This window comes from Myxine glutinosa, chromosome 3, assembly GCF_964187855.1.
Source record: "Myxine glutinosa chromosome 3, kmMyxGlut1.1, whole genome shotgun sequence".
Lineage (NCBI taxonomy): Eukaryota > Metazoa > Chordata > Myxini > Myxiniformes > Myxinidae > Myxine > Myxine glutinosa.
The window spans coordinates 107,383,226-107,527,404 of NC_136263.1; the positions used below are offsets into that span (position 1 = coordinate 107,383,226).

A 144,179-nucleotide genomic window follows, 5' to 3' on the forward strand; every position below is an offset into this window, starting at 1 on the left:
TAGCTGTATGTTGAAATATGTTGAAAAAGTCAAAACTTTACATGGGGTGTACTTACTTTTTCACGTGACTGTAGAGACGGTATTGGGAGGGAGAGGTGTAGAATAATTGATTGATTAATTGTGTATTTAAAATCAATAAATAGTAATCGTAAAATAATTTCTTAATCAATTGGCTAATCGTATACCTCAACCAGCAGTGTTTCATCTGAAGCTGTAACTTATCGAAAATTGATTAAAGGTCATTAATCAAAATAAATAAATAATTCATTGATTAATTGACAAATCAATAAATAATTATTTGATTAATTGATTAATCAATAAATAAAAATACCCTTTATAGCCAAATCACTTGGTCACTGTCATGTCCAAATATCAGCTTCCTCGCTCAAAAGGTGCCTGAGATATTGCTGCCCAGAAGAGAATGGAAATAAATAAGTACTTAATTAATCGATAATAATTAAGTAACTAATCAATTAATTGATTAATCAAAAAACAAAGAATAATGTTATTGTCAAAGCACTTGCTCACTATTGTGCCGAAATTTCAGCTTCTTATCTTAAAGGATGGCTGAGATATCGCCCGGACAAACAAACAAACAAGAAAGAAACCGGAGTGAAAACTGAGAACTTCCTTTCAGCGTGCGTCATCACCGGGCCCCCTTCGGTGCCCGCCAATGACGTCATGCAGCATCTGGAGATGGCATAGGAAAGGAGTGGTGTACAATATAAAAGGAAATATCAACAGATATACACCGACAACTGGGAAAACGATAAATAGTGGGGCGGCTTAGCCCAAATATTCAAAAGAATTGTGCATTTTGTGATACAAGCACCAAATTTGGCACAAATGTACATTAATATGTTGCGAACATTTTCAGATATTGGGCCACTTGAAATTCCGTAATTTTTTTTTTCAAATTTTTTCAAATTTCGTAATTTCAAATTTTTCGGGTGACACCGTCACAATTTCGGTCTTCGAGGCCGGCCGATAGGCAAAGTGTGACCGGAAGGGATGAGGTTCTCCTGACCACGTGGCCCTCGATCTGGGAAGCGAGAGGCGTTCCATTAGTGGACGCGCCCCTCACGCCCGACTTTTGGGCGGCCCAGGAAGGCCGTTTGTTTTGACGTTCCGTGACAGGCCCCGCACCCCCACCTCCGGGCCGACCGGAAGCTTGTGCTGAGTACATCATACCTGAACAACTCAGTGAGGCAGAACACAGCAGTGCACACCAGGGTGACCCCTTCAGTGCATAAACCAATTAACCTGTCCACTGCAGGGCATATAGAAATGAAGTTATTTTCTGCATATAATAATAATATAAGTTCAGTTCTATATAACAATTTCTGTTATCACCACTACCACTACAACTACCACTACTACAAGCTTTGTCTGGAATTTTGTGGACTAACAGACAAACAGACATACAGACAAGCTGGGATCAAAACATTACCTCCTTCCACCATTGAGTGTAGAGGTAAACATCATGGAAATTATATCATGCCCTAGATTTAATTCATGCTTACCCGTGTATTTGCTTCACTGGTTCACAAGGTCTTTTGCATACATGTAATTCAGACTCTCGTCTTCATTGCTGACCACACAATGTTCGCAACATATTAATGTACATTTGTGCCAAATTTGGTGCTTGTATCACAAAATGCACAATTCTTTTGAATATTTGGGCTAAGCCGCCCCACTATATCGGCCGGCCTCGAAGACCGAAATTGTGACGGTGTCACCCGAAAAATTTGAAATTACGAAATTTGAAAAAATTTGAAAAAAAAAATTACGGAATTTCAAGTGGCCCAATATCTGAAAATGTTCGCAACATATTAATGTACATTTGTGCCAATTTTGGTGCTTGTATCACAAAATGCACAACAGGTTTGCTATGCTGCTACACTAAAAAGAGCAGGAAGGTATAAAAAAAAGAGTTCAACAGATTGGGAGTAGACAAGGCAGGGTCTTTGGAATGGCTAAGAAGACGTCAAATTAACTGGGATGGAGAACGAATCATTATATTAAGATAACTTCACAAACTGGTCCATGAATCATGATCCATGACTGAAACGGAGGAGGATACTTTGAGATCTGGGAGGACTCCGTTCCACCTTCTGAAACCGCATATGGAGACCTCGTTCATACGAAATAAATGGATAACCTCGTTTGTACGAAATAAACGGATAACCTCGTTTGTACGAAATAAATAGATAACCTCGTTCATACAAAATAAATAGATAACCTCATTCGTACGAAATAAATAGATAACCTCGTGTGTACCAAATAAATAGATAGCCTCGTGTGTACCAAATAAATAGATAACCTCGTTTGTACCAAACAAATAGATAACCTCATGTGTACCAAATAAATACATAGCCTCGTGCATACCAAATAAATAGATAGCCTCGTGCATACCAAATAAATAGATAGCCTCGTGCATACCAAATAAATAGATAGCCTCATGCATACCAAATAAATAGATAGGCTCGTGCATACCAAATAAATAGCCTCGTACATACCAAATAAATAGATAGCCTCGTGCATACCAAATAAATAGATAGCCTCGTGCATACCAAATAAATAGATAGCCTCATGCATACCAAATAAATAGATAGCCTCATGTATACCAAATAAATAGATAACCTCGTTGTACCAAACAAATAGATAACCTTGTGTGTACCAAATAAATAGATAGCCTCATGCATACCAAATAAATAGATGGCCTCATGCATACCAAATAAATAGATAGCCTCGTGCATACCAAATAAATAGATAGCCTCGTGCATACCAAATAAATAGATAGCCTCATGCATACCAAATAAATAGATAGCCTCATGCATACCAAATAAATAGATAGCCTCGTGCATACCAAATAAATAGATAGCCTTGTGCATACCAAATAAATAGATAGCCTCATGCATACCAAATAAATAGATAGCCTCATGCATACCAAATAAATAGATAGCCTCATGTGTACCAAATAAATAGATAACCTCATTGTACCAAACAAATAGATAACCTTGTGTGTACCAAATAAATAGATAGCCTTGTGTGTACCAAATAAATAGATAACCTTGTGTGTACCAAACAAATAGATAGCCTTGTGTGTACCAAATAAATAGATAACCTTGTGTGTACCAAACAAATAGATAGCCTTGTGTGTACCAAATAAATAGATAGCCTTGTGTGTACCAAACAAATAGATAACCTTGTGTGTACCAAATAAATAGATAGCCTTGTGCATACCAAATAAATAGATAGCCACAGGCATACCAAATAAATAGATAACCTCGTTGTACCAAACAAATAGATAACCTTGTGTGTACCAAATAAATAGATAGCCTCGTGCATACCAAATAAATAGATAGCCTCGTGTGTACCGAATAAATAGATAGCCTCGTGTGTACCAAATAAATAGATAACCTCGTGCATACCAAATAAATAGATAGCCTCGTGTGTACCGAATAAATATATAGCCTCGTGTGTACCAAATAAATAGATAGCCTCGTGCATACCAAATAAATAGATAGCCTCGTGTGTACCAAATAAATATATAGCCTCGTGTGTACCAAATAAATAAATAACTTTGTTCATACCAAATAAATAGATACCCTTGTGTTTACCCAAATAAAAAGATAACTTTGTTCATATCAAATAAATAGATAGCCTCGTGTGTACCAAATAAAAAGATAACTCTGTTCATACCAAATAAATAGATAGCCTCGTGTGTACCAAATAAAAAGATAAATTTGTTAATAGCAAATAAATAGATAGCCTCGTGTGTAGCAAATAAATAGATAGCCTCGTGTGTACCAAATAAATAGATAGCCTCGTGTGTACCAAATAAATAGATAGCCTCGTGTGTACCAAATAAAAAGACAACTTTGTTCATAGCAAATAAATAGATAGCCTCGTGTGTACCAAATAAAAAGATAACTTTGTTACTACCAAATAAATAGATAGCCTCGTGCATACCAACTAAATACAGAAATCCCTCGTGCATAGCAAATAAATAGATAGCCTCGTGCATACCAAATAAATAGATAGCCTCGTTCATACCAAATAAATCGAGAAATCCCTCGTGCATAGCAAATAAATAGATAGCCACGTGTGTACCAAATAAATAGCACGAACACGAGCCTCTGTGGTTAAACCATATTTTCTTGCTTTCCCGTTGCATTTTTCGTCTTTTTCTTTTTCCATTATAAAAGAGTAACCTCAATTTATTTTATTTTTCCTCTCCAGCCTCTCAGATGATAATAATGAGGTGTAACGGCCGCAAGACGCCTGTTGGGTGTACGTCAGTTTCGTGATTGCTGGGTTAGTTACGTCACCACATTTTGTGAAACAAGATTTAAAAAATAATTACTTACATAATTTTGGATATGCTAAACCCAACTTGTTCTCCTCAATAAGCAGCCGATCATAATATGACAATGTAAATTTCGCATTCAATGTGTTGGGCTGTTGCAAACTATGGCGCCGGCTGATTGAATGGCGAACGAACGAACGAAGGAGCGTGTAGTTGTGTTTTGGCCATTTCGAGGTCGAAAGTGAGAAAATGCCCAGGAAAGGAAACCGCAAACGGCGACACTTCAGGGCTCAACCGAGTGATGAGACAGGTGGGCATTTCAAATGAAGATTGAGATTGTGAGTGTGAACGACTGAACGTAGAGAGTGAGAGGTGCAGGAAACAGGGAGGACTGGGTAGTTGGAGACGGGGAGGGTGGGGGTAGTTGGAGACTGGGAGGGTGGGGGTAGTTGGAGACTGGGAGGGTGGGGGTAGTTGAGTTGGAGACTGGGAGGCTGGGGGTAGTTGGATACGGGGAGGGTGGGGGTAGTTGGAGACTGTGAGGGTGGGGGTAGTTGAGTTGGAGACTGGGAGGGTGGGGGTAGTTGGAGACTGGGAGGGTGGGGGTAGTTGGAGACTGGGAGGGTGGGGGTAGTTGGAGACTGGGAGGGTGGGGGTAGTTGGAGACGGGGAGGGTTGGGGTAGTTGGAGACGGGGAGGGTGGGGGTAGTTGGAGACGGGGAGGAGGGGGTAGTTGGAGACGGGGAGGGTTGGGTTAGTTGGAGACGGGGAGGGTTGGGGTAGTTGGAGACGTGGAGGAGGGGGTAGTTGGAGACGGGGAGGAGGGGGTAGTTGGAGACGGGGAGGATGGGGGTAGTTGGAGACGGGGAGAATGGGGGTAGTTGGAGACGGGGAGGGTGGGGGTAGTTGGATACGGGGAGGGTGGGGGTAGTTGGAGACGGGGAGGAGGGGTAGTTGGAGACGTGGAGGGTTGGGGTAGTTGGAGACTGGGAGGGTGGGGGTAGTTGGAGACGGGGAGGGTGGGGGTAGTTGGAGACGGGGAGGAGGGGTAGTTGGAGACTGGGAGGGTGGGGGTAGTTGGAGACGGGGGATGGTAGGGTTGGGAGAGGTGGGAGAGGTGGGGGAGGGTTGGGTAGGATAGGAGAGTGGAGAGGTGACGATGGGGAGGGGGGAATGTGAGTGAGGGGATGGGGGAAAGAGAGGTGAGAGGGGAGGGGGAGGGGGAGGGGAGGTAGAGGAAGAGAGGGGAGGGAGGGGGGTGAAGTAAGGGGGGAGTAAGGGAGGAGGAGGGTACGTAGGTGGCAGGGGAGGAAGGTGAGAAAGGGTGGGGGGAAGGAGAGGTGAGGTGAGGTGGGGGAAGGAGAGGTGAGGTGAGGTGGGGGAAGGAGAGGAGAGGTGAGGTGGGGGGAAGGAGAGGTGAGGGGAGGAAGGATAGGTGAGGAGTGGAAGGATAGGTGAGGAGGAGGGGGGGTAAGGAGAGGTGATGAGGGGGGAGGGAAGGAAGGAGAGGTGAGGGAAGGGGGGGTAGGAGGGGGTAGGAGAGACGAGAGAAGGGGGGGGGGGTAGGAGAGGTGAGGGAGAAAGGGAGGGAGGGAGAGAGAATGAGGGGAGGGGTGCGATAAGGAGGTGGGAGAGGGGGGAAAAGGAAGAGAAAGAGTGGGAGGTGGGAGAGGGAGAGATATAAAGTGGAAGAGAGAGATGGATTGCTGTGTGTGTGTATTTGGGGAAGTAAAGTGTTAGTGTTTTAAATAAAATTAATGCAGTATGGACGAAGAGGGCAATACCATCACTGTTCAGTCAGCACAGTATGAGTGTATCAGTACAGTTGAAGAGCAACACGAGCGGTGGAGAAGCGACTTCCCTAAGATTCTAAGCATCTAAAGTCAATTTAGTATTGAAGAACTCGTGTTCAAACACAAATGGCCGAACCTCCCATGATGACAGAGTTGAGGAGGACGATGATCAAAATCAAGAACGGTAAGGCTGGAGGTGCCTCTGGCATTTTGGCAGAAATGGTCAAAGCAGGATGTTGTGAAGATGAGTTTGTTGATTTACTGCTCGATCTTGTTCACACTATATGGAAGGAAGAAAGAGAAGGTATCAAAGGACTGGGTAGATCGTTCCTGTCCTCAAAAAGGAGCCCTGAGTAAGTGTGACAGTGTGTGTTGATGGATGTTTTTGGGAAACTTGTTTCTAGAGTGATTCTTGAGAGACTTCAAGAACTAGCCGATAAAGAGTTGCCAGAGTCGCAATGTGGATTTAGCAAAACGGTGCTCTGACATGATCTTTACTGTTTACCAAAACGGCTTGGGAACAGAGAACCAAATTATTCCTCCTCTTCATTGATCTAAGGAAGGCCTCGTGCAGCTATAGGGATGGCTCTGGAAAAGTTGAGAGTACCGAATCGGATAGAAGAGCTCAGGAAGTCATTCCTCCAGGTCTTGCAGGCCCAGTTACGTACCACCTTACTGGAGCCATTAGAAGTAAGCGATGCGCAGCAACAGAGCACTTTTCAACCTGTATGCCTGCATGGTCATTGAATGATCGACATCAAGAGTGGAGGGATTCTATCTGAGATACACTCATTATGTGAAGCTTTTTAGGAGATACACTCGAAATGCAGTTGAGTAAGACATGACTGAGTGTCAGCTGGTGATGCTGTGCTGCGACTAACAACTAAATGTGAATCATACAAGGCCATGACAGAGTGCATGCAGGTAGTTGGTGACTTAGGACTTTCTGATAGCATTCCGAAGACTAAACTAATACCAACTGGTAGAGAGGTCTCAGCAGAAGATAAGGCTTCCCCATGTGTGCGGATTGAGGTGATTGAATCACTCGACAAATTCCCATAATCAGTGTCAGTTATATCTTCATCTGGGAGAAGGACTCGGAGGTAGAGCCAAATTGCACAGGTCTCTAATTAATGATTCTAACATCTTCGGGATCAATAAAAAACGATAAGGTTTGCAGCGTATAACATCAGAACACATCAGGTAACGATGAGGTGACTGAAACAGCAGCCACAAAGGTTATGAAGGACCTTCTACAATGGTTAGGCCATATTGCAAGGATGTCTTTGACCATCGCACTCCAAAGGCCAACATGTTCAGCTGGTGGCCTTTACTACGCCCATTAGGTGGATCCAGAATAAATGGAAGGATGTGATCTAACAGAGATCTTGGTATCACAAGATGAGTGGTAAGATGTAGGTTACCACTTCTAGTAAGTTCCTTATTGTGAAGGCCTGCTGGAAAAGGTCCACAACACTGAACAGCCAACCATAGAATTTCGTGAATGTGGAAGGGTCGTCAGGAGGAAAGTTGGCAAAAAATCAGCACCAATTTGTCCTCCCCGTGCCGCCTCCCCAAACCCTCATTCCTCCCCACATCCCTTATTTGTCCAAGCCTCCCTCTGTTGTGTTCTCCAACCCAGTTATTGGTGTCCCCCTGCCGTCCCTCTCTTTCTCCTCTTCCTTTTGTTCTGTTGCATCCTGATGCGTTCTGTGTTCCAGCTCTTCCACTTTGTGTACAAAAAGTGTATCTTGGAGAGACAGAAGCCTGTTAGAGCCATCGTGCTGGAGGTGGCTTCGTAGCCGTGGAGGACGAGCTGTCCACAAGTGTAGAACACCATCAAAGTGAATGCCAACTATGCTGAACTCCAACCTTGCTTCCCCACCCTGCACCCCCACACCCGATTAGAGGGGGGAGGAGTGTGGCTGGAATATGACGGCTAAACAAGAAGAACTAAATAATGAGGTAGAGGGAGTAAAGAGGAGGGGGAAGGATGTCGAGAGATTGAGAGAGAGAGTAACTCTGGGACATTAATATACAAGATTTATAACGTTAAAGTGATTTCATTGGTTACTTCACGAAGATGTCATCGAGTATTAAGCAAATACAACGTTGTATGTTTGAGAAGAGCATTATCAGACTATCGGTGGAAAGACTATAGATATATGTTGGGTGTCTGCATGTTTTTTTGCTCATAGTGTAAAAAAATTTTGCTATCGTTTCTCCTCCTGATCTCCTTTACTTCCTCTTCCTATTATTGTCTAACCAACTTATTTTGCAGCATCCTTCTTTCTTTTGTAATTTTATCCCTCCCCTTTGCATACGATAGAAAATAAATATAGTCCCTTTGTCAGAAGCAGGAAATGTTAGCTTGCTTCCACCAAAATGTTACGCCGCCATTTTGGATAGTTTAAATTGATCGGCATGTATACATACCCTCATGCATATACAGCATGAATGAATGCATTTGGTGTGTGACTATTTTTGACCGATCCTGTGGCTTCGGCAACTCTTCACTCACTTTTATCTCTCTCTTGTTTTGCCTCTTTAGTTACTGTTGCTTTCTTCGCCAACAGCGACCCTGCCATGGTGCGGTCAGGGCGCATGAAGAAGGCCTTTGTGAATGCATTTCAGAAGGAGGCAGAACAGTTCTGTGGTCTTGCGGCATCATCGTTGCCTATGAACGGTGGCGACAAGCTGAGGCTATTGGACGGGAGAAATTACGATCTAGATAAAGAGGACGAGGGGTTTGAGGATGACGAGGAGTTTTCCTTGGAATCGGGTGAATGCGAAGGCCAAGATCGGACGAGGAACAAAAAGAAGAGCAAGAAAAATCCCGGTATAATTAATTACTCTTGATTGTCCTGGGCTCATTGGTTTGATGAACTATTGTTGATAGAAGCCTGTTTCTTACATTGTAACTCTTAGGCACTGAATTAAGACCCAAATATCCACAATTTATCCCTTTACCATAGTGGAGGAGATCAAAGGAATGGCCTTCCCTCTTGACATGTGGCTAACACTCTCGGCCTACATCCGACCTGAAGATGTCAATAACTTTGCACTCATCTGTAAGGATGCCTGGATCGTCACGTGTACAGCTGCCTTTTGGACAAGGATGTACCGCAGGTTAGCGCGATCAATTTTGTTTTTGTGCAACCTGAGTTTTTGGACTTTACAACATGTTGGCTTGTTTTGGTATTTCTTGATCTTGAGATCAATGTCGCTCTCTTATTTTAACATGGCAATAATTACCTACTCCACCAAAGGTGGACGGAGGTTATGTTTTCAGTGGGGTGTTTTGAATTTTAAACAGTAGGCATGTTTTTGCTTCATGCACGTAACCCAGGGTGTTTTTTTTTTCGGGAGCGGTTGAGGCAGCTGTCGGTCAGCACCCAAATAAATGTATCTGCCAGAAGAATGTGATGCATGCTTCGAACAAGATCACCCATAGGACGGGTATTCTGCTAGTTGGTATAAAATAAAATAAAACCCTGAAAGTTGGAGGGAAAGGGGAGGAAACACAAACCTGGAAGGAAAGGGTGTGGTTGGAGAGGGTCAATAATGTTAGGATCATCAGGTATGGATGGGTGATAATGTGATGACGTGAACAGCTATCTTGAACCCCTGGATGTACAGTCACTTGAAAAAGTAAGTACACCCCATGTAAAGTTTTGACTTTTTCAACATATTTCAACATTCAGCTATTTGATCTTCATTTCAACAATATTGATAGATAAAGGTGATATAATATAACAAATATCATGAAACATTCACATTTTGTAGTCCATTGTATAATTTAAATAAACATAAATGCAAATTTCGCATGTGGAAAAAGTAAGTACACCCCTACATTTATCACTACTTCAAATACCTAAAATTAGAATCAGGTGCACCAGCTCAGGTGCAAATGATTAGAACATCGTTGGAGAGGATCTTGGAGGAACCTGTCTTATTTAAACCTCAGACATTTAGTTTGGATTGCTCTTTGTTGTTGAAGTGTGTGGCATCACCATGCCTATATCAAAAGAGCTCTCTGAGGCCTTCAGAAAGAAGGTTATAGATGCCTACGAGTCTGGGAAGGGATTTAAAAAGATCTGCAAACAATTTGAAATAAATCATTCGACTGTCCGGAAGATCATCTACAAGTGGAGAAGATTCCAAACAACTGCCAACTTGTTCAGGCAAGGCGGCCCCAGCAAGTTCAGCCCGAGAGCAGACCGCAAGATGCTGAAAGAAGTCTCAAAGAACCCCAGAATGTCATCGCGGGACCGACAGGTAGCTCATGCCACTGTTGATGTCAAAATGCACGAGTCTACCATTAGAAAGAGGCTGCACAAATTTGATCTACATGGGAGGTGTGCCAGGAGGAAACCTTTCCTGTGCAGAAAGAACATCAGGGCAAGACTAAAGTTTGCCAATGAACACCGAGGCAAAGACCAACACTTCTGGAACAATGTGCTCTGGACAGATGAGTCAAAGGTAGAGCTATTTGGCCACAGTACCAGAAGACATGTTTGGCGAAAACCAAAGACAGCATTTGAGCACAAGAACCTGATACCAACTGTAAAGCATGGTGGTGGAAATATTATGGTTTGGGGCAGCTTTGCTGCATCAGGGCCTGGGCAGCTCACCATCATAGAATCCACTATGAATTCTTCATTGTACCAGAGGGTGCTTGAGGATAATGTGAGGCCATCTGTCGAAAAGTTGAAGCTCAACCGAAGGTGGACCTTGCAACATGACAATGACCCTAAACATACCAGTAAATCCACCAAGGAATGGCTGAAAAGAAATAAATGGAGGGTTCTGAAATGGCCAAGTCAAAGCCCGGATCGAAATCCCATCGAGATGTTGTGGGGGGATTTGAAACGAGGTGTGCATGCAGGAAACCCCTCAAACATCGCACAGCTGAAAGAATTCTGCATGGAGGAGTGGGCAAAAATTTCTCCCAGTCGATGTCAGAGACTGGTAGACAGATATAAGAAACGCCTACTTGAGGTTGTTTCTGCCAAAGGGGGCAATACCACCTATTCGAGCCAAGGGTGTACTTACTTTTTCCACATGAGAAATTTGCATTTATGTTTATTTAAATTATACAATGGACTACAAAATGTAAATGTTTCATGATATTTGTTATATTATATAACCTTTATCTATCAATATTGTTGAAATGAAGATCAAATAGCTGTATGTTGAGATATGTTGAAAAAGTCAAAACTTTACATGGGGTGTACTTACTTTTTCACGTGACTGTAAGAATGAGATAGAACAGACTGAGGTAGTTCGTTCCACAGGCAAGAGAAAAGAGGAGCAGATGAGTGGAATTTTTACTCAGAGCTGGGATTTGGGGAGTTTCACCAGAAGTGGGTTAGTGGCAAGACCGCACATGCCCTGAAGAAGAAGAAAAAAACCCAGCATGAAACGGACAGAAGGTGCAAGACCTTGAAGGAGGCGGTCGATGATGGAGAAGCCGCCAACCTGTCTGTTATGCGGGAGGAAGGCTTGAAGCAGACAAGGATGAAATTCCCACCTAATGAAAATAACTTGGAATTGACCTGTGGGTGCATTTAGGTTGCTGCCGAAAATACAGAGATAATATAAGTGAGTTTGTGTTGGTGAATTGCTTTCGGTACTAAAAAGTGCAGTTTGAAAATATTTTAAAGAATGATCAAGAGTGGCTTTATTTAAAAAAAAAAATAGTGCCAGTGAATAGGATGCTCCGTGAACTTTCTTTCCTAGTTTTCAAAAATATTTTTCAGGTACTACCACATGGGCACAACCTTACCTCTGCGACTGAAGCTTGAATCAATCAAACACTCGCGCTACTTGAAAGCAGGTGTTGTGTGCTCTCTTTTTCACTTGTACGAGCCATTCCGACGCCGTGCCTTAGATGCTTCGATGCTGCCCGATGGGACGGTTGCCTCCCTGCAGAATGCAAAGGTGTGCTGCAAATATTCCGTAGCGCTCAATTTTTTTTCATGTCCTTATTTGTTGTTTCTTTTAATGTGCATGAAGGGATTTAATCCACATTTGTAAAACGGTTGATTCCTCCGCTATATTAAACAAGCATTCTGAGTATTGCGCTGCAATACATGTCCCCTACCGGTAGTCTGTCGTCCGGAAAACTGTTGGGGAAATTACCAAAGTTAAAAGTGCCATAACTTTGTCAAAAATGATCGAAACGTCGTGAAGTTCGAACTAGACCTGTAACTTATCATGAGGAAACCATGTGCCAAGTTTGAAATCTTTAGCATTAAGAGTTTAGAAAAAAAGTCCGGAAAACTGTTCTTTGCGTGAAGGAACTGACGGACTGACGGACTGACGGACTGACGGACTGACGGACGGAGGGACGGAGTGCAAACCTATAGTCCCCTCCGGTGTACACCAGTAGGGGACTAATAACATGCGTATAGTCATTACAATTACTCTGTTTGCTGAGACACGGTTCCCTTTTATTGATGCACATTGTCAATACATCCTTGCTTACTCACCTGTTGATGTATTTGTAAGAGTAAACTCCCGCTTTTAAATTTGCTCGATGTTTCAGAAAATAGTTTACACTCTTCTACTACCCCGAGCACGTGGCGCAAAGCAGTGTGAAGCAAAGCAGTGTGAAGCAAAGCAGTGTGAAGCAATTGGTCCACTGTCTGTTTGTCTGCCAGACATCGGTCTATGATCAAGGAACTACATAATTTCAATTGAATTTTCTATTTTGAACACTAGAGCACGAATCGGAACGTTTGTCAGAACACGAACCTGCAGTTTAGCAGTACTTTGGCTCTGAATTTGGCAGAATGTACAGCGTTTCATCAGGAGCATGCATGCGTGTAGCACGGAAAAGCCATTGTTTCAATCTGTCTGGCAGTCAAACAAAATTGAAAGTCATTCCAAACAGGAAACTTACTGTTTTTAGGGAAGTCATAAAGGACACAAACGCCAGGCACAGCTCGTTTAATGTGTGAAATAAGGTGATGTAAAAGAGGTGGATCAATCGCGGTAAACTTCCAATTAAATCGATTCTTTTTCTACAACCTTTAAAACTTATATATATATTTGAATTATATATTTGAACACTGTAAAACACTAATCACCTTGTTTGCACTTCCAAAAACCATGAGTTTAAGCAGTACTTGGACGCTGTGTTGACCGAAGATGCTGTCGCCAAATTGAATTCGCTGTGCACTCTGAGGGTGGAGTAACAGGGAGATTCAGACAAAATGGCGGCGGCTAGCAATGCCACGACAGAGCTAACTGTCCAAAATAATCTGTTTGAATAAGTGCATCTTTTTTGCAGTTCCAAAATCTTCATTTTCTCTGAGAATAGTTAGCAGAGGTTCAGCTCTGGACTACTTCGCTTGACCCATCGGCTTCCTCTGGTTGCCACCGCACCTGTTATTTGAAGTTTACGAACAAAGCTAATATAGATCATGCTCGGAAATGCAAAACAAGACTTGAAAAGACCCCTCCCTTGTCCTTTTTCTCAAGATTGTGCATGGCAAGTTGTTCTATGAACTCTCTAGTTTTATTGTTTTTTAACGTGCAAACAATATCGGCCCAGTTTACTCGATATTTCTGACACCTGATTTATCTATCGAATTATCTATCTATCATGACCTTATTCATATGGAATCGATGTGCCATACTCTTCCCACCCCTCTCCCCCTGCCCCCTCCCCCCCCCCCCCCACTGGCCATTTTCTTCAACTTCAAAGTCAAGTAGTTGAATTTTCCTTATCCTGCTATCATCATGATGATAGTCATTGGAGTCGTCATCTCCAATGGCTATTATCATTTGTGCCATCCAATGGAATATGCCATTCATGCCAATGCTTTGGCATGAATGGCATATTTGAGCGCATTAATTTTTCTGAAAAGTAATTTGAAATATTTCTGTGTTATTCGTCCCCGAGGAGACTATAGGTTTTCTCTCCATCAGTCTGTCCATCCCATGCCCATAGTTTGTCTGTCCAGCCCTTTGTGGACTTGGAAAACATCACATATTATACATGGGTCAGTTTTCCAGACTTTTTCCCCATACCCTTCAACATATTCAACTGAAACTTGGTACATGGCTTTATGATAAGGTACAGAACAGGTTCGAGTTTCCGGGCGTTTCATCAATTTTTCAGAGTTATGCCCTTTTTGGACTTAGAAGATATCAAATCGGTAGGGGACATGTATTGCAAAGCAATTTCCCTCTTGTTGCATATGTTTTTTGCTTGTCTGTGCATATAGTAATTCACTTATTCTTTGCTTTTTATTTTCTATTGGCAAGTGTAAAATATTTTTATGCCTCCGGCGACGAGGCATTTGTTTCCGGGTTGTCCGTCCATGCGTCCATGATAAGTTTTTGTTGTGGCAATAACTTAACGGCAGAAGGGAACCAAGTGAAACTTGATGCAAGCATGTATAATGATGTAAAGATAAGCAGATTATATTATGGGTTCAAGAGATCAAAGGTCAGAGGTCCCATTAGGTAAAAATTCTGTATGCACTAACTTGAGAACCAGTGATGGGATTTTGACCAAACTTGGGAGAAGTATTGTTACATTTATGGGGGTAGGTTAGAGAATACCGTAGGAAAGGTAGGATTGAATAGGAAATAGTATGGACCATGTGACGTGTAGGAGCATCTGGATGTACATAAGTAGGGAAAATGTAGCTTATGGTTTTTTTTTGGTTTTTTTTAAATACAAGATCAAGGCTCGTGTAAGAGCTAACTAACATTGATCACAAAAAGACAAACTGACACATAAAACATATGATAAAGGGAGCGGGAAACAATATGTGGAGAGAGAGGGAAGCACACAAGTACAACATTTTAGAGCAGGGACATCGGGAGATCTGTGGGAGGGAGAGGGCTTCGGGGGGAGGAGGCATGGGAAGGGATGGGGGTGGGAGAGGTATAAAACACATGGACACTGCTATGACATCCAGGAAAGAAGTCGGTATTTCAAAAAAGTGGATCTGGGGTGAATTAACGGGGGTAGAAAAGATTAAGGTTTTGGATGGGGGAAGATAAGAGATGGTGGTGAACAGCTGTTTTAAAGACCTGGAGGGAGGAGTGGGATTGAAGAGGGTGAAGGAGTTTGTTTCAGAGGTGGGAGAAAAGAGGAATGAAAGAGTCAAGGTGAATAGAGAGTCTTGATTTTGGCAGTTTAACTATAAGAGAGGTGCAGGCAGATCTTGTGCGACCAGTAGGAATATTTGGAGGACAGAGCACAGACAGAGCTGGCAGAGCAAGGCAGGAGAGGAATCAGTATAAGACAGAAAGACCACCTACCTGCTGTGAGTGAGTGAGTGAAAGGCCCTTGGAGTTAGCTTCATCGCGGGAGATTCCATTGATTCTGAACGCTTTGGTTTCAACAGCGTGAAGTCAAGCTAGGTGTGAGGCAGGAGCACCAGCCCAGAGGGGAGAGCAGTATTCCATTGAGCTGCGGATGAAAGCCTTGTATGTGGTGAGGAGCTCAGGTGTGTCAAGGAAGGACTTCCACGACAGAGGATGCCCAGTCGGTGACTGGCTTTGGAGGCCAGATTTGAAATGTGGTTTTCTCAGGAAAGATCATGGCAGATAGTGAGACCCAAAAGGTTGAGTGACAGAACTTCTTGGAGAGGATTATTAAGAAAGTGGATGGGAGGGTTGTCCAGTCGGTCTTTTCGGAGAGACATCGTAAGAGTGTGAGATTTGTCAGGATTGAAAGACATGTTCCACTTGTTTGCCCAGTCTGTGATTTTGTCCAGGTCTGCAGAGAGTGAGGAGGCTGCAGACTGCTGATCTGAGGGATGAGGAATGGAGCGGCAGAGAGTAGAGTCATCAGCAAAGAGATAGAGAGGATTTTCAAGAGAGTCAGAGAGATCATTGATGAAGACCAGAAAAAGAACAGGCCCAGAACACTGCCTTGGGGAACTCCAGCCTGAACAGGAAGAGGAGATGAGAGAAACCCATTCAGGGCCACACGTTGACCGACTAGAGAGGAAGTCCGCCAGCCATGCGTGGAGATTTCCATGGATACCAAAGGAGGAGAGTGGTGAGCAGAGCGGGGTGCCAGACCGTATCGAAGGCACATGATATGTCAAGGGAGACAGCTCTAATTTCCTGTTTGGCATTGAGGACCTCCATCCATTGTTGAGAAAGCAGAAGCAGCATGTCCAGAGTAGAGTGACCTGGTCTGAAACCAAATTGATGATCAGAGATCAAGCCATTGGAGAAGAGGAAAGATTTCATATCCGAAGCAATGATGGATTCCATGACTTTGCTGATAATTGGGAGAAGGCTGATTGGTCTGTAGTTGCTAGGATCTGTTTTTGCACCTTTTTTGTGCAAAGCGGTGATGTTGGCTGATTTCCAAGCAGGTGGCAGATGACCTTGAGCAAAAGAGAGGGTGAAGAGAACAGAGAGAGGGAGTGAAAGAGCGGAAGAACAGGATTTTAGGACCCGTGGGCTGATGCCGGCAGGTCCAGTTGCAGAATCAGAGTCGAGGGTTGACAGAAACTTTTCCACCTTGTCAGGAGGAAAGGACACAGAGTCCAGGAGCAGCTGGGTACGACTGGGTACGGTGGGTACAGAGAGGGATGGGTTTGGGACACAAGATTTGAGGCAAACACAGAGTTGGGAGGGTTGTCCAGTTGGTCTTCTCAGAGAGACATAGTAAGAGTGTGAGATTTGTCAGGATTGAAAGACATGTTCCACTTGTTTGACCAGTCTGATTTTGTCCAGGTCTGTGGAGAGTGTGGAGACTGCAGACTGCCGATCTGAGGGATGAGGTATGGAGCGGCAGAGAGTGGAGTCATCAGCAAAGAGATAGAGAGGATTTTCCAGTCAGGGAGATCATCGATGAAGACCAGAAAAAGCACAGGGCCCATAACACTGCCTTGGGGAACTCCAGCCTAAACAGGAAGGGGAGATGAGAGAAAACCATTCAGGGCCACACGTTGACTACGACCAGAGAGGAAGTCCGCAAGCCATGCGTGGAGATTTCCATGGATACCATAGGAGGAGAGTTTGGTAAGCAGAGCGGAGTGCCAGACCGTATTGAAGGCACGTGATATGTCAAGGGAGATGGCTCTGATTTCCTGTTTGGCATTAAGGACCTCCATCCATTGTTGAGACAGCAAAAGCAGCATGTTCAGAGTAGAATGACCTGGTCTGAATCCAAATTGATGATCTGAGATCAAGCCATTGGAGAAGAGGAAAGATTTGATGTCAGAAGCGATGATTGATTCCATGACCTTGCTGATTATTGGGCGGAGGCTGATTGGTCTGTAGTTGCAAGGATCTGTTTTTGCACATTTTTTGTGTAAAGTGGTAATGTTGGCTGATTTCCAAAAGAGAGGATGAAGAGAACAGAGAGAGGGTGAGATAGAGCGGCAGAGCAGGATTTTCGGACCCGTGGCCTGATGCTGTCTGGTCCAGTTGCAGAATCAGAGGCTCGGTTTGAGAAAAAGGTCTCCACCTTGTCAGGAGAGAAGGACACAGAGTCCAGGAGCAGCTGGGTTTGACTGGGAAAGGTGGGTACAGAGAGAGATGGGTTCAGAACACAATATTTTGAGGCAAACACAGAGTAGAGGCATTTGGCTTTTTCACGTGCGGTGTTAGCTGTGTAGCCGTTTGAGGTAAAGGAGGGGATGGAGGGGGAACAAACACCAGAAACAGATTTGACCAGACGCCACCAGGATTTGGAGGAGGGAGACAGGTTTGAGAGTTCAGTCTTGGGAGTAGAGAGATATTGTTTCCTGTCTCTCCTGAGGGTGGACACACTTGTTCCGAGCTTTGTGAAAGGAAATGACATTACCTTCAGTTGGATTAGCCTTCCATGAGGTGAAGGCAAGTTGCTTCATGGCAACTGCCTCACCACAAGCTTCAATGTATTATGGATGAGAGGAAGGGTAAGACAACTGAAGACGAGATGGGATAAATCTGTGCATGAGAGAGAGCAGTTTGCTTTGGAAGAATTCCCAGGAAGAATTGATGTCAGAGGCAGTAGAAATGGGAGACCAGTCCAGATGATTTATGGCTGCTTGAAGACCATGCCAGTCAGCCTGAGTGAAATGCCAGACTCGTCGGCGCTGAGGAGGCTCTCTGAGAATGGCCAGAGAGATGTCCACTTTAACAAGGAAATGATCAGAAGAACCGATTGGAGCAGAAGAACAGCAGACATTTGCAGGGAAGTTAGTCATTACCAAGTCTAGAAGAGAAGATACTCCATTGACTGAGATTCGGGTCGGGAAATTGACAGATTGTGTCCGTCCCAGTGAGTCGCAGAAGTCCTTTGCTGAGGTGCCATGGTTGGTGAGAGAGGTACCCACACCCAGCCAGCTGGCATGATGACAGTTGAAGTCCCCACATATGAGGAAGAGAGAGTTGGGATGAGTGGATAGAAGTTGGTCCATGTTGTCAGACAGGGAGATGTAAATTGAGTCATCACTGTTTGGAGGACGGTACAACACACATATGAACAAAAGGTTGGAGTGGAGAGAAAGTCGTAGCCAGAGGTACTCCTGGGGGTGGGTTGGATAGAGGGCAGTGCAAGGAGAGTGAGGAAGAAAGTTTTTGATAAAGATAGCAACCCCACCACCAGGACGAGGCTCATGTCTATCATACCGGAGGAGGGAGTAACCAGGAAGAGATATTGAGGAATCGGAGACATCTTGAAGGAGGAAAGTTTCTGTTAAGCAGATTACGTCTGGTTTGTCATACGCGACCTCTATGGAGAAATCAATTAGGTTTGAGCGAAGGCCCCGGATATTTGAGGTCCATACCGTTAAGGAAGAGGGAAGGGGAACATCGGGTACAGGACAGGGGAGGGGAGGGGTAGGGTAAGATGAGGGAGAAGAGGAGTAGGTAGGGAGTGCTGTTGATAGTGTGTCAGAGATTTCAGAAGAGTTAGGAGAAAGGGAAGGATTAGGAGGACAAAAGGTTTGATGGTGATGGGAAGAGGCACAGCGAGGTGTTGTTTGAGGGGGAGTGGGGGCAGAGCAAAGTCAAAGGTTGGAGGAGGTGGAGGTATGTGATGGAAGAGAGAGGAAGTGGGGAGGAGGCAGCTTTGAGGAGGAGGGGGGAGGGAGTAGAATTGGAGAAAATAGTCGGGGGGGGGGGGGATTTGAAGGGGAGGGGAGGAGTACAGGAGAGTTTAGGAAGGGAGGGGCGATGGGGGAGTTTTGGAGGTGAGGGGGGGAGAATTGAAGGTGAGGAGAGTTTTGGAGGGGAGGGGTAAGGGGGGAGTTTAAGAGGGGAAGGCTAAGGGGGGAGTTTAAGAGGGGAAGGCTGAGGGGGGTGTTTAGAAAGTAGACGATTCATGAAAAACGAACATTTATTACAAACTGGGTTTATTGTGATTTTCAAGTCATAGATCCGTTTGAAAACTATAGAGGAGGGGTGGAATGAAGGTGAGTTTAGAGAATCTAGAAAGGAATGACTGTAAGAGATTGAATATTTTTTTGAAATGGAATGATTTGATGAGGAAATTGAAAAAAGCCTTTTAAATAGGAAGAAAAGCAACGTGTTGTATTAAACCACTGAATAAAACACTGCAGGGGAAAGTTTAAACATATTTAAACAAAACCATGAAAAACAATCTGGGAAAAATCCCTGAAGTAAGGGCGTGGATCAGACAAAGGAGAAAGGGTTAAATGAGATGGAGGAAACTAGAATTGGAAAGGTGAGTATTGGCTGGAGATGGAAGGAAGAGTTTGAAGAAAAGGAGATAAAGGGGGCGGGGCGAGACAACAAGCACACGTGGGTGTGCCCACGGAGAGAGAAGGAAATAATAATTTTTTCTTTATTTGTATTTAACCCTTTGAGTACGGATGACGTCCAGTGCCGCAACCTGCGAAAAAGGTTTGTGTACGCATGACGTTTCTTACACGTCATCAACTATACCTATAAATAGATCGTCAGTACGTGGTTGCATTCCCATACCAAAATGCCAAATTAATCCCGTACCTGGGGTATTTTTTTGTCAAAAAAAAAATCCCATACTCAAAGGGTTAAAACGTTAGACAAAGGGTAGATGTTCGGGGAAGTTACCAGGCCACGCACGCGTTGCAAACAGAGAGCGTTTTATGCGGTGATCATGAGGGAGCTTGGACTGCTGGCTCTTCGGGGGGCTAGAGGCCACGCCGTCCTTCCCCAAATGGAGGAGAAAGGAAAGAGGGCCATCCACGTGCTCGCCACCAACTCAATAGCAAGCACTTTCGGCGCGCGGCATTCGACGTCGCCATTTTGCCAAGCTTCCCGCGTGGGTGGGCTCCTGGCTTCGGCAACTGCCGACCTTCCAAAGGATCCATTTTGGGCCAGCTAAGTGCAGGAGAGGGACTTTTATTTTCTTACCTTGCCCTATAATTGTGTTTGCGTCTGTGTGGAGGTACCTCAAGTTAGCATTTTTACCTCGGCTTTATTTTCGTCATTTTCATTCCGCGCCTTTATTTTCTTGTAAATAATTATCGTTACATTTTCGTTGTCGTGTTCTTGCTTGGATTTCGGAATAAACCTTCATGTTCGTGAAGTTAAACGCTTCGTGTTTCTTCCATCCAACGCGTGTAATAACAGCCAGATTGGGAGATCGCCTCGGGAGTTAAAGCTGGTTCGGTTCATCTGTCCATGGCTGGTGATGATGAGCTGCGGACGCGACAGTATATATTATGGGGCGAAAAAAAGAGCAATTAAATTACGGCATCAAGGGTCATGAATGAATGAATGAATGATCGTTTTAAGGACATTTTCCCCGCGAGAGCGGGGGTTAGCCTTGCGGGCCCCATGACAATCATGGTTCCCTGTTTTTAGGCAATGTTTTTATGGCCGGATGCCCTTCCTGACGCCAACCCTTAGTCGCCTCTTACGATGCACAGGGATACGGTGTACCTATTCTAAATCGGGGTACACACCGGGATCATTCATCCCAGGAAGCTGGTACTCAAGCTGGTAACTTGGTACAAGTATGTCATGTCAGGTAGAAATGTGATACTTGAGAACATCTGAAGGGATTTAAATCAAACTTAGTACAAGTATGTATAATAATGTGGGTGGAGGCATATCGGTCGATGAGTGCAGTTCTAGTTTAACGTGCTGTGTTTTTGGTGACAAGACCAAATCTTTTTTCCTCCACCATACTTATACTCGTCGGGCAGCTATTGTGCTTGCTCAGACAAAATGTTTTCGTTTTTTCCTTGTGCAGTGGCTCTGAACACTCTTAATAGCAGTAGATATATTGAACAACCATTGGGCTGAATACAGAACACTCAGCTACATTTGTGATACTTTTAAAACCAACATTGCGATTTTCTATGATTTGTTCATGTTAGTGGCTGCAAGTGCCAGTTATTTTTCATTTGCTCTTTTGTGTTACAAAATTTATTGTTGTGTGTGGGTATTGAGAATGCCATGCCCCAAAGTTAGGAATGCACTACACAGTACAGTGTTCAAATGTGGACACAATGAAGTGACTTCCCAAATATTTGGTCGATGAACCTTCATTTTTTAATCTTTCTTTTCATCCTCCAGTGTTTGCTGTCATGGTATACAACGACGATCTCAAAAAACCAAGACAAGATGTGGGAATTTAACTTTAAATTCAAGATGCAGGTAACTATTCTGGTTGAGTTTGACATCGCATCATATATACATATACAGGTATTCCCGCTTATCGAAGGTTCACTACAGCGGATGGTTTCATTTTGGCCTTTTCATCACTTAACGAAGGTCTTCATTCAAACCAACGAAGGAGTCGTCACTGCTTCATGGTGATTATTGTGCAATGTCACTTCCATGGCGATGGTGACATGTTTTTTCACTTTTCATTGGGAGGATTAGCTTTTCAAAAGGTTAGGGGATAATTAACTTTTTCAGAATGAAAGGGTTAAAAATAACAATCTCCTCCACCACCACCCGCTGCCGCCTTCTCGTACAGAAACTTGGACGCAAGATTGTTTTGGTAAGTTTTACAACTGAATTAACTTTATTATTGTGTTACTCTCTTTATAATTAGGTAAATACTATTATAATGTCACTTGAAAATAAACCATCGTTATAAAGGGTTATAAAGGTACATAACCCCTTCATTAAGCAGGGCATACCTGTATATATGCATGCACACGCTTGCGCGCGTGCACACACACACCAGGTATATGTAGACTTTTGATGAATTCTGTGTGAATTCGCACTGATTTAGCATTGCATCCACATAAATTAGACAGTCTTTACATGAGGGTAAGCCTGGTGTTGGCTTAACGGTTCAGGTGGTTGGCTTGAGATCTCAGGGTCCTGAGTTCAAGTTCCTGTCGTTCCGTTGAATTAACATCAGGTGTGTTGACTCGGCCTGTCATCCTCCCGAGGTCGGCAAAACTAGTACCGGCTTATTGGGATGAATGAGCCATTTGAGCATCCTGGGTCGGTATGGTCCAGGATTGTGCCCAATAGCCGAGGAAACTGCTTTGGCAGCCCGATGCATCTGAAGATGCAAAAGGAGTTGTCTTCTTCTTACATGTGGGTAAAATTCCAAATTTCAGAGTAGCGTATTATCTGATGTAGTTTAGAGGTATGTATGCACACTCACCTCTGAGCTGTCTCGGTTTGAATCTCAACTCGCTATAAACGATCACCCTTGTGTGTCTTATGTAGGGTGATGAGTCAATGTGTGCGCCATCAAGCCCATATAACCCATCTGCTGGCATTAGTTGTTGGACGTGAAAAATCCAATGCTGTCTTTTGTGAAAAGGAGGCAAGTTAAGGCCTGCACTCTGAACAAGTTGCAAATTGCTGCTTCCTGTCGAGTGAGTGTCCAGCATGTGAGTGGTAACCCATGAACAAAGAAAAGAACCACCTTTAGAGGCCATTTTTTTCCCGCAAAGCGGGAGTCGGCCTTTTTCGGGCACCGTGGTCCCCTTTTTGAAGCAATGTTTTATGGCCGGATGCTCTTCCTGCCACCAACCCTGTTAGTCGCCTCTCTTTTTCAGGCACCAGGGTCCCCTTTTTGAAGCAATGTTTTATGGCCGGATACTCTTCCTGCCACCAACCCTGTTAGTCGCCTCTCTTTTTCGGGCACCATGGTCCCCTTTTTGAAGCAATGTTTTATGGCCGGATACTCTTCCTGCCACCAACCCTGTTAGTCGCCTCTCTTTTTCGGGCACCGTGGTCCCCTTTTTGAAGCAATGTTTTATGGCCGGATGCTCTTCCTGCCACCAACCCTGTTAGTCGCCTCTCTTTTTCAGGCACCAGGGTCCCCTTTTTGAAGCAATGTTTTATGGCCGGATACTCTTCCTGCCACCAACCCTGTTAGTCGCCTCTCTTTTTCGGGCACCATGGTCCCCTTTTTGAAGCAATGTTTTATGGCCGGATACTCTTCCTGCCACCAACCCTGTTAGTCGCCTCTCTTTTTCGGGCACCATGGTCCCCTTTTTGAAGCAATGTTTTATGGCCGGATACTCTTCCTGCCACCAACCCTGTTAGTCGCCTCTCTTTTTCGGGCACCATGGTCCCCTTTTTGAAGCAATGTTTTATGGCCGGATGCTCTTCCTGCCACCAACCCTGTTAGTCGCCTCTCTTTTTCGGGCACCATGGTCCCCTTTTTGAAGCAATGTTTTATGGCCGGATACTCTTCCTGCCACCAACCCTGTTAGTCGCCTCTCTTTTTCGGGCACCATGGTCCCCTTTTTGAAGCAATGTTTTATGGCCGGATACTCTTCCTGCCACCAACCCTGTTAGTCGCCTCTCTTTTTCGGGCACCGTGGTCCCCTTTTTGAAGCTGTGTTTTATGGCCAGATGCTCTTCCTGCCACCAACCCTGTTAGTCGCCTCTCTTTTTCGGGCACCGTGGTCCCCTTTTTGAAGCAATGTTTTATGGCCGGATGCTCTTCCTGCCACCAACCCTGTTAGTCGCCTCTCTTTTTCGGGCACCGTGGTCCCCTTTTTGAAGCAATGTTTTATGGCCGGATGCTCTTCCTGCCACCAACCCTGTTAGTCGCCTCTCTTTTTCGGGCACCATGGTCCCCTTTTTGAAGCAATGTTTTATGGCCAGATGCTCTTCCTGCCACCAACCCTGTTAGTCGCCTCTCTTTTTCGGGCACCATGGTCCCCTTTTTGAAGCAATGTTTTATGGCCGGATGCTCTTCCTGCCACCAACCCTGTTAGTCGCCTCTCTTTTTCGGGCACCGTGGTCCCCTTTTTGAAGCAATGTTTTATGGCCGGATGCTCTTCCTGCCACCAACCCTGTTAGTCGCCTCTCTTTTTCGGGCACCATGGTCCCCTTTTTGAAGCAATGTTTTATGGCCGGATGCTCTTCCTGCCACCAACCCTGTTAGTCGCCTCTCTTTTTCGGGCACCATGGTCCCCTTTTTGAAGCAATGTTTTATGGCCGGATGCTCTTCCTGCCACCAACCCTGTTAGTCGCCTCTTTTTCGGGCACCGTGGTCCCCTTTTTGAAGCAATGTTTTATGGCCGGATGCTCTTCCTGCCACCAACCCTGTTAGTCGCCTCTCTTTTTCGGGCACCGTGGTCCCCTTTTTGAAGCAATGTTTTATGGCCGGATGCTCTTCCTGCCACCAACCCTGTTAGTCGCCTCTTTTTCGGGCACCATGGTCCCCTTTTTGAAGCAATGTTTTATGGCCGGATGCTCTTCCTGCCACCAACCCTGTTAGTCGCCTCTTTTTCGGGCACCGTGGTCCCCTTTTTGAAGCAATGTTTTATGGCCGGATGCTCTTCCTGCCACCAACCCTGTTAGTCGCCTCTCTTTTTCGGGCACCGTGGACCCCTTTTTGAAGCAATGTTTTATGGCCGGATGCTCTTCCTGCCACCAACCCTGTTAGTCGCCTCTCTTTTTCGGGCACCGTGGTCCCCTTTTTGAAGCAATGTTTTATGGCCGGATGTCCTTCCTGCCGCCAACCCTGTTAGTCGCCTCTCTTTTTCGGGCACCGTGGTCCCCTTTTTGAAGCAATGTTTTATGGCCGGATGCTCTTCCTGCCACCAACCCTGTTAGTCGCCTCTCTTTTTCGGGCACCGTGGTCCCCTTTTTGAAGCAATGTTTTATGGCCGGATGCTCTTCCTGCCACCAACCCTGTTAGTCGCCTCTCTTTTTCGGGCACCGTGGTCCCCTTTTTGAAGCAATGTTTTATGGCCGGATACTCTTCCTGCCACCAACCCTGTTAGTCGCCTCTCTTTTTCGGGCACCATGGTCCCCTTTTTGAAGCAATGTTTTATGGCCGGATGCTCTTCCTGCCACCAACCCTGTTAGTCGCCTCTCTTTTTCGGGCACCATGGTCCCCTTTTTGAAGCAATGTTTTATGGCCGGATGCTCTTCCTGCCACCAACCCTGTTAGTCGCCTCTCTTTTTCGGGCACCGTGGTCCCCTTTTTGAAGCAATGTTTTATGGCCGGATACTCTTCCTGCCACCAACCCTGTTAGTCGCCTCTCTTTTTCGGGCACCATGGTCCCCTTTTTGAAGCAATGTTTTATGGCCGGATGCTCTTCCTGCCGCCAACCCTGTTAGTCGCCTCTCTTTTTCGGGCACCATGGTCCCCTTTTTGAAGCAATGTTTTATGGCCGGATGCTCTTCCTGCCACCAACCCTGTTAGTCGCCTCTCTTTTTCGGGCACCGTGGTCCCCTTTTTGAAGCAATGTTTTATGGCCGGATGCTCTTCCTGCCACCAACCCTGTTAGTCGCCTCTCTTTTTCAGGCACCGTGGTCCCCTTTTTGAAGCAATGTTTTATGGCCGGATGTCCTTCCTGCCGCCAACCCTGTTAGTCGCCTCTCTTTTTCGGGCACCGTGGTCCCCTTTTTGAAGCAATGTTTTATGGCCGGATGTCCTTCCTGCCGCCAACCCTGTTAGTCGCCTCTCTTTTTCGGGCACCGTGGTCCCCTTTTTGAAGCAATGTTTTATGGCCGGATGCTCTTCCTGCCGCCAACCCTGTTAGTCGCCTCTCTTTTTCGGGCACCGTGGTCCCCTTTTTGAAGCAATGTTTTATGGCCGGATGCCCTTCCTGCCGCCAACCCTGTTAGTCGCCTCTCTTTTTCGGGCACCGTGGTCCCCTTTTTGAAGCAATGTTTTATGGCCGGATACTCTTCCTGCCACCAACCCTGTTAGTCGCCTCTCTTTTTCGGGCACCATGTCCATGGTCCCCTTTTTGAAGCAATGTTTTATGGCCGGATGCTCTTCCTGCCGCCAACCCTGTTAGTCGCCTCTCTTTTTCGGGCACCATGGTCCCCTTTTTGAAGCAATGTTTTATGGCCGGATGCCCTTCCTGCCGCCAACCCTGTTAGTCACCTCTCTTTTTCGGGCACCGTGGTCCCCTTTTTGAAGCAATGTTTTATGGCCGGATGCTCTTCCTGCCACCAACCCTGTTAGTCGCCTCTCTTTTTCAGGCACCGTGGTCCCCTTTTTGAAGCAATGTTTTATGGCCGGATGTCCTTCCTGCCGCCAACCCTGTTAGTCGCCTCTCTTTTTCGGGCACCGTGGTCCCCTTTTTGAAGCAATGTTTTATGGCCGGATGTCCTTCCTGCCGCCAACCCTGTTAGTCGCCTCTCTTTTTCGGGCACCGTGGTCCCCTTTTTGAAGCAATGTTTTATGGCCGGATGCTCTTCCTGCCGCCAACCCTGTTAGTCGCCTCTCTTTTTCGGGCACCGTGGTCCCCTTTTTGAAGCAATGTTTTATGGCCGGATGCCCTTCCTGCCGCCAACCCTGTTAGTCGCCTCTCTTTTTCGGGCACCGTGGTCCCCTTTTTGAAGCAATGTTTTATGGCCGGATGCTCTTCCTGCCACCAACCCTGTTAGTCGCCTCTCTTTTTCGGGCACCGTGGTCCCCTTTTTGAAGCAATGTTTTATGGCCGGATGTCCTTCCTGCCGCCAACCCTGTTAGTCGCCTGAGTGGTAACCCATCCAGGATTTTAATCTCCCACCGACCCCCACCTTGCCAACTGCTTTGGCAGAACCAACGCTCTGTAAAGTGTACGTGTGTGCCTTTATGGGAATCGTTGTTTTCCAAAGTTACAAAGTTGTTTGAAAAAGGTCAGATCTGGATTTGTCTCCGTGCTAAATTGTCATCGTTACCTACCGTTAGGTGTTGCTTTTTATTTGTAGTTGGGGAAGTGAATTGCATTAATGTCTTCAACATTGGGTCAAGCCATAGGTGGAAAAACAATGGTTCTAAGATATAAGAAATGGCAACGGCGAATATTGTCTGAAAGGTTAGCAGACGTATCGGCTAACATGATAAAACCGACACCAGTTCTGTTGGTTGAAGACATGAGTGTACGAAATTGTGGCAGACTGATGTAATTCTTTGCAGACGGACAATGATTTGTCTGGTAGTGAGACTGGATCACTGTTCGCTACGGACTCGTTTACACCACCTCTTCCAGGTCACGTGAAGTGCAGTACAGTATAAAGAGCTCTTCACTTCTCAAAATTATTCAATGGCGGGAAGTTAACAGGGCCGTCTATTTATTACATATGCAAGTAGAACGGCACTCGGTAGTATAGAATGCATATCTCCACCACGGTGAACGGTTTCCGTTTTGTATTCCACTGATAGGCCGGATCTGCATCCGGGCCTGAACCGAATTCGAATCGGCTTGCTCCTATAACCGAACCAACTCGTCCACCTAGTTTCGTACACATCCATCCACAACTTTTTGAGACGTACTCCTTTTTGGCCATATCTCTCAATGCTGAAGAATCACTTAAAAATTTAGTTTCCGTGGCCGGATCTTCGCCAAAATCGAATCATTTAGTCCTCGTCACATATCCAACCTCTCCTCCAACCTTCGTTTGAATCTTTCCACAACGTTTTGAGATGTCTTTCACACAGACAGATCTGTAATCTGGTGGTGAAAGAAGGCCGCATTCCAGTGGATTGGGAACTGAGTACCCTCGTCCCTCTCTCTATACAAGGGGAAAGGTGACCCTCTGGAGTGTGGCTCGTACCGAGCGATAAAGTTATTGGAGCATGGAATGAACATATTGGAAAGGGTGTTGGAGAGGAGGATAAGGAAGAAAGTGAAGATCGACGAAATGCAGTTTGGATTTATGCCAGGAAGAGGAACGACAGACGCACTTTTCATTGTGAGGCAGTTGCAGGAGAAGTACATGGAGAAGAGGAAGAAGTTGTTTCTTGGGTTTGTTGATCTGGAGAAAGCATTCGATCGGGTTCCACGCAAAGTATTGACATGGGCATTGAGGAAGTTAGGAGTGGAGGAATGGTTGATCAGAGTAGTGATGGCAATGTACAAAAGAGCACGCACAGCTGTAAGGACGAAGGACGGGAACAGTGGTGAGTTTGAGGTGAAGGTGGGAGTGCATCAGGGGTCGGTACTAAGTCCACTACTATTTGTAGCTGTGATGGAGGTGCTGGCTCAGAACGTAAAGGAGGGTTTACCGTGGGAGTTGTTGTATGCAGATGATCTGGTGTTGATTGCGGAAAGTATGGATGGACTGAAGGAAAAGATGAACACGTGGAAGGAATGTATGGAGACAAAAGGTCTGAAGGTGAATATCGGAAAGACGAAGGTGATGGCAAGTGGTAAAGCATGTGGTGAGGTGGAAAGAACTGGGAAGTGGCCCTGTGCTGTGTGTAGGAAGGGTGTCGGAGTGAACTCCATTCAGTGTACAATGTGCGCTGAGTGGGTTCATCAAAAATGTAGTGGTCTGAGAGGGTCATTAACCAGTGTGGCAGCTACATTCAAATGTAAGGTGTGCACAGAGGGAGCTGCAGATGGAGGAAATGTTGAGTTGGATCTTGGAGATGGCGTGAAGCTGGAAGGTGTGAAAACATTTTGCTACCTCGGAGACATGCTGAATGGAGAAGGTGGATCAGACTCGGCAACGGTTGCTCGAGTGAGATGTGCATGGAAGAAGTTTCGGGAATTGAGTGGCGTGCTGATGATGAGGGGAGTGTCGTTGAAGCTGAAGGGAAAGGTGTATGCTGCATGTGTGAGAAGTGTTATGATTTATGGGAGCGAGACATGGGTAATGAACGTAGAGCAGCAACGAAGGTTGGAAAGGGTGGAAATGCGAATGGTTCGACGGATGTGCAGAGTATCGTTGAGAGAGAGGAAGACAAATGATAAATTGCGAAAGATGATGGGAATAGAGCCTGTGATTGATGCTGTGAAGAGGAACAGGTTGAGATGGTTTGGTCATGTGTTGAGGAAGGATGAAAGTGACTGGTTGAGAAGAGTGATGGAAATGAATGTAGAAGGAAGTAGAAGACGGGGAAGACCGAGAAAGACTTGGCTAAAGATGGTGGAAGAAGAAATGCGGGCAAGGGGGTTAACAAGGAGAGATGCAGAAAATAGGGCAAAATGGAGAAGATTGTCATGGGGACCCCAAGGCTAACCCCCGCTCTAGCAGGGAAAATGGCCTTAAAATGCATGTTGTTGTGTGTTGTTGTTCACACAGACAAACACATAGATGTGAAAACATAACCTCCTTAAGTGGCCAAAATGTTTTTTCTTGCTGGTGTACTTTCTCCTATTCTATCGAGTTTTATCAAACAAATTGTTTTTCAACATTGCCCAAATAACTCTCCGATCCCAGGTTGGTGCAAGTCCTTTTTATCAATTTGTTTTTCCCCTTGCTCTTGGGTGGAATGTTTGGCAGTGTTTATATTTGCCGTTTGACTTATGTTTGGCAGTGTTTGCGAGGCAAGGGCAGGTCCCAACGCTGCTTGCTGACACATCCTGTCCAGTACCGTGAAGTAAACAAAAACCCTGAGCAGGATTGCTGTGTGCTGCGCCTTACCACACCCTCGTACTCCTTCATGCCAGCCCTAATGGGCATGACATTGGCACAGGTGAGGGACACTGTCAACAGGTTGGCACAGTAAGTTATCTGTGCATTGTGTGCAAGCATAGGGTGCATTCAAAAGGGTGCCGATGCATTTGGAGGCTCACAGTGGATTTAAAAGGGCAAATTGACAGTATTGGAAACAAATATTTTTCCTTTAACATTTGCCTTCTGGTTTTAAGTAAGTTGTCTCCAGGAAGATCTCGGTGTAAATCGTGCACACCTGTATAAAATCGTCAGTTATTTCCTGTCGCGTTTTTGAGGCCTGGTAATTTAGGTCTCCTGCCTTGAGGCCTTGTTGGCTTAGCCTGGTGGCACCAGCCAGGTTAGCCAGGCCAGGTTGGCACCTGGCTTAACCTGGTGTTGGCTTAGCGGTTAGGGTGCCGGCTTGGGATCCTAGGATCCTGGGTTCGAATCCTGATCGATCGCTGAATTAACGCCAGTGGGGGGTGGGGGGGGGGGGGGGTTGACTCAGCCTGTCATCCTTCCGAGGTCGGCAAATTGAGTACCAGCTTGCTGGGATGAATGACCACGGTGTGTACCCCGGTTTAGAATAGGTACACCGTATCCCTGCGCATCATAAGAGGCGACCAAGGGTTGGCGTCAGGAAGGGCATCCAGCCATAAAAACATTGCCTCAAACAGGGAACCATGATTGTCATGGGGCCCGCAAGGCTAACCCCCGCTCCAGCGGGGAAAATGGCCTTAAAACGATCATTCATTCTTGAGGCCTTGTTGTATCCACTTTTTTTTTGGGGAATACCGATTTTTTTCTTTCCTGGAAGTCCTAGCAGTGCCCATGTGTTTTATACCTCTCCTGCCTCCTCCCCCCAAGCCCTCTCCCTCCCACAGATCTCCCGATGTCCTTGCTCTCAAATGTTGTACTTCTGTGCTTCCCTCTTTCCCCAACTTGTCTCCCGCTCCCTTTATTGTATTTTCTATGTCCGGCTTTAAAAAAAAAAATTTGTGATTGATGTTGGCTCTTACACGAGCCTCGACCTTGTATACAAAAAAATAAATAAAAAAAGGACAATTTTAACCAGAAGAGCATACAACAGGGCAGGATATTAAGTGTGATAAAACAGAGCAGGGTGCGGCGTTCAGCTGTCGTCTGCAAATGAGAGCACTGCTCGAATCGGAGAATTAAACTTTTAAAATTTAACTTCAACTGTGTAAATCTTTTATCCAAGCAAAGCATTTCAACGTTTTTGCTATGGGTGATTTGAAGCTTACCGTTTTTGTGCATGTGTACAGATCTCGCTGAGCATCAGTTCAGACATGCGGCACGAGCACGCCAAACTGTTGTTCCAGGACGCCCCGGCGCAACCAGGTCGGCGTGTGCGTTCGGCACCTGCGAACCTCGTTGTGTTGGATCCGGTGCTGAGTGTGCGTGTGCTCCATTGGTGGCACCCTCAGTACCCCTGCCTTTGAGCCAGCCTTAAACAGCCAGTGGCCAATCCCATTATTGAACTAGTAACCAGACTGCTCATGCTGGTCATCCCCATTCCGTCCTGTGGAGATGGATTATACCATGTTCTCTTGGGAATGGCTTGCTCCCCACCTTTTTGTCAAGGTGCGAAAAGCTGATACGGGTTTACATGTATATATTGTTGCAGAGATTATCACATTGAAAACGTTTGCCAGATTTAAAGCTTTAAAACAAGAATCGGGAGTTGTTCTGTGATTCTTTGTCAATTTTTGTTTTGTACTGATCATTTATCTAAAACTACTGCACAAGCATGCCCAGTCCATTGCACAATCTACATAATCTTTTATCTAAAAACAATTGAAGAAATAATTCGATTTATTTTTACTTATCACCTTTAGCAATCTTGCAGTCAATAACATCAGCCAAATAAATTTCAAGGCGTTACAAAATGAACTGGAAACCATTTATATCTTTCACTAAGCACCATCTGTACTATAAAAGGTGCCGTGCGTGCGTCGGTCTGTGGTTAACGTACCGTTCCACCCATTGGTTGGACAGTTCGCCTGACCACCCACAATTTCAACCTGAATAATCATACGGCTGCCATGTTGGTGCTTACTGCTCTGCGAAGCCAATCTTCGGAGCTTTCATCTTGCTTTAATTCACCAAATGTCCGTCCGTCTGTCTGTCCGTCCATCCGTTCGAAGGTACTGCAAAAACGGCTGAACCGATCGCAACAATATTTTGGGTGGGTAATCCTGGGATCTCCTGGAGTAATATAGGGTATATTGTTTTTCCAATTTCAGCTTTGGCCTCCAGCATTTTCAGGTTTGGACTCCCGCATAACGTTATTTTCCCGGGTGCCACACAAACGGCTGCACCAATCGCTGCACTGCTGCACCGATCGATCAGACTCGGTGACCTCGGACAAAGACCTTTTATAAGGACATGGGTTGAATCCCTACTTTAGAGAATGCCAACCCCCTCCCCGCCATCACGGCCGTCTCTCCAACTCACAATCCCACGAGATATGCGGAAAGGACGATTCAAAACCAATTATCTTCTTTTTGATTCATATATAAACATCATTAAAAGTAAATAATGACCTCGGCCAAAGTTCAAACGACGTGAGTTTCATCTCAACATGAGAGAATTCCACATAGCTATTTGGGCGGTGTATAAGCTAGCAGATCGCTGTCTCCATCGATCTTGCCGAGGCCGTAACACCTATCGGCTCAAAATCCTTTTAACTGTTGACTTGGTAGTTTTTACAATGAAGGAAACATTAACAATGTTGTCAAAAGTTTATTTTGTGATTGGAGTTATGTTGTTTGGAATGAAAAAAGATATTGAGTTCAAGTGAATGACGACATGCCGTGATGGTTTCTACTTTCTGAACGTGATCTTCACGGATCGCCATATGCAGATTCGCCACGGACCCACGATCGATGTTTCTATACGTGAACGTACCCGTTTGCGAACGGGTACGTTTTTCATGGAAGTCCTTCACGAACTTGCTGTGTCCATGTCTGACGTGCGACTGAGGGTGCTACAGGAATGTGGAATTTATTGGTTTCATGCTTTAGTATTCGCAGTATCTGCATTGCCTGTTTGCTTCCGGCCTCCCACCCGTGCGTAGCACGGGTATCTCACTAGTATTCACAATTACAATGCCCTCCCTATAAGTTTACTTCCCAAAGCAACAGTTAAAAGGATTTTGATAGGTGTCACAGGCCTGTGAGCGAGGTATTCTCTCAAGCAGGGCTTTCACTGCAGAGGTTACACACAGGTCCTTCCTATTATTTCCAACTATTTTCTCTCAAACAGTTCTACCAAGGACCATATCATTATTTCATATGGACCCTGTGGCTGCATCATTGTTGGAAGCATGGCTGTGCTGCTGATGCAGTGCCCTCTGTTTTCAGGAAGCTGGTACTCATTTTGCCAATCTCGGAAGGATGACAACTGTTGTCGTTGTTGTTGGAAGGATGACAGGCTAAGTCAATGCACTTTGTGCTATTTAACGACATGACAGAGGTTCAAACTCAAAAACCTAAGATCTTAAGCCACCACATTAACCGTTAAGCCAACACCAGCCTTACCAGGGGCTGTAAACCCCATGTCATTATAAAGGTGTTTGTCTGAGAACTTCCAGGAATGTCAGGACATTGTGAAAGAAAACATCCATCATTATTTACTTGTTTACCACAAGACGATTATTGGTTAAGGGCCATTTATTGGCACAATTAGCCGACTCATGGCCACTTGAGACTTGCAACACCATGGGGTATCCGCATATATCACGGGATTGCGAGTTGGACCGTGACGGCTTTCTGTGAAGTCAGTGATAACATTATCTGTGAGGGCAAAGCGTTAAATATTCCGTTGTTTCCACCCAAGACATGGCTATTTCTCTGCATCTGGGCACCTCCGACACCCGTAAGCTCAAGGAACCAAAGTTTATTTTTAAATTGGGTGCAATCGCATCCAATGGGGTCAATCGATGTTTTTTGTTTATTTAATCATTATTTCGAGCGTTGTTTTTCTTATTCTACAACATCCCGCCGGACCCTTTCTACCATTTCTTTATTGCCTTTGCCACCGAATATGGATGGAGGTTGTTTTAAAGTAATTCATCCCCTTGAGAGATGGGGCCACAAACGATATTTCAAAACTTTGCAGATCGATTATGGCAAAACTTGGTAGATGATTTGAGTAGTCGACGAGAACAAGCCGATTCGATTTTGGTTAAAGTCCGGATGCAGATCCGGAATATCAGTGGAATTCAAAACAAGCTGTTCAGCCAGCAAAGGTATGTGCTCTCCGGAGTGTCGTTCTACTTCATCCGTGTTCTTCTTCGAAAATTCCCTCTGTATGGGGTGAGGCCAATTAGAACTATACTGCTGCTCTGCATTATTCACAATACTACTCCATCGCCCTTTCCCTCCAGCTACAGTAGTTGTCTCCACTCTCCACCTACCATCACCTTTCTGACATTCCTCTTCACAGGCTTCCCATTTTAATGTGGTCTACCTGCCTCGATCTTTCCACGTGTGTGTTATTTAGTATATCTCACGGATACTCAGCAAGAATCTTCTCCAGTACCTTCATATAATGACTTAGAAGCATGGAGTCTCGGTATTTCTCTGGATCGTGGACGTCTCCCTTTCCCTTCCATATCGGTACAATTATCAGTCTTCCACTCCACCGGAATCGTACTTTTCATACTTGTATTCAACATCCTCTTGAGACAACTGATTCCAATTTCTCCCATTATAATTAGCATCTCAACATGTATCTTATCAATACCTGGTGCTCTCCCATTCATCCTCTCGACACTGTCCACACCTCTGTCTCTGCAATCTCCATTATTTCCACTTTTTCCTCCACATACCTCGGTAGCTCCACCCCTTGTTCGTCCTGTCTTTTGCCTATTCATGTTTCACCTCTCCCCACGAGTTGACGTTTAATAATAATAATAATAATAATTCATTTATTTTGTATAGCGCTTTTCATGAAGCCCAAAGGCGCTTTGACAGAGTGCAAAACATAATGCATAACAAAACATGAAAACAACAATTGCAAAAAGACAAGAATCAATAGGGAAATATTTAAAGCAAAAGGAGGGAGAAGGAGAAGTGATAGTCAGGGGTTAAATGCTGTGGGTTGAATGTTGAATGCAGTGCTGAACAGGTGGGTCTTGAGTGATGTTTTGAATGTGGCGAGTGAGGAGGAGTCTCTGATGGTGTGAGGTAGTGAGTTCCAGAGGGTGGGAGCAGCGATGGAGAAGGCCCTGTCCCCCCAGGATCTGAATTTGGTCCGGATGGGGGGGGGGGGGGGGGGGGGGTTAGGAGGTTGGTACCAGCAGAGCGGAGGTTGCGGGTGGGAGTGTGTCTGGAGAGGAGGTCAGCCAGGTAGGATGGGGCCAGGTTATGGAGGGCTTTGTAGGTCAAGAGTAGGATTTTGTACTGGATTCTCTGGGAGATGGGGAGCCAGTGAAGCTTGTAAAGGACGGGGGTGATGTGGTCACGGGTCCGGGAATGGGTGAGTAGACGGGCAGCGGAGTTCTGAATGTATTGGAGTTTATTGGTGATTGTTGAGGGTGAACCATAGAGGAGGCTATTGCAGTAGTCCAGACGGGAGGCGATGAAGGCGTGGATGAGGGTTTCTGCAGCCGTGGAGGAGAGGGATGAGCGGAGACGGGCGATGTTTTTCAGGTGAAAGAAGGCTGTCTTTGTGATCTGTTTAGTGTATTTGTCGAAGGAGAGCGTTTGGTCAAAGATGACGCCAAGATTCCGGATGAGAGGGGAGGTGGATACTGGGATACCATCGATGTTGAGGGCAAAGTTATGGGTGGATTTTGTGAGCGTTTTTGGGCCAATGATGATTATTTCAGATTTATCACAGTTTAGTTTGAGGAAGTTGATTTGAAGCCAGGATTTTATTTCAGAGATGCAGTTTGTCAGGATAGAGTGGGTGTCGGTGGAGACGGACTTGGTGGAGATGAAAATCTGGATGTCATCGGCGAAGCAGTGGAATTGGAGACCATGACGGCGGATTAAGTGACCGAGGGGGGACAGGTAAAGGATGAAGAGGAGGGGGCCAATAACTGAACCTTGGGGGACACCTTGGGGGAGGGGAGCAGTGGGGGATTTGCAGTTATTGATGGAGATGAACTGGCGTCTGTCAGAGAGGTATGATTTAATCCAAGAGAAGGCAGTGCCGGTAACGTTAAAGGTGGATTCAAGTTGGGTGAGGAGGATGGTGTGATCGATGGTGTCAAAGGCAGCGCTGAGGTCGAGGAGGACGAGAATGTTGAGGTTGCCAGCGTCAGAGGAGAGGAGAAGGTCGTTGGTGATTTTGAGGAGAGCAGTTTCAGTACTGTGGTTGGAGCGGAATCCGGATTGGAATGTTTCATACAGGTTATTGGCAGAGAGGTGATGTTTGAGTTGAGTGGCTACAGCGCGTTCCAAAACTTTCGACAGAAAGGGTAGGTTGGAGATGGGTCTGAAGTTGTTTAGGGTGTCAGGGTTTAGACCAGGTTTTTTTAGAATGGGGGTAACAGCAGCAATTTTGAGGGATGGTGGGACGATGCCTGTAGACAGGGAGGAGTTTATTGTTGCAATGATAAGTGGAGAGAGAGCAGGGAGGGAGGCCTTGACAAAGCTGGAGGGGATGGGGTCAAGAGTGCAGGTGGCAGTTTTCATTCCTATGAGGAGTTCAGAGAGATCAGTAGGGGAGAATTGAGACAGGGGAAGGCAGGATAAGGGGGGGCAGGTGGTTGGAGGGGGAGCGGGTGCGGCGGTGGTCAAGCTGTTGTAGATGTTGTAAATTTTGCGTTGGAAGAAAGGAAGGAAGGAGATGCAGTTGTCTACTGTGAATGACTGGGTGGTGGTGTCCAGGGGGCGGAGGAGTTTGTTTATTGTCGAGAAGAGTGCTTTTGGGTTTCCGGAGCCAGAGTGGATAATTTGAGAGTAGTAGGCGGAGCGGGCGTGGGAGAGGGCATCTTTGTAGTGTTGTAGGTGGTCCTTGTAGGCTTGGGAGTGAACTGTGAGACCTGTTTTATTGCGGAGTCTTTCAAGTTGGCGAGCACGAGTTTTCATCAGGCGGAGTTCAGGGGTAAACCAGGGAGCAGAATGGGTGAAAGAAACTGTTTTGGTTTTTAAAGGCGCAAGCTGGTCAAGGCAGGAGGAGAGAGTGTGGTTGTAGTAGTCAGTGAGGTCGGAAGGGGTGTGGAGGTCAATGAAGGGAGAAGTGGACATTTTTTCAGAGAGGGTGGATGAGAATGAGGTAGGTGAAAGAGCGGTTAGCTTACGGAAGTTGATAGTGCGATAATGTCTTGGTGTTGGGGTGGGGATGTTGATGGTCATAGTGATGGCTAAGTGGTCAGAGAGGGTGAGGTCGGAGCCAGAGAGATGGTGCAAAAAGTTTAAGTTTAAGTCATCTCTCCCATCCTTTATACCAGTGCCTCAGATGGTAGTGTATCTGAGAATGGATGATAAAGTAGATCTGTGTAAGGACTCGCACGCAAACAGAATAGAGCCCGTTTTATCCTTGCATATCCATATTGGAAAGAAAACAGTAACCCCATGTATCCAATACATTTTTTTAATTATGGAGGAATAAATTAAAACATTAAAAAAAACTTTTGTTTTTAATAAAGTACATGGCTTCATTAAATTTTGGTCGACAAAAATTTCAAAACCACCTATTGTACAACGTGAACATGCATGTTAAGCCAAATCCTGCAGGGCCGCGACGATTTGCTCGGCCGATGGCCGACCTTGAGGATTTTCATCTGTGCAAGCGGTGCACAATTCCATCATGCGCTGGTAATTTGGACCCAAGCAAGGCAGTGCTGGTCGAGTGCCCAGTGAGTTTTGGTAAGCATCATCTAGTTCCTCCTCAACCATCGAGTCATCTGCACACAGAGAAAAAAAATTTCAAACATTCCACACTTGGTACGAACCTTCAGCAAAATTAATTTGCGAATCAAATGGACCGTTTCTTTCCCTTTCTATAACACCTCCAAAAATGAAAATGCAAGATTATTGTTCTATGAAAATAAAAGACGAGCTTTACACAATAGTTTTGCCTTTCCGTGGAGAGAAATGAAGATGCTCATTATGGGAAAATGTTACCAACATCATGAGGGGAAGTCATGGTATTATGGAGCATATTAAAGGAAATCAAGAGATAATGATTTTTAACTCAACTGGACGGCCTCACATACTGAACCCTCCGGCGTCCATCATCATCGTCTGTCAACTTTTCGACGTTAACACTCCAGCGTCCACAAATATCAACCGATTCTGATCAAACTTGACATGCAGCATCCTTACCCCAAGGACCAGGTTGGTATTACATTTCAGCCCGATCCGTTGAAAAATGGCGGACTTAGGCGACCATTTTGTTTTTGGTCATGAAAACGACGTTAACACTCTAGCGTCCACAAATATTAACAGATTTTGATTCAACTTAGAATGTTTAACCCTTACCACACAAGGTAGGTTGCTATTGCATTCCAACCCGATCCGTCACAAAATGGCCACCATATTGTTTTCAGCTCCGAAACGACGTTAAGACTTTAACGTCCACAAATACTTATGGATTTTGATCAAACTTGGTGTGTGAAGTTGTCCAGTCAGTTCAGTTGAGTTCTGCTTCCGTGGAAGCTCTAGTTTATAGTTTCCCTCTCTAGGTTTCACACATTTCCAAGTACTAAAACCCGTTTCCTATGTCTATGATTAAACAGATCAGGCCTTGAGGGTGTTCTGGGCAGTATAACACTTACTCATTCCCAGGAGAAATCACATATGAGACTCCAATATACAAGTTATAAACAATCTATATATAGTCCACATATCATCTGATGGCTAGAAAAATCGGACAGGCAATGGGATTCATCGTTCATGCATAAAGACTCATTTAAACATCTTTATTAGCTCAAAATCTTTGCGGCCTAGTTAGCGGCCAACCCATAGGCCGAGCTAGTCTGTGGGGGTTGTGATAAGCATAGAATGCCTCAAGGACATGGGGTTTCCTCCAAATTTCTTTCAGTCTAGTGTTAAACTACAGCATTGGCTGTTTGGGAAGAAAAAAAAAACAAACAAAAAAAACCTTTGGACGGCATTGACTGAATCGTTTGTGGTTATAAAAGTTTTATTTCTGGTCTGTGTGCCACACGAAATGCCACGATAAGCTATTTATACACCTCCACATGGTGTTTGTCCAAGGCGGAAAAACCCCTGAGGGAGAAAAAAAAAAAAAATCAAGTTACTACAATGTTCGTCGTGTGGCCATTGGCCCCCCCTGGCAAGTTTGGTTGAAGTCGGATGAGTAACTACCACATGTATCGCAGTCAGACACCAGAGTATGATTGTAAGGTTTCAGCATCAATGTGGCTCTCATAAAAACCCTCTTGTACTTCTCCAACTTTAAATGAGGGAAACACTGTTGTCTTCAATGATACTTGCCGACCAGATCCTATAACCCATCAACACATTTATTGCATGAAACTTTCCACTGGAAGGCAAGATGTCATTTCATTTGTTTCATCATTTTACTTTTAGGTCGACTTTAAATGATTCCGTAAAGACAAGAACATCATGGAGCTTTACCTTCATCGCAGCTGTCTGGTAGGATAACATGTGGGATCTCCAATGTCATCATTTCCCACAGTGTAAGTCCATAAGCATATATGTCAGCCTTGTCCATTATCTCTTTTCCTAATAACACCTCAGATGGCATCCAAGGCTCTGTACCTGTGTAGAATGCTTTGGGATCTTTCACTGCAAAGTTTACAAACAGCACAAGTTTGGCAAAGGTGATTGAGAAAGAAAATAAATTAAACTGGGATAAGAGCACTCTGTTACATTCTTGTGAGAGTGGAATAGTGATGTACAAATAGCGAATCCATTCGTTTTCATCTTCGCTTAGGGGCATGCACAATATTAAACAAATCCTGCTAGAATTATGCAATGATGGATATGCCTCTGCCAAACATTACCTGTCAAGCCACTGTTACATTTGATCTCAATTAAAAGTCACATGAAAAATTAAACGTCACATGAGAGAGACAACTCTTGTGCAAGAGAGACAACAGAGGCTTCTAACTCGAGTTATGGTCTGCAAAATTATTTTAAAAAGGCACATGACCTTTGACCTGTTTAACCCAAAATATAATCTGTTCCTACTTGTATTACAGGCCATACGTGTCAAGTTTGGTTGAAATCCCTTCAGTGGTTCAGAAGTTAAGGGAGTAACAATTTTTTTTATTTAAAGGGCACATGATCTCAGACCTTTGACCTTTTGAAGCCAAAATCAAATCGGCTCATTTTTGTATTGCAGTCGACACTTCTGCCGAGTTTAATTGAAATCACTTCCGTGGATCACAGAGGAAAAGGGAGACAAAGATATATGAATTAGAACGGCACTCGGTAGAGAGCACGAGGTAGGCCTGAGAGAGGGTGGAGTCGGCGTTGAGGTCGGGGAGCGGCAGCGAGACGGTAAGAGCCAACAACCAACCAGGGCTCGGTGGCAATGGCTTAAGGGGCGTGGTAAGGGCGCGGCTGGCAAGTTCCAGAGGGTTCGCTGGGCGGCGCTATATAAACGCGCACACAAAGCCCTTCCACAGGACTTACGCAACAGCGCTCGTCAGCCATTCCATGTCAAATCATCAAAGAATCTGCCGTCATCTCTCAGATTTTTGTAAAACTTTGGGAACCAATTGGGACCCATGAAAAACGGCAAGAACTCAAATATTTTTGCTAACAGCCTCTTAATTAGTGAGATACAGACTAACGAACTTTGGACTAATTAGCGCGACGTCGCGAATTCAAATGGCCATATCTCTAAAAGTATAACACCTAGAGAGCTGGTTTTGGTGTCATTTTAAAGGTATTTTCATGCCCTATGAATTTGTCTGGGCAACATTTTCCTACCTCCAACCACAAAAAAGTTATCACAAAATATAAACTTCAATTGTGAATCCCCAAATAATGTATCCTTCAAATTTCCTCAAATTCATCCCAGAGGTACCTTATGATGTCAAGAAGCTTCCACATAAATTTTGTGATGGGCACTCCAATAGTTTCTGAGATATGAGCAATAATGTACATGTACGTATGGCATATAGGTTCGAAAATCAGCATTTGTAATGTATTATACAATCAATAAGTGAGTTCAAGTACACAGTGTTCACTAACCTGACTTAGGTTCACTAACCAGTGTCACCGATTTTCTTGGTTTTGGATTTCACATATTTATCTGCAGCAAGTCTCTTTTTTGGAATAGGTGATTCTCCAATCAATCCCAAAGACTCATTCAGTGTATTCAGTTCCATTTCAGGAGAATGAAATTCAAACTCCCCTGAACTGCCTGGTATTGGTGATTCACCTCCACCATCATTGTCCTCACTACTGCTAATAGCGCTGCTGGTCACTGGTAATGGTATTTCACTCTGAGTCTCTACCACACCTGGTTGTCTTTTTGCCAGTTTCTTACGACACTGGGTACAGATTTTCTGTGCACTTTGCAGTTTGAGGCTTGGATGAGCGGCTATGGCTTTTTGGCTAACAGCTCTCAAGCCAGACGACTTTGGTTTTTCATGAGCTCCAAAGGGATTGCAGCAGGATTTCTGCTTCAAGATGAACTTTTCCTTGGCAGTCGTCATTTTTCTGCAGCTCCTTCAGAAGTGAACTGCCAATTTCTGTTGGTGGCAGGCCTAAGCATTACACTAAGCCAACTTGGACTTTCCCTGGGGATCTTAGACTGTGAAAGTTGCATCACCTCGACTTACCCACATGGGAAATCCCAGTTGAAATTCCCCAGATGAGAATTCCCCTCAGGCCCAGTTGAAAATGAAAGTATATGATACTTCAAAGCAATTGATGGTTGTTCCCTGTGTTCCCTGTCATGGCTAGGTTAGAATGATTGTATAATACATTACAAATGCTGATTTTCGAACCTATATGCCATACGTACATGTACATTATTGCTCATATCTCAGAAACTATTGGAGTGCCCATCACAAAACTTATGTGGAAGCTTCTTGACATCATGAGGTACATCTGGGATGCATTTGAGGAAATTTGAAGGATACATTTTTTTTAGATTCACGATTGAAGTTTATATTTTGTGATAACTTTTTTGTGATTGGAGGTAGGAAAATGTTGCCCAGACAAATTTATAGGGCATGAAAATACCTTAAAAATGACACCAAAACCAGCTCTCTAGGTGTTATACTTTTAGAGATATGGCCATTTGAATTCGCGACATCGTGCTAATTAGTCCAAAGTTCGTTAGTCTGTATCTCACTAATTAAGAGGCTGTTAGCAAAAATATTTGAGTTCTAGCTGTTTTTCATGGGTCCCAATTGGTTCCCAAAGTTTTACAAAAATCTGAGAGATGACGGCAGATTCTTTGATGATTTGACATGGAATGACCCTCGTGCAAGAGGACTTATGCGACGTGACTGTGCTAAAAGGTCTCGCTGGGGAAGGTTGGCTGTGTAAAGGACTGTCCAGGATTGACGCAACCGCGCGCATGATAAAGGCCTCGTGAGGAAAGCGCATTGGAAGAGGACTGCAGCGGATACGCGCTTTGAAAGCGCACGTATGCTATTGAACTTGCATTAGGGAGCGCCTATTGAGCGGTGTTTGGAGCGCATATAGCGCCAGTGCATCTAATACGTACGCGACCGTGGCCGCCAGTAACCGCCAACCAGCTTTGCCTTTCGCCCTGTAATTGTCCGCTCCGCGTAAACGACCCGTGGGGAGCTTCTGCTGCCCTGACCATCTGATTCGCGGTACGAGTCGGGGACCGGAGCGACTGCCTGGACGCCTGGTAAGAGGAAATCCCTGGACCATCACCTTGACCTTCTACATCCCCGTGTGAGTGTGTCTGAGAGTGAAACGGGCCCGTGTCCAGGGCATAAGTATAAGACTGTATAAGCTGCACTGTGTGTTCTTCTTCTCCTTCCTGTACAAAGTGTAAATAAACCAATCTGTTCTTCCTGTCTTTCCTGATTCGACCGTATCAGTCCTTTCCTCCATTGGGTAAGCGTGGCACGATTCGGAACCGCTCAGATCGGGTTTAGTTCCTGTTAACAGCTCGGATCACGGCTCGCTATAGCTCGGCGTTTCCACTTATAACCGTGATTCGGGCGGGGTTATTTCCTTGCTTCCTGGGAGGCGTTGGTAATTAGGTATTAGGAATTCGGCCTACGACCCTACCCAACGCTGACCGGGAGCAACGTCATAGCCCCGGATCGCGTCGGCTAGTAAAAGACAAGGGGACTAATCCCCCCTTGGTAAGAGGAAAGGCCGACGTTGAGATCCGCAACAATATAATCAATTCCTCCTTGTCACACACCCAAACCTGTCCACCAAGTTTGGTCCGAATCTGTTCATCACTTTTTGAGATATCCTGCTCATAGCCAAACAGACAGGGGTGAAAACACAACCTCCATCCACCTAAGGTGGCAGAGGTAACCAGAGAGTTTATAGAACACCTTACCCCACGCAGACTTGAGAAAAAGGACACGAGGAAGGGTCTTTTCAACTCTTGCTTTGCATTTTCGAGCATGATCTACATTACCTTTGTTACTAAACTTTGAATAACAGGTGTGATGTTAACCATAGGAAGCCAATGGGTCAAATGGAGCAGTCCAGAGCTGAACCTCCTGCCAACTCTTCTCAGGGAAACTGGCAATTTTGGAATTATCTTTGAGAAAAGATGCACAAGTCAAACATTTTTTTGGACGAAGTTAGGTCTGTTGGTGCATCGCTGGGCACCATTTGTCTGAATCTCGCAGTTACTCCATGCTCAGAGCACTTGGCATGTTTTATTGGTCGATATGGTGTATACTTTTGTCCATGTAATGCTAAACTAAAGGGGTTTTGAAGTGCAAGGAAGGTGATGTGTGTTCTACAGTGTTCAAATATATAATTCAATTGAAATAAAATAAAAGTTTTAAAGGCTAGAAAAAAAAACAAAAAAACCCATTGAATCGGAGATTTACCGCGACGATGCACCGTCTTTTACAACACCTTATTTAAGATGTCACAATCATTAGTTCTTCGTTCCTAGGACGGACAAAGAGAACCAATTGCTTAACCCCCTCTTTACGTGACGCGGTAACAAATGTTTTGAAAATGACAAGTATGGTCAGTAGTATTAATATCAGAAAAATGAGAAGGTAATTGGTGTGTATAATGTAAAGCAGGCATGTACAAGACTGAGAATACTGTCCTCTAAATGAAAACCACCACCCTAAGGTCACCCACATACTCACACTTCAAGTTATCATTAAGCTCCAGGGAAAATCCAACATCACAGATCTTGATTTGTTCAAAGTCTCCCATCACAACAACATTTGAACTCTTCATGTCCCCATGAAGGATTTTCCTCTCATTATGAAGATACTGTCAGAAATGTAATTGCATCATTAATAGTTTGTAAAATCAATAGTTTAAAACTAAAAATCTATGTTTTACAATCAATAAATCAACACGAATCCATTCTTGCACATTACACAACAAATGAAAACCATGAAATATGCATTTATCACAAACCTAAGATTGGTAAATGTTAGATTTTGTTTCAAAGATTCCAACAAATTTTAATTCAAGCCAACGAATTAAGCATCTCAATTTAAATTGGTTCATCAAATCTAACAGACTAAAGAAGCACAACTTACATTTTAAAGCTCTTCCCCATGATCTGTACTATCTCGAATAAGGCATAAAAGTAGTTAACTAACAATAACTGAATTTGTATGCGACCAATGGCACACGTCAAAATGACTACTGAACATTGGTTAATTCCACCAAATACATTGGCATATGCGGCTGGAACATCAAATTAACGTCATTAATTACAGTGTAATCCTGATTACCTATGCTAATTGGGAATCAAAAGATACACAAGGGCTGGCAGGGTGGCTTAGAAGTACGCAGACTCAAATCTAAGGTGTTCAGCCTGAGTTTGAATCTCAGCCCAGATATAAATTGTCAACTTGGTATTTCACAGGCAGAGTGATTAATCAACGTGTGTGCCGTGCCGTCTCGTTTGCCAGAAGAGAAAGGGTGCCCCATCTGCCGGCATTAGTTTGTAGACCTTCAAAAAAACAAAAATCCCATGGTGTCCATCGTAGGCGAGCTATCACCAGCACCATGGACAAATTCCTGCTCTCATGGCCAAATTCCACTCCCAAAGTGGGAGTGGCAACCTGCTGCCCAGGATTGTAACCGTGTATCTGTTTCAGCAGCACCAACATAAGGCAGGGTGCATGATGAAGATGATGATACACCAAAAATGGAGAAATGCTGAAGGCACAACACAACAGGACCATGATTGGCTGTGAAATATAACACGTTCATATAAACACTCATTGGTTGTACATTACTTTCAATTCATTATTCAAGAAAAACCCCCCACAATTTAGACACAAGGATTCTTCACAATTGACAGTTCGGGCCAAAAATGAGATACAACACAATGCTTCAAAAGTTGTGGACGTACTCGGCCAAAACTTAGTGGACGAGTTGGGTCGGCGACAATAACAAGCCTATTAGATTTTTGTGAAGGTCCTTAAGTGCAAAACTTTGGTTTACAAATTGTACCATGGTCTGGATGCATATCTGGCCTATCGGTGGGATACAAAATGTAAATTGTTCAGCCTGGCAGATGTATACTCCCTACCAAGTGCCGTTCTCGTATTGTTATTGTTTTGAGGGTCATATGTCCTAACTGGTTTGGTTGAGTTGTGAAAAATATGACTTGAGACTATGGTGGGATGACAATTTATAGACGTGAAATGGCAAATGCTGAAATGGCAAATTTACTTTGGTGCAACTATTGTTGTGATCCATCAAGCACACAGTTCACTTCAAAATTGAAGGAACGAGTTGGCTGGTTCACAGTGTTCCAGCAATTAATCACATCATCGATATATATAAACGCGAGTTGTCTGTGTGTGTGTGTGTGTGTGTCCAGTTTGTGTCCGCGTTTTATTCAGAGATGGCTGAACGGATCTTCATCAAACTTTCAGAGGTTCATCAGTGAGTGGCTGGGAGTGTTTTAGGCAAAAAAGAAGAAAAAAAGTTCGTTTTTTTGGAGTTAAAAACAAACAAACAAAAAAAACATCACTGATAGTGCCGAAGCCTTTTAAAATTAATGAGAGTTATATACAAGTACACATTCACATAAATAAATACAAAACAATCACCAGACATTTGAATACAAATAAATCAAACAATTCCGGAAGTGTACGAAGTTGGTAGTACGGCTTCTTCTTCTTCCTGATCGACAACACACTTAAGTCAGAAACGTGATCAATGCCACATTCACCCACCAGCATATATATGAACCCCCTTCCTCTCCTGCCTCCCTTTCCTCCCCTCCCCCCTTCCCCCTCCCTTCCCTGCCCGGCAACGCCGGGTACTTCTGCTAGTCCATAATAAAAAAATACATCGTAATCAATAATGTGAATTTAACAAATGTGCCATTTTAAAATTCCATTCCATTACTCGGTGAGGTAAACTTCCCCAAGCTAAACAGCCAGTTCCAAGTCTCGATAAAGGAGGAGGGTTATACTGTGGATTAGCAACACAACATATAAAACATTCTTGCACAGGAAACGGAGAAAAGATACCAAAGAAATGTGGACCAAATCAATCTGCTACAGAAAGGAGGTAGTAATCCATCAGGGGACAGTATGACGGACAGTGGCCAGACTCCATTACAGAAAGCTGCTATCCAGAGGAGCTCTTTCACTCCAGGTCTGCACGAAACTTAAAGTAGGCTTTTGCAATGCCAGAACGGCTTCAAACAGACAAGCCTGACCAAATCACCAGGTAAATGGACAGCTACTCAATCAATATCCTTTGAGTGAGCGAGTCTTGCTGGCCAGAAGGCACTCATCCATAACAATTTAACCAGACTTGGTAGTGTAATGGCTAGAACATCTGTTCTGTATCCGGGAGGTCGGTGGTTTGAACCCCAGCTGAGTTATAGTAAAGACTTCAAATTTTTACATGCTGCTTCCTTGATGGCTGCACAGACACAGGGTTTAGCTTGCAAGTGGTCTGTTTCCCTATCGTTGTTTTTACTCTTTTACCCACCACGCACTATTCATTTCTCCCCGACTTCCTGCTGAAACCACCCCCATTGCTCCGGAGAGTTCTCTGTGCAAGAGTCGGTGCGCAGAAGGACCGCCATTTCAATCAGGGTTACAATAGCCTCGTACCGCTCCGGGCTCTCCTCGCTCTTCTCTTTACTCTCCTTCCCTCCACGGCTCATATTATTATTTTGGAAGATCTGGAAAGCCTCGCCCAGAATAGAGCTCCGCCTTATGTGCCTAACAGCACTGAGATATGAATATATATGGATTAGGATTAGGATATATGGATTAGGGATGTGTACTGCACTGCCTTTTCAGAGCGCAGCATTTCAGCATTTTTTTTTTCCTATCCTGAGATGCCATGAGAGTATCAAGAGTCTGTGCACACCAGAGTGTGAACTGGAATGACATGATACAAGCCAGATAAGAAAGGCAAAAATACCCTCCCTCGAAGTTCAGATGTGAGCCACTTAGGGTCACATCGAGTCTGATGGCTCGTTTTTGGCAAAAACCGAGAATTCTAGTCCTTAATGGTGTGAGATTCAGTTGGATCCAAACCAATCACCTCTGGGATGCCAGTTCGGTATACTTACCACGAAGCCACATTCATCCTTTTGAATGGAAGGAGCAAAAAAACAAAAAAACAATCAATACTTTTGAAAAACAATCGGAGACGAGATTTACTTTCATGTTCTGCATGAAGCACATACCTTTAAACCCTTTGCCACCTCCAATGCTACTTTTTGGATAACATTGGCTGGAAAAGCTTCAAAGCCTTCATCCTTCCTTTTCTCAATTAGATCAAACAAAGACCTCTCTCCCCCATATTCCATCACCAGGGCAAAGCTCCCATCATCTGCTTTTCCAACAGTGCGATAACCTACATGGGAAATATTGAACAGAGACAAATATAAATATGTATTATCATAAGTGAGAGGAGTGGTTTTTGGTTTCCTTATATTTATTAGAAAGGAAATTCTTCCATTTTAAGCATTCACATAGTACAGTATATAAACAAGACCGAAAGTCTAACAGCGGCGTAGCCTAGCCGGGCTTGTAAAATATTATAAACCACAACACACACATGATTAGCTTTTTAAACAGTCGCTAATGCTGTTTAAAACATTAAACAAAGAAATATGGAGGAATCCCAACGTCCGTGAGGTAAGTTTTACTTAGAGAACTGAGGGAAGATCTACTGTAATCTAGATTATACCCCACAAGGGTTAGGTATATACCGTTTTGTTGGAAGACCCATAACGCCTATACATTTGATATTTGATGGTCATTTTAACAATCGCTTTGTTTGTGTTTCACACTGAATGAAAAACGTAAAGGTAGAGCATGGCGATTGTGATGCACGACAGGTTCGACGATATGTTCAGCATGAACGGCATATAATAAAAATGCCGGTGTGTGGAGAGTCAGCCACCGTAATGACATCAGACGTAATCACATCACCCTGTCATGTGACCAGATCCTCGGCTCCGATTGGTATACGTTTGAGGGGACATACATACATACATAGACGGACAAACACTGTTCTCGACGGCTTTACCCTATGGGCTACGCCGTAAAAAGCATTACAAAGTGTGTGCAATATGCTTTTATAAACACCTGCATTACCTGTTACATATGGTGTCACCCAAGGTAAATTGAGAGAATGTTGTGTGGGGAGAGGGAGAGATTGAAGCAAATTTGTTTGTGGGGAGTAGAGAGGAAATGAAAATGAATGCGGCATAATTTGGTGTTTGAGTGGGACAGAGGTGAAACGTTGTGCTTTTTGTGTATGGAATTTGCAATGGCATCTGCCTCAACAACAAATATGATGAATTACCCTGGAATCGAATTGTGAATACAACAACAACAACAGGCATTTTAAGGCCATTTTCCCTGCAAGAGCGGGGGTTAGCCTTGCGGTCCCCATGACAATGTTCTCCATTTTGTCCTATTTTCTGCATCTCCCCTTGTTAACCCCCTTGCCCGCATTTCTTCTTCCACCATCTTTAGCCAAGTCTTTCTCGGTCTTCCCCGTCCTCTACTTCCTTCTACATTCATTTCCATCACTCTTCTCAACCAGTCACTTTCATCCTTCCTCAACACATGACCAAACCATCTCAACCTGTTTCTCTTCACAGTTGTGAATGAAAAACAGAATGTGCTAACATAGGCCACAAACACCACCTAGTGGTAGCCAGTAGTACATTTTATCTTTTCTCATGCGAGTACGTCTATAAAGTATATACGGTATAATTAGAATGCGACTATGTCTATAAAACCATGCAAAACAAGTGCAGCCGAGGGTATGCAATCTTTACTCGTTCTAGTTTATTACAATGAAAGGAAGACTAATCCCTGTGGCTATGTGAAGGTTGCACAAAGCATATCCTGCCGCTCATTACAGTCCCTTATACCGTATGTCATGGGCTCGTAGGCACAAAGACATTACTACATACTCTAGATGTACCGGTCAGATTATCTGGTAGGTGGGGGTGAGGGAAGGGAAGGTGGAGCCATCCACGAACACATTACCTGCTACTTGGCCGTTATCGGCACGGAGCATATGTCCCTACCTCTGAGTGAGCTAGCCACGCCTCTTTGAAACCCATCTCAAATACAACCCGCTTCATTATTACATTATCAGGAACCCTGTATCACATTGGCTATTGCCGCATGGATCCTGATCAACAAGAACACAGATAGGATGTATGTAGCAGCTACGTCCCGTCGTTGAGGATCCATGTGATGGAGCAATAGTATATCATGTGGCGACCAACAAAATAAGTGATGACCAAAAGCAGATGTAGTAGCGAAATATGAATAACTAACCTACTATATTGGGATGATCCAGAGTTCGAAGGATTTTTGCCTCTGCTTTCAGGGTTTTCTGACACCTGAGCTTCACGTCAACCTTGCACAGCTTATTCACCTTTTTGACAGCCCAAGGGGAACCATCACCATTCTTGCTGCAGTAAGAGAACTCCAGATCAAATGATATAAAGACTCTTCAGCAAGATGTAAAACTCAGCTACCAACAACATGTAGGTATTATTAATAAAACAAAATAAGGAAATTATACAAGGAAAATAAATAAGTAAAAGAGCCAATGCGAGGCTTCTCTCCGTTTCACCTGTTTCCCCGAAAGCCCCGTAACATCGTACTTTCTGCCTCTCCCATTTCATGCTATCCTATTCCAAACTTTTCCTCTTCTATCACCATCACTATTTTCTTCTTCTTCTTTTTCAATTTTAATTTCCTCCATTAAGGAAATCCCCACCTCTCAATCCATACATAATTATATATATTATATTTTGCTTCTTAATCAGTTTTTTTTTTCCACAAACTGATATATTTGAAGATGTGGTGTATGGAATCCAGAATTACCGCAAATTATAGGTTTGAACTACATGACTGCGTGTCAAGCTAGAGGTGATAAAAATTAGCCAAATGAAAGTGCACACATTGCAATAAACACACCGTTTCATCAAATACACGTTGACACCTGTTCCACATCCCAGCTTTTGCATGAATGGTGAGGCGGGAATCTCCATGGTGGGAACGGGTGTTCCATTGGCTGAAACAATCAAACAAGGAAGAAGTAATTACAATGTGACTAGAACGACGTTTTGGAGAGAGGGCGGGAGAGGCTGGGCGAGGGGGTAGAGATGAGTGGAAGGTAGTCAAATAAAGGTGTGGGGACCGGGGCACATTTTTAAACTTGTGGATCTTGAATAACTTAGACATTAAAATACCACCTACCAGGGTAGCTCAAGGATTATTTCTTGAAACATTTCTTTCAAGCCAAATTGCCATTTGTAATCTCTCAATCTTTGCAATAACCAGCTGTCTAATCATCGAGACAATTTGCCTAAAAATGCTCCAAACAAGTTGGTTCCCCAACAAAGATATGCCAGTGGGAAATTAAAGAAAAGTGGTAAACAATGACATAATTCTCCATGTGCACTCGTACAAAAATCAACTAGAACGGCACTCGGCAGAGCGCATAACTCCGCCAGGCCGAACAGTCTACGTTTTGTACCGCGCAGATCTGGATCCAGACCTGACCCAAAATCTAATCGGCTTGTTTTTGTCGCCTAACCAACTCATTCACATCGTTTTTTCATAAGTCGTCCGCAACCTTTTGAAATATCATGCTAAATATCGTTTTTGGCCCCATCACTCAATGATGAAGAATCACTTGAGATATTTAAAAATTCTCAGATCTGTATTCAGATCTTAACCAAAACTGAATGAATTCTTGTCACACACCCAACCTGCCCACCAAGTTTTGTCAAAATCTATCTATAACCTTTTGAGATATCCTGCCACATATCGGTTTTAGCCCCATCTCTCAAAGGTGAAGATTCACTGTTAAATTGCCCGATCTAGATCCAGATCCTAATCTTCGCTAAAATCTGATCATTTCCTCCTTGGAAATTTCCTCCTACCCACCCTGTCCACCAAATTTCATCCGAATCCATCCACAGGTTTTTGAGATATCCTGCTCACAAACAGCCAAACAGACAGACAGGGGTGAAAACATAAAGCTCCATCCACCTTGGGTGGTGGAAGTAACAACGATGCAATTTTTTTAAATTGTAAAAATATTTTAAATTTCCTTTTCACAAACCACCCCAAACAAAATACATGTACCTCTTGTGTCATGACACCAGGGTTGGCAGAATAGTGAAGTGGTATGCACACTCACCTCAAGGCTATCTAGCCTGGGTTTGAATCCTGACGCAGCTATAAATTGCCACCCTGGTGTTTCGTAGGCAGAGTGATTCATCAGTTTGGGTATAACGTTAAATTCATCAGTACGACGCTAAACGGGCTGTCCTCACTGTTGAGCTTTCAGTGCTTAGTAGTACACTTACCAACCAACTTACCAACTATCCAGTTCTAGGTTTGATTCCTGACCCAACTACAATCTACCAGATTTGTTCTTAAAATGCTAGATTTTCCCTTGGATACAAAATTAACATGGGAAATCCATCTGCCTACTTTTGTTGATGGACATTAATGCTCCCACGGTTACAGATCCTTTTGCTATGAAGAGCAGACGAGTTATCACCGAGCCAATCCTACCGTCAAAGTGACTGACTGCTGGAAAGGCAACGGACTTATGACAAATGGCAAACTAGACAGTTTGACTTCGTGACGTAGACGGATATGCCTCCACCCACATTTTACATCATCATACATACTTGTACCAAGTTTGATTTAAATCCCTTCACTGTTCTCAAGTGTCACATTTTACCTGGCATGACCTCTGACCTCTGAATGCCAAAATCTAATCAGTTCATCTTTGCATCATAATACTGCATACACTTAATACCAAGTTTGGTCAAAATCCCATCACTGGTTCACGTTAGCACAGTCACAGAATGTTTACCTAACGGACCTCTGACCTTTGATGCCATAATCGAATCAGTTGATCTTTACATCATTATACACACTTGTACCAAGTTTGACGTAGACCCCTTCAGCCGTTCTTAAGTTATCACGGAAACGAAAACCCATCACAGACAACCCAAAAACATAATTTTCGGTGACTTCGTCAGTGGAGGCGTAAAAAAATTCGTCAAACTACATGGCGAATTGCATCAGGTTAAAGTGCATTCTAACTCCAGTGTGCTGGATATCCACTTGTATTGTTTGACAGTAGTTTTAGTGACTACCTTCTTTGAGCACAGAGATCCTTGAAGAACGTGGGGGAGTGAAGCAGTCCTCTGCCATTCTTATGTCCTGCAACTACAAACCATTAGACATGTTAGCAAGCAACGTGCTACAATAGTGACATTTGCATGAAATGAAATAAGCATTTGACGTTTCATATACCCAAGCTTTCATCCTATAGTGGAATTAAATAGACTGCTTTATAGTACAGTATATTCAATCTGTTGTTTGTTGTGAATCACCATTGACACACTGGGAAATCATAACCCCAGCTACAGTACTTCTCATGCACACCTGTGATGGATCAGCAGGTACCAAACGATGCTCTGAATAACTGGAAACGCAGTGCTTTAAGTGTAGTTTCTAAAAACAAGGTGTTGGGATCGTCACTTCATTATTTTTTTATCCTTATTTGAAAGGGTGTCACTTCGGAGTAAAATTTTTCCTTCTATTCAATAATCTTCAATCATGACTTGCGTATTATTGATGCGAGAATAATGACATTGGACCACGATTGCCTTTATCCTTCTCAACAGCTCTCTATCAAGATGTTTTCATCCAGGCAAAGGCAACAGAGAGAGACAATGGAAGTGGTTTTGACATTGGAAGAAGAATTTGAAGACGGCATTGCTGATGCTGGGCAGTTGAGTACTGGAGGTATTATTTTTTTTGGAGGTGGTATTCACAGAGAGACAGACGGAGAGGTCAATATATGAACTGTTGGAGAAGTCGAGAGTCGCAGTTCAGTATAGCTGAGGCAGAGTGGGACATTCTGAGTGAGGATTTGGGTCGATTTGAGTGTGGTTTCCACAAGTTGTGCACTCCCATGACGCTTCTTTCTCACTCCTGCCTCTCCCCATTCCGACTGTGGAGCATTGTTGCGTGCCATGAACAGCCTCAGCGTTATTTTGCCTGTACCGATGAGACTGTACCACTAACGCAGTGCTATGTATGTCAGGGGCACCTTCAGCTTCAGGGCTTTCTTGTCTGTGTCCGCACTCACAGATGCTCATCCCTGCAGGTTCTTCAATCGGTCTTGGCTGTCAATGGTCACTCTCCCTTCACTGGCTTTCTGGCTCTCAATCCATGCTTTCCCATTCACAGCATCCTCCTATCTCAACGTTTTCCTTGTTACATTTCTACAGACATGATGTTACACAATTGGCCATAACTATTAAAACTTGCAGGAAATATTTACAAATAGACGTTTTGCAAATCAGAGGTTATATCATCTGAAAAAGGTCATTTCATTTGGCCAGACTCTGTGGTGTAATGATGAGAGCGCCCGCTCCGAGTCTGGGAAATCGGTGGTCCAAACCCCCAGCCGAGACATACCAAAAATTTTATTTAAAAATGGTACATGTTGCTTCCATGCTTAAAGTTCAGCATTTAAAAGGATAGAGCAGGGACAAAACTGTAGGTTGGCATTCAGGGGGAGGAGGAAATGCCTCCGGAGGAAAAGCTCCACTGAGCGCAGTGAGAAAGACGACGCCATTGTTGCGATGTCGCTGGTACCCGGAGTATCTTGGAAAGTAACGACACTCACCCCAAGCTCAGTGGCTGTGTTAAATGTTTGTCTCGTCTGACAGTCTGGTGTTGTGTCTCACGTGTATGTGTGTGTATGTCAACTCCACTTCGAGCTTTAGATCCTATAAAGAAAATGAAGATTACCAAGCGTTACGCCTAGGTCCCCCGTCGGGGAAGTGATGTGAGTTGACAAAGTGGAAGACGCAGAAAACATGCTATGATATGATATTCCGCTCACAAGGTTCAGACATACATGGCGGCGGCCATCTTGGATTTTGACGTGGCGACCCAATTTTCAATGGCGTTCTTCCTTATGCCGAGATACACCCACACACCAAATTAGAAGTTGGTACTTCGCTTATTTTTCAAGATATTCTGCTCACAAGGTTCAGACATACATGGCGGTGGCCATCTTGGATTTTGGCGTGGCGACCCAATTTTCAATGGCGTTCTTCCTTATGCCGAGATACACCCACACACCAAATTAGAAGTTGGTACTTCGCTTATTTTTCAAGATATTCTGCTCACAAGGTTCAGACATACATGGCGGTGGCCATCTTGGATTTTGGCGTGGCGACCCAATTTTCGATAGCGTTCTTCCTTGTGCCTAGATACACCCACACACCAGATTAGAAGTTGGTACTTCGCATATTTTTTAAAGATATTCAGCTCACAAGGTTCAGACATACATGGCATCAGACATACATGGCGGCGGCCATCTTGGATTTTGACGTGGGTTGCACCCACACCAAATTTGAATGCGGTCCTTCGCTTACGCACGCACGCCCGCACACACGGATGGACGGACGGACGGACACACGGACGGAGGGGAAAACCATAGTCCCCCTTTCGCTCCGCGGTGCGACGGGGGACAAAAAAGGCCAAAATCAAAAATCAACATTTTAAATCTTTTTCCTTCAAGAGCAAGGTTCAAATATTCCTGCAGGATGCACAAGATCTGCCAGCAACCCTCTTCTGGTGAAACTGCCAAAATCAAGCCTCTCTCCTGATCTTCACTCCTTCATTCCTCTTTTTTTCCCCGTCTCTGCAACAAACTCCCTCACTCTATTCAATCCCAGTCCTACCCCCAGGTCTTCAAAACAGCTGTTCACCATCATATCTTATCTTCCCCCATCCAAAACCTTGATCTTTTCTACCTCCGTTAAAACACCCCAAATCCACCTCCTTCAAATTCCCTGTTTTCTTTCCTGAAAGTCCCTGTGGTGTCCATTTTGTTTATCTCGTGTACCCAACCCCAGCCCTCTCCCTTCCACAGACCTCCCGATGTCCCTGTTCCCTACTGTTGTTGTGATTCCCTCTCTCTCCCCTCTTGTCTCCCGCTCCCTCTATTATATGTTTTATGTGTTAGCTCTTACACGAGCCTCGACTTGGTATACAAAAGAAAGAAAGAAAGAAAAAAAGCAATTTTTTGCAATTTTGCAAAAAAGCTGCAATTCAGTGGAATGAAATAGACCTTCGAGAGAGCATCAAAATGACACTGAACCATCCTTCAACTACGATCGAAATTCGCCCGGGGTCAAATTTGGGGGATTTATAATGTCAGGGACGGGCTATTTGATTGACCTCAAATTTGGGTCACGACCTACCTACCACCTTGCATATCAATCTGCTCATTAATTTGGTCAAAACCAAAGGGGGGAGGGGCGAGGAGAGAGGGGGTGGGGAATTCATGCATTTCCTCGATTTAAAACCACTTCTGTGACAACACGCAATGGTTTGTAAAACAGTACACATGAGAGCTTCGAAGAAAACAAAAACGCCCACAAATCGGGACAGATACTCGGCGGGAATTATTTATTATTTCTGATTTTCACAGCGTTTCCTGATCTCAACTTTAGGTTATAATGGTTATAAGAAGGAAATTTGAAATGTGATGCAGGAAGGAGGCCATGCTCATGCCTACACCATGGTGAAACTGCCATGCTCATGCTACATGTTGGTGTATCTACACCAACAGCAGGGGATGTGTTCCATTCCCAATGAGTTTGCTATTGCTTACCGAGCCAGCGGTTCGTTCCTTATCAACCTTTTTGCTGGAGTGCTTAAACCACTTCATCATTCTTCACGATCAACAAACAAGTAAAACCCCTCCCCACTCTCCCTAAAATGCGCACAATGGTAGGGTCCATAGATAAGTTTGGCAGGGATTCCCCCTTCTGACTCTCCATTTATTGTACACCCCATCTTTCCTATGCCATCTTCAGGCACTGCATGACGTCATAGCCGGGCACCAAAGGGGGCCCGGCGATGACGCGCGCTGAAAGGGAGTACTCAGTTTTCACTCTGGTTGTTTGTTTGTTTGTCCGGGCGATATCCCAGCCATCCTTCGAGCTAGGAGGCTGAAATTTCGGCACAATAGTGAGCAAGTGCTTTAGCAATAACATTATTCTTTGTTTTTTGATTAATCAATTAATTGATTAGTTACTTAATTATTAGCGATTAATTAAGTACTTATTTATTTCTTTTCTCATCTGGGCATCATCTCAGACACCTTTTGAGCTAGGAAGCTGATATTTGGACATGAGAATGACATGACAATGATTTGGCTGTAAAGGCTATTATTGATTAATCAATTAATCGATTAATAAATTAATCATTCGATTAATGATTAATTTAATTAATTTTAAAAAGATACAGATTTGGATGAAATGGTGGTGATTTAGATATTCTATGAGCCAATTGATTAATAATTTAATTATTTTACGATTATTATTTATTTATTTTCATTAATAATCACTTATTTATTTTCTTTCCCATCTGAGCAATATCTCAGGCACCTTTTGAGCTAGGTCGCTGATATTCAGACAGGACACCACCATCTCTTATCTTCCCCCATCCAAAACCTTGATCTTTTCTACCCCCGCTAATTTCACCCCAAATCCACTTTTTTGAAATACCAACTTCTTTCCTGGAAGTCCTTGGTGTCCTTGTGTTTTATACTTCTCCCCCCCCCCCCCCCTTCCCACGCCTCCTCCCCCCCCCCCTTCCCACGCCTCGTCCCCCCCCCTTCCCACGCTTTCTCCCCCCCAAGCCCTCTCCCTCCCACACATCTCCCGATGTCCCTGCTCTCAAATGTTGTGTTCGTGTGCTTCCCCTTCTCTCCCCATCTTGTCTACCGCTCCTTTTTATATATTTTGTTTGTCTGTTTGATTTGTTTGTGTGATAAATGTTAGCTCTTTCACGAGCCTCGATTCTGTATACAAAAAAAAGTGATGTGGATATAAAGGATATTTTTGATAAATCAATTATTTATTTATTAATCAATTAATCAATCAATTATTTAGTTTTCTCGAGTAATGATTTATTTAATTAACTTTCAAAAAGTTACATCTTCGGATGAAACACTGGTGGTTGAGTTATATGCTATTACTATTAGCCAATTGATGAAGAAATTATTTTTCAATCACTGTTTATTGATTTTAATTAAACAATTAATCAATCAAGTATTGTTCACCTCTCCCTCCCAATACAGTCTCTATGAGCTGCACTGCGGTATCGTCGAAGATGCCCAGCAATGCCACCTGGAGGATGCTATTTATTTATTTGGCATCGGGGCAGTGTACTTAGAATACTTCTGTACTTGTTTATCTTTATTTTAGTCTAGTTGCCGCCCTTATATGTCCTTTATGAGACCCTGCAATGTTAACTACTGCAAACTTTTTTCACGGAAATGTGTTCTATATAGTTAGGAGAGTCAAATTAGCTTGGTTGCTACTTGTGCAACGTTGAGCATTTCTCAGGATTCAAGATGGCGGCCGTCACTCTTGGATGTTGGCCAATTTTCGCTACCTTGGATGTTGGCTAATTTTCAACTTTTGATCTTGATGACCTAGGGTCCTAGAGGGTCATGTAATACCTCTTTCTAGGGGTTTTATAGTACAGGGAGTCCATTTATGGAGTTATTTTTTGGATACGGGGTCAATGTCAAGGTCAAAATGAAGGTCAAAGGTCAAACTAAGAAACTTTAATGTATTGCTATTGTTCATAAGACATGACGACGGAACCGGAGGGCGTAAAGTGGTTTTCAATGCCATCACAAGTGTGGAAAGTGGTTTTGCAACACCAACCCAAGTGCGAAAACTGGTTTTCAACAGCAGAAGTGCGAAAAGTGGTTTTCAACGCCAGCACAAGTGCGGAAAGTGGTTTTGCAATACTAGCACATGCGTGAAAAGTGGTTTTCAATGCCAGCACAAGTGTGGAAAGTGGTTTTGCAATACTGGCACATGCGTGAAAAGTGGTTTTCAATGCCAGCACAAGTGTGGAAAGTGGTTTTGCAACACTACACAAGTGCGGAAAGTGGATTTCAACGCCAGCACAAGTGCGGAAAGTGGTTGGGCAACAATAGTATCCAAAAATTATCTCCAGACATGGACTCCCCGTACTCTAAAACCCATAGAAAGAGGTATTACACGACCCTCTAGGTCATCGAGCTCAAAAGTTGAAAATTGGCCAACATCCAAGATAGCGGCGGCCGCCATCTTGAATTCTGAGAAATGCTCAGCGTTGCACAAGTAGCAACCAAGCTAATTTGACTCTTCTAACTATATAGAACACATTTCCGTGAAAAAAGTTCACAGTAGTTAACATTGCAGGGTCAACATTTTGGCAACCTGACTATTTCCCTCCTCCTCGTACTCTGTAGCCGCTGATAACACACTATTGTAGCGGTTACCTTATTCGCATGTCACGGTTAACTTATTCGCATGTCGCGGTTAACTTATTCGCATGTGGCGGTTAACTTATTCGCATGTGGCGGTTAACTTATTCGCATGTGGCGGTTACCTTATTTGCATGTAGCGGTTACCTTATTTGGTCATAATCCACGTGCACGGGCCTGTGGGGCTTTTGGTTGTGTGGACGTGACGCACGCCGCGTTGTTGGAGCCACGCCCTCCGAAGAGGGTTTTGACTTTATAAAAGCTGTACGACTTCTGTTCGCGATCAGAGTGCTGGAGATTTCTGTACGAATAAACGAGCTTCGAACCCTACGAAATGGCCTCGTCTTCTCGCCTTCCGCAACTCCTAAACTGGTGACCCCGGCTGCCCCGAACGGAGTCGGGGGCTGCAAACGAACACGGCAAGCGCGCCCTGGCCAGGGAAGCCACCTAAACTGGTGACCCCGGCTTCTCCTGAATGGATTCGGGCGCAGTTTCAAACACAGTTTCGATCGAACTGCCGGAGTTTTGGAAACGACGAGCGGCCACGTGGTTCGCGCACCGCGCTCGGCTCCTCCTCTACGACCAGAGGGGCGAGCCTGCTCCAAGACCCTCCGAAGGAACGCAGTTACGAGATGTGGGTGGCACTGCTGCTCATCTCTTGCGCGCGCACTGACGTTGGCGGCACGGCTGCTTCGTTACCTTCGCGCGCACTGCTGCTCGCAACTCGCGCAGCTACTACTCCTACTCTGAAACCTTGGGAGGCCCGCAAGGAACCTCGGCAGCCTCCCCCGAGGCCTTGACCAGCCCCTCGGTCAGCTCAACCCCACGGCGGCGTTTTTTCACGCGTACCGGGGCCGAGCACTGCTCGAGCCTTCTCGGCACTGCCGAGCGCACCTGCGAACTACGTACATGCTCGTGAGTGCATTCTGGGGGGGGGCGCATGTAGCGGTTACCTTATTCGCATGTCGGTTAACTTATTCGCATGTGGCGGTTACCTTGCACAAGTAGCAACCAAGCTAATTTGACTCTTCTAACTATATAGAACATATTTCCGTGAAAAAAGTTCGCAGTAGTTAACATTGCAGGGTCAACATTTTGGCAACCTGACTATTTCCCTCCTCCTCGTACTCTGTAGCCGCTGACACAATATATTCGTTTGGGAAAGTTCTTGTCACAAGAGGATCGAGTAAAGCTGAAAACGACGGCCCGAACAGCATTTGTTTGAGTTTATATTGAGACCGCCATGTTGTTAAGCGGTGCCAAGCATTCCGTTCCGTTGGATTGTTCGCTTCAGCTCCTTGAATCAAGCAAGCCGCTTGCTAACGGAACACCCTTCATTAAATAAATTCGTCAAGCTAACGACTCTGTTTCATTGGGGAGAGGGTGTGAGGGAGTGAAGGCGGTTTTACTGAGGAATGCACAAACACCGACCAGACGACCACACATCCCTACTCAAGCTACCTTGGAGTCCTGCCAATATCCCTGTATGTATCCTTAAGTTTAAATCTCTAATGCTTCAACGTACCTATCCAATTCCAGTTTAAACTTATCTATCTGGTGTTTTTGCTGCTACTACCTTTCGAGGGAGACCATTCCATGCATTAACTACTCTGAGTGAAAGACCTTTTTTTAATGTCGGCCGAACTCTCCTCTTCTTGCCCCTCGTCCTATCACTCCCTATTCTGTGGAAAAAAATAATTATCTACAATACATGGCAGAAATGTGTACGCCAAGCGATAACACGGATTAACACGATAATAAAACTTCACATTAAAGAGTGAAGGGCAGGACAAAAGGATTCATCTCAACTTACCACCTCAACGGCTCAAACAAACTTAACAGCCTTCCCGCCAATGCTCAAAAACTGCAGAGTATCACGGATAATGGGGAAGATCGAAGAAATGATGCTAAACCTTTTGAGTAATCACAGAAAACAACAAATGCTCATTGATAATCCCAAATGTGACCAAATAGATTTTGTAAAATATTGACGAAGCAGAAAAAAAACAAGGATCCTAACTGACAAAAGTACTGCTGCTCATGATACTGTCATGGCCAACAAATAGGGTACATCATGTTGTTTTCTGATTATAGGGTATCTGTCAATGATACGAAATTATTTTCTGATTAGAATCTTTATTTCTCACAGATTTCATTTTAACCAATTTACTTTCTTCTCAATATCTATTTTCTTTCTATTAATCGAGTTTTACTTTTATACTGTGAGGATTGTGCAGTAACTGAAAGTCTGAAACAGATATGTCGGTGATTGTCATGGTCTTGACCACGGAGATCGATCAGGATTTTAACAGAGAAAAGGCAATGAGAGGTCACGTGACAACCAAGGAGCCGGCGCATGCGTGTTGAACACACATCGCTTTTATGGTGTATAACATATATTTATATAAGCTGGATTCGTTTCCCTTTTTCAAACTTTGATGACAGAGGTTATTTTTCATCTTTAGTAATTGCGCTTCACTCAGTCAGTCAAAGCATTAAGGAAACTTGATGAACGGAATTACATTCCATCCGTTGGTACTGTATTTACTACAGTGACAGGAAGTTAATTAAAACACGTTTGAGTTTGACGTACTGTACGAAGTGATACAGATACAAAACATGGTGAAGAAAAATAAAGGTAAGTACAGTACTGTATATTCATTAATTGCCGTTCATCTATGACTTGTCCCTCGTGTTCACAAATGTTCATGAGTCGGGACTACGAACCACTGAAGCATCCCTGCTTGCTAATTACCGCTTTGATTATAACTTTGTCTACAATAATGTATTTCTGAGCCTTTTTGCGTGTACTGTAATGAACATGGAGCTGCGTTCTCGGTAGGAAAGTATTTGATCATCGGGGAAGAAGAAGTTTCTTACAGGTGTATTGGGTAAAATATGAGGTGTGTGGGAATAATATGCTGGTGTTTCAGGCTGGGTTTGGATGTGTGCAGGACTGAGTGTTCCTGGGGAGAGTCAAGCCCAGCTCATGTTGATGAGTATCACAGACATAATCAAACAACTTATCAATGCACACGAGCAGAAGAAAGATGTGAATCTGAACAGGTGAAACTTTCATCATCCTCCACATGCATTGTATGTATACAAAATTACTCCTACTACTCCTTCTCCTCCTCTAATGTCCCCAATTATTCCCCGCTTGCGGTGTTGTTGGGGAAAGCTTTTGGCCCAAGTCTTTCACCACCAACTGGCCAGGCCCGACATTCAGCTGAAGGTTGCAGGAAATCGTCAACTCTTCGCTCGCCAATTCAACTCTTCGCAAAAGACACCGTTGTATCTATAATGCGAACAGATGAGACAATCATCTTAAGGTCCATCCTAAGGACTGCAAACTCGGTGTTGAATCGCCCTGTCTACAAACAACCTTTCCAATAGTTTACCGATCTGATAGTTTACCGTCGGGTTGGGAATCAAACCTGGACTATATAGCTCGAAGATAAGTTTCCTACCTGCAGTTGTGGCATTATTGCTTCTGGGTATTAAAGTGATATAAATATTTCATAGATCTTAAAAGTAGATCCTAAAAGTATTGTGAAGACAGACGGTGGCTTTCATATAATCTCGTATACCTGGGAAATTAACTTTTATAATAAAAATATATAGTGGTCGCAAAACCTGAAGGAGTTCCGTGATGGATGTTTGTCCAAACCAGCAGGCAGGTGAACTCCAAACTTGCGTTTCTTTTGCAGGAAAGCACGAGTTATGAACACAACACTCTGGTTGCAATGTACACACCTAGGTAAATGATGACTGACTCTTTTTTCCCCCTTCTTCCTCTTACACCCTGCTTTCTCATTATTCATGAAAGCCTCTTCCTCTAGAGCCTAGAATTTAGATGATTAGTGACAAGAAATCTATCGAACCCCGGCGATCTTTCAACACGGCTTAAAGTCTAACCACAACATTATAACTTGCGACCTTTTCACTCCACTTTTGGAATTAAAACATTTCACAGTTGTATATACTTGTGACTATATATCAAATGATCTGATCCACATTGAATCGGGCATACAAGTGTTAATATCACACTGTACCAATACATTGTCTAACAAACACTCCTAAAGGATTCAAAACAGAATAAATTTAGCTGCGGATTCTGGCATGGCGGCTCAAAGGCACGTACTTCCATTTAATGTCCCATCTGGGTTCTATTTCCAGCCTCACTATCAACTAATATTCTGGTGGTTCACAGGCAGTGCATTCTCATCGAAGTACTCCATCCTTCAGAAGGGATGTTAACCTCACAGCATTCGCTTGTGGACATTAAAATTACTATGGTTCATTACAAATGACTAAGACACTGTATGCTGGTACATGGCCGATAACTCCTCTGTTAGTTCAGGACTTTTGACAGTTCACTGCGATGAAGTAGCCACCTGCCTATGGTAAATTATCTATAAAAAAAAGTTCACGATCAATGCGACCAGCTAGACAAGTCATGGTATGTAGCAACAACAAATCTTGCTGCGATGTTGATAATCTCATTCTTTAGTGTGGAGGTGTTTTTTTAATAGATAGTTTAGGCTTGTGAGAGAGCTATTACACTGAACAGATAAGGACGTGATATGAAGTAAAAAGCAACAGTAGAGACGGGGGAGGGGGAGGGGGAGGGATGGGGCCATCTCTTTACATTAAATCATCATGTAACTGTTAAAAAATATTTTTCACGTGTAGTCACTCCTATGTTTAAAGTTTTGTGTAAATCGCTCAAACTGATGTGGAGAAACTAATTTAAAGGAAAATAAAGGTGAAAAAAGTGAGGGCCTTGGCCAATGTTTAACAACATAGTCAAGGATGGTTGTGGACGACTATTACTAGTGCTTATGTTTACAACAAAACATGTCACAATCTTTGCTGTTTTTCATGAACACAAAATGAAGGACTTGTTGATTAATGTATCTTGAAAGCATACATTTTTATTCAGCTTTTTCCCCAGTGGATGTGCTGTGAATGTTCTTTGTTGTGCAGCGTAAAGGCGAAGACTGCATCCAAGTACCGGCTGAGCAGCCAGCCCCGACTGGTGGACATTATAGCGGCTGTTCCACCACATTACCGCAAAGTACTGCTTCCAAAGCTGAAGGCAAAGCCAGTTCGCACAGCCAGTGGGGTGAGTTTTTCCAGTGCGTGGCTGTTGTAAAAAGTATTCTTTGATTTGTTCGGACTAAGCTCTTTCGCCCTGCGCTTCGACATCCACACACACTTTATCTCTCATCGATAATAAAGGATTTTCCCCATGGTATGCTCTTCCTCACAGATAGCGGTGGTCGCGGTTATGTGCAAGCCTCATCGGTGTCCTCATATCACGTTCACCGGAAACATCTGTGTGTAGGTTTTTCACACTTCTGCTGGCTGTTCGTTAAACGATTGGCATTTAAAGATAGACTTCACATAGATATAAACTTCATAGACATAAACCCTGGTGTTGGGCTAGCGGCTAGGGTGCCGGCTTAGGATCCTAGGATCCTGGGTTTGAATCCCGGTCGATCGCTGAATTAACGCCAGGGGGTTGACTCAGCCTGTCATCCTTCCGAGGTCGGCTAATTGAGTACCAGCTCACTGGTAATTCCCTGTTTGTCGTTAAAGGCGACAAAAAGGGTTGGAGTCAGGAAGGGCATCCGGCCGTAAAACATTGCTTCAAAAAGGGGACCGAAAAACAACAACAACCACGGCTCCCGAAAAAGGCCAACCCCCGCCTTGCGGGGAAAAATGGCCTCTAAAGGTGGTTATATATATTTTTTTTATTTAAAGATAGACTGTGTGAGGTTTAAAGGATGTGGCAAATGATCTCAGTAGTGGGTTAAAAGTTGTGCATTCTCCTCTCAGACTGTCATCTGATTTATTCTTAACTGCAGGGTGGTCAATTCCATGTGATGTAGCCTTGTTTTCAATCAACATTTTTGTCAAATCAGTATTTTCTCATATCCTGCAGCTACTGTCCTGGCGGTCCAGACTCGGATTTTGAATATTCAACACAGTCTTACACCGGTTATGAGGTAGGTTTATAATGTGTGTGGTGCCCAAATTGATTCAGTGTTGTGCATGAAAGGTCGTTACTTATCACGAACAAGGCACGTTGGTTTTCTTTTTCTACTTTTACTCGCAAGTTGCCCTTGCCCGCACGGGATTCTAAGCGGGATAGGGATGAAGGTGGCAGAAATGCAAATGGCGTCTTCTGTCATGGAGCTGGCAAGCTGGGAGCACTAATTCCCATTTATTGCCACATCTGATGTTATTTAAATACTCTAATGGTGGCGAGGTGCTCCATTTGAAACTGATATGTAGCTTTTTGATGCCTAGAACCCGTAATAAAAATTTGTATTGATGTCAAAGCCAGTGACCAATTGCAAATTAATAGTAGGATAAACTGAATTGAGGCTCATGGGAAAGTTGGATGACAATGGACGGATGATCAAACGATTGACCGAGGAGTGGAATGGAGTGAAGAGGAACAGACAGAGGAGAAACAGAGGAGAAAGCTCAAGACATCGCAGAATTTTGGGAGTTTCTCCAGAATGGGGTTTCTGGCAGAGCGTGTGTACCATGCAGCTACTTGGAGGGGTGGCGAGGAGGTGAGGGAGAAATGGAGCACTGAAAGGACAGTGGGTGCAAGTCCAGAAAGGAGACGAAATAACACAGAGAGACCACCAACCATGAGTGGGTTGTTGGATTTGCCTTGTTTTTAACGCTTCACTTCTTATTTTAATCCACCCGCCTATATTCTTCTCTCCTCCACCCATCCCTGGACCCTCATGCTTGGACACATTTTTCCAGAAGCCGATGGCCTGTTAACCTCCCCAAGAAACCCATAACCCTTTAGGCCCCTCTCCATTCTTTCCTCTTCCTCACTGAGAATGGAAATGTTTTGTGAGGGGTATGAACCGTCCACCGTCCACCAAACGGTGGACGTGGTGTTGTACCGTCGGTGTTGTTGTACCACCACGGTGTTGTACCGTGGTGTTGTACCGTCCACCAAACAGTGATGACTCCATCTACATCTCGCTGTCTGATAATATGGACCAACTTCTATCCACTCATCCCAACTCTCTCTTCCTCATATGTGGTGATTTCAATTGTCACCATGCCAGTTGGCTGGGTGTGGGTACCTCTCTCACCAGCCATGGCTCCTCAGCAAAGGACTTCTGCGACTCACTGGGACTGACACAATCTGTCAATTTCCCGACCCGGAATCTCAGTCAACGGAGCATCTTCTCTTCTGGACTTGGTTATGACTAACTTCCCTGAAAATGTCTGCTGCTCTTCTTCTGCTCCAATCAGCTCATCTGATCATGTGCTTGTTAAAGTGGACATCTCTCTGACCATTCTCAGGGAGCCTGCTCAGCGTCGACGAGTCTGGCATTTTACTCAGGCCAACTGGCACGGTCTTCAAGCAGCCATCAATCATCTGGACTGGTCTCCCATCTCTACCACCTCTGACATCAACTCATCCTGGGAATTCTTCCAAAGTAAATTGCTCTCTCTCATGCACAGATTTATCCCATCTCGTCTTCAGTTGTCATACCCTTCCTCCCGTCCATGGTACACGGAATCTTGTGGTGAGACTGTTGCCCAGAAACAACTTGCCTTCGTCTCCTGGAAAGCAAATCCAACGGAAGGAAATCTCATTTCCTTTCACAAAGCCCGAAACAAGTGTGTGTCCACCCTCAGGAGAGCCAGGAAACAATATCTCTCCGTTCTCAAGACAGAACTCTCTTATCTGTCTCCCTCTTCCAAATCCTGGTGGCATCTGGTCAAATCTGTTTCTGGTGTTTGTTACCCCTCCATCCCCTCCCTTACCTCAAACGGCTACACAGCTGACTCCGCACATGAAAAAGCTGAATACCTCAACTCTGTGTTTGCCTCTAAATCTTGTGTCCCAAACCCATCCCTCTCTGTACCCACCGTACCCAGTCGTACCCAGCTGCTCCTGGACTCAGTGTCCTTTCCTCCTAACAAGGTGGAAAAGTTTCTGTCAACCCTCGACTCTGATTCTGCAACTGGACCTGACGGCATCAGCCCACGGGTCCTAAAATCTTGTTCTTCTGCTCTTTCACTCCCTCTCTCTGTTCTCTTCACCCTCTCTTTTGCTCAAGGTCAACTGCCATCTGCTTGGAAATCTGCCAACATCACCGCTTTGCACAAAAAAGGTGCAAAAACAGATCCTAGCAACTACAGACCAATCAGCCTTCTCCCAATTATCAGCAAAGTCATGGAATCCATCATTGCTTCGGATATGAAATCTTTCCTCTTCTCCAATGGCTTGATCTCTGATCATCAATTTGGTTTCAGACCAGGTCACTCTACTCTGGACATGCTGCTTCTTCTGTCTCAACAATGGATGGAGGTCCTCAATGCCAAACACGAAATTAGAGCTGTCTCCCTTGACATATCACGTGCCTTCGATACGGTCTGGCACCCCGCTCTGCTCACCACACTCTCCTCCTTTGGTATCCATGGAAATCTCCATGCATGGCTGGCGGACTTCCTCTCTAGTCATAGTCAACGTGTGGCCCTGAATGGGTTTCTCTCATCTCCTCTTCCTGTTCAGGCTGGAGTTCCCCAATGCAGTGTTCTGGGCCCCGTGCTTTTTCTGGTCTTCATCAATGATCTCTCTGACTCTCTTGAAAATCCTCACTATCTCTTTGCTGATGACTCCACTCTCTGCCGCTCCATTCCTCATCCCTCAGATCGGCAGTCTGCAGCCTCCTCACTCTCTGCAGACCTGGACAAAATCACAGACTGGGCAAACAAGTGGAACATGTCTTTCAATCCTGACAAATCTCACACTCTTACGATGTCTCTCCGAAAAGACCGACTGGACAACCCTCCCATCTACTTTCTGAATAATCCTCTCCAAGAAGTTCTGTCACTCAAGCTTTTGGGTCTCACTATCTGCCATGATCTTTCCTGGGAAAACCACATTTCCAAGCTGGCCTCCAAAGCCAGTCGCCGACTGGGCATCCTCCGTCGTGCGAAGTCCTTCCTTGGCACACCTGAGCTCCTCACCACATACAAGGCTTTCATACGCAGCTCAATGGAGTACTGCTCTCCCCTCTGGGCTGGTGCTCCTGCCTCACACCTAGCTTGTCTTCACGCTGTTGAAACCAAAGCGTTCAGAATCATTGGAATCTCCAGCGATGACGCTATCTCCGAGGGCCTTTCACTTACACACCACAGGCAGGTTGGTGGTCTTTCCGTCTTCTACCGACTCCTCTCCGGCCTTGCTCCCCCAGCTCTCCCTGGGCTCTGTCCCCCAAATATTCCTACAGGTCGCACAAGATCTGCCTGCAATCCTCTTATGGTTAAACTGCCAAAATCAAGACTCTCTGCTCACCTTCACTCCTTCATCCCTCTTTTGTCCCACCTCTGGAACAAACTCCCTCACTCTCTTCAATCCCACTCCTCCCTCCAGGTCTTTAAAACGGCTGTTCACCACCATCTCTTATCTTCCCCAATCCAAAGCCTTGATCTTTTCTACCCCCGCTAATTTCACCCCAAATCCACTTTTTGAGGTGGCGACTTCTTTCCTGGAAGTCCTTGGTGTCCTTGCGTTTTATACCTATCCTGCCCCACCCCAGGCCCTCTCCCTCCCACACATCTCCCGATGTCCCTGCTCTTAAATGTTGTGTTTGTGTGCTTCCTCCCCTTCTCTCCCCATCTTGTCGACCGCTCCCCTTTTTATATACTTTGTTTGATAAATGTTAGCTCTTTCACGAGCCTCGACTCTGTATACAAAAAAAAAAAAAAAAGATCGTGAGGTGACGGTGTTCTGCAATGTTAAAGAATGGATAGAAGAGCATGAGACAATAAACTTGGGGAGATGGTTCTACAGATTGGGGAAGAGGAAGATGAATGAATGGAGGTGGGCATGAAGGGTAATGGGTTTCTTTGGAGGAGAGGGTCGGTTAACAAGTTATGGGCTTCTGGAAGAATGTGTACAACCATGAGGGTCTGGTGGTGGGTGGGTGGATTAAGAGAGGAAAATAAGAGGGTTAAGACCAGAAGAAAAGCGTTAAAAGACGGCAAAGCCAACAACCCACTAATGGTGGAAGAAGAGCAAACGTTCTCTTACTACTCCTTTTTTTCCTTCTCATGAATAGGTTCCTTACCTGGATTTTAACTCATCACAGTACAATAGAATAAGGTTATGCAATGACAATAATATACTATGATTGATTGAATGTAGGTGAGTTATCTTCGGAACTATTTAACACCATATGTTTAATGCCAATTACGTTATGAGTCGTTATTTGCGTGGTTGATTTGATTTTTCCAGCCCACTTCCATGAGAGCAATTCGTGCACGCTATGATCCCTACCTGCAAACTCGCCACCGCTTGGAGCAGGTGGGTACGGCTGTTGGTGCGATGCATTCGCGCACAGCATAGCAATACAACAACAACATGCATTTTAAGGCCATTTTCCCTGCTAGAGCGGTGGCGAGTGGCGAGTTTGCGGTCCTCATGACAATCTTCTCCATTTTGCCCTGTTTTCTGCATCTCTCCTTGTTAACCCCCTTGCCCACATTTCTTCTTCCACCATCTTTAGCCAAGTCTTTCTCGGTCTTCCCCGTCCTCTACTTCCTTCTACATTAATTTCCATCACTCTTCTCAACCAGTCACTTTCATCCTTCCTCAACACATGACCAAACCATCTCAACCTGTTCCTCTTCACAGCATCAATCACAGGCAATATTCCCATCATCTTTCGCAATTCATCATTTGTCTTCCTCTCTCTCAACGATACTCTGCACATCCATCGAACCATTCGCATTTCCACCCTTTCCAGCCTTCGTTGCTGCTCTACGTTCATTACCCATGTCTCGCTCCCATAAATCATAACACTTCTCACACATGCAGCATACACCTTTCCCTTCAGCTTCAGCGACACTCTCCTCCTCATCAGCACGCCACTCAGTTCCCGAAACTTCTTCCATGCACATCTCACTCGAGCAACCGTTGCCGAGTCTGATCCACCTTCTCCATTCAGCATGTCTCCGAGGTAGCAAAATGTTTTCACACCTTCCAGCTTCACGCCGTCTCCAAGATCCAACTCAACATTTCCTCCATCTGCAGCTCCCTCTGTGCACACCTTACATTTGAATGTAGCTGCCACACTTTTTTTTTTCTTCTTTTTTTTGTATACAAGATCGAGGCTCGTGAAAGAGCGAACATTAATCACACAGAAAGATAAACAGACACACAAAACAAATAACATCGGGAGCGGTAGACAAGATGGGGAGAGAGGGGGAAGGACACAAACACAACATTTGAGAGCAGGGACCGAGAGACATGGAGACATCGAGAGAACTGTGGGAGGGAGAGGGCTTTGGGGGGGAGGCATGGGAAGGGGGGGGGGGGGGGTGGGAGAGGTATAAAACATATGGACACTGCCAAGACTTCCAGGAAAGAAGTTGGAATTTCAAACAAGGTGGATCTGGGGTGAATTAGTGGGGGTAGAAAAGATCAAGGTTTTGGATGGGGGAAGATAAGAGATGGTGGTGAACAGCTGTTTTGAAGACCTGGAGGGAGGAGTGTGATTGAAGTGAGTGTGGGAGTTTGTTCCAGAGGCGGGAGAAAAGAGGAATGAAAGAGTGAAGGTGAGCAGAGAGGCGAGATTTCGGCAGTTTAACCATCAGAGGGTGGCTGGCAGATCTTGTGCGACCTGTAGGAATATTTGGGGGACAGAGCACAGAGAGAGCTGGGGGAGCAAGGCCGGAGAGGAGTCGGTAGAACTGGTAAATGACCCTCTCAGACCACTACATTTTTGATGAACCCACTCAGCGCACATTGTACATTGAATGGAGTTCACTCCGACACCCTTACTGCACACAGCACACGGCCACTTCCCAGTTCTTTCCACCTCACCACATGCTTTACCACTTGCCATCACCTTCGTCTTTCCGATATTCACCTTCAGACCTTTTGTCTGCATACATTCCTTCCACTTGTTCATCTTTTCCTTCAGTCCATCCATACTTTCCGCAATCAACACCAGATCATCTGCATACAACTCCCACGGTAAACCCTCCTTTACGTTCTGAGCCAGCATCTCCATCACAGCTACAAATAGTAGTGGACTTAGTACCGACCCCTGATGCACTCCCACCTTCACCTCAAACTCACCACTGTTCCCGTCCTTCGTCCTTACAGCTGTGCGCGCTCTTTTGTACATTGCCATCACTACTCTGATCAACCCTTCCTCCACTCCTCACTTCCTCAATGCCCATGTCAATACTTTGCGTGGAACCCTATCGAATGCTTTCTCCAGATCAACAAACCCAAAAAACAACTTCTTCCTCTTCTCCATGTACTTCTCCTGCAACTGCCTCACAATGAAAAGCGCATCTGTCGTTCCTCTTCCTGGCATAAATCCAAACTGCATTTCGTCGATCTTCACTTTCTTCCTTATCCTCCTCTCCAACACCCTTTCCAATACCTTCATTCCATGCTCCAATAACATTATCGCTCGGTACGAGCCACACTCCAGAGAGTCACCTTTCCCCTTGAAAAGAGGGACGAGGGTACTCAGTTCCCAATCCACTGGAATGCGGCCTTCTTTCACCACCAGATTACAGATCTCTGTCATTCTCTTCACACCCCAACTTCCTGCTGCCTTCAACATATCTCCCACAACTCCCGTCGGCCCTCCCGCTTTTCCACTCTTCATTGCTTTTATCGCTTCCTCAACTTCCTTCTCAGTTATCTTCTCTGCCGGTCCTAAAACTGGGTTACTCTCTATGTTGCCATCCCATTCATTCTCTGTATTCAACAGCATTTCCATATATCTTTTCCCTCTTCCTTTAATTCCATCTGGGTCGACAACGATTTGTCCCACTTCATCCTTCAAGCAACTCACCCCCATCATAGTAAGGGCATTTTATGAGATATTTCACAAATCTGTTAACTAAATTGTTACCAAAAAATTTCTTCACCAATATGTTTGTAAAGGTGTGTTATAACATGTGTTAAAATGTTGAAGTTCAACTCCCGTGGGAAACCCAGAAAAAACGCTGTTGAATTCGGGTACCGAAAAATAATTTTCGAGAATTTTTTTTTTTTTAATTGGCCCTTAAGTAACTTATGAGGGGTCAAATAAGGGTTTTTCATGATTCTGAGTTGATTGTTAACATTTATATTTTCACTTTTACATTTACACACAAAGTAGCTTTTATTTCACATACATATATAATACTCAAGAGTTATTTCTCATTCACAATGTCAGAAGTTTCAACAGTCATTGTCTATGTCTTCTTCAGACTCAACAACATCATGACTGCAGTTTCTGCATGTAATGCCATTACAGACTCCACAGGCCGAGATGCACGTGACCCCATTCTTCTTGCAGCTGCATCGCCGGTTGCTGCAATCTCCATGACAATTACAGCTCGTGAACTGCAATAGCTCCTCAGGAGCCGTGGGGTCCAGTGTTGGAACTGGCTCATACCCATGCACACCTATTGTCCATCCATAGTCACTGGGGTTCAGAGACATGCTCTGTAGAAGGATCCAGTCCCGGGTCTGCAGGTAGGCACGGAGTGAATGTTGTGCAGCTGCACCCTCTGTTGGAGGTAGAGTCTCTGGTTTGATCACTCCTGCCGCTGCCTTCCTTGAGAACATGTTGTACCGAATTTCACCCAATGTAGTATCTCGTCCATGGTAAATGTACTTGAAAATCGCAGTACCAGCCTGAATCACTGTTTCCTTGGTGGCTTCTGTGTCAAGGAAGATGTCGATGTACTCAGCCGCGTCCCCTTCGCAAAACCTAAAAAAAAGCACCAGGTCTATGTCAAGTAAAGTATAATGTAAAACAGAAATAAAATTATTATTATTTTTAACATTTATACTATGATGACAATGATTATAATTATTATTATTATTAGTATTGGTATTATTTGCCGACGTAATAGTAGTATTATCATTATTACCTGGCAAATAGAGTTGTTTTCCCATGACCAGCGATTGCAGAAACCGTATCACACCCCGTGAAGGCGTGACAGAAGAGCAGGTAGCTCTTCTGTGTTTCGGAGAGAGATTCTTTGATCTTTCGGACGTCATAAGAGCCGTTTGATGTGGTTAAGAAGAGTGGATGGTGGCTGTCTGAGCTATGGTGCACCAGCATTATCAGCACGTCTGCATCTTCTGCCCGCACCTGAAAATATAACAACATGTACAAAGCATAATGAACCGTTCAAGAACAGATTTAACTTTTCAACAGTGTGAATTCTCTTATTTTTAAATTACCCCATCTCCCCCCGGGCTCCATCCAATAGTTATACTAACTGAAGACACAAATGGTACTGACCTCAACAGAGCCATCTGAAGCAGCAGCCAATGCCTCTCTCACAATTGAAGTGTCAGCATCATTGTCACACTGCTCCACAGTGATGTGATGTTTTCGGAAGGTTGAAGAGAGAAGGTGGATGAGCTCACTCTTGTTATGAGTGTTGTCCAGAAACTTTGCTCTTGGGGTCCAGTTGGACATATCCGGTCGAATCTGGAGATTACAGCAGGAATTCTTGGTACGCCGGATGTGGTCGTGATCTTTTGGTGATCTGCTGTAGCCATCAAAGACCACAATGATCTTCTGGGAGCAGCGGCCCAGATACTGCACGTAGCTCAGGTAACTGTTGGCGATCTCCTGCCAGGTCTGACGTTGTTCCCATTTCACCATGTAGACAAGCCATCCGCCATCAATTACGAGGGTGCAGCAGGGTTGGTTAGTCAAGTCAAGTGGATCAGTTAACGCCTTCAGGCTTGTATTTGAAAAGTCTGCCTTGTTTGCCTTGTTCATCTTCTGATCATTGTTGCTGAACAGGGACAATGGGAAGGGAGTCAGCTCATATTGTAAGCTTGTCTCAACTGTCATATCCCGCTGGGCGAAAATGATCAGTCGGTTGAACAACTTTAGTGAGTCAAGGTGAATCTTTTTCTCGTTGACCAAGGGAAATTTTCTTAGTGATGACAGGGCTTTTATCTTTGACTTGACATCCATGGTCGACGTCACTGACTGTCCATCCAGCTTGATCTGCATCTCCATCCCAACTTCAGCTGCTCTCTCAGCATTGACTGCGTCATCTCCAGTGCTTGTGAATCCTGTTGAGAAAGACACGAGCAACTCCTTGTCTCTATCGTTGTCGAATGGCTTGATCTCCTCAAACCATTTTAGGACAAGTTCAACTGCCTCTGCATCTCGCTTCATCTGTGTCTTGGCAAGGTCTCTGTGGACTGGAACATGTTTACTGACGTCCTCCTCCATCCGCCGGTTGACATCAGACAGGTGACTGAGGGTGAGCACCCAGCATTTGTGGCCAGAAAAACTGTTTCTCATTCTTCCTCTGCTCAGTCCACCTTGTGACTTGGCTGCCTTCATTAATGTCTGCTCAATGCAAATGTCACACCATGTGCCGGACCACTCATGACTTGAGTAACGGACAACGTGGTTCCCGTGGGCAGTGAGACGTTCTAAGGTGTCTTTGTAAGCAGGCAAAGTTTCTAGTTCCTTCATGAGTTGACAGTACAGCCGTGCGCCCTTGGCATACCAATGATGGCCTGCAGCGGCAAAGATGTGAAGCATCTTGGTAACAATGCAGGACAGATGCCCATTGTAGTCTGCAAGTCGCTCGGTTCTGATAAAGACCTTGATCACATCTACCATGTGGTGGTACTCCACCCAGAGTGCAGGTGTTCTTCCTCCTTTTGCGAGTCGTTTGAAGGTTTCTTCAAACCTTTGCTCAAACACTGGCACTACTGGGTCTGAATGTCTGGCTCCCATCTTCCCATCAGCCACCTTCTCCATGAAGGTCTTCATGTCACCACGCTCCTCCTCAGTGAAGGCAAGTTTCATGATGTGTTGATAGATGGCTGCATCGATGAGGAGGTGAACACGGATTGCCTTGTCAAAACATCCTCCATCCATGATGTGGTTGGCTGTCGTACTTCCAGGATAGATCAACTGGATCACATCTAGTAGTCCAGAATCTTCCATGATGTTACCCATTGATCCAAGATAAGACTTCAGCAGGTGAAAACCACCCAACCTTGGAATGACGGGTAGATTTGCCTGCTTTATTATATTCACAGCCTTCAGCCAAATCGGAAGATCAAAGGTCACTATAGCGACCCCAGCGCGCCGTATGCACTCTTTCAGAGTGGTGAAGATGGTGTTGAGGTCATTAGGGTCTCCTTCAATAACTGGGAGGAACTCGATCTGTGTGCTCTGCTTTGCATCATTAGCATGGATTCTCTTCATCCAGCCATTCCAGTTGGAGTGTGGGAACTCAGGATCGTTGGCTTTGATCACCCACCCCGCTGCCCAGAGTGTGTCACCTGGAGTGAGGAGTGGCTGATCATGAGCCAGGGAGGAGGAAAGCTCAGCGAGGGGGAGAAACATGATCGCGTTCGTTCCTATCTGTTTCCTGTTCGTAAATGGAATAATCTTTACTTCAGTTCCTCTCAGGATCTTAGCTTTGTCGAGTGCCTTCAACTTCACCCGGGGGAAAGCTGCTGTTGTCTGTGGATCTGGCAAAGGTGGTGCCGGAGAGGTGACTTCGATCCAACCCATTGAGTGAAAGGGAGTGTTTCTGTGAATAGAGACAATGTTTAAATCTATATTGTCTCCAACAAACTGAGTGACTGCATTGTTTGTTTCCCCAACCTCCATAAAGACCACCTGATCATTACTTGACAATTCACTTTCACTGGCTGGCACTTTGGCTGTCATCACTGATTGATCCTCAAGCGCAGCATCAACCGCAACCTCATCATTGATCTGTTCATCGGTTTCCTCCACAATGGTGTCAAGAGTGCCAGAAGTATCTGGAACATCATCTCCACTCCTACTATTAAGGAAGCAGTATTTGTAGTTTTGTGTCTCCGTGTAAGACTCAGTGTATCCCAGCCGGTGGAACTTGTTGAGCATCCATTTTGACCCAAATCTATGATCAAGTTGTATGGCAAGCCCCATTTGGTGTGGCAATACTCCAGACCGAGGTCGACAGGCCTTAATAAAATTCTGCCCCCAAACGGCAACTCTTTCGTCTGTCTTGACAATCGGTCTCAAGAACATCTGAAGGCTTGCAGGAACAAGTGTCAGCTGACTATCGATGTCAGTCATACTGTGTGTGGTGGGGTATGACTTTGGACCTAAATCAATCAAGGCAATATCATTGGATATGAACTTGAGTGCCGTCTTTATGATCTGAGTCTTCTCATCTCCATGGTCAAGATTAGCATGATGCTCTCGCAGAATATTGTCGGTGCCATCTTTGAGACAGAGTACATCTGCCCTTCTTTCATGTGTTGTGAAATACAAGGTGTCTTCGTATTTCTCTAGAAGTTTTATCTTCAGCCAATGCTTTGAATAAGAAAGGCTCTTCTCTGGTGACTGATCAAACTCCTGCAGCTTTTCATGGACTTGGTCCATGTTCATTACCCCATGCTCTAATTCTGAGTCTAACCATTCGCAGAATTCAATAAAAACTGCCTCTCGCTCCTCATCAATACACCTCTGTCCTCTCTTCCTTTTTCCTTCCTCATCAGTCTTGGACAAACTGTCACCTCTCGCAAACATAAGTTTGCATCGCAAATGGTACAGTGTTTCTTCTGCTGCCAAGTCGTTGATCCCTTCCAGGCGTCCAGTGACTTCAGTGCCCCAGTCATCCCCGCGACTCCGTGCTGTCTTCAGCAAGCTTGCCTTCAGTGTATCTGCAGTCAAATTATCTGGCACTCTGTATTTCTTTCTAGCTCGTGCTGGATTATTTTTGTAGAGCTGGGCTGGTTGGTTGCAAAGAATGCATACATCCTTATACAGGAGGTCAACTGACTGTGATCTTCTAGAACTGCAGCCAGTTGATGAACTGAACTCACAAGTAGTGCGTCTTCTCTTCAACTTTGATGACTCTTTCTCTGCCTTTGATGCTTGAGCTGACTTCTTGGTGGTTGCAACAAAGTTGTTGTACAGATCATTTTTACACTTCTGGTGGTACCTCAGTTTTCCTTCCTTTTGAGCCTCCTTCATACGTTCCACAACAGTAACATTTTCGACAGTTTCTGCTTGTTTCAATAAAGTTGAGTATCCCTTTGGAGTTGCCTGTATGAGCCTTTCAGCTGGTGTATCCGAGCGTGCACAGATGAAGCAATTGAGCACAGGTGGAGTAACGTCTTCATCCATATTGCTAGACTCCATGTCCTGCAAAGTAGAAAATGAGATATATTTAGAAATTATTTTTCCACAAAGGAGTGTCTGTGGTGAAATATAAATATTAACAATCAACTCAGAATCATGAAAAACCCGTATTTGACCCCTCATAAGTTACTTAAGGGCTGATTAAAAAAAATAAAAATTCTCGAAAATAATTTTTCGGTACCCGAATTCAACAGCTTTTTTTCTGTGTTTCCCACGGGAGTTGACCTTCAACATTTTAACACATGTTATTACACACCTTTACAAACATATTGGTTAAGAAATTTTTTGGTAACAATTTAGTTAACAGATTTTTATATGTTTCCCTTACTATCACATCACACCTCTCTTTCGCTATGTGCTTTGCAATCCTGAATACTGCTTTCTGACCCTCTTCCGAATCCAAGCGTTCTCCAAACATTTTCCTACATGCCTCCTGCGCCTTTGCTACCTCTTTCTTTGCAGCCTTCCTGGCTGCCTTATAACTTTCATGCTCTGCTGTTTCTGCTCCCGTACCCTTCGCCTTCTGCCACTCCTTGAACTTCTTCCTCTTCTCGTCAATCCTCTTTCCAACTTCATCATCCCACCACCATGTTTCCGAGTGCCTCGGTGGTCCTTTTGTCCATCCACATACCTCACCAACGGCTCCCAACAGACTAGCTTTCATTGACATCCAACCACTTTCAAGCTCAACCACATCATCCTCTACCCTACTCAGCCTCTCTTTTAATGCCTCCCTTACTGTCACCTCTTTCAACCTCCACACCTTCATTCTTGGTTGGTACTTCACCCGCCGCGCTCTCCTCGCACCTTTCACCCTTATGTCGCAGACAACCAAGTGGTGCTGTGAAACAGCCTCCTCCCCCGGGATCACCTTTGTGTCCCGGAGGTGCCCCCTATCTCGCCTACGCACCATCAGGTAGTCAACGGTTGTCGTCGACCCACCTGACGTGTATGTAACAAGCTTATTATCCTCTTTCTGGAACTGAGTATTACAAATCAACAAATCAGCTCCATCAGCAAACTCCAAAATCCTTTCACCTTCTCCATTTCTCACCATATCCGTAACCCCCATGAACTCCCTCAAAACCATCCATACTCATTCCCACATGTCCATTCAGGTCTCCTCCCACCACAACAACTTCCTCATCTTTCACGTTTTCCATCAGCTTCTCTATCGCACACCAGAACTTGTCCTTCTCTTCATCGCTCCGACCAACCTGCGGAGCATATCCTGAGATGACGTTCACCAAGAGCTTTCCAATCATCATTTTCACCATCATCAACCTATCACTCACTCTAGTCACACTCACCACACTGTCTACAAACTCCTCAGAAAACAGGACACCAACACCATTTACGCCCTCCGGGCACCCTTGCCACACAAACTTGTATTTCTGTCCCTGCCTACCCTTCACCATTCTCACACCACTTCCCTTCCATCTCATCTCTTGCACACAACATATGTCCACTCTTCTTCTGACCAATACTTCCACCACTTCTCCTGCGCACAGCATAGCAATGTTGTTCATATATGCAGTCTAACCTTTATAGGCCATGGGCCACATATGGTCCACGAGCATCCCCCCCACCTCTAAACCAAACCAACTTTTTTTGAAGCCCAGAGGCATACTAAACACGATTCCAAATGTTACCAAGAAAAATTTAGGGATGCAATGCCCATTTCGGCTCAACAAAGTAGGGTACCCTCATAATTATGCCGACGCTCTCCGACGTCGACCGAACTTTGACTACTGATTATAATCTTCCACCAGAGGCCTCAAATAGCTCCTATTTCAATATATGATATACCAAATGAAAGATTATGAGCTGTTCTTTTTGAATATGTGGTAAATGAAACTATTGGGACAACTAGTTAAATAAACAGCTCTGCGGAACACAATAATTCAACCCGCGAATGCTTCTTCAATGAAATATTGGTATTTATTTCACAATCAGATTTTTTAACATTTATTTACATGGAAACTTTTCAATGTTGTATTAATCTCTTCATCGTGTATTACATTTGCTTTCAGGCGATACCTTCATATTTTTTCTAACAAGAGCCAATCTGAAATAACAGCCATTTGAATGTTTTAGATTCAACGTTTTGGAACGTTAACATGTACTATATTAACAATCCAGTTGCACAGCAATACCTATATTACATAACGTTTTTATATGCATATATACTAAACTGATTTTAAATTTCTTTTGTTGAGAATACAAGATACTAAGCAAACATGTTTATTTATTTTAATCAATAGTTGTGACTCTATCCAATATGGCCATCACATAGTGCCAAAAATCGCTTAACCCTCAAAGCTTTGACAAAGAGAATGTACACATATTCTGCTAAACATGTTTGTTACACACACAATACTAAAAAAACCACACACACACACACCCCTAAACACACACACCTACACACACACACACACACACACACACACACACACACACACACACACACACACACACCAATAAGCCGTTTGCCCGGGTGTGGTGCCCACAGCCATCGGCGGTCACAGACACACAGACATTTCATTTTGAATTATACATATCAAATAAAACATAAAACACAGGAACACATCTGGTTAATCAATTACATTATAGACAAATTTGAAACATGGATAAACATGATTTAGTGTTCATTCTATGTCACTGTCTGTTTCATCTCCATCCAGGGTACTGTTCTCAGCCATGAGTGCATCATCATCATCATCGTCGTCGTCGTCGTTATCGTCGTCGTTGACTGTACCAGGAGCAACGGTACGGGCTAGATCCGAGAGTTGTGCAGGCAACATAGTTCCGTCATACCACAGAGGTTCGAGATGCTCGTCTGTTTGTGTCCATCCGTGGCCATTGTGTGCCAGCGGAACATCAGGTTTAGGGATATGTGCTCGTTTCCAGATTCCCACTTGATAGTTGACTCGCGCAATGTGCTGAAGCAAGCTTCTTCTACAGGGAGGTAAAGTGGCCATGTCGATGTTTTGTGAAGGCGTTAGTGTCTCATCACGAGCACATAGCTCATTTATCCTGAGGAGTCGCAGGTCATCCACTTTTAAAACCCTTGGTCTACCATAGATGGCACATGTGAAGGCTTCAAGGTCATCCAGAAGCTGTGAAGGAATGTCCCAAGTATCACCCTGCTGTGCCAACACTGGAACATATCGAGGGATTTTCAGCAGTGTTTTCATAGGCTTTACTTTTCCTATCCCTCTGAATGCACTTGTTGTATCACAGCCGCAAAAGGCATGCAGAGCCATGAGAGCCGTGCAGTATTCGTGGGAGTAGTTATGGGCCAGTTCTGAGATATTGATCAGCTTCTTTTTATTCCCTGTTCCTGTGTCAAAGAGGACTGTGATATCAGCCAGTCGGTGTGCATAGTGCAATAGAATGAAGAAGACGTCTGTGTCAGGACTTTTCTGTAGAGTTATTGTATGCCTCTTGTATTGACTGGTGCATTTGTGTGCCGACAAGTGCAACTGTGTCTTCTGAAGCTAATTGATAGGCTTTTCGAACAGCTGAATCGACATTAATTTGAGTATTGTATACCAAGTATGATTGGAAATCTCCCATTTGACAAAATCCCAGGCTCCTTTGGTAAGCATCATATTTCTCGAGCTTCTTCTTGAGGTTGGTGCTCCTGAAGTTGGGATTCGGGTGTGGACTGTCCTGAAGCCTATTGGTGTAGACCTTCAGCAAGACAGATAGCTTCATAATTTTCTTCTCAGCAATAATTTCTTTGTCAACCACTTTTGTCACTTCTGCCATTGCCATCTGGTGAGCTTTTTCTACTTCACGCTGTCTCTCTTGTTCATCAAGTCGATCACTTCGCCATTTTTCAGGGTTCTGTGTGTATCTGTTTCGACATGACCTGTGAAACTTTGCTTCACATGCAAAGAGGTCATGCCCCCTGATGCGTAAAAGGAGAGTTTCATCATTTCGCACCTCTGCTACATCAATGACATGTTTCCAGCCTTCCCGTTCAAAGTCTATGAGGCCTTCGGTTGTCCAGCTGCCTTGGATTTTTACTTTCTTTCTTGCTTCTGATCTGCAGAAGATACAATCAGCATGGAAGATAATGTGATCACTAGATGATCGGCGGGTTGATCGGGATTCTGGCAAAGATGATGTTTCTGCTTCTTTTAAGCGGTTCAGATTCATCGTAAAACGTTGATAGCATTCCCGGTGAAAACCATGCACTTCTTCAATAATGTCAGGTAGTTTTATGCATGATTCTTCAAGTCGATAGGGTGAATCTTGAGGTTCAGCCATTCTTCTACGCTTGATCTCCTTCAACTTTTCCATCTTCAGTTCCGGATCCTTTACATTCGTCATCAGCTGTATTGGTCCATACTTCAGCCCTGGTACGTGTATGATGCAAATGGGTTCCATGTCAGATGTACAATGCTTTCGCTTCTTGTGGGATGTCGAAGCCATGGTTAGATGCACGGTTCTCCAAGTATAGATGTCAGCATCGCAGTCTAAGTCCTACTCGCATCTGAAAGTAGACATAAAATAAGAATTAAAAAAGCAGTTACTATTTTGCTTAAGTTAATAACAGGGGTTATTTATCCATATATCAAGATATCCATTATTTATAATTAGTATAATCTGCAAATAGAAAACTTAAATATGTAAATTGACAGCAGTTAAACTTAATTAATTCAAATGGTTGTTACCTGTTTTCTTCCATATTGAGGAGAGATCTTAACTATGTATTTAAAACATTCATTTGTGGAAAATGAATCTGAAATGCAACTAAAATAGGCATGGGTTACATATTCATTTCTTTTAGTGACAATCCCCATAGTTGTAGGAGAGGGCACTGTCATGTCACTTTTGGTGGCAAATTTGGATTTTGCTAGCTAGTGACAATTTTTCTTGTGATCTAAAAAGTGAATCAATTAATTACAATGCATATAAAAACATTACGGGATCATGCCGATGGGTATTGCCTGCATAACTGGAATCAATATAGTGCATGTTAACGTTCCACAACGTTGAATCTAAAACATTCAAATGGCTGTTATTTCAGATTGGCTCTTGTTAGAAAAAATATGAAGGTATCGCCTGAAAGCAAATGTAATACACGATGAAGAGATTAATACAACATTGAAAAGTTTCCATGTAAATAAATGTTAAAAAATCTGATTGTGAAATAAATACCAATATTTCATTGAAGAAGCAGTCGCGGGTTGAATTATTGTGTTCCGCAGAGCTGTTTATTTAACTAGTTGTCCCAATAGTTTCATTTACCACATATTCAAAAAGAACAGCTCATAATCTTTCATTTGGTATATCATATATTGAAATAGGAGCTATTTGAGGCCTCTGGTGGAAGATTATAATCAGTAGTCAAAGTTCGGTCGACGTCGGAGAGCGTCGGCATAATTATGAGGGTACCCTACTTTGTTGAGCCGAAATGGGCATTGCATCCCTAAATTTTTCTTGGTAACATTTGGAATCGTGTTTAGTATGCCTCTGGGCTTCAAAAAAAGTTGGTTTGGTTTAGAGGTGGGGGGGATGCTCGTGGACCATATGTGGCCCATGGCCTATTAGAAGTCTCAATGCAAACTGCTTTCTGTATGTCTCGGAGAACACGTTGCTCCTCCTGTCCATCCCAACAGCTACAACAACTGGGACACAGTGTGGACAAGGTGGAGTTCATCATCATGGGTGGTACTTTCATGGCTTTATCAGAGTCATACAGGGATTACTTCATTCGCAACCTACATGATGCACTTTCTGGGCACAACTCGGAAAGCGTACCCGAGGCTGTCCGGTAAACAGAACAGTGACACATAGTGTTTGGAAACACCACCGTGTACGAGAACTCATTGACCTTGTTGCTTGGGTGACTTTTATCAGTACTGATTATCTACAGTACCTCTGGAAATCGAGCAACATGTGTCCTGGAAATGTTAAGGATGATGTCAACAATATGCGCATCACTGACAGTATGTGCACTCATTGCGCTCGATTTTGGCCTTTGATTCATTTTTACGGTGTAGCCCATTGGGCAGAGCCGTCTAGAACAGTGTTTGTCCGTCTGTATGTAGGTATGTATGTATGTATGTATGTATGTATGTCCCCTCAAACATATACCAATCAGAGCTGAGGATCTGGTCACATGACAGGGTGATGTGATTACATCTGATGTCATTACGGCGGTGCTGCGGCTGACTCTCCACGCACCGCCATTTTGATTTATATGCCGTTCATGCCGAACATATCGTCGAACCTGTCATATAGCCATGCTCTTCCTTTACGTTTTTCATTCAGTGTGAAACACAAACAAACCGATTGATAAAATGACCCTCAAATATCGAAAGCATCGGCGTTACGTCTCTTCCAACAAAACGGTACGTATAATCCTTAGGCGTTATGACTCACCGTCTGCTTCGGACAAATTAAACCCAGGTTTCTTAATACAGTGGTATCGTTTCAGTCGTATAGTTTTCGTAGTAATAATAATATTTTAGTAAATATAACCATAACACTTTAATCCCAATATGATCCACCACGCGGTGACGGTAACCCGGGTTACGCCGTGACGCCGCCATATTGATTAACCCGGGTTACCTCGTGAGATGCGGCAATTCTCAAATCAGGGCCATTTAACAGTAACCCGTTCTCTCGTGAAGGCTAAAATGACCCGGAACATCCGCACTGGGCATGCAGTTCGTTAAATAAAGTTTGTTTAGATGTGATACCAAATTCAACAATCAAAATAAACCGGGAAAATAATGCCAATACCCGCGATCCAATAGGTTGTGTACACGACTGTACCAGCGTAGACCGGCCCCAGTATAATTATAGACACTGCACGACGTCGTACTGAACTGAGTGATCAATCAATAATCAAGGCACGCGCACGTCGTGTGACTGGCTGGGCGGTAACACGTACTGTCCGTACTGCAGTGACGTAACAACTGTTAACACTTTATACCGTATTGTCGCGTTTATAAGTGCATGCAAATTAGTGGCCCTGGGAAAAGATCATAACACACATTTTAAACGTTGTATATTAAAAGTTGTAATTAGAGGTGAGAAGGATAGACCTGGTTCTGCTGTGTATTGCTTGGAAACGTGCTTGTTCTTGCCAAAAGGTATGGGTACACAAAGGATTTTCCAATCACGCGAACCCAGGTTACACTCCCCCTAAAATTAATTAATTAATTATGTAAAATGGTCAAAAATCACGGGGCAACCCGGGTCACTGCGTGGTGCATCATATCATGAATGGAAAGTCGATGGATTGAAGCGGTGTAAAAGCGGAAGTAAGGAATTCACCTCGTTTTAAAAAATACATATAATTTTCGTAATAATAACGTAACTTTATTATTATTATAGTAAATATAATCATAACACTAATCCCTTTGTAGTGATTGCAACGTTACTGGAGGTTAAATATACAACTAATATATATATTAAAGTAGCGGAAGTTTTGTGTCCGGCCATCATGCTACGTCATTACGTATATTATGTCATTACAGCGTAAACACCCGCTCACTTCGAGCTACATGGCAGCGGCCATCTTGGATTTTGACGTGAGTTGCACCCACACACCAAATTTGAATGCGGTCCTTCGCTTACGCACGCACGCCCGCACACACGGACGGACGGACACACGGACGTAGGGGAAAACCATAGTCCCCCTTTAGCTCCGCGGTGCGACGGGGGACAATAAAAGGCCAAAGTCAAAAATCAACATTTTAAATCTTTTTCCTTCAAGAGCAAGGTTCAAATATTCCTGCAGGATGCACAAGATCTGCCAGCAACCCTCTTCTGGTGAAACTGCCAAAATCAAGCCTCTCTCCTGATCTTCACTCCTCTTTTTTCCCCGTCTCTGCAACAAATTCCCTCACTCTATTCAATCCCAGTCCTACCCCCAGGTCTTCAAAACAGCTGTTCACCATCATATCTTATCTTCCCCCATCCAAAACCTTGATCTTTTCTACCTCCGTTAAAACACCCCAAATCCACCTCCTTCAAATTCCCTGTTTTCTTTCCTGAAAGTCCCTGTGGTGTCCATTTTGTTTATCTCGTGTACCCAACCCCAGCCCTCTCCCTTCCACAGACGTCCCGATGTCCCTGTTCCCTACTGTTGTTGTGATTCCCTCTCTCTCCCCTCTTGTCTCCCGCTCCCTCTATTATATGTTTTATGTGTTAGCTCTTACACGAGCCTCGACTTGGTATACAAAAGAAAGAAAGAAAAAAAGCAATTTTTTGCAATTTTGCAAAAAAGCTGCAATTCAGTGGAATGAAATAGACCTTCGAGAGAGCATCAAAATGACACTGAACCATCCTTCAACTACGATCGAAATTCGCCCGGGGTCAAATTTTGGGGATTTATAATGTCAGGGACGGGCTATTTGATTGACCTCAAATTTGGGTCACGACCTACCTACCACCTTGCATATCAATCTGCTCATTAATTTGGTCAAAACCAAAGGGGGGAGGGGCGAGGAGAGAGGGGGTGGGGAATTCATACATTTCCTCGATTTAAAACCACTTCTGTGACAACACGCAATGGTTTGTAAAACAGTACACATGAGAGCTTCGAAGAAAACAAAAACGCCCACAAATCGGGACAGATACTCGGCGGGAATTATTTATTATTTCTGATTTTCACAGCGTTTCCTGATCTCAACTTTAGGTTATAATGGTTATAAGAAGGAAATTTGAAATGTGATGCAGGAAGGAGGCCATGCTCATGCCTGGGCTACACCAACAGCAGGGGATGTGTTCCATTCCCAATGAGTTTGCTATTGCTTACCGAGCCAGCGGTTCCTTTAGTCCTTGAGCCAACCGGCCATATTTTGAAGTGAATGCTCCGGCGGGGGGAGTAATTCTCATTATGATTTTCCATTAGACCAATGTCTCAAGTGTCAGAAAAGGTGTGATGGACATCTGAGAACGGTAGCTTAGTGCCCGGATGGACGCCATCTTTGAAACCACCCAGCTCGAAAATGCCCATTTGGTGGGGTACATTGTTGCACGTGTATCTGGACTTCTATACTAGCTATCGATGTGCGGTTGACGACTAAATATACGTCCGATGTGTACCGTCTAAATAAAAAATAATATGAAGCATTTTGTTTTAGATTAATTATTATAAAAATCAATTATCGAAAAAAAATCATATATTTTTCAATATTTTATTATTAGACTTGTACTTTTTTTAGTGAAACAACACTGGTATGATTTTCCAAATTATGCATTGTGCTACACCGTTTATCTGTCTATAAAAATAACTCAAAAACTAAAACATATCATCCACCACGAGTTTACACAAAAAATATATGAAAAGGCATGCACTTTCCACAAACCGAAACTATGTCAGTTGGAATTTCCCGCCGATAATCAACCCACAGAACCCAGTGCCGAAAGTGACGTCAGTCTATTCTATATCTATATTCTATATCTCAGTCTGAGATTTGTTGCGGTGACCTGATTAATTTCTGAAGGGGGGGGGGGGGGGGGTGGGTGGCTTAAGAACTAAAAGTGAACATGTTAGATGACGCCACATACAACTCTGTTATAGAGTTGTATTGTGGCGCCATCTAACATGTTCACTGACTTGGATGAGTATGTCTATGTAAGCTGGCGAGCTTTTCGGATATCGGAGTAATCTAACGTCAGTCTTTTTGTTCTTTCAGCTGAGATGGCCGGTGTCGAGGCGAAACGGGCGAAGATTGAACCTGAGTCCGGAACGTGCATCCTGTGCAGCAAGAAGTCGCCACTCTCTGAACTAAGCAAGGCAGCGGGCAACAGTTCTTGGAAGACATTGTGTGACGCAGCCGCAGTTAGAAACTTTTATCCAATTCTAAAGCTAGTCCAAGAAGGCGCAGTTGAACTTCCTAATATTCCAATATTATACCATAGGGCTTGTAGATCAGACTTCACTCACAAAAACCACCTAGCTACTTTGACCAATGCAGCTAGAAGTTCTTCAGTTGATACTGGCGATGCGGTGCGACGGCGATCATCACGGGAAGAGACAGGATCAACTTCAACGGTCTACGATGATAAATGCATTTTTTGCCAGCGTGCTTCAAAATTCATAAAAGGCAGTCGTACCCGTGAAACAGTTGTCTTGGCTGTTGAACTTCGAGCAGATAAGACAATAAGAGATGCTGCGACAGCTCGCAATGATGAGAGAGTTTTGGCATTGACTACACGAGATATGGTTGCAGCTGAGGCTCACTACCACTTCTCCTGCTATATAAACTACACACGGCCCCAAAAACCTCAAGTAGAAACTGACATTGAAGATAATATCGAGAAAAAAGAAATGCTACGATGTATATTCAATTTCATTCGCACTGACTTGTTCTTGAACCCGAGGATTGTTCCAATAGTTGATGTTGCAACAGATATCCTGTCTTCAGATACATTTTCAGTTGATGTTCGTGACTCCATCAAGAAGAATCTGCAGCGCACATTACAAAGAGAGTTTGGAGAATCGCTCATCTTCTTCAATGTGAAACACCGTGTATACTTGATGCCCGATAATCTGACAAAGCGAGAGATTGCTGCAGAGTGCGTAAACCTGAAAGCAGAAGTGAAAGCATTTGAACGAACGGACGGTGAAAGTAACATTGTGCGTGCAGCTACTTCACTGCGACACCAGATCAAAAATGCTCATTACAATGAACGTTGGCCGCCTCCGCCAGCAGAACTCACTTCAGATTACGTGAAGATACCAGATTATCTTCGTGTATTTCTGCATACTTTGATTTGCGGGAGTGGGGGTAGCTCTGCGCGTGCCGACACACTGGTATGGTCGATGGCTCAAGATATCATCAATGCTGTACACCGGGGTACCATCAGAACATCGAAGCATGTCCTACTTCCGTGGGTCATGAAAACGCTCACCGGTAATACAGAGGTCATCAGAATATTGAATCGACTCGGGCACGGATGTTCGTACACAGTTCTGGAAGAAATCGAGACAGCGCTATGCATAGACAAATTAGCAAGTGTGGAGAAAGATACAGTACCACTTCCGTCACATGTGCACCCTTCGGTCCCGACTGTATTAGCATTCGATAACATCGACAGGCTAGAGGAATCGCTGAGTGGTGGCGGAACATCGCATCGTGTCAACGGTATCATCGTCCAACCGAAGTCGCAGTCGTGTTTGCCGCCCCAACCTCCATCGGCAGTATCCAAAGCAGATAAGAAGCGATCTATCCCGTCATCCGGCGATTTAGTTCCAATATACAGCGGTGGGAAACGAGAGGGCCCACCTGCAATCAAGCCTGCAGATCTTTCTGACACTCTTGCAGGCGCAACATCCCTTGCACAGCGCCGAAATCACGTATGGATTATGACTCGCATGCTGGAACCATGCGACCAGACAATCAGTTCGTGGACTGGTTTCAACATCATGACTAGAGATCGTGTTCAGGTGACGGAAGATGTAGTTGGCTACCTGCCGACTATAAACGCGCCTGCCACAGATATGGCAACAGTGCAAGAAATCCTCAGAGAAGCTCTGAACATCATGTCATCACCTCAGCTTGAGCGTATACCGGTGGTGCTAGACCAGGCACTATTTGCTAAGGCGACCGAAATAGCATGGAAAGATGTCGATTGATATGGAAGAATCGTGCTCATGATGGGGAACTTCCATACCATCTGTAACTTCATGTCGAGCATTGGGAAAATGTTTGGAGATGCAGGCCTTTGGGATGTAGCTGTTGAGTCAGGAGTAATCGCTGAAGGTTCCATCAACAGGGTTCTGGAAGGCAAGCAATACAACCGTGCTGTGCGACTCCACAAGTTGATGTACGAGGCACTAATGCGCATCATTTGGAAGGGCTTCCAGGTGTGGATAGAAAGCAATCATCCTGACAAGGAACCCCAGATTCGAAGCACTGACCTCAAAATTCGCAGCATCAAGGAGGATGTTTGCCACGAGACTCTCGCTGCTGCTCTCGATGATGATTCGTGTGTACAGAGCTTTGACATGTTCGCGAAATACCTACATTTTCTGCGAACCAAACATGGAGACCTGGCTCGCTTCTGGATGATGTATATTGATATGGTAGAGACCCTGCTGGGGTTGATTCGTGCGGATAGAGAAGGCGACTGGATGCTTCACTTGGTTTGTGTCAGAAGAGTGATCCCTTGGTGTTTCGCAATGAACAAGGTGAACTATGCTAGATATCTACCAGTGTACTATGCACAGATGACGCAACTCCACGAAAAATGCCCCGAGTTGTACAGGCAAGCACTCAAATGTAGCCACGAGGAAGCAGACACGCGTATGTTTCTCCACGCAAAGCACGCCGCTACCCACTACAAGACGATCATCTTAGTGGCAGATGACACCGACGTTCTGATCATCAGTCTTCATCTCAGCAGAACCATCGATAGTCAGCTCTTCATCAGACGAGGAACAAAGGTTCGAGTCAGAATGATCGACGTTGGAAAGTTGGCTGCGGTATTGGGGTCTGGAGTTTGCAGTGCATTGCCAGGGCTTCATGCATGGAGCGGGTGTGACACTGTGAGTGCTCTGGCTAGCCAAGGAAAGATAAAGGCTTTGAAGCTTGTGCAAGCGAATGAGCTGTATCTTCAAGCATTCACAGATCTGGGATCTTCGTGGAATGTACCAACAGACGTCTTCAATAGCATTCAGGCCTTCACGTGTCAGCTGTACGCCAAGAACACGAAGATCGTCGGTGTTAATTCGCTCCGTTATCACATGTTCTGTGCAAAGAAGGGCCAGATCGAATCTGGACAATTGCCGCCTTGTGAAGACTCCTTGATGCAGCATACGCTTAGGGCCAACTATCAGGCGGCTATCTGGCGACGCAGCCTTGAAAACCTACCAGACGTCCCAACACCATCAGCAGGACATGGTTGGGAACTCGATGATGGCGGTTCGCTCACAATCCGATGGATGGCGGGTCTACCAGCTCCAGATGTCGTCTTGAATCTCATCTCATGCACATGCAGAAGGACGTGTCGACCGTCAGATTGCTCCTGCATACTGAATGGGTTGAAGTGCACTGTTGTGTGTAAGCTGCAGGGATGCTCCAACATGGTGCAGGATGATGCTATCGTGGCTCAGGATGCCAATGACTCTGATGGCGACTCTGATGATTAACTTTGTGTGCACTGTATATTGTATAGCATATGTTGTTCTCTATTATAATGCAGGCCAAATTGCCTGAAAATCTTTATAGACAGATAAACGGTTTAGCAAAATGTATAATTTGGAAGATCATACCGGTGTTATTTGACTAAAACATGACATGTTCAATGATACCTCCGCTTGCTTATTAGGAATATACATCGTATGGTGTTAAAATCAGCTCCATACGTCTTTCCAAACTCTAGTAATGAATAATTAATATAATTGGCGGCCATTTTGAAATCCAAGATGGCCACCAAAGTGCAGATTTCCTATGTAACAATTTCCGCCTGCTTATTAGATATCGTATGGTGTTAAAATCCTCTCCGTACGACATTCCTAACTTGCGTTATCGTCAGAATAGATAATGCCAGCGGCGGCCTAAGTCATTTTATGCCTCTTTACATTTATTTGTTGTAAACTCGTGGTGGATGATATGTTTTAGTTTTTTAGTTATTTTTATAGACAGATAAACGGTGTAGCACAATGCATAATTTGGAAAATCATACCAGTGTTGTTTCACTAAAAAAAGTACAAGTCTAATAATAAAATATTGAAAAATATATGATTTTTTTTCGATAATTGATTTTTATAATAATTAATCTAAAACAAAATGCTTCATATTATTTTTTATTTAGACGGTACACATCGGACGTATATTTAGTCGTCAACCGCACATCGATAGCTAGTATAGAAGTCCAGATACACGTGCAACAATGTACCCCACCAAATGGGCATTTTCGAGCTGGGTGGTTTCAAAGATGGCGTCCATCCGGGCACTAAGCTACCGTTCTCAGATGTCCATCACACCTTTTCTGACACTTGAGACATTGGTCTAATGGAAAATCATAATGAGAATTACTCCCCCCGCCGGAGCATTACTTTTGGTCTGGCTCAAGGACTACTTATCAACCTTTTTGCTGGAGTGCTTAAACCACTTCATCATTCTTCACGATCAACAAACAAGTAAAACCCCTCCCCACTCTCCCTAAAATGCGCACAATGGTAGGGTCCATAGATAAGTTTGGCAGGGATTCCCCCTTCTGACTCTCCATTTATTGTACACCCCATCTTTCCTGTGCCATCTCCAGGCGCTGCATGACGTCATTGCCGGGCACCGAAGGGGGCCAGGCGATGACGCGCGCTGAAAGGGAGTACTCAGTTTTCACTCCGGTTGTTTGTTTGTTGTACACCCCACCTTTCCTTTGCCATCTTCAGGCGCTGCATGACGTCATAGCCGGGCACCAAAGGGGGCCCGGCGATGACGCGCGCTGAAAGGGAGTACTCAGTTTTCACTCTGGTTGTTTGTTTGTTTGTCCGGGCGATATCCCAGCCATCCTTCGAGCTAGGAGGCTGAAATTTCGGCACAATAGTGAGCAGGTGCTTTGGCAATAACATTATTCTTTGTTTTTTGATTAATCAATTAATTGATTAGTTACTTAATTATTAGCGATTAATTAAGTACTTATTTATTTCTTTTCTCATCTGGGCATTATCTCAGACACCTTTTGAGCTAGGAAGCTGATATTTGGACATGAGAATGACATGACAATGATTTGGCTGTAAAGGCTATTATTGATTAATCAATTAATCGATTAATAAATTAATCATTCGATTAATGATTTATTTAATTAATTTTAAAAAGATACAGATTTGGATGAAATGGTGGTGATTTAGATATTCTATGAGCCAATTGATTAATAATTTAATTATTTTACGATTATTATTTATTTATTTTCATTAATAATCACTTATTTATTTTCTTTCCCATCTGAGCAATATCTCAGGCACCTTTTGAGCTAGGTCGCTGATATTCAGACAGGACACCACCATCTCTTATCTTCCCCCATCCAAAACCTTGATCTTTTCTACCCCCGCTAATTTCACCCCAAATCCACTTTTTTGAAATACCAACTTCTTTCCTGGAAGTCCTTGGTGTCCTTGTGTTTTATACTTCTCCCCCCCCCCCCCCCCTTCCCACGCCTCCTCCCCCCCCCCTTCCCACGCCTCCTCCCCCCCCCCTTCCCACGCCTCCTCCCCCCCCTTCCCACGCTTCCTCCCCCCAAGCCCTCTCCCTCCCACACATCTCCCGATGTCCCTGCTCTCAAATGTTGTGTTCGTGTGCTTCCCCTTCTCTCCCCATCTTGTCTACCGCTCCTTTTTATATATTTTGTTTGTCTGTTTGATTTGTTTGTGTGATAAATGTTAGCTCTTTCACGAGCCTCGATTCTGTATACAAAAAAAAGTGATGTGGATATAAAGGATATTTTTGATAAATCAATTATTTATTTATTAATCAATTAATCAATCAATTATTTAGTTTTCTCGAGTAATGATTTATTTAATTAACTTTCAAAAAGTTACATCTTCGGGTGAAACACTGGTGGTTGAGGCTATCAAAAATGCTCAAAAAGTTACATCTTCGGATGAAACACTGGTGGTTGAGGTATATGCTATTACTATTAGCCAATTGATGAAGAAATTATTTTTCGATCACTGTTTATTGATTTTAATTAAACAATTAATCAATCAAGTATTGTACACCTCTCCCTCCCAATACAGTCTCTATGAGCTGCACTGCGGTATCGTCGAAGATGCCCAGCAATGCCGCCTGGAGGATGCTATTTATTTATTTGGCATCGGGGCAGTGTACTTAGAATACTTCTGTACTTGTTTATCTTTATTTTAGTCTAGTTGCCGCCCTTATATGTCCTTTATGAGACCCTGCAATGTTAACTACTGCAAACTTTTTTCATGGAAATGTGTTCTATATTGTTAGGAAAGTCAAATTAGCTTGGTTGCTATTTGTGCAACGTTGAGCATTTCTCAGGATTCAAGATGGCGGCCGCCACTCTTGGATGTTGGCCAATTTTCGCTACCTTGGATGTTGGCTAATTTTCAACTTTTGATCTTGATGACCTAGAGGGTCGTGTAATACCTCTTTCTAAGGGTTTTATAGTACAGGGAGTCCATTTATGGAGTTATTTTTTGGATACGGGGTCAATGTCAAGGTCAAAATGAAGGTCAAAGGTCAAACTAAGAAACTTTATTGTATTGCTATTGTTCATAAGACATGACGACGGAACCGGAGGGCGTAAAGTGGTTTTCAATGCCATCACAAGTGTGGAAAGTGGTTTTGCAACACCAACCCAAGTGCGAAAACTGGTTTTCAACAGCAGAAGTGCGAAAAGTGGTTTTCAACGCCAGCACAAGTGCGGAAAGTGGTTTTGCAATACTAGCACATGCGTGAAAAGTGGTTTTCAATGCCAGCACAAGTGTGGAAAGTGGTTTTGCAATACTAGCACATGCGTGAAAAGTGGTTTTCAATGCCAGCACAAGTGTGGAAAGTGGTTTTGCAACACTACACAAGTGCGGAAAGTAGATTTCAACGCCAGCACATGTGCGGAAAGTGGTTCTGCAACAATAGTATCCAAAAAATATCTCCAGACATGGACTCCCCGTACTCTAGAAATGCTCAGCGTTGCACAAGTAGCAACCAAGCTAATTTGACTCTTCTAACTATATAGAACACATTTCCGTGAAAAAAGTTCGCAGTAGTTAACATTGCAGGGTCAACATTTTGGCAACCTGACTATTTCCCTTCTCCTCGTACTCTGTAGCCGCTGATAACACAATATTGTAGCGGTTACCTTATTCGCATGTCGCGGTTACCTTATTCGCATGTCGCGGTTAACTTATTCGCATGTCGCGGTTAACTTATTCGCATGTCGCGGTTAACTTATTTGCATGTCGCGGTTAACTTATTTGCATGTAGCGGTTACCTTATTTGGTCATAATCCACGTGCACGGGCCTGTGGGGCTTTTGATTGTGTGGACGTGACGCACGCCGCGTTGTTGGAGCCACGCCCTCCGAAGAGGGTTTTGACTTTATAAAAGCTGTACGACTTCCGTTCGCGATCAGAGTGCTGGAGATTTCTGTACGAATAAACGAGCTTCGAACCCTACGAAATGGCCTCGTCTTCTCGCCTTCCGCAACTCCTAAACTGGTGACCCCGGCTGCCCCCGAACGGATTCGGGGGCTGCAAACGAACACGGCAAGCGCGCCCTGGCCAGGGAAGCCACCTAAACTGGTGACCCCGGCTTCTCCCGAATGGATTCGGGCGCAGTTTCAAACGCAGTTTCAATCGAACTGCCGGAGTTTTGGAAACGACGAGCGGCCACGTGGTTCGCGCACCGCGCTCGGCTCCTCCTCTACGACCAGAGGGGCGAGCCTGCTCCAAGACCCTCCGAAGGAACGCAGTTACGAGATGTGGGTGGCACTGCTGCTCATCTCTTGCACGCGCACTGACGTTGGTGGCACGGCTGCTTCGTTACCTTCGCGCGCACTGCTGCTCGCAACTCGCGCAGCTACTACTCCTACTCTGAAACCTTGGGAGGCCCGCAAGGAACCTCGGCAGCCTCCCCCGAAGGCCTGACCAGCCCCTCGGTCAGCTCAACCCCACGGCGGCGTTTTTTCACGCGTACCGGGGCCGAGCACTGCTCGAGCCTTCTCGGCACTGCCGAGCGCGCCTGCGAACTACGTACATGCCCGTGAGTGCATTCTGGGGGGGGGGGGGGGGGGGGGGGGGCGCATGTAGCGGTTACCTTATTCGCATGTCGGTTAACTTATTCGCATGTCGCGGTTAACTTATTCGCATGTGGCGGTTACCTTGCACAAGTAGCAACCAAGCTAATTTGACTCTTCTAACTATATAGAACATATTTCCGTGAAAAAAGTTCGCAGTAGTTAACATTGCAGGGTCAACATTTTGGCAACCTGACTATTTCCCTTCTCCTCGTACTCTGTAGCCGCTGATGACACAATATATTCGTTTGGGAAAGTTCTTGTCACAAGAGGATCGAGTAAAGCTGAAAACGACGGCCCGGACAGCATTTGTTTGAGTTTATATTGAGACCGCCATGTTGTTAAGCGGTGCCAAGCATTCCGTTCCGTTGGATTGTTTGCTTCAGCTCCTTGAATCAAGCAAGCCGCTTGCTAACGGAACACCCTTCATTAAATAAATTCGTCAAGCTAACGACTCTGTTTCATTGGGGAGAGGGTGTGAGGGAGTGAAGGCGGTTTTACTGAGGAATGCACAAACACCGACCAGACGACCACACATCCCTACTCAAGCTACCTTGGAGTCCTGCCAATATCCCTGTATGTATCCTTAAATCTCTAATGCTTCAACGTACCTATCCAATTCCAGTTTAAACTTATCTATCTGGTGTTTTTGCTGCTACTACCTTTCGAGGGAGACCATTCCATGCATTAACTACTCTGAGTGAAAGACCTTTTTTTAATGTCGGCCGAACTCTCCTCTTCTTGCCCCTCGTCCTATCACTCCCTATTCTGTGGAAAAAAATAATTATCTACAATACATGGCAGAAATGTGTACGCCAAGCGATAACACGGATTAACACGATAATAAAACTTCACATTAAAGAGTGAAGGGCAGGACAAAAGGATTCATCTCAACTTACCACCTCAACGGCTCAAACAAACTTAACAGCCTTCCCGCCAATGCTCAAAAACTGCAGAGTGTCACGGTTCACGGATAATGGGGAAGATCGAAGAAATGATGCTAAACCTTTTGAGTAATCACAGAAAACAACAAATGCTCATTGATAATCCCAAATGTGACCAAATAGATATTGTAAAATATTGACGAAGCAGAAAAAAAACAAGGATCCTAACTGACAAAAGTACTGCTGCTCATGATACTGTCATGGCCAACAAATAGGGTACATCATGTTTTCTGATTACTGACACTTCGTTGATCTACTTTTGATTTACAAGCCGTCGATTCTGATATGATCCTAATTTCAATTATTTTTTGTTAAAATTAATATTACAGCTTTCTGAATTATTTTGGCTCTTATGAACCATAATATTCGGTCCCCAAAGGTTAAGGCTGGGGATAATCAGCAAACGGAAAACAACACAATATACCAATATTTGTTGGCCATGACAGTATCATTAACAGCAGTAGGCCTATCTGTCAATGATACGAAATTATTTTCTGATTAGAATCTTTATTTCTCACAGATTTCATTTTAACCAATTTACTTTCTTCTCAATATCTATTTTCTTTCTATTAATCGAGTTTTACTTTTATACTGTGAGGATTGTGCAGTAACTGAAAGTCTGAAACAGATATGTCGGTGATTGTCATGGTCTTGACCACGGAGATCGATCAGGATTAACAGAGAAAAGGCAATGAGAGGTCACGTGACAACCAAGGAGCCGGCGCATGCGTGTTGAACACACATCGCTTTTATGGTGTATAACATATATTTATATAAGCTGGATTCGTTTCCCTTTTTCAAACTTTGATGACAGAGGTTATTTTTCATCTTTAGTAATTGCGCTTCACTCAGTCAGTCAAAGCATTAAGGAAACTTGATGAACGGAATTACATTCCATCCGTTGGTACTGTAGTCTGTATTTACTACAGTGACAGGAAGTTAATTAAAACACGTTTGAGTTTGACGTACTGTACGAAGTGATACAGATACAAAACATGGTGAAGAAAAATAAAGGTAAGTACTGTATATTCATTAATTGCCGTTCATCTATGACTTGTCCCTCGTGTTCACAAATGTTCATGAGTCGGGACTCGAACCACTGAAGCATCCCTGCTTGCTAATTACCGCTTTGATTATAACTTTGTCTACAATAATGTATTTCTGAGCCTTTTTGCGTGTACTGTAATGAACATGGAGCTGCGTTCTCGGTAGGAAAGTATTTGATCATCGGGGAAGAAGAAGTTTCTTACAGGTGTATTGGGTAAAATATGAGGTGTGTGGGAATAATATGCTGGTGTTTCAGGCTGGGTTTGGATGTGTGCAGGACTGAGTGTTCCTGGGGAGAGTCAAGCCCAGCTCATGTTGATGAGTATCACAGACATAATCAAACAACTTATCAATGCACACGAGCAGAAGAAAGATGTGAATCTGAACAGGTGAAACTTTCATCATCTTCCACATGCATTGTATGTATACAAAATTACTCCTACTACTCCTTCTCCTCCTCTATTGTCCCCAATTATTCCCCGCTTGCGGTGTTGTTGGGGAAAGCTTTTGGCCCAAGTCTTTCACCACCAACTGGCCAGGCCCGACATTCACCTGAAGGTTGCAGGAAATCGTCAACTCTTCGCTCGCCAATTCAACTCTTCGCAAAAGACACCGTTGTATCTATAATGCGAACAGATGAGACAATCATCTTAAGGTCCATCCTAAGGACTGCAAACTCGGTGTTGAATCGCCCTGTCTACAAACATCTTTTCCAATAGTTTACCGATCTGATAGTTTACCGTCGGGTTGGGAATCAAACCTGGACTATATAGCTCGAAGATAAGTTTCCTACCTGCAGTTGTGGCATTATTGCTTCTGGGCATTGAAGTGATATAAATATTTCATAGATCTTAAAAGTAGATCCTAAAAGTATTGTGAAGACAGACGGTGCCTCTCATATAATCTGGTATACCTGAGAAATTAACTTTTATAATAAAAATATATAGTTGGCGCAAAACCTGAAGGAGTTCCGTGATGGATGTTTGTCCAAACCAGCAGGCAGGTGAACTCCAAACTTGCGTTTCTTTTGCAGGAAAGCACGAGTTATGAACACAACACTCTGGTTGCAATGTACACACCTAGGTAAATGATGACTGACTCTTTTTTCCCCCTTCTTCCTCTTACACCCTGCTTTCTCATTATTCATGAAAGCCTCTTCCTCTAGAGCCTAGAATTTAGATGATTAGTGACAAGAAATCTATCGAACCCCGGCGATCTTTCAACACGGCTTAAAGTCTAACTACAACATTATAACTTGCGACCTTTTCACTCCACTTTTGGAATTAAAACATTTCACAGTTGTATATACTTGTGACTATATATCAAATGATCTGATCCACATTGAATCGGGCATACAAGTGTTAATATCACACTGTACCAATACATTGTCTAACAAACACTCCTAAAGGATTCGAAACAGAATAAATTTAGCTGCGGATTCTGGCATGGCGGCTCAAAGGCACGTACTTACATTTAATGTCTCATCTGGGTTCTATTTCCAGCCTCACTATCAACTAATATTCTGGTGGTTCACAGGCAGTGCATTCTCATCGAAGTACTCCATCCTTCAGAAGGGATGTTAACCTCACAGCATTCGCTTGTGGACATTAAAATTACTATGGTTCATTACAAATGACTAAGACACTGTATGCTGGTACATGGCCGATAACTCCTCTGTTAGTTCAGGACTTTTGACAGTTCACTGCGATGAAGTAGCCACCTGCCTATGGTAAATTATCTATAAAAAAAAGTTCACGATCAATGCGACCAGCTAGACAAGTCATGGTATGTAGCAACAACAAATCTTGCTGCGATGTTGATATAATCTCATTCTTTAGTGTGGAGGTGTTTTTTTAATAGATAGTTTAGGCTTGTGAGAGAGCTAGTACACTGAACAGATAAGGACGTGACATGAAGTAAAAAGGAACAGTAGAGACGGGGGAGGGGGAGGGGGAGGGATGGGGCCATCTCTTTACATTCAATCATCATGTAACTGTTAAAAAATATTTTTCACGTGTAGTCACTCCTATGTTTAAAGTTTTGTGTAAATCGCTCAAACTGATGTGGAGAAACTAATTTAAAGGAAAATAAAGGTGAAAAAAGTGAGGGCCTTGGCCAATGTTTAACAACATAGTCAAGGATGGTTGTGGACGACTATTACTAGTGCTTATGTTTACAACAAAACATGTCACAATCTTTGCTGTTTTTCATGAACACAAAATGAAGGACTTGTTGATTAATGTATCTTGAAAGCATACATTTTTATTCAGCTTTTTCCCCAGTGGATGTGCTGTGAATGTTCTTTGTTGTGCAGCGTAAAGGCGAAGACTGCATCCAAGTACCGGCTGAGCAGCCAGCCCCGACTGGTGGACATTATAGCGGCTGTTCCACCACAATACCGCAAAGTACTGCTTCCAAAGCTGAAGGCAAAGCCAGTTCGCACAGCCAGTGGGGTGAGTTTTTCCAGTGCGTGGCTGTAGTAAAAAGTATTCTTTGATTTGTTCGGACTAAGCTCTTTCGCCCCGCGCTTCCACATCCACACACACTTTATCTCTCATCGATAACAAAGGATTTTCCCCATGGTATGCTCTTCCTCACAGATAGCGGTGGTCGCGGTTATGTGCAAGCCTCATCGGTGTCCTCATATCACGTTCACCGGAAACATCTGTGTGTAGGTTTTTCACACTTCTGCTGGCTGTTCGTTAAACGATTGGCATTTAAAGATAGACTTCACATAGATATAAACTTCATAGATATAAACCCTGGTGTTGGGCTAGCGGCTAGGGCGCCGGCTTAGGATCCTAGGATCCTGGGTTCGAATCCCGGTCGATCGCTGAATTAACGCCAGGGGGGTTGACTCAGCCTGTCATCCTTCCGAGGTCGGCTAATTGAGTACCAGCTCACTGGTAATTCCCTGTTTGTCGTTAAAGGCGACAAAAAGGGTTGGCGTCAGGAAGGGCATCCGGCCGTAAAACATTGCTTCAAAAATGGGACCGAAAAACAACAACAACCACGGCTCCCGAAAAAGGCCAACCCCCGCCTTGCGGGGAAAAATGGCCTCTAAAGGTGGTGATATATATATATTTTTATTTAAAGATAGACTGTGTGAGGTTTAAAGGATGTGGCAAATGATCTCAGTAGTGGGTTAAAAGTTGTGCATTCTCCTCTCAGACTGTCATCTGATTTATTCTTAACTGCAGGGTGGTCAATTCCATGTGATGTAGCCTTGTTTTCAATCAACATTTTTGTCAAATCAGTATTTTCTCATATCCTGCAGCTACTGTCCTGGCGGTCCAGACTCGGATTTTGAATATTCAACACAGTCTTACACCGGTTATGAGGTAGGTTTGTAATGTGTGTGGTGCCCAAATTGATTCAGTGTTGTGCATGAAAGGTCGTTACTTATCACGAACAAGGCACGTTGGTTTTCTTTTTTTTACTTTTACTCGCAAGTTGCTCTTGCCCGCACGGGATTCTAAGCGGGATAGGGATGAAGGTGGCAGAAATGCAAATGGCGTCTTCTGTCATGGAGCTGGCAAGCTGGGAGCACTAATTCCCATTTATTGCCACATCTGATGTTATTTAAATGCTCTAATGGTGGCGAGGTGCTCCATTTGAAACTGATATGTAGCTTTTTGATGCCTAGAACCCGTAATAAAAATTTGTATTGATGTCAAAGCCAGTGACCAATTGCAAATTAATAGTAGGATCAACTGAATTGGGGCTCATGGGAAAGTTGGATGACAATGGACGGATGATTAAACGATTGACCGAGGAGTGGAATGGAGTGAAGAGGAACAGACAGAGGAGAAACAGAGGAGAAAGCTCAAGACATTGCAGAATTTTGGGAGTTTCTCCAGAATGGGGTTTCTGGCAGAGCGTGTGTACCATGCAGCTACTTGGAGGGGTGGCGAGGAGGTGAGGGAGAAATGGAGCACTGAAAGGACCGTGGGTGCAAGTCCAGAAAGGAGACGAAATAACACAGAGAGACCACCAACCATGAGTGGGTTGTTGGATTTGCCTTGTTTTAACGCTTATCTTCTTATTTTAATCCACCCGCCTATATTCTTCTCTCCTCCACCTATCCCTGGACCCTCATGCTTGGACACCTTTTTCCAGAAGCCTATGACTTGTTAACCTCCCCAAGAAACCCATTACCCTTTAGGCCCCTCTCCATTCTTTCCTCTTCCTCACTGAGAACGGAAATGTTTTGTGAGGGGTATGAACCGTCCACCGTCCACCAAACGGTGGACGTGATGTTGTACCGTCGGTGTTGTTGTACCACCACGGTGTTGTACCGTGGTGTTGTACCGTCCACCAAACAGTGATGACTCCATCTACATCTCGCTGTCTGATAATATGGACCAACTTCTATCCACTCATCCCAACTCTCTCTTCCTCATATGTGGTGATTTCAATTGTCACCATGCCAGTTGGCTGGGTGTGGGTACCTCTCTCACCAGCCATGGCTCCTCAGCAAAGGACTTCTGCGACTCACTGGGACTGACACAATCTGTCAATTTCCCGACCCGGAATCTCAGTCAACGGAGCATCTTCTCTTCTGGACTTGGTTATGACTAACTTCCCTGAAAATGTCTGTGCTCTTCTTCTGCTCCAATCAGCTCATCTGATCATGTGCTTGTTAAAGTGGACATCTCTCTGACCATTCTCAGGGAGCCTGCTCAGCGTCGATGAGTCTGGCATTTCACTCAGGCCAACTGGCACGGTCTTCAAGCAGCCATCAATCATCTGGACTGGTCTCCCATCTCTACCACCTCTGACATCAACTCATCCTGGGAATTCTTCCAAAGTAAATTGCTCTCTCTCATGCACAGATTTATCCCATCTCGTCTTCAGTTGTCATACCCTTCCTCCCGTCCATGGTACACGGAATCTTGTGGTGAGGCTGTTGCCCAGAAACAACTTGCCTTCGTCTCCTGGAAAGCAAATCCAACGGAAGGAAATCTCATTTCCTTTCACAAAGCCCGAAACAAGTGTGTGTCCACCCTCAGGAGAGCCAGGAAACAATATCTCTCCGTTCTCAAGACCGAACTCTCTTATCTGTCTCCCTCTTCCATATCCTGGTGGCATCTGGTCAAATCTGTTTCTGGTGTTTGTTACCCCTCCATCCCCTCCCTTACCTCAAACGGCGACACAGCTGACTCCGCACATGAAAAAGCTGAATGCCTCAACTCTGTGTTTGCCTCTAAATCTTGTGTCCCAAACCCATCCCTCTCTGTACCCACCGTACCCAGTCGTACCCAGCTGCTCCTGGACTCCGTGTCCTTTCCTCCTAACAAGGTGGAAAAGTTTCTGTCAACCCTCGACTCTGATTCTGCAACTGGACCTGACGGCATCAGCCCACGGGTCCTAAAATCCTGTTCTTCTGCTCTTTCACTACCTCTCTCTGTTCTCTTCACCCTCTCTTTTGCTCAAGGTCAACTGCCATCTGCTTGGAAATCTGCCAACATCACCGCTTTGCACAAAAAAGGTGCAAAAACAGATCCTAGCAACTACAGACCAATCAGCCTTCTCCCAATTATCAGCAAAGTCATGGAATCCATCATTGCTTCGGATATGAAATCTTGCCTCTTCTCCAATGGCTTGATCTCTGATCATCAATTTGGTTTCAGACCAGGTCACTCTACTCTGGACATGCTGCTTCTTCTGTCTCAACAATGGATGGAGGTCCTCAATGCCAAACACGAAATTAGAGCTGTCTCCCTTGACATATCACGTGCCTTCGATACGGTCTGGCACCCCGCTCTGCTCACCACACTCTCCTCCTTTGGTATCCATGGAAATCTCCACGCATGGCTGGCGGACTTCCTCTCTAGTCATAGTCAACGTGTGGCCCTGAATGGGTTTCTCTCATCTCCTCTTCCTGTTCAGGCTGGAGTTCCCCAAGGCAGTGTTCTGGGCCCCGTGCTTTTTCTGGTCTTCATCAATGATCTCTCTGACTCTCTTGAAAATCCTCACTATCTCTTTGCTGATGACTCCACTCTCTGCCGCTCCATTCCTCATCCCTCAGATCCGCAGTCTGCAGCCTCCTCACTCTCTGCAGACCTGGACAAAATCACAGACTGGGCAAACAAGTGGAACATGTCTTTCAATCCTGACAAATCTCACACTCTTACGATGTCTCTCCGAAAAGACCGACTGGACAACCCTCCCATCTACTTTCTGAATAATCCTCTCCAAGAAGTTCTGTCACTCAAGCTTTTGGGTCTCACTATCTGCCATGATCTTTCCTGGGAAAACCACATTTCCAAGCTGGCCTCCAAAGCCAGTCACCGACTGGGCATCCTCCATCGTGCGAAGTCCTTCCTTTGCACACCTGAGCTCCTCACCACATACAAGGCTTTCATCCGCAGCTCAATGGAGTACTGCTCGCCCCTCTGGGCTGGTGCTCCTGCCTCACACCTAGCTCGTCTTCACGCTGTTGAAACCAAAGCATTCAGAATCATTGGAATCTCCCGCGATGACGCTATCTCCGAGGGCCTTTCACTTACTCACCGCAGGCAGGTTGGTGGTCTTTCCGTCTTCTACCGACTCCTCTCCGGCCTTGCTCCCCCAGCTCTCCCTGGGCTCTGTCCCCCAAATATTCCTACAGGTCGCACAAGATCTGCCTGCAACCCTCTTATGGTTAAACTGCCAAAATCAAGACTCTCTGCTCACCTTCACTCCTTCATTCCTCTTTTGTCCCGCCTCTGGAACAAACTCCCTCACTTTCTTCAATCCCACTCCTCCCTCCAGGTCTTTAAAACGGCTGTTCACCACCATCTCTTATCTTCCCCAATCCAAAGCCTTGATCTTTTCTACCCCCGCTAATTTCACCCCAAATCCACTTTTTGAGGTGGCGACTTCTTTCCTGGAAGTCCTTGGTGTCCTTGCGTTTTATACCTATCCTGCCCCACCCCAGGCCCTCTCCCTCCCACACATCTCCCGATGTCCCTGCTCTCAAATGTTGTGTTTGTGTGCTTCCTCCCCTTCTCTCCCCATCTTGTCGACCGCTCCCCTTTTTATATACTTTGTTTGATAAATGTTAGCTCTTTCATGAGCCTCGACTCTGTATACCAAAAAAAAAAGAAAAGATCATGAGGTGACGGTTTTCTGCAATGTTAAAGAATGGATGGAAGAGCATGAGACAATAAACTTGGGGAGATGGTTCTACAGATTGGGGAAGAGGAAGATGAATGAATGGAGGTGGGCATGAAGGGTAATGGGTTTCTTTGGAGGAGAGGGTCGGTTAACAAGTTATGGGCTTCTGGAAGAATGTGTACAACCATGAGGGTCTGGTGGTGGGTGGGTGGATTAAGAGAGGAAAATAAGAGGGTTAAGACCAGAAGAAAAGCGTTAAAAGACGGCAAAGCCAACAACCCACTAATGGTGGAAGAAGAGCAAACGTTCTCTTTCTCCTCCTTTTTTTCCTTCTCATGAATAGGTTCCTTACTTGGATTTTAACTCCTCACAGTATAATAGAATAAGGTGATGCAATGACAATAATATACTATGATTGATTGAATGTAGGTGAGTTATCTTCGGAACCATTTAACACTATATGTTTAATGCCATTTACGTTATGAGTCGTTATTTGCGTGGTTGATTTGATTTTTCCAGCCCACTTCCATGAGAGCAATTCGTGCACGCTATGATCCCTACCTGCAAACTCGCCACCGCTTGGAGCAGGTGGGCACGGCTGTTGGTGCGATGCATTCGCGCACACCAAAGCAATGTTGTTCATATATGCAGTCTAACCTTTCGAAGTCTCAATGCAAACTGCTTTCTGTATGTCTCGGAGAACACGTTGCTCCTCCTGTCCATCCCAACAGCTACAACAACTGGGACACAGTGTGGACAAGGTGGAGTTCATCATCATGGGTGGTACTTTCATGGCTTTATCAGAGTCATACAGGGATTACTTCATTCGCAACCTACATGATGCACTTTCTGGGCACAACTCGGAAAGCGTACCCGAGGCTGTCCGGTAAACAGAACAGTGACACATAGTGTTTGGAAACACCACGGTGTACGAGAACTCATTGACCTTGTTGCTTGGGTGACTTTTATCAGTACTGATTATCTACAGTACCTCTGGAAATCGAGCAACATGTGTCCTGAAAATGTTAAGGATGATGTCAACAATATGCGCATCACTTACAGTATGTGCACTCATTGCGCTCGATTTTGGCCTTTGATTCATTTTTACGCTGTAGCCCATTGGGCAGAGCCGTCTAGAACAGTGTTTGTCCGTCTGTATGTAGGTATGTATGTATGTATGTATGTATGTCCCCTCAAACATATACCAATCAGAGCTGAGGATCTGGTCACATGACAGGGTGATGTGATTACATCTGATGTCATTACGGCGGTGCTGCGGCTGACTCTCCACGCACCGCCATTTTGATTTATATGCCGTTCATGCCGAACATATCGTCGAACCTGTCATATAGCCATGCTCTTCCTTTACGCTTTTCATTCAGTGTGAAACACAAACAAACCGATTGATAAAATGACCCTCAAATATCGAAAGCATCGGCGTTACGTCTCTTCCAACAAAACGGTACGTATAATCCTTAGGCGTTATGACTCACCGTCTGCTTCGGACAAATTAAACCCAGGTTTCTTAATACAGTGGTATCGTTTCAGTCGTATAGTTTTCGTAGTAATAATAATATTTTAGTAAATATAACCATAACACTTTAATCCCAATATGATCCACCACGCGGTGACGGTAACCCGGGTTACGCCGTGACGCCGCCAGCCGTGACGCCGCCATATTGATTAACCCGGGTTACCTCGTGAGATGCGGCAATTCTCAAATCAGGGCCATTTAACAGTAACCCGTTCTCTCGTGAAGGCTAAAATGACCCGGAACATCCGCACTGGGCATGCAGTTCGTTAAATAAAGTTTGTTTAGATGTGATACCAAATTCAACAATCAAAATAAACCGGGAAAATAATGCCAATACCCGCGATCCAATAGGTTGTGTACACGACTGTACCAGCGTAGACCGGCCCCAGTATAATTATAGACACTGCACGACGTCGTACTGAACTGAGTGATCAATCAATAATCAAGGCACGCGCACGTCGTGTGACTGGCTGGGCGGTAACACGTACTGTCCGTACTGCAGTGACGTAACAACTGTTAACACTTTATACCGTATTGTCGCGTTTATAAGTGCATGCAAATTAGTGGCCCTGGGAAAAGATCATAACACACATTTTAAACGTTGTATATTAAAAGTTGTAATTAGAGGTGAGAAGGATAGACCTGGTTCTGCTGTGTATTGCTTGGAAACGTGCTTGTTCTTGCCAAAAGGTATGGGTACACAAAGGATTTTCCAATCACGCGAACCCAGGTTACACTCCCGCTAAAATTAATTAATTAATTATGTAAAATGGTCAAAAATCACGGGGCAACCCGGGTCACCGCGTGGTGCATCATATCGTGAATGGAAAGTCGATGGATTGAAGCGGTGTAAAAGCGGAAGTAAGGAATTCACCTCGTTTTAAATATATATATATAATTTTCGTAATAATAACGTAACTTTATTATTATTATAGTAAATCTAATCATAACACTAATCCCTTTGTAGTGATTGCAACGTTACTGGAGGTTAAATATACATCTAATATATATATTAAAGTAGCGGAAGTTTTGTGTCCGGCCGTCATGCTACGTCATTACGTATATGATGTCATTACGGCGTAAACACCCGCTCACTTCGAGAGCGGCAGGAAAGGTCCTTCCTCTTTGGGGTATATCGATTACAGTCTCTCTATGGTTGGGTCTCAAGAACATTGGGTGTGTGTTCATTTATCAAGTTTCTTGTGGAGAGATCGCCAAGGGGTTGAAGCATTCGAGCAAGCACTCCATTCAAAACCCTTAAGGAACGGCTGGCTTGGTAAATGAGCACACCTCCAACCCTTGTGGGGTATATAGATTACAGTCGATCTTCGCTCAGTTCTGGAAGTAAAACTTACCTCATGGATGTCGAGATTCCTCCAAATTTCTTTATTTAGTGTTATAAACAGCATTAACGACTGTTTAAAAAGCTAATCATATGTGTTTGTGGTTTATAATATTTTACAAGCCTGGCTACACCAATGTTAGACTTTTGGTCTTGTTTTCAGTGTTTTTAACAACAGCTTAACCAAGTACATCAAATATACACTCGTTGGCCTTGTATTAAAATAGGAGCATTTTTAATACAATCATTTTATTATTGACAGGAAGGTTTGTCATGGAATCTTGCTCATGTATTAATTATTAGGATTTGTTTGCTTGTCTGTCTGTTTGTCTGTCTATTGATCTACATATTTATTCATTCCCCTCACACAAATGTGTTGACAAACCTGTTGATTGTGCAAATTCATTCATTCATTCATTCATTCATGTACCTTGGTTTATGCAGAGTGCCAGTGCTGTGAAAGCAGTTACTGGGCTACATTCCTGGATGGGTTGGCACTCCACCACAGGAAGGCAGGGCAGGAATTTGTCATTTGTTCATGGTGTCTGCGATAGTTCGTCTTCTCTTCACAAAGGACACAGTGGGATCTTAAACGTCCACCATCGACCATTGTTGGAAGATGTGTCTTCCGGCTTAAGTCCATATTTAAATCCCATTGATGAATCGCCCTTCCTGCGAAACAACGGGATGCAGTTTATACCTGAGCGAAGATTCAAACCCAGGCTAGATGGCTTAGAGGTGAGTTTGCATACCTCTCGGCCATCCTGCCAGTCCCGTTGTGCACAGGAAATTTTAAATATAGATTGTCCTGTAACCAGGAATGGTTTTGCTACTGAAATTGGACTCCATGCCATGGGAAACTAGAACCACACTCGGTAGAGTGCATACCTCTACCAGGCTGAACAGTTTACGTTTTGTATCTCATTGATCGGCCAGATCTGGATTGGGACCTGAACCCAAATCAAAACTGCTTGTTCTTGTCACACACCCAACCACTCCACAAAGTTATATTCAAATCCATCCATACCTTTTTGAGATATCCTGCTCGGAGACATACAGTCAAACAAACAGGAGCGAATACATAACCTCCGGAGGTAATCACGGATAATTTTCAGTCACTCCTGTAATGCTTGAAATAGTAAGCATATCTCGTTTAACCATTCTCTGATACAGTTGATCTGATTTTGACAACGTGTGTGTGGGTGTGTGTGTGTGTGTGTGTGTGTGTGTGTGTGTGTGTGTGTGTGTGTGTGTGTGTGTGTGTGTGTGTGTGTGTGTGTGTGTGTGTGTGTGTGTGTGTGTGCGCGCGCGCGCGCACGCGCAAGTGTGTGTGCAATTTGATATTCGTGTTTTCTAACTTCTTTTTGACAGGTACTCGGAGCATAGTAAGACAAAATGTATCGGAATCACCATTGAGACGAGGCCAGACTACTGCCTAAAGCGACATTTGGGTGCCATGCTGAACTACGGCTGCACACGTCTCGAGATCGGGGTGCAAAGTGTGTATGAAGATGTGGCCAGGGATACAAACAGGTCAGAGAAATGTGGTCAAAGTAAAGATGCAATGTGTGTTTGTTGAAAACTCTGCCTGCCTGTTCGAGCAGAAATATCAGTTTACTGGATACAGAAGGTGTTTGCAGTTTAAGCTTCTTGCTCGGGAGGAAAAGGAACTTGTAAGGTGGTGTGTAACATCCCGATGATAGGTGTGCACTGTGTAGCTGATGGTATAAGCAATAAGCATGTCTAAGGGACGTATGTTTGTCTGGTTGTGTGTAGAGGTCACACTGTGCGTGCAGTGTGTGAATCCTTCTCTCTATCAAAAGACTCTGGGTTCAAAGTTGTTGCTCACATGATGCCGGACCTTCCCAATGTGGGCATGGAGAGGGACATTCTGCAGTTTGTCGTGAGTAGCACAATGTCTGTTGTTCACGTATGTAGAGGGTTGTCAAATCAAAGACTTGAAGTGCTCAAACAGACATAAATATATTTTGATGGCTGTGGTTGAAGGACTTTTGACATTGATTCCTTCTCATTATGTTAAACTAATAAACCGATTGCAATGCTGTAACTCAATGTCTGGTGTTGGCTTAGCGGTTATGGTTCTGGCTTGAGATCCTGGGTTCAAATCCCCGTCAGCCGTTGATTTATCACGAGGTGGGGTGACTCAACCTGTCATCCTTCTGAGGTCGGCAAAATGAGTGCCAGCTTGCTTTGATGAATGAGCCGTTCCGGGTATCCTGTGTCGGAGTGGCGACTGTGGCGACTAGGATTGTGCCCAAAAGCCAAGTAAACTACTTCGGCAGCCCTATGCATCGTCACGGTGTGAAAGGAGTGGTCATAATCATCATGAATGCTGTGTCGCTTAAGTTTCCTTGTATTTAACTTTGCCTGATGGATGGTTGTTATTTTGAAACCCTCCTTTTATCATTGAGCCATGCAGATGAGGAGGTTGGGATCCAGGAAATCCAATAATAGTTTGCCTCTGTCCATTTTGTTTGAATTTGTTTTGTTTATTTGTTTTTTCATGAAGGAGTTTTTTGAAAACCCAGCTTTCCGGCCTGACGGCCTCAAATTGTACCCCACACTGGTGATCCGTGGTACTGGCCTTTATGAGCTGTGGAAGAGTGGCCGTTACCGCAGCTACCCACCAGGTGATCTGGTTGATCTGGTTGCTCGGATTCTCGCTTTGGTGCCACCTTGGACACGTGTATACCGTGTGCAGAGGTGTGTGTCCTGATTGCAGGTTGCGTATTGTTGGGGAGAGAAATAGACAAAAGTGTTTTTTCTTCGTCCTTGTTATTGTGCAACAAAATAATAGATATGGGCTTATGTGAATGTGCAGTTGGATCATCATTATTTTATCATATGTACCACCATTCTTTGTAAGAGGCACAGAGGTATTAGCACGTGTAATTAATTTATCATTTACATTTTCAAACAGGCAAGTTACTCTACAAGTGCCGCAACATTATGTTGGTTTCCAGCTCCCTCTCATTTCTAGTTATTCCCAAATTGGTCAATGCCTTTGCAGAGACATTCCAATGCCACTTGTAACCTCTGGTGTAGAACACGGGAACTTACGCGAGCTTGCTCTGGCCCGTATGCAAGACCTCGGAACACAGGTAACGCTGGTATTTTGTTTCCAAGTTGATTGTTCAATACTTTAGTTATATGAATATGAAATAAATGCAGTACATATATATATACTGTTAGCCCAGTTTACTGACGTAGAGTCACATATCCTTGTATCGTCACATGTACAATGTACGTGAAAATGACCACTCTACCCCTCTATCGCCACATACAGCCACATGAAAAAGTAAGTACACCCACCCCATGTAAAGTTTTCATTTTTTCAACATATTTCAACATACAGCTATTTGATCTTCATTTCAACAATATTGATAGATAAAGGTGATATAATATAACAAATATCATGAAACATTTACATTTTGTAGTCCATTGTATAATTTAAATAAACATAAATGCAAATTTCGCATGTGGAAAAAGTAAGTACAGCCCTACATTTATCACTACTTCAAATACCTAAAATTAGAATCAGGTGCACCAGCTCAGGTGCAAATGATTAGAACATCGTTAGAGAGGATCTTGGAGGAACCTGTCTTATTTAAACCTCAGATATTTAGTTTGGTTTGCTCTTTGTTGTTGAAGTGTGCGGCGTCACCATGCCTAGATCAAAAGAGCTCTCTGAGGCCTTCAGAAAGAAGGTTATAGATACATACGAGTCTGGGAAGGGATTTAAAAAGATCTCCAAACAATTTGAAATCAATCATTCGACTATCCGGAAGATCATCTACAAGTGGAGAAGATTCCAAACAACTGCCAACGTGTTCAGGCCAGGCTGCACCAGCAAGTTCAGCCCGAGAGCAGACCACAAGATGATGAAAGTCTCTAAGAACCGCAGAATATCATCACGGGACCTACAGGTAGCTCTTGCCACTGTTGATGTCAAAGTGCATGAGTCTACCATTAGAAAGAGGCTGCACAAATTTGATCTACATGGGAGGTGTGCCAGGAGGAAACCTTTGCTGTCCAGAAAGAACATCAGGGCAAGACTAAAGTTTGCCAATGAACACCTAGGCAAAGACCAGCACTTCTGGAACAATGTGCTCTGGACAAATGAGTCAAAGGTAGAGCTATTTGGCCACAGTACCAGAAGACATGTTTGGCAAAAACCAAAGACAGCATTTGACCACAAGAACCTGATACCAACTGTAAAGCATTGTGGTGGTTTAAATATTATGGTTTGGGGCATCTTTGCTGCATCAGGGCCTGGGCAGCTCACCATCATAGAATCCACTATGAATTATTCATTGTACCAGAGGGTGCTTGAGGATAATGTGAGGCCATCTGTCGGAAAGTTGAAGCTCAACCGAAGGTGGACCTTGCAACATGACAATGACCCTAAACATACCAGTAAATCCACCAAGGAATGGCTGAAAAGAAAGAAATGGAGGGTTCTGGAATGGCCCAGTCAAAGCCCGGATCTAAATCCCATCGAGATGTTGTGGGGGGATTTCAAACGAGCTGTGCATGCAATTGTGCATGCTGTGCAACAATTTTTGTTGAATAAATTATTGCAAAGTCAATTTTTCATTGTTTTTTGTGCAATTAAATCACCTTTATCTATAGATACTGTTTAGATGAAGATCAAATATTGATATGTCCACATATGTTAAAAAGATAGAAAACATTGCATGGGGTGTACTTACTTTTTCCACATGCGAAATTTGCATTTATGTTTATTTAAATTATACAATGGACTACAAAATATAAATGTTTCATGATATTTGTTATATTATATCACCTTTATCTATCAATATTGTTGAAATGAAGATCAAATAGCTGTATGTTGAAATATGTTTAAAAAGTCAAAACTTTACATGGGGTGTACTTACTTTTTCACGTGACTGTAGGCCTACAATTTCTGGGTGAGCAGATCGTTCATGCACTGTAATGGGCATCGTGAGCGTATTTGTTTATATTAAGTACGTGGTTATTTTTATGTAATGGGGATCTAAAAATGTGGACCGAGATGTTTTTTATATATGGTCTAAGGCTCGTAATGGAGATCACACACACACACACGGATATACCGATGAGACAAACACTTAACATGGCTACTGATTGAGCTTGGGAGAAGTGCCATCAATGCCGTCACTTCCCAGGATACTCTGGGTACCAGCGACGTCATAACCATGGCGCCGCTTCTCCCACCGCACTCAGCAGGGCATTTCCTCAGGAGGAATTTTCCTCCTCCCAATGGATGCCAACCGATGGGGATTGTCCAAGCTCTATCCTTTCAAATGCTGAACGTCAAGCACGAAGCAGCCAGCACACACCATTTTAAAAACCTTTTGATACGACTCAAACCAGTCCAATCCAGCTTGGTTGTGTTTTTTGTAGACGCCATCTCACTGGATGACAGTTGGCTCCATACCGGAGCTCATCCACCCTTTGTCAGGCGTTGCTTTTTGTCCTGGTGGGGTGTCACAGTCACCCTCCCCACTCACAAAGCTCGTGAGGGTGTCGGTTTAGTTGCTGACAGCCCGACTATGCGGCAGGTAGAACATGTTACCAGTGGCAGTCCCAAAAGACTGACCTATCTTATCTGCATTTATGCCGTAGACGTTAAATATCCCACAGTATATTTGAAAAGAGAAGGTTGTTGTGTGTCGGAATCTAAGTCAAAGTCCCCGCCTGAGATTAACTGTACTAGGGCATGCCCGTACTATATATAAGCTAGGACGTGCCCGTACGTGGGTGCCCGTTCCTTGCCAAAAAAAAAAAAAAAAAAAAATTTGTGTAGGGGTGTGTGTGTGTAAACATCCTAGGGCGTGCCCGTACGTGGGTGCAAAAAAACATGCGTGCAAACAACAACAACAAAAAAAAACTTTGAAACCACGTGGCAGTAACGACCACAGAACCCCCCCCCCTCTATTTACATGAATGGTTTGGTCCATTCGCAACGACCACAGAACCCCCCCCTCTATTTACATGCAATGGTTTGGTCCATTCGCAACGCCAAAGCGAACGGCGAACGGCTAAATCGCCATAGCTCGGTAAGTACTTGTCCGATTAATATGAAACCTTGAAAAGGCACATCCTTGGGTCCCCAGCAATATACCTGGCAAGTTTAAAGTATATCGGACCCGTGGTTGTCGAGAAACAGCAGTCACAGACAAACAAACGTACAAACGTACAAACGTACAAACAAACACACAGAGATTACTGGAATTATAGATAGATAATTATCACTACCTGCAATAGGTAACAATACTATGGAATGGATATGGCAGAGGCATGATGGAACAAATGGCCTCCTTGTTACAGGTTTCTTGGTCTTTAACTGTTATAGTTGCCTGATGTGTGATTGTAATTTTGAAACCCTCCCATTAGTGTCGAGACGTGCGGACAAGGGAGGTTGGGATCCAGGAGATACATCACAAAGTGAGACCTTATGAGGTAATGCCTTTGCTTTCCATTTATCCTTTTGACATTTTGCTTCATTCTAAACGCTGTCTTTTGATTGACCATTGTGCCCTTCATAGACCTCTACAGACTATATATATCCTGGAACGTGTGCGTGCTAAGAAAATAATTTAAATATAATTCAAATGTAACTGGTTTATTTGGCCAAGCTGCATCTTTTGGCGGTTAAATCGTTTCCAAACAAACCTATGACCGCCCCCCACCCCCCCACAATACTGCAATCAAGTTTAAATGCAACATAAAGTTTCTCGCTGGTTACTTCGACTGAATGAGCAATTGGAGGTGGTTCGACAGTATCGATTCTCGAAAACTTTCAAGTGAGCACAACGGGAAAGTGAATGGATGTTGACCACAGAATCAGCCAAACTACTCATTACCTCGGCCAACGAAGGTGAATGGAGGTTTTGTTTACACCCCTTTCTGTTTGTTTGTGAATAGGATATCTCAAAAAGTTGTGGACGGATTCGGACGAAATTTGGTGGATACGTTGGGTATGGGACAAGGAGGAAATGATTAGGTTTTGGTGAAGATTCGGATCTGGATCGGACAATTTTTAAGTGAATCTTCACCTTTGAGAGATAGGACTAAAACCGATATATGGCAAGATCTCAAAACGTTGTGGATTGATTTGGACAAAACTTGGTGGATGTGTTGGGTGTGTGACGAGGAATAATTGATTCAATTTTGGTGAGGATCGGATCCGGATCTGGATCAGAAAATTCCTTTTCAGTGATTCTTCACCATCGAGTCCGGATCTTCCGGTTCGGGTTAGGCAATACAGGTGTGTGGACTGGGGGATGTAGGTAGGCGGTGCAGGGGACTTGATGTGGATGGCACGCACTGCGACCGTTCCCCCCCAGGTCCGAGGTATTGGGGAATGGTGGAGTTAGCAGCAGGTGCTCACCACATTTGCCAGCTGGGGCTAGTGCAGCAGTGTTCCTCGCAGGGGGGGGGGGGGGCCGAAGGATGGATGGTGGATCTCACCCTTATGGGCCATGTTGGCATTTCGACTGCTCAGCTTGTCCCGATGGCCCTGTGTACCATCAGCTGGTCAAAACCTATATAAAACCTAACCTAAAATAATAAAGTAAAGTATAAAACCTAAAACAAAACAAAGAATGGGCTAAAACCGATATATAGCTTGATATTTTCAAAAATAAAAATCTGATAGTTTATCGAACCCAGACTAGTCGGGTTGGGAATCAAACCGACTGCATTGCTCAAAATTGAGTGCGGTACCTCAACACCATCCTGTTAGACTCGTACAGTAATGTTGTTCAGCGAAGACTTGGTTCTTTTTGAAAAATGTTACATTTGCATACTAAGTACACTAGGTCCTCGGTTAACGTTGTGGTTACGTTCTTGAAAACCACGACGTAAAGAGAAACGAGGTTAAATGGATCAATTCATCTCATAAAAAATAAACATATCTCGACGACGTAATAGCGAGTTGTGGGTAAATAATCACTGCATTATTTGAAGCCTCGTCATCTAATTATTATAGACGGTATAACGAAATAACATTAATAGGGACGACGTTGTGAGAACACTCTGTATTATACAAGTAAAATGAGGTGTTTTTGACCCATCCCTCCCTTTCCATATATCCCTGCTCTTCAACATTTCCACTTTTATTTCCCCACTCTACTCCCTACCCCTCCCCTCGATTAATCTTCTATTTCCCTCTTATCCCACCCCCACTTCCCCTATTGCCTTTCTTTGCCATTTCTCAAAATATGTATGGTCCTGAACACTTCTTCATGCCTAAATGTAAAAGTAGACGAATAATTAATTAATTGTAATAGACTACATAGATTAATCATTTTTTTATTGACATATTCCATAGCAGGCCTGCACTTGTGGCTTACTGGCTGTTTGATGTTTTTGACTATCCAGACTATTGCTGAAGGTTTTTTTTTGTAAAATCTTTCATCACCCTTTTCGACGAACCGACCTTTGCTGCTGGCAGATTGAACTGATCCGGAGAGACTACATGGCGAATGGTGGTTGGGAAACATTCCTGTCTTATGAAGATCCAGCTCAGGATGTGCTCGTGGGTCTGCTGCGTTTACGGCGCTGCTCCCAGCAGAGCTACAGGCCAGAGCTACCAGAGGGAACGTCCATCGTGCGCGAGCTACACGTCTATGGTAGCGCTGTCCCCGTTAGCAGCCGAGATCCGACAAAGTTCCAGCACCAGGTGATCTTCACTCGGCTTTTTCAGTACCAAAGAAACTTTATTCCAGCAATGGTGGACCCATGCACCCGTCCTTTGCAATAGTGTTTGCAGTTGCATTTGAGCTCTGCATTGAGATTTGACTTAACCGTTACCATCATGAGGTTCCATTTTCTTTGTGTGCTGTGCTTTCTTCGTGCAGGGCTTTGGAATGTTGCTCATGGAAGAGGCAGAGAGGATAGCTAGAGAGGAACATGGCTCCACAAAGATCGTTGTGATTTCAGGTACAATAACACTTTCATGGACCAATACCATAATACCATTGGTCAGTGATGGTCATTTGAATGATGTGTGCACCTGATATGATGCTTTGTATCTGCAGGAGTTGGGACAAGGGATTACTACAGAAAGCTGGGATATGAGCTTGAAGGCCCTTACGTGGCCAAACTGCTGTTATGCTGACCCTGTGGATATCCGATTAAGGGTTGGCCCTAACCTGATGTTCAAACTTCATGAGGTGTTCATTGAATGGGAACATAACCAAGACAACACATCAAACCTCAGGATACGACGACTTAGTTTGGCATTCAAACAGCATTTGTACAATAAATAATCGTTTTAAGTGCTCTTGTCAGCCATTTTTATGGATACTCGGGTCACGTTGGGCAAGCAGATGATAATTTATAATTGCAGAAGAAACACACGTGCCCGAAGGTGCTGTGGTTGAACGTTTGCTAGGAATGGCTTTTATAAAGTTCGGTCCACAAGTAAATATCCGATATATGTTAATTTTATTAGGACAGTGCCAGTTTCTTTGTAGTCACTCAATGAACATTTCCTGATTTAAGGTTAAAACAAAGAATTCTTTAATTCGACATGCATTCACTCCTCCCAGGGTAAACATTACATTTTAAAAATAATGGTCAGTTTATTTCTGCCAAATAATATCATACACTAAGTATTGTTAAAAAGCAACATTGTTGGTGTGTCGGTTCAAATAAAGCTCTCTCGTTACTTATGAGCTCGAAAGGTTTCTGCTCCTTTACGTTGTGAGTGCTGCGGTCGGTCCAAGACATTCAGCAGCATAGAAACGAGCGAACGCTCATCAAATTCGTCCGAGACCGGCATGAAGCCTCCGTAGCGTTTGTTGAGCCGCTGGCCGCCTGATGGGTTTCCCTCTCTGTTCTTGCCACAAAGCCTCTTGGCCTTCATCAACCTTGCTGCATTGCTTGTAATGTAATCTAGCTTATGGAATCTGTGGTCAATGTCATGCGAGGATCCTGGCTCCAGCCGTGCATGGTCGACGTGCTCGGAGTCTGGAGAAGACGGAGCCAGCTGCTCTGCGTCATCCATTGGGAATCCGCGATTGGAGATAGAAGTAGGTTTTATGTTGATAAATGGGATATCCTTGTGATCACTACAAATCTGTAACATTCCAAAATGGGTATGTCCATGACTAAAATCTCCTTTGGAACAGTCTTGTTGTTGGTATTCGAAAATTCTATATTCAGAGTTGTTGGCCAACAAAAATAAAAAAATTTTTTTTGCTCCATTTTACGTGTGTAGTTCAAGTATACAAACCTTGAGGATTGGGAAAATGACATTTGTGAAAACAATTTCTGAATTTCTTGTATTTTTTAGTAAATTATGACATTCATTGTTGGACCTGAATCAAATCTGTCGAAAGTTCAACAGGCAAACCTTTATAAAGGAGAGGAGACAACAAAAGCATGGCTCTTGACAACAAGAAGCAGACCAATTTCAATATAGTGCCCATAGGTGGCCTGCTTCAGTATTATGCACCCAAAGCGATCTTGAGCACAGTTCAACAAAGTTGTTTTATGCAATTGTTTACATCCAAGTTGATGACAGTTGTTTAATTCCAATTGAACCATCATCTAATTGAAGTTGATTTTGTACTTAATTATTTTGGATTATGTCAAAGTTAGCTGCACCTGTGCGTTTTCCCACAACCTCTGACTTGAAGTGTGCAGCAAGGCCAAAGGGCTTGATGAGCATGCCCAACCAGTCTCAAGCCCTGTTCAACGAAGTTGTAACCATAGGATTTTTTATGCCTAATTTAACCACAAGTTGATATACCTTTAACGTGTTAAATCTGTGATGCATTATATCCAAGTTAGAGACGATTAATCCTGTTTTATACGAGTAATTTTAGTTCTCTTTGCCTTGTGTTCATCTATAGTTCTGCGTGTTATCAAGGGACATACTTTTATCTCTTTTCCTTATAAAGGTTTGGCTGTGAGATCTTGCTGGTTCACTATTAATAATAACAGGTCAACTTTTATTACATAAAAAGCCATTACCGATGTATTTTTCATGATATACACTCATCCCTTGATTTACGGAATATATACGTTCTTTAAAAGTTGTACATTGAAGCGAAATTCCATGTAATCAAACGTTATTTTCTCATTGACTTCCATTATGTAATTGCATCCCATAATACTTTTTTTTACATCCAAGGTAATTGCTCTTTTGGCACTTGCGCCATCACTTGCACATAAGGGACTTTTCCAGACATCTTCACTTTTACTGAAGTAAGAATGCTGAAAAGGTGAAATCCTGTGCAGTACAGTACAAAGCATGATCAACACAATGGAGTGAACCAAAGCAAGCAAAACCTGAGCGGCACAAAAAGTGCGGGAAAACTGTACAATTTGAAAAGTGACCTCAAACGACCTGGAGCAGAATGAAATTCAGGTCATGCTTGGACAAACGATAGTGTTAAAAAAATTCCCTTTTTAAAATTTAGTGGTTCAAAATTTCGTTTTTTTTTTTTTTTTTTTTACATAATGTATAACGATTTGGTTCCCTAATTTATGTTAGGTTCTCACAAACGTCCGTATGTTGTCACCATATAACAAGGAATGGATGTACGAATTTATTTGGCGATTTTTCAGCAACTCGCATTCTTGAAGGAACACAAGTTATTATAACAGTGATGCGTTTGAGTGAGTACTGGTTCTCAGATCTACTATAATATACACGTACACACACGGTGAGGGAGGAGGAGGAAGTTGTGTCCAGCAGGCATGTTAGACGTTGGTCATTATAAAGCTGGCAGTGTTAATGTGAAAAATTCCTGAGATCATCACAAAGACTTAATAGCCCGGTGGGCTGCCATCGCGTTGGCGATGAGGTCCTTCGGTTTGAATCCCGGGTTGTCAGAAAATTTTCACACCAATCCCACACAGGAATTTATTCCTGTTTATGAAATATATTGTTACGGAATCGGGCGATGGCACTCCCCTTACCGAGGGGGGTTTAATCCCCTCGTCTTGTTAAGCTGGCCGTCTCCGTTCCTGGACCCACCCCGCTCCTTTGTGGGATAGGATTGGCCCAGGGTGATTGGTCGAGGGATTCCGCACACCTCCGCCAATCCCTCCACAAAGCAGGTGGATGGCCCCGCTCGAATCCCGGACAAGATGGTATTTTGCCGAGCGGTTTAGCAGTCCGGAATCCGAGCCGTTAGCAATGACTAACCCGATTCATGAGCGTTGGCCAAATCGTGCCACAAGTATTCAATCAGGGAAAAGACAAGGACGATCGGACGAGAATGAAAGCCAAAAGAGTACGGAGGAACAGGTATTTATTACTAATTATACAAGACTGGAGAAAGAGGAGGAAACGAAAGTAATATACAGAGAAGAAGACAGTGCAAATCCTTAGAACAAGCTTAACTTATACCCAGACAACACAAACGACAGACCACGGACTTACACGACAAAGGGAAATTGCAGGCAGGAATGGTTCAGGGAGCGAATGGTCCAGGCCGATGGTAAGGGTGCGTCAGGGAGAGAAGGATCCAGGCAGCGGTAAGCGTTGAGGTTTATGCTCCGGGCTCGGAGCGAACAGCAGCCAGCAGCTCCGCGTCTTCACAACCGGCGACAATAGGGCCCGAGAGGGTCTCTGTTTATTGCCGCAATATCAGCACCCCCTCACGTCTTTCTTTCTTCTCCGGTTCAGCTGGATCACACATCTCCTTGAAAAAGGCTTGCGCGCACGTTTATATTGCGCGTGGTGCGCTCAAGCCACCAACTCTGATGCCACGCCTACCGGTTTGCTCACCTGAGTTGCTCACCTGAGTTGTCAGCGCTGGTTGGCTGACAAGGGCTCTTTGGCTCCACCTTTAGTGACGAGGTGGGCCACGCCCGTGATCCTACGGCTCCTCCTCTCCTCTTGGCCTCGTGTGCAATGGAGTCTTGCGGGGAAAATGATGCGAATGAAAACCGCCTAAACCAGGAGCGGTGAACGCCATCGTACTGGCGCTTTTAGGAGGCCATGGGGGTGTCTCAAGGGATCCTATCTTATTTGATGCAACGGAGAGTCAACTATTGGAAACAGGTCCTTACCTGAAACACATAACGGTATAACTACGAAAGGGCCTATGATTTCCTGCGTGTAGTGTGGGCTAACTAAGGTGCAATTATTTCATTTAACAGCCAATTAAGGGGAAATGTACACAGGGGTTATTTATAAGGGAATTTACTACTAAATTTACATGTGAAGGTTCGAAAAACCGCAAAACAGCACCCTCATTCCTCACGGCACGTCTCAGGACGACAAAACTTTAACTTAATGTGACACTCAGGTGTAATTTCCCTCTACAATTAACCTTACCCTGAGTGCGACAGTTTTAAAACACAATTAAATATGTCCCCCTACTACGTCGCATCCTACCTAACAGATTCACGCCCACAGTTAACCGGATTGCGGAATTGTTTTCAAGCTAAACATCTACGGTGGGGAGCATTATTTAAAAGTGACGCTTTGTATTTACACGCAAACCCAGGACCTGTCATTTCTTTGAGGAAACAAAAAGAAAATCCTGTAGGAGGGAGGAAAGAGCATGCACTGCATCGATACACCACCTCACATGCCCAGGGATGCAGAATTTTATTGTAATGCATCCCCGAGCATGCAAGCACCAAAGCACCAATCAAAGCACCATCCGGTGCTACATTGCACATACAATAAAAAAACAACTGGTGGTCTTGTTTCTGCTCTGCTGCTCCTGCTGGTCCGATGTTCCTTCCAGATGTTGTTCCTCTTGATGTTCCTTCTTGGCTTGCAGCCTATTTGGTGGTAATAAAACAAAAAAACACAACCGTGTCCACTGTTTTTATTTATGGCCAACAGGGGCCAACTCTGGGTGGTCCACCTGTAGGCTTGGTGCCACCTCACCGAGGTCCGCAAGCGAAGATTTCTGGCCGCGATGGCCGGTCCCAGCAGAGGGGTCATGCCCCAAAACGCAGGGTCCATACGTGGTGCTCGGCCACAGAACCGTGGTCCATATCGTGGTGCATGGCCGCAAGACGTGCGGTCCATAAAGTGGTGCATCGATCCAGGCAGCTAGCAGCGGGGGCTCGGGCACACAAATGCGGCTCCCGCACGCTCTCCCTCAGTGCCCAGAGAGCACGGTCCATGGGGGGGGGGGGGGGGGGGGGTTCGGGCACACAACTGCGGCTACCTGCGCACTCCCCCCGGACCCAAAATAACAAGCCGTGAGTGGGGAAGGAAGACAGAGCAGAGTCAGCGAGGGCAAGGGCGCAAGGGTACACATCAACAAAGGCAATGCAGAGGTGAGGTGCGCCTGGAGATCGAGCGGAGAAAGCTCGTCCCTAACGTACGTCACCCCCTCCCCCCCGCCCCCCGTCACCTACTCTACCCTCGCCCCTTACCCCGTATTTACAAAACAATTTACACGTTTACAAATTCGTCACTACGTCTCGTCTCCCCATATCTCCCCTAATACCAAATTCGTTACCAATCCCTCTAACCAAATTTGCCATCACCAATTCATCATCAATCCTCATAAAGAGGAAGAGATGGAACAACCAGCACAATGTCTCACCCACGTCATGATGCGTCTCACATTCCCAAAAACATTTGCACAAAAATACCAAACCATGGTATGGTGGTGAAGCACTGTCATCACCTCAGGTGAGTGGATGCAGATGGTGTGAGGAGATTTCGATCCTAACTACTTTCTAAATGACTTTAACACTCTTTACACTACCCGGGGTACTTCCCTGCCAAACCATTGGCCGTCTTACTCTATGCGGTTCTAAAAACCAAACTCCCATTGACCAAACTGTGGTGCTCATCAATTTGGGGTCTCACTCCCCCGATTCAACTCCCTGTGCCTTTGCACAATTTCAGGACTGGGTCGTGTGGCTCCCCTAGCAGGTCTACTCACCTGCACACCTCCGCCACTGCAGTTGCCTCCGAGCTTACCTGCTCCTTCACCTAACCTATCTAACTGGGGGAAGGCCCTCCCTGGCACTTACCCCCTCGGTGCCCTCTCTGGCACTGGGCTACCCGGGTCTGTCCTCCGGATCCTCGGGCCCCATCCACAACTCTACCGGCTCCCAGAGCCTCACCTGCCCGACATCCTCACAGTGGCGGAGTGCCCAACCAACCACACACACACTAACAGGCCACACGCCCAGCCATTTCCACGTCACTAATGCACCCATCCAAACACCATTCTACCACACGCACCACAGATGTCAATATCCACCACAATTTACCTATACCCTCTACCTAACTCTTAAACTACCCTCCCCGGGTATTCGTGAAGGGGGTCCATCTTCCCCATCCACTCCCTTCGCACCAACCACTCCACTCCACGTTTTCCACCATACTCACTCCACACCATCCATTCCATACTCCAGACCAGTTATTCCATTCAACCATTCTCCATACACCTGTTCACTTGCACACCTGTTCCGTCACACCTGTTCCGTCACACCTGGTGCCACCTGCACCCTCCTTCCTCCGGGACCATTCGTTCAATACAACTCACAATCACAATTATTCACTCATACACTGCTCCATACACTTTCACGCTCAATACAACTCACAATCACCTCACACTTTTCACAATACGCTGCTCCATCACTTTCACGCTCAATACAACTCACAATCGCAATTATTCACTCATACACTGCATCACCTGATCTGCCTACCCCCCTTCTGAAACTCGCGCTTCCCCGTCACCCCTTATACTATTGCGCTCCCTCGTCGTTATAATCCACCTAATCTATTCTACGTCCCCTCTACAGGTACATGTCGCTACTTAACCCTACAGTTACCTATGGTCATTTCTAAGTCCCTATACAATTATCCAAACCCTCCCTCGGCGAGCTGACACTGCCAAACCCCATAATCTATAGCTCATGTGCCCGGGGATGTGAGGGATGGTGGATTTACCATCCTTGCAAATCGGGCATCTCCCACTATCACCCCCCCAGTCCTCTGACAGTACGAGCCCCCTTCGCAAGAGGTACTGGGTCCTGCCTCAGCATTTAAAGCCGAGGCAATCCACGAGGGCGCCTGCTCGCTGGTATAAGGTCTTATACGGTCGGCATGGACGATCCGAGGGAGGGCTCGTGGCCCCATTTTGATCTTTACGACCACGTCACAGACTTGCGACAGGACGACTCCCGGGCCTTGCCAGGGGGAGGTGAGTTTTGGGCACCTACCCTTCCGCCTCCGGGGATTAAAGAACCAAATCTTCATCCCCGGAGTGTACTGGCTCCTCTGGCTCCGGTAGTCGTACCTGCGCTTCATCTTGGCCCCCGCCAGATGGAACTGGCGGCGGGCGAAGGCATGGACCCGCTCCATGCCTTCCTCCAGGTGACGTGCGTAATCCTCCCTCGGCGGGATATCTGTGGTCTCTGGCACGGGACCGCATAGCAAGTCGGCGGGAGCCCACAACTCCCGCCCATACATAAGCAACGCTGGACTGCATGCGGTGGCCCCGTGCTGGCTGGTTCGGTAGGCCATCAACAAGTATGGGAGATGTTCGTCCCAGTCATCCTGACGGGTGGTGGTGAACAATGCTAGTTGTTGTATCAATGTTCAATTGAACCGTTCCACCATCCCATCAGATTGTGGCCGCAAGGGCGTGGTCCGTGTTTTCCGAATTGACATGAGTCTGCACACATCTTTTAGCAATTGACTTTCAAAATTTCGACCCTGATCGGTGTGCAGCTCCTGTGGAATCCCATGCCGACATACAAATCCTTCCACGAAGGCCTGCGCTACCACCCCGGCTTCTTGGTTGTGGAGGGCGTAGGCCTCTGGCCACTTGGTGAAATAATCCATTACAACGAGGATGTACTTATAACCTTGGCGGGTGCGGGGCAGCGGTCCGAGAATATCCATAGCCACCCGCTCAAGGGGAGCCCCCACCTGGTGTAATTGAAGGGGGGCCCTCATCCTCCGTGCTGGTCCCTTTTTGGCAGAACAGGCGTCGCATCTCCGACACCAGTCCTGTATGTCGCGCCCCATATTCACCCAATAGAACCTCCAGCGGACCCGAAATGTTGTCTTTGTCCTGCCCAAATGGCCGCCGGAGCGGGTACCATGCACCTGTTGTAATATGACGTTCTTAAATTTGTCAGGGACTATCACCAGCCAGGAAGTTCTCTCAGAGGGAACCTCCACCCACTTGCGATACAAGATGTTACTTTTCAATTCTAGGGTCTGCCACTGAGCCCAATACGCCTTCGTTTGCGCCCCGAGGGGGGTGACCTCTTCCCCCTTAGGTCTTTGCCCCAATTTGACCCATTTGTACACCGGTCCCAGGACGGGATCCTCCTGCTGGGCCGTGCTCCACGCCAAAGTTCCGAATTCTTCATCTGCGGTTAGTGGCAAAATTGGCCCTTTCACCCGGGTTGCGCGGACGACGAGGATCGGGGCAGAATCGCCCAATTGCTCCCTCTCCTTGTGTCTCGCACAAAATTTACAGTTTTCCCCCAGACAAGGACGCCGAGAGAGTGCATCGGCATTCCCATGGGCCTTCCCGGCCCTATGGGTCACATTAAAATCGTACTGCTGCAACTTTTCCAACCACCTTGCAATTTGGCCCTCCGGTTCCTTGAACCGAAGGAGCCATTGCAAGGAGGAATGGTCAGTTCGAACCAAAATTTCCGCCCGTACAGGTACGGGTGGAAATGGTTCATGGCAGCCAGCATAGCCAATAATTCCTTGCGGGTTACGCAATAATTTCGTTCGGGCCTACTCAAGGCCCGACTATAATAAGCAATCACTCTCTCCATGCCCTCCTGTGTCTGCGACAAAACTGCGCCCAATCCTTCCTGGCTTGCATCCGTGTCCAGGGTAAATGTCCCGTCACGAGTGGGGTAAGCTAGAACGGGTGCGGATGTCAAACACCCCTTCAATTTTAGGAAGGCCTCTTGGCACTCCCTTGTCCAATTAAATCGCGTCCCCTTCTCTGTAAGCCGGTGGAGGGGACGGGCCAACTCCGCAAATTTCGCCACAAAGCGCCGGTAGTAGGAGCAGAGTCACAAAAATCCCCGCACCTCCTTGATGGTACGTGGTGCGGGCCACTCCTCTACCGCCGTAATTTTGCCTGGGTCTGTTTTTACCCCCTCGCGACCGATAACGTGACCTAGATAGGCCACCTCTCTTGCAAACAAGGTGCACTTACTCGGACTCAGCTTCAACCCTGCCTGTCTGAGCCAAACACCTGGTCCAAATTAGCTATTGCCTGGGGGAATGTCTTGGCATGTACTAGGACGTCATCCAGGTATACCAGGCATGATTGCCATGGCATGCCGCCTAGTACATGTTCCATTAATCGCTCAAAGGTTGGCGGGGGCGTTACACAAACCAAACGGCATCACAATGAACTGATACAGCCCCTTACCTGCAGAAAATGCCGTTTTCTCCTTCCCTGCCCTATCCATCTCCACCTGCCAATACCCACTCTTGAGGTCTAAAGTTGAAAACCAATTTGAGCCCGCAACGGCATCTAGGGTATCGTCAATTCTTGGCAGGGAATATGAGTCCTTGAGTGTCACGTTGTTTAGCTGGCAATAGTCCACGCAGAAACGCGTGGTCCCATCTTTCTTTTTGACCAGCACAACGGGTGACATCCAAGGACTTCGCGAGGGCTCGATGACACCTGCATCGAGCATCTTTTCTACCTGCTCGTCAGCTTCCTCCCTCTTGCTCCAAGGGAGCCGTCGGGCGGGCTGACGAATAGGCCGGGCCTCACCGGTGTGGATCTGATGTTTCGCCAGGCCCGTACGTCCAATATCCTCGGGGGACAAGGAGAAGAGATCCAAATGGAATCCAATCAGTTTGTGTAAGGCCTCCCTCTGGGTACCTCCCAACTCTACGCTACTTCGATTTACCATCTCGCAAATGGGATCGGGCCAATTCCTACTACTTATTGAAGGCTCCCCCTGGGGCCGGCTCGGCTGGACGTTCTCGCCCCTCACGAACGCGACTTCTCTAACTGGGGTGCAGCCAGCTACCTTCGTGCCCCTCACTATAGTGTGCGTGCGGTTCTGTGCCAATATTAATTACCCGGACGGCCACCACCGGCCTGTCCGTTTTTACAAGGGTGCGGCCCACGATTAAGCCAGGTATGGATCGCGCTGCCACCGGTTCGACCAGGCCGCAGGACTCCTGCCATGTTGGGCGAGCTGACCATCGGGCTGGCACGATGGCCTCAGCCCCCGGAGGGATGGTCACTGCCTCAGGAGCCTCCAGCTCCACCCTTTCGGCCGTGCTCACCCCCTCCAATGGTAGCTCTTCCACCCTCACTTGCAGGATCCCCCGGCACAAGTCGATTTTACAACCGCTGGCAGTCAAAAATCCAACCCTATTAAGCACGGGACGCACACCTCCGCCACCCAAACCTCTATCTCTCTCTTTACCGACCCCAACTTGAGGGTCACAAAACCACGCCCTATGATCGGAGCCGTTGCCCCAGTAGCCAGCTGCAAACTATGATTTTCCAGACGCTGGATTTTATCCCAGCCGTCTGCACCCGAATTAAGGATCACAGGGCTGATGATCGTGGCACTGGCTCCTGTGTCCACAACGGCGATTTTGCATCGAATTGTGAGGCTACCCGTTCCAATTTGGCCACAATGAATGACCTGTCACATCAATGAGGGCTCTTCTCCATCCCCTACTGCCGAACACCGCCCTGCATGCTCGGCACCTTCTAGTTTCCCAGGCTCTGGCGGGGGGGAGGGGTGTCTGAGGTCGGCTAGGCCGATCGATACGGGGCGGAGTTGAAGGCATCGGTTGTCGGGGAGCGTCCCGGCGCGGAGCTCGACATTCCCACGCACGGTGACCGAGCCGAGCACAATTATAGCACCTCACCTGGTAAGATGCTTGCCTCCGGTATTCCAAATTTTCCCCCCGAAATGTCCGAATTGGTGTACTTTGTCGTGGCCCACCGGGTGCCACCGCCGGGGCCGCCTGCCACGGTCCAGATCCCGCCAGGCGCCGGTCCACCAGCCTCCGAACCATGCTCTCCGGGGGCGGGCCCCCTAGGGGGGCCGCCACACGGCACGGGCCCTACCTGGCGCACCGCCACTGCGTGGCGCTCGCCTCCCCGGGTCAGGGGCCTCGCTGCCTCCCAACGGGCTGCAGCGTCGGTCGCCTGGCTCATGGTCTGCGGGCGCCACATGGTGAGCTGTTGACGGAGCTCCGGGTCCGGGAGAGCCTAGATAAAGTGATCCAGCGCCAGGCTTTCCTGGGAACTCGCTGCCATGTCCGCGTGTGCGATTCCCACTGCGCGGCGAATGTCATGAGCAAGTTCCCCGATGGTCTCCTGGGGCTTGCGTTTTCGCTGAGCAAGCTGAGCTTTAACAAGCTCGCTTTGCTGTTCAATACCAAAACGATTAATTAAGGCCGCGGAGGGCTGGCAGGGTGAGAGCACCCGGTGGTAAAGCTGTCAGCACCTCCGCGCAGTGCCCCCACAAGGTGTACTCCACCTTCGTCCGGATTCCAACCGTTGCTTCTCCATACATATTCAAACTGCGCCAGGTACGCCCTCAGATCACTCTTGCCGTCGTACGGCGCGAGTGGGACCTTGTGGGCGCCAGAAGGCCAGACCCCGTGCGTCGCTCCTTGCGGGGTCAGCGTGGGGCCGAACCATTCGGGCCCCCACAGTACACTATTCCCGGGGGGCTCTCGTGCATCCCCCGTCCCTCTGAACACTACCCCTGTCGGTGTTGATGCCTGGGTCGCTCCTCCGCAACCCGCTACCCACTCCATACCCGCACACCCTTGCTCACAAATACCCCTCGCATTCCCCATAGTCGGACATCCTTGCACACACCCTCTGTCCACGCACTCTGCACCGGTCGCACACCTCACCAGCGGCCTCTCACGAACGCCCAGGTCTAAACCAACACCCAAGCTCACTGAATCTCCCCCCACACCATATACATTTCCGAGTATATCGCCACTCACCTCTGCACCTCTTTTTCGCTCCTCCTCCGCCACCTGCAAACTCTTTATTTGGTCAGTAAGCACATCATCACGCTGTGAGCACAAACCTTGCACCAATTCCATCACCTCCTCCTTTATCTCCTTTTTCGTCTCCCTCCGTCTCTTCTTAATTTCACTTACCCCCTCTTCCACTTCCTCTAATTTTTGTCTCACCTCTTATTTCCCGGTGCGCCCCTTCAATTCCTTCCTCTAAGGCCACCTTGGTCGTTTCTATGTGCGTCCTGACTTCCTGTTCTTTTGTCTCCATTACCTCTGTCACCTCGTCCAACCTCTTTGTCAACCCCTCGTGTACCATCTGACATTCCTTCTTCGTCGCTATCAATTCTTTTTTATCTATTTTTGTGTCGCTTTTAACCCGGTGATCCGCAGTGTTCTTTTCCACTTGCTCCCCTAACTCCTTTTGTCCCACCGTCAGCTGCTCTACTCCCTGCGTCACGTCTTCTATGCCCCCCTGTAACCTAGCCGTACTGTTCCTCACCTCTTTCTCCATGCGCTCCTCACCCCGCTTTACCTACTCGCGTACCCCCGCGACCTCTTCGCCCACTCCATGCCTTAGCTCCTCCCCCATTTCTTTGGTAGATGCCGCCCTCATCCACTCCAAATCATTCCTTTGGGGCATCCAATTTACTTTCCAACCCGATTTTCCCCTCCTCTATCTGATTCCCCATCTGTTTAATTTTCCGGGCGGATTGCTCCCCTATTTCCCTCAATTTGCCTTCCATATTGTTTTCTAACCCCCCTAACTGATTCTTCACCCCTTCCATTTAGTTATCCTGGGTGGCCATTCTATTTTCCAACCCCGTTAACCCATCCTTCATTTCCCCAATTTGATTACCCACGTCCTCCAGTTGGCCCCCCCAATTTACCTTCCAGCCCTTCCAACCTGTTGTCTAACCCCTCAAATTTGTCTAAACCCTAAAATTTGTTGTCAAAACCCTCAAATTTGTTGTCTAAACCCTCAAATTTGGCTTCTTGTCCCCCAATTTGATTTCCCATCTCCGTTTTTAATTCACTAATTTGGCTTCCCAATTCATTTCTCATTCTGTTTTCCAATCCTCCAATTTGGTCGCCCATCTCATTTTTTAATTGACCAATTTGGCTTCCCATTGCTCCAATTTGGCCCCCCAATTTCTGTCAGCCCTCCTTCTGTCTTCCATTTCTTCACCCGACTTGACCATAAAGGCCTTCATTTGCTCCCAAAATAGGCCCCAGTCCATCGGCGCGGCTGCTGCGGTCACGTGCGTGGCGCCATTTGGCGCCGCTGCAACCTCGTGCGCGACGCCGCCATCTTGTGCGCCTGAAATCCCCGCAACCGAACCCTCATGGCTCTCTTCTTCCATTATTCCCACTGCCTCCCTGGGGTCCTGGGTTGCCTCCAAACGCTTCTTCTACCCCCACCGGCATCCGATCGCCTTGATTATCCATGGCACGACTTTAATTTGGGATTTTAACAAAATTTCGGCCGCTCGTAATTTCGAGTGTGTTAAGCGCACTTCGGGTCAAATCCCACTCCCGGACACCAATTGTTACGGAATCGGGCGACGGCACTCCCCTTACCGAGGGGGGTTTAATCCCCTCGTCTTGTTAAGCTGGCCGTCTCCGTTCCTGGACCCACCCCGCTCCTTTGTGGGATAGGATTGGCCCAGGGTGATTGGTCAAGGGATTCCCGGACAACTCTGCCAATCCCTCCACAAAGCAGGTGGATGGCCCCGCTCAAATCCCGGACATGATGGTATTTTGCCGAGCGGTTTAGCAGTCCGGAATCCGAGCCGTTAGCAATGACTAACCTGATTCATGAGCGTTGGCTAAATCGTGCCACAGGTATTCAATCAGGGAAAAGACAAGGACGATCGGACGAGAATGAAAGCCAAAAGAGTACGGAGGAACAGGTATTTATTACTAATTATACAAGACTAAAGAAAGAGGAGGAAACGAAAGTAATATACAGAGAAGAAGACACAGTGCAAATCCTAAGAACAAGCTTAACTTATACCCAGACAACACAAAGGACAGACCACGGACTTACACGACAAAGGGAAATTGCAGGCAGGAATGGCTCAGGGAGCGAATGGTCCAGGCCGATGGTAAGGATGCGTCAGGGAGAGAAGGATCCAGGCAGCGGTAAGCGTTGAGGTTCACGCTCCGGGCTCGGAGCGAACAGCAGCCGGCAGCTCCGCGTCTTCACAACCGGTGACAATAGGGCCCTAGAGGGTCTCGGTTTATTGCCGCAATATCAGCACCCCCTCACGTCTTTCTTTCTTCTCCGGTTCAGCTGGATCACGCATCTCCTTGAAAAAGGCTTGCGCGTGCGGTTTTTTTTTTTTTTTTGTATACTGAATCGAGGCTCGTGAAAGAGCTAACATTTACTTCACAAACAAATCGACCAGACAAACAAAATACACAAAAAGAGGGAGCGGAAGACAAGATGGGGAGAAAAGGGGAAGCACACAAACACAACATCCGAGAGCAGGGAGATGTGTGGAAGGGAGAGGGCCCGGGGGGAGGAGGCATGGGAAGGGGGGGGGGGGGAGGGAGAAGTATAAAGCACAAGGACACCAAGGACTTCCAGGACAGAAGTTGGTATTTCAAAAAGGGGAATTGGGGTGAAATTAGCGGGGGTAGAAAAGATCAAGGTTTTGGATGGGGGAAGATAAGAGATGGGGGTGAACAGCTGTTTTAAAGACTTGGAGGGTGGAGTGGGATTGAAGAGAGTGAGGGAGTTTGTTCCAGAGGCGGGAGAAAAGAGGAATGAAGGAGTGAAGGTGAGCAGAGAGTCTTGATTTTGGCAGTTTAACCAAAAGAGGGATGCAGGCAGATCTTGTGCGACCTGCAGGAATATTTGCGGGACAGAGCCCAGAGAGAGCTGGGGGGGCAAGGCCAGAGAGGAGTCGGTAGAAGACGGAAAGACCACCAACCTGCCTGCGGTGAGTGAGTGAGTGAGAGGCCCTTGGAGTTAGCTTCATCGCGGGAGATTCCAATGATTCTGAATGCTTTGGTTTCAACAGCGCGAAGGCGAGCTAGGTGTGAGGCAGGAGCACCAGCCCAGAGGGGAGAGCAGTATTCCATTGGGCTGCGGATGAAAGCCTTGTATGTGGTGAGGAGCTCAGGTGTGCCAAGGAAGGACTTCGCACGACGGAGGATGCCCAGTCGGCGACTGGCTTTGGAGGCCAGATTTGAAATGTGGTTTTTCCAGGAAAGATCATGGCAGATAGTGAGACCCAAAAGCTTGAGTGACAGAACTTCTTGGAGAGGATTATTCAGAAAGTGGATGGGAGGGTTGTCCAGTCGGTCTTTTCGGAGAGACATCGTAAGAGTGTGAGATTTGTCAGGATTGAAAGACATGTTCCACTTGTTTGCCCAGTCTGTGATTTTGTCAAGGTCTGCAGAGAGTGAGGAGGCTGCAGACTGCCGATCTGAGGGATGAAGAAGGGAGCGACAGAGAGTAGAGTCGTCAGCAAAGAGATAGAGAGGATTTTCAAGAGAGTCAGATAGATCATTGATGAAGACCAGAAAAAGCACAGGGCCCAGAACACTGCCTTGGGGAACTCCAGCCTGAACAGGAAGAGGAGATGAGAGAAACCCATTCAGGGCCACACGTTGACTACGACTAGAGAGGAAGTCCGCCAGCCATGCGTGGAGATTTCCATGGATACCAAAAGAGGAGAGTTTGGTGAGCAGAGCGGGGTGCCAGACTGTATCGAAGGCACGTGATATGTCAAGGGAGACTGCTCTAATTTCCTGTTTGGCATTGAGGACCTCCATCCATTGTTGAGAAAGCAGAAGCAGCATGTCCAGAGTGGAGTGTCCAGGTCTGAAACCAAATTGATGATCAGAGATCAAGCCATTGGAGAAGAGGAAAGATTTCATATCTGAAGCAATGATGGATTCCATGACCTTGCTGATAATTGGGAGAAGGCTGATTGGTCTGTAGTTGCTGGGATCTGTTTTTGCACCTTTTTTGTGCAAAGCGGTGATGTTGGCAGATTTCCAAGCAGATGGAAGATGACCTTGAGCAAAAGAGAGGGTGAAGAGAACAGAGAGAGGGAGTGAAAGAGAGGAAGAACATGATTTTAGGACCCGTGGGCTGATGCCGTCAGGTCCAGTTGCAGAATCAGAGTCGAGGGTTGACAGACACTTTTCCACCTTGTCAGGAGGAAAGGACACAGAGTCCAGGAGCAGCTGGGTACGACTGGGTACGGTGGGTTCAGAGAGGGATGGGTTTGGGACACAAGATTTAGAGGCAAACACAGAGTTGAGGCATTCGGCTTTTTCACGTGCGGAGTCAGCCGTGTGGCCATTTAAGGTGAGGGAGGGGATGGAGGGGGAACAAACACCAGAAACAGATTTTACCAGACACCACCAGGATTTGGAAGAGGGAGACAGATAAGAGAGTTCGGTCCTGAGGACGGAGAGATATTGTTTCCTGGCTCTCCTGAGGGTGGACACACACTTGTTTCGGGCTTTGTGAAAGGAAATGAGATTTCCTTCCGTTGGATTTGCTTTCCAGGAGACGAAAGCAAGTTGTTTCTGGGCAATAGCCTCACCACAAGATTCCGTGTACCATGGACGGGAGGAAGGGTATGACAACTGAAGACGAGAAGGGATAAAACTGTGCATGAGAGAGAGCAATTTACTTTGGAAGAATTCCCAGGATGAGTTGATGTCAGAGGCAGTAGAGATGGGAGACCAGTCCAGATGATTGATGGCTGCTTGAAGACCGTGCCAGTTGGCCTGAGTGAAATGCCAGACTCGTCGACGCTGAGGAGGCTCTCTGAAAATGGTCAGAGAGATGTCCACTTTAACAAGCACATGATCAGAAGAGCCGATTGGAGCAGAAGAAGAGCAGTAGACATTTTCAGGGAAGTTAGTCATAACCAAGTCCAGAAGAGAAGATTCTCCGTTGACTGAGATCCGGGTTGGGAAATTGACAGATTGTGTCAGTCCCAGTGAGTCACAGAAGTCCTTTGCTGAAGAGCCATGGCTGGTGAGAGAGGTACCCACCCCCAGCCAACTGGCATGGTGACAGTTGAAATCACCACATATGAGGAAGAGAGAGTTGGGATGGGTAGATAGAAGTTGGTCCATATTATCAGACAGCGAGATGGAGATGGAGTCATCACTGATTGGTGGACGGTACAACACGCATATGAACAAAAGGTGGGAGCGAAGGGGAAGCCATAGCCAAAGGTATTCCTGGGGGTGAGGTGGAGAGAGGGCAGTGCAGGGCGAGTGAGGAAGAGAGTTTTTTATAAAGATAGCAACCCCACCTCCAGAACGAGGCTCAGGTCTATCATACTGGAGGAGGGAGTAACCTGGGAGAGATACCAAGGAATCAGAGACATCATGAAGGAGGAAGGTTTCTGTTAAGCAGATCACGTCTGGTTTGTCAGAAGCAACCTGTATGGAGAGATCAGTTAAGTTTGAGCGAAGGCCCCGGATGTTTGAGGTCCATACTGTTAAGGAAGAGGAAGGGGGAGCATCGGATACAGAACAGGTGGGGGGGAGCGGTAGGGCAGGATGTGGAAGAGGAGGAAGAGGTAGGGAGAGCTGTTGCAGGTGTGTCAGAGATTACAGAATAGCTTGGAGAAAGGGAAGAATGGGGCGGACAAAAGGTTTGATGGTGTTTGGGTGAGGCGCAGTGAGGTGTTATTTGAGGAGGGGTAAGAGTGAGGCAGAAGGTTGAGGAAGATGAAGGTGAAAGTTGGAAGGGGGAAGAAGCGGGGAGGACGCTTTGAGGAGGAGGGTGAGAGGGGAGTCTAGGAGGGGAGGAGTGAGGGAGAGTCTCGGAGGGGAGGGGTGTGGGGGGAGTTTAGGAGGGAAGGGGCAGGGGGGGAGATTTGAAAGGGATGGGTGTTTGGGAAGATTTGGGGGGGAGGGGCAAGGGGGAAGATTTGACAGAGATGGGTGATGGGGAAGATTTGGAGGGGAGGGGTGAGATTGGATTTTGAAAAGTGTACGATTTATGGGAAACGAACATTTATTGCAAAATGAGTTTCTTGAGACATTCGAGTCAAAAATGCGTTTGAGGACGCTGAAGGATGGGTGGAGTTCTGGAGAGTTTAGGGAATGAATGAAAGATGCACTGTAAGAGATGGAATTTTTTTTTTGAATGAATAGAATTGGTGAGCAAGTCGAAAGCATCCTTTTATAGAAGAAGTAGAAAAAAGTGTTATAGAATATGACATAATAATAAAGTTCTTCAGGGGACAGATGAAACATGTATTAACAACTTGATCACGTGATCTCGAACAACGTGGTCGAAGAACGAAAGAACAAATAACGAAGAACGAAAGAACAAATAAGAACGTACAAGCGGATAAGAACAGGGAAGGAAAAAAAAATTTTGGTTTTTTTTTGAGATTTTAAAACAAGGGAGTATGGGTGAAAAGACCGTGAAAAACAGAGACCGACAGTAGTTGCAGCGCGATCGAAGAACCGCTGAGACAAAAAAACAAAAGCCTCAAGCCAAGGTCTGAGGACACGGTAGCCTACTACTACTAGCACTACACTAGGCCTCAGAATACACGATACGAAAAAAACCGACGATTCTGTACACAGGTATGAAAAACCAACACCGAGAAACCTATTAAAGTCACCCCAATAGGTACATACACCGAAAGAAAGATAAAGATACGCCAAAAACACAAATGTGAAAGATCACTTAGCTTCGAAAGCGTGAGCACATGAGACAGCTTCGAAAAGACGTGACCTCGCCGTGATATCGCGAGACCTTCCGCTTATATTGCGCGTGGTGCGCTCAAGCCACCAACTCCGATGCCACGCCTACCGGTTTGCTCACCTTGGCGCTGGTTGGCTGGCGAGGGCTCTTTGGTGACAAGGTGGGCCACGCCCCTGATCCTACGGCTCCTCCCCTCCTCTTGGCCTCGTGTGCAATGGAGTCTTGCGGGGAAAATGATGCGAATGAAAACCGCCCAAAGCAGTAGCGGCGAACGCCGTCGTACTGGCGCTTTTAGGAGGCCATGGGGGTGTCGCAAGGGATCCTATCTTATTTGATTTGATGCAACGGAGAGTCAACTATTGGAAACAGGTCCTGACCTGAAACACATAACGATAAAACTACGAAAGGGCCTATGATTTGCTACGTGTTGCAGTGTGGATTAACTAAGGTGCAATTATTTCATTTAACAGCCAATTAAGGGGAAATGTACACAGGGGTTATTTATAAGGGAATTTACTACTAAATTTACATGTGAAGGTTCTATAAACCACAACTATATATATATATATATATATATATATATATATATATATATATATATATATATATATATATATATTGTTACGGACCGCAGATTAAGATGTTAATTGGCCGAGCGGACGGCGCCGCGGCCCGAACCGTTAACAATGACTAGACCCGATTCTGAACGTTGGCCAAAATCGCGCCACAGATATTCAATATGGAAACCTCTAAAGCAACCGAATGTGAAGAGGAAGAAGAAGACGTCCAGAGGAATAACAGGATTTATTATTTACACACACTAAAGCAAAAGGAGCAGTCAAGGTTATATACAGGGAATTGGAAAAAGCAGGTGACACAGTGAAATCGTTAGCTTACCTATTAACAGTCTTAATTAACCCAGAGACAAGACACACAGAACAAACTCACGTACACGAATGGGGAAATTGCAGGTTGGTTTTTGCTGGAGGGAGAAGGTCGAAACACAAGCTGGAAGGCTTGGCAGGGCGCACAGCAAGCCGGTCCTTGTCAGGCTGGGAGCGAGCAGGGCGACGTCGGCACACGTATTTCGTTGCACGCGGCCGGGGCTGGTTGTCGCTGCATGCCTCGGGCTCTTTTGGTCCTCCCCTTCTTTCCAAATCGTCTGACGCGTCTTTCTCTCCGATCTCCTGCCTGCGCGATTGTCGCACGTATTTCTCTCTCTCCTTGCGCGTCTCTGGTGGGGGCGTCGTCGTGCGGGTTATATATGCCACGCCCTTGAACCTTCGCGAACCTACCCGATGTTTCTCTCCACACCCTCTCCAAGTCCAACCCCTTGTTCTTGGTTGGTTGAGTGGGGCCGACTCACTCCTCCCCTCTATGACGAGGTGGGGACACGCCTTTCTTCTCCGAGGTTACCTCGTGCATAATCTATCTATAATTCCAGTAATCTCTGTGTGTATGTGTGTGTGTATGTGTGTGTGTCGTTTGTCTGTGACCGCTGTTTCTCGACAACCACGGGTCCGATATACTTGAAACTTGCCAGGTATATTGCTGGGGACCCGAGGATGTGCCTTTTCACGGTTTGAAATTAATCGGACAAGTGGTTCCCAAGGTATGGTCACCGTACTCGCAAGCCGTTCGCTTTGGCTTTGCGAATGGACCAAACCATTTCATGTAAATAGAGGGGGGGGGGGGGGGAGGGGGTTCTACCGTACTCGCAAGCCGTTCGCTTTGGCTTTGCGAATGGACCAAACCATTTCATGTAAATAGAGGGGGGGGGGGGGGTTCTGTGGTCGTTACTGCCACGTGGTTTCAAAGTTTTTTTCTGTTGTTGTTGTTTGCACGCATGTTTTTTTGCACCCACGTACGGGCACGCCCTAGTGGAGTCAAATGCAGCAAAGTGGACGGCAGATGAAATGCAGCAAAGTGGCTAAACCTGGCACTTGGAAGATGCCATGGGGCGTCGGAGGGATCTGTCTTATTTAATTGATGCAACGTAATGAACTAGTGGGCCACAGAGCCTTATACTAACATGGATTAAGGACATAACTACGAGGGGAATTTAAGATTGGCTACGTGTATGCGATGGATTAACTACGGGCGACTTTTGATCTTTATACTATTGGAGGGTGATATTTACAAGATTTACAGCATACAAAAAGGGGAAAATTTACATCAGATTACCCACACAATTCCCATATCCCCAACACCGCACCCTCCTTTCTTACGGGACGTCCCGGCCCGAAAATTTTACCTTTAATGTGACACGCAGGTGTAATTCCCTCTACAATTAACCTGACCCTGAGTGCGACAATTTTAAAACACAAATAAATATGTCCCGCTAATTGCGTTGCACCCTGCCTAACAGTTTCATACCCACAGCTAACCGAATTGCGGAATGGTGTTCAAACTACACATTTACGGCGGGGGCGCATTATTTACAATGACTACTTTTATTTACAATACGCAACCCAGGACCTGTGATTGTTCTTTTGGGGGGGGGAGACAGTCTGCTCTGCATCGACGCACCATGAAGCACCCAAAATGCACCAAAACACCCTCAAGCACCAATCGGTGCACAGTCATTGCAGTTCAATAATAAAAATAACCAAACAAACCCTTGGTGGTGTCTTGCTCTTCGGCTCCCTCTGCTGGCTATTGCTATCTTCCAGGTGTTGTCATCTTCTTTGCTGGCGGCCTATTTGCACATAAAATAAAATGCACCAAACGTGTCCGTTTTTATTTATTTATGGCCCACAGGGCCGACTAGTGTGGTTCACATGTGGGGCATACGTGCCCTGTGACCAGGGTCCGCCAGCAAGATCTCGGGCTTTCATGGCCGGTTCCAGCAGAGGGGCCATGCCCCAACCCATGGGGTCCATCAGTGGTGCTCAGCCACAGACATGTGGTCCATAAGGTGGTGCATCGATGCAGACAGCTGTGGTTGCGAGAGGTTCGGGCGCCCAATGGCGGACTCTCGCACGCTCCCCTCGGCGCCCAGTGGCGCACAGTCCTCGTGTGGGAGACAAGGGGGGGAAAAGACAGATGAGCGAGGGGTAAGGTCACAAGGGGACACATCAAACAAGGCAATGCAAGGCGAGGTGCGTATGGAGACGGAGCGGAGAAAAGCTCGTCCCTACCGTACGTCACCCCCCCTGTCACCTACTCTACCCTTGCCCTTACCCCATATTTACAACAATCTACACATTTACAAATTCGTCACTACTGTCACGTCTCCCCATATCTCTTCTATACCAAATTCGTCACAACAATCCCTCTAACCAAAATTTGCCATCACCCAATTCATCATCAATCCTCATAAGGAGGAAGAGATGGAACACAGCACAATGTCACACCCACGTCATGATGCGTCTCACAATCCAAAACATTTGCATCATAAAAATAACAAAACAACCTGGCATGGTGTGGAGGTACGTCATCCCAGGTGAGTGGATGTAGATGGTGCGAGGAGATTCCTAATCCTAACTATCCTCTAAATGACATTAACACACTTTACACTACCCGGGGTCTTTCCCTGCCAAACCATTGGCCATCTTACTCTATGCGGTTTTAAGAACCAATTCCCATTGACCAAACTGTGGTGCTTCCTGAATTTGGGGTCTCACTCCCCCGATGCAACTCCCGGTGCCCTTGCACAATTTCCGGGCTGAGTCGTGTAGCTCTCCCAGCAGGTCTACCCACCTGCACACCTCCACCACTGTCGTTGCCCCCGAGCGTACCTGCTCCTCACCTAACCTATCTAACTGGGGAAGGCCCCTCCTGGCTCTGTCACCCCTCGGTGCCCTCTGGCACTGGGCTACCCGGGTCCGTCCTCCGGATCCTCGGGCCCCATCCACAACTCTACCGGCTCCCAGAGCCCACCTGCGCCCTCACCTGGCCGACATCCTAACAGTGGCGGAGTGTCAACGAACTACACACACTAACAGGCTACACGCCCAGCCATTTCCACAACACTAATGCACCCATCCAAGTACCATTCTTCCACACGCACCACAGATGCCAATATCCAACCACAATTTACCTGTACCCTCTACCTAACACTTACACTACCCTCCCCGGGTATTCGTGATGGGGTCCATCCTCCTTTCCCCCATCCACACCTTCGCACCATCCACTCCACTCCACAGTTTCCACCATACTCACTCCACGACCATCCATTCCAATACTCCAGACCATTTATTCCATACACCTGTTCTCCATTCACCTGTAGTTGCACACCTGTGCAATCACACCTGGTGCCACTTGCACCCTCCTTCCTTCCTGGACCATTTGGTCAGCACAACTCACATCACTACCACTCAAACACTGCTCCACACACCTGTCCAGTTGCACACCTGTGCAATCGCACCTTTTAACCATACACACGGCATCATCTAATCTACCTGTTGCCCTGCTAACTCAGTGCTCCCCGTCTTCCCTTTAAACTAAGCACATACCACGTCATTATCATCCAATCTAATCTACCTGCGTCCCCACTACAGGTATCATTGTCACTACCTAATCTTACCGTAACCTAAGGTCATCTTCTCTAGGTCCCTACACACAATATCCTAACCCTCCCGGGCTAGTTTTCACTGCCAAACCCCATAAGTCTATTGCTCCTTTGCCCCCCGCTGTGAGAGATGGCAGAGTTGCCATCCCACCACATCGGGTATCTCTCACGACCAATTTTGCACACCAAATTCCAGCTAATTAAAAATTTGCCAATCACGACCAATCATCACTCTGCTAATCCTTTGCCAATCATCAAATTTTGCTTTTTCAATTTCGGGTCCAAAACACTATCCTCATCACACGTCTACTCACTTGAGCCTCTCGGTGCGCCAATTCATTTCTAAAGCTCGGCTTCGTAAAGCCGAGCAATGAATGCGGGTTGCTTGGTGCCGGCGGCTGGATCAGTCCGGCACTCGGTGCAGGGAAGGAGGTTTACCCGGGCCGAGATCCCACGCACCATCTCGGCACAGAGCCGTCCAATGGCCCGATCTCGCCCTGCCGGAACGCCTCAACCACAAAGGGTTGTCGTGACGACCCTTCCTACCGGGCCGCCCGCTCCGCTTAGTGGAGCACGGACGCAGCCGTTCAAAGCGCGGCCCGGCGTGGATCCCGCACGGCGGTTCTTTCGAAACCGCCGCGGTCACAATCCCCGCGGCACGCAAAGCTGCCCGGCACGCACCGAGGGCCCAATTCGTCTATACGTCGCTCTAACCGCTAACCCGGTTAGCGTCGATGCTCCATTCGCATGCTTACACCCCGCAGCCCGTTCCTTGCTCATACATCCAGCCGTTCCCATGCTCCTAGTCATTGCACCTTTTCTTACACACCCAGGTACACTCATTCCACTCACAGACTTGGTCACACACCTGACCACCGCACACCTTTGCACAAACTCATCGTTCACACACCTCACCAACACACCTCTTCGCACCCCCTCCTCGGTCACCTCCTCTGTGACAACCACAGGTGTGCTCTCACTTGCACACCCAACCACGTGCCTCACGACCAACTCCAGCGTGCATTCCCATACGCGCTCTACCATTCCAGGTGTGCATCCTTCCATTCCAGGTGTACATCCTCTCTCACCTGCCACAACCAACTCACGCTCCGTGTCACTCTCACTACTCTCACCTCCACACTCGGTCGCGCACTCACCCTTACTCTCGCCAGCGCACTCTTTCCTCATGCACCCGTCCGTTACACACACCTTTCTCGCGCATCCTCTGGCGCACACTCTCCCGTTACACCCTCCGTAACACTCACCACAGGTGTGCACTCTCTCGTTACATCCTCTGTAACACTCCCCACTACGCGCTTCCATGTGCCCCCTCGCACACGCGCTACGACCAACTCACTCCTCGGCGCGCACTTTTTCCTCACACACCCCATAGTCGGACATTCTCGCACACCTCCTCCTTCGCACACCGTACCTGTCACACACTTCACCAACGGCCTCTCACGAACACCCGGATCCAAACCAACCCCCAAGCCGACTGACTCTCCTCTCACACCATATACATTGCCGATTATATTGCCACTCACCTTGGCACCTCGTCTCCGTTCCTCCTCTGCCATCTGCCAACTTTTTATTTGGTCAGCAAGTACATCATTATGATTTGAGCACAGACCTTGTACATAATCCATCACCTCCTCCTTTATCTCCTTTTTTGTTTCCCCCCATCTCTTCTTAATTTCACTCACCCCCTCTTACACCTCCTCTAACGCCACCTTAACCGTTTCTATGTGCGTCCTCACCTCCCGGTCTTTCGTCTCCATTTCCCCGTCACCTCGTCCAACCTTTTCGTCATCCCTTCATGTACCATCCGACATTCCTTCTTTGTCGCTATCAATTCGTTCTTGATGTCTTTTTGTGTCGCTTTTAACCCCCCGATTATTGCAGTGTTCTTTTCCACCTGGTCCACGAGTTCCTTTTGTCCCACTGTCAGCTGTTCTACTCCCCTCGTCAGACCCTCTATGCCCCCCTGTAACCTAGCCGTATTATTCCTCCCCTCCTTCTCCATACGCTTCTCACCTTGCTTTACCTCCTCGCATACCCCCGAGACCTCCTCGCTTACACCTCATCTGATCTCTCCCATTTCTCCCAACTCTTTGGTAGATGCCACCCTCATCTGTTCCAATTCATTTCTCTGAGCATCCAATTTAGCGTCTAACCCAATTTTCACCTCCTCTATCTGGTTCCCCATCCGTTTGATTTCCCGGGCGGATTGCTCCCCTATTTCCCGCAATTTGCCTTCCATCTTATCTTCTAGCCCCGTTAACCCATTCTTTACCTCTTTTATCCCGTTGTCTAACCCTTCAAATTTATTGTCCAACCCCTTAAATTTATTTCCCATATTGTTTAACCCGTCTCTTAATTGCTCACTAGTACCCCTCGCTTCGTCCCTCATTGCTCCCAATTGCTCACTAGTACCCCTCGCTTCGTCCCTCATTGCTCCCAATTGCTCACTAGTCCTTTCCATCATTTGTCCCATTTCTCTGCTTTCCGCCCTTGATTTATCCATCTTTTCATCTATTTCCTTACTTTGCACCACGAAGCATGCCCTGATTTGCGCCATAAAGAGGTCCAATTTCCCCAGTGCCGCGGACTCAGCTGCCGCAGCGCCGCTATTTTGTGCCTCTGCAACCACGGGTGCGGCTAAATTTGGTGCCGCTACACACACGTGCGCGAGGGCGCCATTTTGCGCGCCTGACACCTCCTCAACCACCTCCTCATTTATCGCCTCCTTTTCTTCCCTCTGATCCTGGGTTACCCCTAACCCCTCTTCTAGTTCCCCCACCGGCATCCCGCCGCCTTGACTAGCCATGGCACGATTCAATTTGGGATGTTATAACAAAATTTCGGCCGCTCCAAATTTTGACCAAATTTTTTTTTAATGTTATAAAAAATTTGGTTCGGGTCTCGAATCTCACTCCCAGACACCAATTGTTATGGACCGCGGATAAGATGTTAATTTGCCGAGCGGATGGCGCCGCGGCCCGAACCGTTAATGACTAGACCCGATTCTGAACGTTGGCCAAAATCACGCCACAGATATTCAATATGGAAACCTCTAAAGCGACCGAATGTGAAGAGGAAGAAGAAGACGTACAGAGGAATAACAGGATTTATTATTTACACACACTAAAGCAAAAGGAGCAGTCAAGGTTATATACAGGGAAATGGAAAAAGCAGGTGACACAGTGAAATCGTTAGCTTACCTATTAACAGTCTTAATTAACCCAGGGACAAGACACACAGAACAAACTCATGTACACGAATGGGGAAATTGCAGGTTGGTTTTTGCTGGAGGGAGGTCGAAACGCAAGCTGGAAGGCTTGGCAGGGCGCACAGCAAGCTGGTCCTTGTCAGGCGGGGAGCGAGCAGGGCGATGTCGGCACACGTATTTCGTTGCACGCGGCCGGGGCTGGTTGTCGCTGCACGCCTCGAGCTCTTTTGGTCCTCCCCTTCTTTCCAAATCGTCCGACGCGTCTTTCTCTCCGATCTCCTGCCTGCGCGATCGTCGCACGTATTTCTCTCTCCTTGCGCGTCTCTGGTGGGGGCGTCGTCATGCAGGTTATATGTGCCACGCCCTTGAACCTTCGCGAACCTACTCGATGTTTCTCTCCACACCCTCTCCAAGTCCAATCCCTTGTTCTTGGTTGGTTGAGTGGGGCTGACTCACTCCTCCCCTCTATGACGAGGTGGGGACACGCCTTTCTTCTCCGAGGTTACCTCGTGCATAATGGAGTCAAATGCAGCAAAGTGGACGGCAGATGAAATGCAGCAAAGTGGCTAAACCTGGCACTTGGAAGATGCCATGGGGCGTCGGAGGGACCTGTCTTATTTAATTGATGCAACGTAATGAACTAGTGGGCCACAGAGCCTTATACCAACATGGATTAAGGACATAACTACGAGGGGAATTTAAGATTGGCTACGTGTATGCGATGGATTAACTACGGGCGACTTTTGATCTTTATACTATTGGAGGGTGATATTTACAAGATTTACAGCATACAAAAAGGGGAAAATTTACATCAGATTACCCACACAATTCCCATATCCCCAACAATATATATATATATATATATATATATATATATACACACACAGACTTGGCATTTAATATGGAATATTTTTTTTGTGTGGGTGAACTTACTTTTCAAGATGACTTAGAACCAAAAGTTCATTGGAGTTATGTTGAAATTATTCTAGATTTTGTTAATGTGACCTTTAAAAGAAACAAAAACCACATTTGACATTTTGAAGCAAATAAATTGATCCTTGAAAGTGATGTAAACTGATATTGAACTCTATTCAAGGACAGTACTGTGTTAAACTTCTGTACGTTTTCCAGAAGTATCTCTTTATTTTGCACATTAGCCAAACTTTTTTTAAACAAAAACAAAAGTTAAATTACGACTGGGATTACAGACAGTAAAATTACAGTTCAGTACTTCTTGTAACCCCCACGAGCATTCAGGAGAGCATGTACACGTTGAGGCATGCTGTTCACGAGATTTGCCGAGGTTTGGACAGGAATCGCTTGCCATGCAGTGACAATAGCCTGCTGCAATTCACGCAGAGGCAGGCTGCTGGTCCAAGTTGTCGATTTGACGTGTTAATTCAGCCCACAAGTTCTCCATCGGATTCATATCCAGGGACATGGCAGGCCACTCCATATGCTCTACACCACGGTCAGCAAGAAAGTGTTGGATCATGCGAGCACGATGAGGCTGTGCATTGTCATCTTGGAAGACAAAGTTTCCTCGAAAGGCTGCACGAGCAAATGGAAGCAAAGCTTCTTCCAGAATGGCCCTGTACGTGAACTGGTTCAGGTTTCCATTCAGAACAACCAGGTCAGTTTTGCCCCCTGCATGTAAAGCAGCCCAAACGGTCACCCCACCACCTCCAGCTTGGACTATTGGCACTATACAATCTTCGTTGTAGGCTTCATGCACTTGTCTGCACACTCGGACATGGCCATCTTGACGATAGACCAGAAATCTAGACTCGTCACTGAAGATCACGTGATGCCAGTGTCCTGGCTGCCATTGGCAGTGCTCTCTGGCCCACTGCAATCAGCGCCTGCGGTGTTTTCTGGTCAGGCGTGGCTTTCGAAGGGGACGCCTGGCACGATAGCCTGCTTGAACCGGCGTTAGTTGACTCGCCTTCTGGATACAGGCACATTTGTCAGTTGCTGCCACTCAGCCCTTGATTAGCTGACTTGGTACAGCCATTGCGGACTAACCGGTGCAGCTGGCGA

At 45.4% G+C, this 144,179-nt stretch overlaps 4 protein-coding genes across 11 annotated transcripts; 2 read left to right on the forward strand and 2 right to left on the reverse strand.

Moving 5' to 3' along the window:
* Positions 1-4,327: 4,327 nt before the first annotated feature.
* On the forward strand, positions 4,328-31,542 carry TMEM183A (transmembrane protein 183A). Of its 5 annotated transcripts, XM_078774394.1 has the most exons (8): positions 6,119-6,289; positions 6,401-6,458; positions 8,657-8,944; positions 9,081-9,234; positions 11,868-12,048; positions 21,607-21,687; positions 29,726-29,884; positions 31,131-31,542. In XM_078774394.1, the coding sequence occupies exons 3-8, from the start codon at positions 8,692-8,694 to the stop codon at positions 31,305-31,307; spliced, it is 1,005 nt and encodes a 334-aa protein (XP_078630520.1). In that variant the 5' UTR covers positions 6,119-6,289; positions 6,401-6,458; positions 8,657-8,691; the 3' UTR covers positions 31,308-31,542. The 5 variants fall into 5 exon arrangements, with proteins under 5 accessions (XP_067966338.2, XP_067966340.2, XP_067966337.2 ...); XM_068110237.2 differs by lacking the exons at positions 6,119-6,289; positions 6,401-6,458 and adding an exon at positions 4,328-4,622; XM_068110239.2 differs by lacking the exons at positions 6,119-6,289; positions 6,401-6,458 and adding an exon at positions 4,454-4,622 and having other exon boundaries at positions 8,682-8,944.
* Positions 31,543-37,397: 5,855 nt separating this feature from the next.
* On the reverse strand, positions 37,398-60,767 carry PBK (PDZ binding kinase). The gene is made up of 8 exons (XM_078774395.1): positions 60,628-60,767; positions 52,612-52,684; positions 50,408-50,504; positions 49,760-49,896; positions 47,641-47,810; positions 44,102-44,231; positions 39,426-39,596; positions 37,398-37,726 (listed from the first exon to the last, which is right to left on the reverse strand). Exons 2-8 carry the CDS (start codon positions 52,667-52,669, stop codon positions 37,539-37,541), a joined length of 951 nt encoding a protein of 316 aa, XP_078630521.1. The 5' UTR covers positions 52,670-52,684; positions 60,628-60,767; the 3' UTR covers positions 37,398-37,538.
* A 581-nt stretch (positions 60,768-61,348) lies between these two features.
* On the forward strand, positions 61,349-116,427 carry ELP3 (elongator acetyltransferase complex subunit 3). Of its 3 annotated transcripts, XM_078774397.1 has the most exons (21): positions 61,349-61,452; positions 61,769-61,880; positions 63,804-63,942; positions 64,090-64,160; positions 64,765-64,828; positions 69,109-69,177; positions 82,651-82,805; positions 97,024-97,135; positions 99,061-99,199; positions 99,347-99,417; positions 100,024-100,087; positions 104,367-104,435; positions 104,579-104,733; positions 108,095-108,256; positions 108,500-108,626; positions 109,254-109,447; positions 109,755-109,845; positions 113,144-113,209; positions 115,206-115,433; positions 115,612-115,693; positions 115,792-116,427. In XM_078774397.1, exons 6-21 carry the CDS (start codon positions 69,140-69,142, stop codon positions 115,869-115,871), a joined length of 1,833 nt encoding a protein of 610 aa, XP_078630523.1. In that variant the 5' UTR covers positions 61,349-61,452; positions 61,769-61,880; positions 63,804-63,942; positions 64,090-64,160; positions 64,765-64,828; positions 69,109-69,139; the 3' UTR covers positions 115,872-116,427. The 3 variants fall into 3 exon arrangements, with proteins under 3 accessions (XP_078630523.1, XP_078630524.1, XP_067960511.1); XM_078774398.1 differs by lacking the exons at positions 61,349-61,452; positions 61,769-61,880; positions 63,804-63,942; ... (1 more) ...; positions 64,765-64,828; positions 69,109-69,177 and adding an exon at positions 72,287-72,357; XM_068104410.2 differs by lacking the exons at positions 61,349-61,452; positions 61,769-61,880; positions 63,804-63,942; ... (2 more) ...; positions 69,109-69,177; positions 82,651-82,805 and adding an exon at positions 96,438-96,713.
* Positions 71,927-95,721, reverse strand: LOC137423276 (uncharacterized). 2 transcript variants are annotated; one of them, XM_078774396.1, is made up of 4 exons: positions 95,655-95,721; positions 73,136-77,020; positions 72,759-72,982; positions 71,927-72,595 (listed from the first exon to the last, which is right to left on the reverse strand). In XM_078774396.1, the coding sequence occupies exons 2-4, from the start codon at positions 77,015-77,017 to the stop codon at positions 72,061-72,063; spliced, it is 4,641 nt and encodes a 1,546-aa protein (XP_078630522.1). In that variant the 5' UTR covers positions 77,018-77,020; positions 95,655-95,721; the 3' UTR covers positions 71,927-72,060. The 2 variants fall into 2 exon arrangements, with proteins under 2 accessions (XP_078630522.1, XP_067966334.2); XM_068110233.2 differs by lacking the exon at positions 95,655-95,721 and having other exon boundaries at positions 73,136-77,200.
* Positions 116,428-144,179: the final 27,752 nt, after the last annotated feature.

Bases quoted from the DNA above. Each gene is read 5' to 3' on its own strand.
- LOC137423276 (XM_068110233.2), bottom strand. From the start codon at position 77,140: ATGAGGGGTCAAATACGGGTTTTTCATGATTCTGAGTTGATTGTTAAT. The intron at 72,983-73,135 runs GTCAGTACCATT...TTATATTTTCAG, and splicing joins CTTCAGATGGCTCTGTTGAG to GTGCGGGCAGAAGATGCAGA. The intron at 72,596-72,758 runs GTAATAATGATA...GCTTTTTTTTAG, and splicing joins AAAACAACTCTATTTGCCAG to GTTTTGCGAAGGGGACGCGG.
- ELP3 (XM_078774397.1), top strand. From the start codon at position 69,140: ATGATCCCTACCTGCAAACTCGCCACCGCTTGGAGCAG. The intron at 104,734-108,094 runs GTAAACAGAACA...TCTTTTTGACAG, and splicing joins AGCGTACCCGAGGCTGTCCG to GTACTCGGAGCATAGTAAGA. The intron at 109,448-109,754 runs GTGTGTGTCCTG...ATGCCTTTGCAG, and splicing joins CGTGTATACCGTGTGCAGAG to AGACATTCCAATGCCACTTG.
- TMEM183A (XM_068110236.2), top strand. From the start codon at position 6,350: ATGAGTTTGTTGATTTACTGCTCGATCTTGTTCACACTATATGGAAGG. The intron at 12,049-21,606 runs GTGTGCTGCAAA...TTCATCCTCCAG, and splicing joins CCTCCCTGCAGAATGCAAAG to TGTTTGCTGTCATGGTATAC. The intron at 21,688-29,725 runs GTAACTATTCTG...TATGTTTGGCAG, and splicing joins ACTTTAAATTCAAGATGCAG to TGTTTGCGAGGCAAGGGCAG.
- PBK (XM_078774395.1), bottom strand. From the start codon at position 52,669: ATGGCAGAGGACTGCTTCACTCCCCCACGTTCTTCAAGGATCTCTGTG. The intron at 50,505-52,611 runs GTAGTCACTAAA...TGATTGTTTCAG, and splicing joins GATCTCTGTGCTCAAAGAAG to CCAATGGAACACCCGTTCCC. The intron at 39,597-44,101 runs GTGAGTATGTGG...TAAACTTTGCAG, and splicing joins GCTTAATGATAACTTGAAGT to TGAAAGATCCCAAAGCATTC.